The 144,179-nt window shown below is 37.1% G+C and overlaps 2 protein-coding genes and 1 long non-coding RNA gene across 4 annotated transcripts; 2 read left to right on the forward strand and 1 right to left on the reverse strand.

Moving 5' to 3' along the window:
• Nucleotides 1–5,864: 5,864 nt before the first annotated feature.
• SIX6 (SIX homeobox 6) lies at nt 5,865–9,086 on the reverse strand. The gene is made up of 2 exons (XM_017671061.3): nt 8,515–9,086; nt 5,865–7,447 (listed from the first exon to the last, which is right to left on the reverse strand). The coding sequence occupies exons 1-2, from the start codon at nt 9,084–9,086 to the stop codon at nt 7,279–7,281; spliced, it is 741 nt and encodes a 246-aa protein (XP_017526550.2). The 3' UTR covers nt 5,865–7,278.
• Nucleotides 7,410–13,440, forward strand: LOC118972260 (uncharacterized). The gene is made up of 3 exons (XR_005061115.2): nt 7,410–7,480; nt 8,255–8,479; nt 12,497–13,440. It is a non-coding gene; the product is annotated as an uncharacterized lncRNA (long non-coding RNA).
• A 25,658-nt stretch (nt 13,441–39,098) lies between these two features.
• C8H14orf39 (chromosome 8 C14orf39 homolog) lies at nt 39,099–109,147 on the forward strand. 2 transcript variants are annotated; one of them, XM_073212255.1, is made up of 18 exons: nt 39,099–39,258; nt 40,030–40,086; nt 40,182–40,238; nt 43,168–43,294; nt 47,011–47,100; nt 56,464–56,651; nt 56,740–56,782; nt 58,481–58,601; nt 59,596–59,687; nt 61,070–61,200; nt 61,897–61,973; nt 79,362–79,447; nt 79,539–79,597; nt 82,339–82,397; nt 97,382–97,557; nt 99,221–99,359; nt 100,545–100,602; nt 108,151–109,147. In XM_073212255.1, exons 2-18 carry the CDS (start codon nt 40,038–40,040, stop codon nt 108,348–108,350), a joined length of 1,752 nt encoding a protein of 583 aa, XP_073068356.1. In that variant the 5' UTR covers nt 39,099–39,258; nt 40,030–40,037; the 3' UTR covers nt 108,351–109,147. The 2 variants fall into 2 exon arrangements, with proteins under 2 accessions (XP_073068356.1, XP_073068357.1); XM_073212256.1 differs by having other exon boundaries at nt 58,493–58,601.
• The last annotated feature ends 35,032 nt before the right edge of the window (nt 109,148–144,179 follow it).

Raw genomic sequence — 144,179 nt, forward strand, 5'->3', positions numbered from 1 at the left:
GAGGGATTTGAGAACTTTCTGATTATTTCCTCACCAAATGGACTTTATTAATAGTTATCAAGAGCCACACAAATGTACGTGGGATCACTGCTTCTTCCTCAAAGAAACAGACCTTGCATTTCCCCCAAGAGGTTATACGATCTTTTCAGTGATAATACTTTACACTGGGGTTATCCTGACTTGCAGGATGGCCAGGATCCCTTTGGAGAGCTTCACATAGATGACAAGTAGTCCCAGGGGAAGTTAAAAGCCTAGGAAAGAATGATGGTATGGTAGCCCATCCATTATCACTGCTGGAAAACGAACATGCTGGCTCCTCCCTGCTAGGGGCGGTGAACCAGTGCTACTGCTGATACTAAGGACCGCATTTAGCATTTAATTCAATAATATTCCATGAAACTAATATAACATTTTGTTTAAACTATTTTTCAATAAAAAGTTCAACAGTATTTCAAACATGTATGACATCTATGAAAAAACTATTTTAAAGGGGAGTTATACAGCTTATTTATTTGCCCTAGGATTTACCTAGAAAAAATGGGAATAGGGGAAGTTCCATTCACTGAAAACCTCTTATGTGTGAGAGTCCGTGCTGGATGCTTTATATACAATATCGTAGACATAATATCACTGGATATAATCAACCCCTTTTTGTAGAAGTAAAAACCAATGTTCAAAGAGTTGAGTGACTTGTCCAAATTCACAGTGATTAGGTATTTTAAGCAAGGTTTGTTTGATCTCACCTTCTCAGGTACCAGTCCATTGCTACACGATGCTTACAGTATAATTTCCCTGTTCCCATTTGCCTGCTTTAAATTGATAAGTCCAGCCCATACAGTCACAGTTGCCTGCCAAAATAATTCTGCAGATAAAATGTCTAGTATATACATACAGGTCTTTTGTTGAAACGCATATTTATCATGAATTTGTGGAAAGCCAGGAGCATATCCAGGTAACAAAATATGCTTTAGATGTGCTTAATCTAAATGAACAAATCTTTAATAGGAACTTAAAATACCTGAAAATGCTTGAATTGCTTAATAATCGAGTTTACCACCACCCAGACTATTCATGTATCAAGTTAATATGCACCATCTGAATTTAGATATTTGATTTCATACTAGAAAATTCAAGACTAATCTATTCAGCTAGAAAAACAAATAGTAAATCAACATTCTCAGGTTGCAGATTGACAAGACTAAAATGACTTTCCAAGAGGCAGCTTTATATACATATTTTATCAGAATTCAAAATTACAGTTCACTTGCTTCTGCCCATTAAATTTAAAAACTGAGATGAGTTTGGTAGCCAGCCACAAAAGCCAGGACTTTTCTGATTTAAGATTTTAATGAAACTCTTTTTATCCCCCTGGGTTAGCTTAAGCATGGGGTGAGATGCCAATCCACTGTTTTAAAATTGGACACTTTATCTGAATTTGTGTTTTTTTTGTGTTTATTTTTAAATTTTTAGGTAAAAAATAAAGTGGGGAGGGAGGAAGAGAGAGAGAAGGGAAAGGGTTACCTTGTAAGGGGAAACCGCCATCATTCTATAACAGACAATAAGTTAGGAATTATATTTTATACAGTTCAGAGAGTATAATAGCTAAAATTTTCAAAATTAAGATGATGACTCTTACCTTCCTGTTTGGGAAAATGTTTGTGTGAGAAGATGATTTTCACTTCATAAACCCAAAGCCACTGGATTCTGAAAAACAATATGCCTAGAGGGAAAATCATCCCAGAGAAACTGAAAAATTGGTAAGCTCCTAAACTAAGCTAGGAGGATTTCAGTGAACTTTGGGTTCAGCTTTTCTTAGTCATCTTTGCTGCTCAAATGAGCTCAGAGCTGGCAGTGCTCTTCAACAAATTCGAAACAGACATGTTAATTCATTCAATTTTAAAACATTGAGAACCTACTATTTAGGCTAGGCGCTGGGGATATAGGTAAGATTCCCTGCCCTTAAGGAGCTTACACTCCAGCTTGTCTATGCCTCGAATGTTAAGAACAAATAAATGCACAAATGTATACAAACTTGAAAGAACAAATAAATGCACAGATGTATACAAACTTTAAAGCCCACGTTTAGATAAAGTACTGTGGAGCATTAGAAAGAAAGTGGAAATGTCTCTGTGGGGAACCCACTACATCAAGATAGACTTTCGAGCTAGGGTAGCCTTGATGGATGGACAGGTCAGCAGTTGAGGTAGGGGGCGGCGCTCTGGGCAGAGGAAGCGACAGCGCAGGCGGACTGCGAGGACAGACGCACAGAGGCGCGAAACTGCTCCGGGATCGCCCTCACACCCCTTGGTCTCCAGACGAGGAGGCTCAAAGGGGAAGAAAGCCAGTTCTTCTAAAGGAGTTCGGGAATATAAATCTTAGCAAATAGAACTGTACGAAAGGATCTAGCCCGAGGATATTTGTAATAGCTGAGGCCGGAGCCGCCAAGGTTCCGAAAGAAGGCGGCTCCAGTGTCGGCGGAGTTCTGCCAGTTTACTATGTGGTCACAGACATCTGGTCCTCAGGGCACCCTGCTCCCGGTCCCCGTCCGTACGGCTGATCCCTCCGATCTTCCAGGCACGCAAAATCCTCTGGAGGCTTCAGGGCCTGCAAATCCCGTTCCCTGAGTCTGGAGCCTCCTTGCTCTGGGGTCCAAGCTCGCATAACTCGCGCGGCCCCGCTGAGCTTGTGGGGACAACTGCGTTCTCCCGCCCGACCCCCCCCCCCCCCCGGCTGCTTCCGCGACCCTCTGGCCCAAGCCGGACTCGCGCGGCCCGCCGGGCGCAGCCTCCTCACGCGGAGGCCCGGCGCGCGCGGCAGCTCCTCGCGCAGGCCCAGACCCGGCCCGCCGCTCCTCTCGCTCGAGGCTCACCAGCCGCCGCCGCGCCGCCAGAAGCTCGAGGGTGAGCGAGCGCCTCACTTGCTGCCAGAGCGCGCATGTGTGTTTATCCCCTCACCTTGTTTTTTTAAAAATTTAATTTATCCCCCTGGTTTTGCAAGGTATCTCTTCTTGAGCTATTTGAGTCAAACAGTCTAACAATAGGACTGGCTCGAGGTCTACGCGTCTGAGAGGTCCCAGGGCGCTGGACGGAAAAGGTGGGTGTGTGGGGTTGTCCCTTCAGAGTCGCGATCCAGACTCTGGTGGCAGGAACTACTTCCCGGGGGCTGTGGGCCCACTATGGGCTTCTCTTGGGGAACACAGTTCGCCCGACCTCCTGGCTCAAGGCCGCCTGCCCTAGGGGACCCACGCGCCTGCCTCCTACCGCCATCTCCCGGCAGGCCTCCAGGGGGCCTCCCCGCCTTGGCCTTCGTGTCGGTCGCTCCGGGCCCGGGAGGTGGGGGCGACCGCACGGTGGAGGGACGCGCCTCGGGGCCCGGGCCAGTGAGCGGACAATGACCCCTTCTCCCCTTGCCGCCGCCGCCTCCCCGACACCGGCCCCCTTGCAGCCCCCAGGCAAACCTATTAGCCATTCAGGCCGACAAAACCCCGCGGCCCCGCGCATTGTCCCGCCGAGCGCTCGGCCACCGTCATTAGCCCTGATTACGCTGAGCCGCCTGACAGCCCTGCGGGCCGCTCGGCAGACCCCCCATTCACCGCCACCCCCCGGCCCCGCCTCACAAAAGGAGCGGAAATCGTCCGCGCTGCCGCGTCCAGGATGAATAGAGCGAAAAGCTGCTTCTCCTCTCCTCCCGCCCCATTCACGTTCTCTTTTGGATACAGTATTTTTTTCCTTTTTGTTAAAATTAGGGAGAAAGAACGAGGTCAAGGAAGATTTTGCTTGAGCTCCTTGCCTGTCAAATATTTGTTTAATGTAAACAAAGAGCAAGTCCTCCCCCACCCGGAGCCTCTCCTCCCCTCCCTCCCAGATTTTCATAAACAAACTAGGGATGGGAAAAGCGGCGGCGGCTGCAGGGAGGTGGAAGAAGCGGGGGCGGGCTGGGGGCGCGAGCGCGGCGGGTGGAAGCAGAGTGGATCATTAAAGTAGAGAGGAGAGGAACTTAAGCATTTGGGACGTAGGAGCAGCCATCGCACTTTTGCTGGAACTAGCGGGTGGTTGAAATATTTATAACCTGGAAAGTAGTCTGAGCTAGGGCTGGGGTTTAATCCTCACCTTGGTCAGGTCCATTGAAATTTAAAAACGCAGCCCCTTTCCACTCAACTGGGGTAACTACTTTGTGGGACATTGTTACAGGGAAAAAAATTACAGAAAAGAAAGGAAACCCATCGTATGGAGATACCTTAAAATTCAGAAACCGTCAACATTGCTGCTACCTGGAATTTTTTTTTTAAAAACTCTGGACCGGGATAAAAATGATACGGAAAAATATATTAAAAAGAAAACGAAAACGTTTACAATATCTGTTTCTGAGTATATTTGGACCAATTAAAATAAATCTCAGCGTGACGGTTTGGACCAATTTCCAACACGTGATCTTCAAACAATTGATTATTCACAAAAGCAGGTGCCACCAGGTTTCAGATAAAAATTGTAAAAAATCTTTTAAATAATCTCATCCCTCAAGATTCTGTTTTGTTAATGTAATCCTTAGGCAACAAGTTACTTTAAGCAAATTAGATGTACTTTAAAGGAAAGTGTATGCTCAAGGCTTTCACCAAAATAGGAAGAAAAATCTTCCATAAGCGATGGGTTTTCTTTCTTTCTTTTTTTCTTGCTAAGCAATTGACAATTATTTAAACATTATTCCTAAAGAGAAAGTTAGGTTTTAGCAGTGTTAACCTTTTTTTCTTGAGAATGCTGAATGGACATTTCCTTCTGCTTTTAGGCATCATTTGAACTGATGTGGGAGTGGGATTTTTAGAATCTCAAATTCCTTTACATTATCCCACAAATTAGTCCTTAATCTTCCCTCTTTGATTTGGAAGCATCAGCTTAAGATAAATTTGCCAACTGTCCTCACCAAATGCTGGTTCTGGACAGCTTCGAGTTAGGATGTAGAGCTGGGAACAAGACAGGAAATCTGTTGATTTTTCATTGAAGTACAGAGCTCCTTGGCACATACAGGACTAAAGCCAGTCAAGGGAGGCACCTAGAGTGCAAAATTCTTGGAAGTCCTCACTCTCCACTCTCCGAGCCTTGCACTCGCTACACTTGCTTGATTTTAAGGGTGAACAGCTCCTTAAATTTTGGACTCTTAAATAAGTGCCTTCCTTACTTCATCAGAATTCTGACCCTACTTCTTGCTATTCTAGGAACCACCCACCAGGGCCTCTGAGAAAGAAAATAGCCCTGAGGGAACTCTACCATCCTAGTGTTTCAGGACCCACAGAAGGGCATTTGCTTGCTTTCCAGAAGAACAGCTTGATTACAAATCAAGCCCCCACTCCTTCCATCTAGAGGTCTTTTGCAAGAGAGTTTTTTGATTGTCAACAGTTCTCTGGATAAGGGCTGCTGTACACAATGACAACCATTTATAAAGCCCAAATAAGACCAAATCCGTTTAAGGGATTTGGAAATAAAAATCAACTTAATTCATCTCCAGGGCTTTCCCCATAGATCTTGCCATTTGACTGATCTTTGTCTTCCATGACTTATTTTTGTTTGGTTTGTACATTAGCACTTCTGCCCAAATAAGTTAGCAGGCTTCGGAACCAAAGAGTATTTCCTAAGGACAGAAAGGCAATCTGAAAGGAGTCAGTCCAGTGTGCTGTGGGAGCTCAGGGGGTGGGAGGGGGGTGGGGGGTGGAATTTCAGCTCCAATGATTTAAAAATCAATGTCAAATTTTATAATATGCAATTCATTTCACTCGGAAAAAAGCTCAGAGACACTCTGGGTAGCATTTAGTTTTTTTTTAGTGCAAGGACAGTAAGTGTTTTTGTTTATTTTGTGTGTGTGTGTGTGTGTGTGTGTGTGTGTGTGTGTGTGTGTGTGTAGGAGGACACTTTGGGAGGCAGTTAAATCCTAGGAATATTTGATATTTTAAATTGAAGCCATTACACGACAATGAGGCTTTGGAAAGCTTGTTTTATGTTTAATAGAAATCAGATCTTTAAAATGCCAGTTATTTCTCTGCAGCCTTCTACTTCATCCCAATATATGACATAATTTTATCCTGTCCCCCAATCTCAGCATGCCTTTTGCAGAAAAGTAATCTATTTGATTAAAACCCATGTCTGCAGCAAGAAGATACTAGTCTAGTTATTAACAACCTCTCCTATCTTCTTTTGTCTTATTTTAATATGAGTTCAATCCTAAATGCATTATATATTCACTCTAACATGATCATGGGTGCCCACTGCTTTTGTATGGGAGGAGGCCTAGAAGGAGGTAGAAAGCCTTTCTAACTTCAGAGCCTGGGTCAGAATAGTCCTGCATTTTTATGGAATAGGACTCACAATTGAGTCCAGAGTTGGCTTCCCAAAATTGTTTCTAAAAGTCATTAATTTTTCATACGAGTGTCAGACAACTCATAGTTACCTGTTTTGGGGATTGGGGAGTTGCCTTAAAGGGATGCTCATGTTGCCTATTTCTAGGTTTAAATATATCATACACACATGTATGTACATACATGCATACACACACATACAATTTGAGGAGATGGTGGTTATGTACCCACCGTGAACTATTTAAAAAATACACCAGGAGACATAAGAGAAGGCTCTTAGATGTCGAGAAGACTCTCCTGAGATCCTTTGCACAAAAGCCCTTTCCTGTCTGGTGAAGAGAATACTTATTTTTAGTAGTCATAGAGCAACTTCCTTAATTAAGAAAGGTTGCTCATCAGGATTTTATTGTTTGGCCTCTTCACATAGAACCCACTGGCCCTACCTTGTGCCTTTAGAAACAGCAAGTTCCCAAGATACAGAGAAACCCATCACAGCAGTCACTTAAATAAGTAAATAAACAGCATATATATATGTTTTGTTTTTTAAAAAACTTTAAAGTAAAAGTTATGCATATATAACATTGTCCTTTTGACTTGAAATACCCACGGGACATTCAGGGCAGGCGCTCAGCGTACAGTTCAGGTTCCGGAGGCATCTTTGCAGCAAAATCCTTGGGAAAAAGCAAAGCGAGAATGTGCCTCTGGATTGGTCCTCACCGCAGGCTTCTAGGGTAGCGGTCGGAGGGCGCCAGTGGAGCGGGCCAGCTGCGGGGCGTGCACAGCAGCCCGAGGTTCACTGGCCCCAGGTCCCTGGCCACCACGCTTCGCAAGCTTTGGGTTTGCTTGGTCTCTCATTCTCTCACCTTCTTTCATTTTTTTCGTTTTTTTTTTTTTTTAACACCGGATTCTGTTTCTGAGCGTGCTGGATGGGCAGCTCAGATGTCGCACTCGCTGTCGCTGGACGTGATGGAAATGGCCGAAGTGGCTGCCTTGCTGGATAAGCTGGCGGCTGGGCTAGCGGCTGCACCCAGCATCTCAGGCGTGCCCTCTTCCTCGGCCCTTAGCGCCTGCCCGGAGCCTTGTGACAGGACCTGCTGCTGGAGTCTATGGGAAAGAATGAGGCACAAGTCACAGCGAGTAACATAGCCTCCCGTCGCCCCTCACCCCTTTAACTCAGCGGTCAGCCCGTTCTCCCTCACACCCGGGCAGTTAAAGTGGGTAAGATGAGGCTACAGGCTGGGCGGAGTACGCGGCCTCTTTGCCGCAGCGCCCTGCAGTTGCCCCATCCTTCCGAGTCCTTGGCTCCCCATCTTCCCAGTCTGAGAGAGGATGCTAGCTCTCAGGGTCATTCCCAGTTTGGCCAGTTTGGCCACCTTTGGGAGATTTACAACATTGTCAGGATCAACGAAGTGTCAGGATAAATGAGGACAGATCAGGCCCCGGGAATGGGGACTCCCTTCCTGGGGTGCACGCCTGGGTCGGTGCCCCAGAGGCTGGGTCTGCCCAAAGCTAAAGGCAGAAAGGGCTGCCTGAGAGTTGCACGGAGCATTTGGACCTGGGGGAAGAGTTTGGGTTCTTGGTTAAAATGTTTGGCTAATTGAGATCCACACAATCGGGATGAAATCCCTAAGCCGAGATCAGTTTGCTGTTTTGAGACGGCTGCCCATGCTGGGAAGAAAACTCTACTTCCCAGTTCTTAGAAAACTTTTCAAGGCAGTAGAGGATTCATCTATGCCTTAAAATAACAACACTAAACTACCACATTGCTAATACCACATTGCCAGGTTTCACTTACCAACAGGAATCTGGGCCCAGGCTGACAAGAATTAACTTTGAGCCTTAGGGTCCTTGATTGTTTCTGGGATTTAAATTTTTATTTCTTACCCCCTGCACCCTCCCACCCCAATGCAGCCTTGGTTTGGTGATTGGAACTAGGTGCTGGAGCAACCCAGGCATCCAGAACCGGGAGAAAGTGGGGAACCAAGACTCCGGAAGGAACTCCCACCCATCCGCCCAGGATACCAGAACTCGGCGGGCTGATAACCGAAGACAGAGTGCTCTCCCAACTCCTGCGGAATCCAAGTCGCCAGGCCCTTGGGTAAGGGTGCCCGGGGTGCTGCCGCCCACCTCCTCCCGGTGAGTGCAAGGCGCAGAGGCCTCTAGGTACCCACCTGTTCTTGGCTGCAGCCGCTCGGTCCCTTTGTCGGCGGTTTTTGAACCAGTTGCCCACCTGCGTAGGGGTCAGTCCGGTTGCCTGGGCGAGCTCACGCTTTTTGCTGGGGTTGGGGTATGGGTCCTGCAGGTACCATTCTCGTAGCAGGTGCCGCGTGCGCTCCTTAAAGCAGTGTGTCTTCTGTTCGCCGTCCCAAATGGTGCGCGGCAGCGGGAACTTCTTCCTTACGCGGTACTTGTCCACGGGCCCCAGGGGCCGTCCACGTAGCTTCTCAGCTTCCTGATAATGCGCCTCGAGCCACAGCGCCTGCAGCTTGGCGTGCGACTCCTTGGTAAATTTGTGGTTTTCCAGGATATGGTAGAGCTCGCGGTAGTTGCCACCGTGAAAGGCCACGATGGCTCTCGCACGCAGCACCGATTCATTCTTATTAAGGGCCTCGCAGGCCGCAGGGGCCACGGGCAGCGACCAGAGGAAGCGACCCAAGCGCTCCACGTCGCCGCTTTCCTCCAGAGTCTCGCATACTCCGGCCACTTGCTGGGCACTGAAATTCAAGATGGGCAGCTGGAACATCGAGGCAGGACGGGCGGTAGCGGGGGCGCTGAGCCACGGCGGAATGTGCAGCAGATGCCCGCGGGTCGGCCGGGTGCGCCAGGCTCTTTAGTGAGACGGCACGGGGCAGCCGGGACTCACAGCCAGGCTGCAGCGGCGGCGCTACTGCTGAGAGAGAGCGAGCGGAAAGATTGGAGGAGGTGCCGGCTCCGCCGCTCGGTTCGGCTCGGCTCGGCTCGGCTGGGCTCCGCTGGGTTAGGGCAGGTAGGCCGGCAAGAGGGCGCCGCTACTGGGGTGGGCGGATTGGCAGTGCGGGCGCCATGGAGACCCCCTGTCAGTCACTGGTCGGCTCTGCCAATCAAGACTGCGACCAGCGTGCCCTGGCCATTTCAGCACCTCCCCGCTCTCGACAGCGCCGGGCGTTCACCCGTGGACTTCTCCTCGGTGTTTTGCAGAACTATGAGGAGAAGGAAACGACGTGCAAGTGGCTGGGAGAAAAAGGCGAGAATGGCAGTGTTTCAACATCCCCACCTTCCACTTCAGCCATGTTGCTACCGCCTCCCACTCCCCAAAAGAGGCAGTAATGCTACAGGAATCCCACTTAGGAGCAATGCACTGTCTGGGTCAAGAAAGCTCCAGAGGACAATGAGGACTGGACCAAATAGAAATTCTCTTCGAATTCGCCAGGTTTAATTGTAACGAAACAAAACCATGTGGGGAGTGCACGAATGGGAAGGGAGTGGAAGTGGATCACCTCATTTCTTCCCAGCACCCATCCCTGCCTGCGTTTCCCCATTACCAGCTGCCAAAACAGCCAAACGGGAAGCGAATCTGAAGCAGAAGGAATGGGACCGGTGATCTGTAAAGAGGTCAGTTTGGACTCTATCCCCACCACCTTCAAAAGCCTCCTGAAATTATTTTAATTATGAGCTAGAACACGCACAACTGATAACACAGGTGCTGACCACAAAGTCAAACATTCACAAGAAAAGGGGCCTAGCAGCCCAAGAAAGTTTAGACTTTGCAGCAGCCCCCCCACCCCAGTTTAATGGGCTTGAACAAATGCAAAGCATAACCACATCTAAAATGAGAAGTCATTGGTAGGTAAGGACAGAAACTTAAAAGCTTATTTCAAAGATCTTTTTAAAATTATCGATTTGTTTTTCTTGCAGGCTAATTCTGTCCTACCCTGTGGTAGAACATTTAACTCGAGCTGGGGATAGAAACTCTAACCTTGGCCTTTTAGCCCAAGTAAAAAAGAGAAGGGGAGGTATCAGAGCAATGGGGGCAGAGGCACAGAAAAGGCTGCCTGGTGGCTGAGCACTGACCCCTCCTGCAGAGAGGAAGGGCCTTCTTAGCAGATCGGCTTTGGGGCCTGCAGATTGAATTAGCAACTTTTATTGATTCCCAATTGACTTCCACATCAAACTGTTTTCTGAGGCCTCTGGTCAAAGAAACCAGGATCTCACCTGGGCCTTGATAGGGGATTGTTTAGTTAGAAGAAAATAATTGGGAGAGGAGTTCAGCACAAATGTCTGGTGAATCATCTTTGGAGGTCCATCACCAGAAAGAAATTAGATACTAATATTCACTGTGGAACTGAACTGGGCCAGGCCGTCTTTTCTTCAGTATCAAGTACAATTTGTATGTGGCTTGTACAGCTCTGGTAAATCAGAAGACAGATAGATAGCACAGATGGTTGGAGGTGTCAGGTCAGATCATGCTATGCCTGAGTGCAGAGCAAAGCTTGTTCTGACGGAAAACCCTGATATTATTTTCACAGATCTTCACAGTTCACTCGAAAAAATAGCAGAGGGGAAGAAAAAAGCCCTGTAACCATTTACATCATTTCTGTGAGATAGCCAGCCGCCTCAACAAAGAGGCCTTCTTTTTTAAGAGCTAATTTTCTTGAAATGCGACAGGGCAGGGGCAACATAGAGAGGGTGATAAGGATAATCAAAGCACAAGCTTGGAGCATCTTCCAAATCCTCCGGAAAGACAACTTTTACTGAGAAACGTCCCACACAAGGGCCCAAAACATGCTGTGTGGAAAACCTGGCCAGTGGTGGAGGCTGGGCAGGGGTGAAACAGGACCTCAATCCTGGCACCTCTGGCAGGGGAAAGAAACCATTCCTTGCTCCAGCCTGCAGAGGTCTCTTCATATTCCTGTCAGGATGTCTCTCCTGAGCATAATCGCGTCACGCTCGCTCACAGTAGAAGCTTCAGGTCTGCGAGACCTTTCAGCCCACGAGCCCAGAGAGGCCCCAAGCCGCTAGGGGTGATGGGGAAGTTGTGGGTGCCCCAGGGACCGCACCTCCCCACACCCTTTGCTTAACAGTTTGAAAGCTGCGGATTTGGGGGAAATTGGCTTCTTGCTCCTTAGTCTTTGAGAGCAAACTGTGTTAATTTTCCGAATCTAGATGTCTTATCTAGGTACCAGGAAAAGGGAATATTTATCCCATTTCTTGGACAATAGTTCTGCAAATATTAGAGAGGGAATTGAGGCTTTTGCGTGTTTGGAGCTCTTGGAGACTGGGACCGAAAGCCTAGGTTGGCCGCGGTGCAGCCGCGGGAAAAAGGTGCTGACTGCAGGCAGCTGTCAGCTCCGCAGCATGCGGTGTGTGGGCGCCAGGCGGACGGGGTCTTCAGTTAGGAGATCCTATCTTCGCCATTGCAGGGAACTTGGTTTAACTTTATTAACTTAAAGGATGTAAACTGCCCCGGGGCACCTTGAGATCACTATTCGTTCATCAGCTTTACTTGAGGAAGGGACAAAAGGAAGACATGTGTGATCCCCCCAATCCCTGGAAATGAGAGAAGCTCTGCCGGGTTCCTTAGAAATAACGCCACTGTGGAGAAGGTGTGACCTCACCCCCACCCCACTCTTAAAGCGTAGTTCTCCCGCGTTTGCTAGATGAAAGCTAGACCTCCGGGTTGGCTTACCTTGATTTTACAGAAGGTTACATTTTTTCCAGTTTTGAGACTGCGCCAATCCTCCAGGCAACCCCTACGTGCCACCCCTGACTTCATTTTTCTTTTGCGCTTGACCAGGAAACCCAGAAAGCGCAGCGTCAGCCCTTGGCCTCAGGCCTATTTGGGCAACTTTGCAACTTTGTTTGCAATTTTTTGTTCCTGGTTTGCAGCTAGTAGTAGATTTGGGAGGCCTTGCGCAAATACTCAGTTCTAGCTGGGAATTCATAGACTTCTATTTTGCTTTCTGCAGAATCAGAGTTTTACTTTATGGGGAAAAATATGAAGGAAAACACGGAGAAGACAATGTCCCTGGGCAGATTCTGTGTTAACTGTTCAGTGAGGCAGCAGCTGGGCAAAGTGAGCTGTGAGGTTCATACCAGAAATCAGAGTTCAGTCTGGGACTTCTTGCACATATGGGTTTCAACCCTCCTTTTGACCCTTTTGATTTTCCTTTCTAGAGGGACATGTGGAGCCTTGAGTACACCCTGCTGAACAAGTTAGAAGACAATACATCCTTACCTCTAGGTTCCAGTCTCTTGTTTTGTCTTGTCTTTCACTTTTCCTAAGTAAATGCCTGTAAAATAAGTGATATGTCTGTTTTTTTTCCTACACAATTTCACAAAATCAGAGCTTTTAAGAATGTAGTAATTGAATACATCTGAATTCGTTGATAAAGACATTTGTACTGTATTTGATAGTCACGGACTGCAACACAATAAGCTCCCAGCCTTTTGTGTATGACCATTTTGACTTTGAGAGGAAAGATCTTGGTTTCCCTTTCCTGGGCCTCAAAGCTGTGTGTTACCAGTAGGTGAGAAAAATGTTAAAAAAAAAATTGGAAAAATTTAAAAGGCATTTTACAGTCTTTGAAATTACAGTAAAAATTTTTACACCCAATTTTTTTTCATGAATTTAGTATTCTGGTTTTCAGATGATACCATATACACATAGATATATTTGTTTCTATTGGTGGTCCAAATCTTCAATTATGGAATCAATTCAGTATACTAGTTTTAAAGTATTAACTATCTCAATAAGCTCCCAAGGTAGATTGCTCTATTTCATGCATTCCTCCCCTGATAGGATGCACCATAACAAAGAACAGAGATGCCTCTTTATTGTGTGTTTCTTAGAACAAAGATAATTTGAGAAATGTTTTGTAGATTTTCTGGCACTGTAAAATGAACTGACAAAAAAGTGTTACAATTAAAGTATTCATCTAATTTTAAGAGATTAGCAATTTTTTGTTATTTGCAAAATTATTCACTAGATATTTTTTAAATGATGCAAAATTGCTTATGTTATTAAGTGGAGGAAATTTTTATTAGCTTAAACATGGGAAAATGTACCATTTGAAAGTAATGATTAATTAGCAGTAATGTTTTTTTAAATGTTAGGCTGACTATGCAACTCTGTTTTGACTTCTAGTTTGCTGTTGCTCTTAGGCATTTAGAAGAGAATTTGTATTTAAGCCAGAGTATATTACATGTTTTACTCATTTAAATTATGATCTTAAATTCACGTTTCTCTCTTTTTTTCTGCTTCTGTGGGGTAAGCATAAGTCTGGACAGGGCTAACTACACCACAACATAGCTTGCCTAGAGCTATGTATCAATGGGCTCTTGTGTGAAGGATTAATTATTAAAAATAAAGCCAGTGTGTCACTTATAAACACTTTATTATCAATAATGAAACAATAGTTGAATGACTAAAAGAATGATTAATTCATACTGGAACTTAATTTTTTTCTATCAGCAAATTATTTTTGACTATTTTCAAATCCAAGATCAAAGTATCTTTCTAAAATACACATATAAATCTTAAAATTCAATGACATGAAAGAGTGTAAATTTATTTATGTCCTCTGGGATGAGCCAAAGGTTCACATTAAATTGTACATATGTCCTATATATGTATAAACTACATGTATTGTACGTATAGTAAATAATAATTCCCTTCTAATTACTATAAAATCAAATAGAGGCATGAACCTCTAATAAGATACCTTAAATTCTCTGACTTGATCTAGTGGGTGGCAGAAAATATTTTAAAAATATTGTGTTATAAAAAATGCATTTACTTGGAATCTTACCCTTCAAAGCAGCAAATCTCAACAAAGGACAAATTTTTATTCCCCCTTCCAGCAGACATTTGGCAATGTCTGAAGTCGTTTTTAGTTGTCACAATTGACATCTGTTGGGTGGAGACCAGAGATGCTGCTAAACATTTTACAATGAACAGGGCAACCCTATCACAACACAATGTCACTAGCACCACTTCTAGGAAACCATGTTTCAAAGGATGTCAAAATAATCAACAAAGCATAGACATGCAAAACCTGCTAAAATGCTGTTTATTCTGGAGCTAAGGCACTTTGAAAGGAATCGGTGCTCTTTTAATTTCACTTAGGTCTAAGCCATACCAAAAAAATATGTTCCTAAGGACCTACTGTAATTTTGTTTTTTCTTAAAATTTACTGTAATGATACTTAGAGTGACTGAATACATACACATTTAGAAATATTTCTGGGAAAAGTGGAGTTTTAATTGTATCATGTTAAAATCTATGTTCTCTGAGCAATTGGTGGGACAGACAGCAATGGTTGGAAGTTATCGCTCTGTCACTCACCACTTAAAAATGAAAAAAAAACATGAACAAGGAAGTTAAATCATATTACACAACTAGTTAGTGTCAGAGATAACCTTAAAGCCAGAATCAAACCTCTATCCATTATATATATATATATATATACCTTGCTTTCCCTACCCAAAGAAGGTGGTATAATTTCAGTTGAGTTTGAGGGCAGAGGATCTGAATCACACCTGAATATTTATTGGTAGCTCCATGTGTAAGGTCCTATGCCTTTTCCTGCTGCTGTGACTTTTAAGAGTTTGGTGCAGTCTAGTTCATGGATCTCAAAGAGATTTAAACTATTCTGGGTCTTGTCAAGTGGTGTACCCTTGCAAGGCCTAAAAAGTCCTTGAATCTCAAATGTGACACTGGGTCTTCCAATTATCTTCTTTGGAAAGTGGGATTGTTGAGTCTGGGTATATTGAAGACTTTCCTTTGAGTCATCACATTGTATACTAGGAGGAAAATGGAACTGAATCAAGCCTTTTGGGGAGGAGAGATTTGACTTGAGGTGCTGTAAGACTTGGTTTAAGTAAAAAAAAAAAATCTCTGAACTCTTTTGTCAGGTCTTTCAAAAGAATAACAGTGATGCTCACTAGCATTTCTATAATTAACAAGCTGTCAACATTTCTATTATGACCACAGAAATCTATTACAGATCACAGAATTGTGATAAATGTTTCTTTAGGTCTGAAATGTTAGCCTTCATCTTCTTTTCAGCCTAAGGGCAATTTTTGAAACCAATTTTGTTTCAATCATTTTGGATCAGTTGTTTGGTTGTTTTGGAAGTGCAGATGCTCTAGGCCCACCTATTGAAATAAAGATTTTTAAATGGAAACACAGAGAGGAGTCTGCTTAAGCCCCAGTGGGGACCAGCTGCAAAGCTCTGGCAGGGAATTATATAGGCAGACAGTGGGAGTAGATTTAGAAAAAATTAGGGGACTGGGAAATGTGTGCATATTTCCTTTAACAGATTTTTTTCCTCAGGTCCTTCAAACTATGGAATTTTAATCCTCTATTTTTTCTGTTTTGTATTTTGTCTGTTATTACTTTCTCTTATTATTACTAGTTTTGGTGAAATTAATGTAGGGGGATTTGTTATTACAGCTATTAAAATTTGGGGCTGACCTGAATTTAAAAAATTTTAGCGTTTAATTTTTACCCTTCATTTAGTTAAATTTTCTTTCTACCCCTCTCATCTCCTTTCTGCTTGACTACCTTTTATCTTTATGAGTCCTTTTCATGGTCTCTGAGAGGTCATATTTCCCAATGATTGTAGTTCCCTATATTGTAATAAATTGTATTTATTTTCTTTCCTTTCTTTTCTCTTTTCTCTGACTCCCATGACTCCTTACTCTGCTTCCCATTCTCCACTGCCAAGTATCTCCTGACTAAACTCTTCACTAAGCCTTATTAAAATTGTGACGTAGACAAAGTGCTCATTCCTGAAAGTATAGGTGGGGGATGGGAGTGGTTCTTAGAGAAAAGGGGCATAGATGACCATAATGATGTTTCAGGACAGTGATGCTTCTGCAGCTAGACATTGTGGAAGCAGGTAAAATAGCAGAAACAGCAAGGACTCAAGATAATTTATTTATAAATTTTTTTATTGAAGTGTAGTTGATATACAATATTAAATTGCTTTCAATTATACAACATAGTGATTCAACAGTTATATACATTATTAAATGCTCACCCCAACTAGTATAGTTAGATAATTAAAGTCATTGCACTAATGACATCATTTTAGGACCCCGTTTGCTTATCAGATAAATAGTATAATACTCATTACGTAGAGTAGTTATAGGGAATAAATATGATTATGTGAATGACCATTCCTTGCACAGTGCCTGGCTCATAGACTTAAACCAAGAGAAGTTTATTCTCTCACAGTTCTGGAGGCCAAGAGAATCAAGGTGCAGTGTTCCTCCAGAGGCTCTAGGGAGGAATCAGTTTGTTGTTTCTTGTCTTTTTCTGGTGGGTGTCTGCATTTCTCAGTTGTGGCTGCATCTCTGTCTCTGTCTTCTATCGTTTTTTTCTTCTCTTCTCTCTTACTTTTACTCTTGCTGTGAAAACTCCCTCTGTTTATATTTTATTAATGCATGTGTTGCATTTAAGGCCTGTCATATAATCCAGGATAAGCTCCTCCTCTCAAGATCTTTAAGCATATCTTTTACCATGTAAAGTGATGTTCATAGATTCTAGGGATTAGGAGGTGAATATATCCTTGGGGGCTTATTTTTCAGTCTACCACATCCACTTACATGACAAATGTATTAGTTTCAAATGTTTCTTGGAAATAAATAGAATAGAACATTTTAGGCGGTCAATCCACAAGTAAGAGAATAATCCTTCTGGCTTTGTTTTGATAAATTATAGATTTTTCACAACAATATTGTTCAGACTCAAGATTGGTTTTATACCAAGCCAAAGAAAATTTCTTCATTTTCATATTGTTTATTTTAAAGTGTCCTTTAGGACCTTAACTGAACAACTAAAGTAGTAGATTTATCTCATGAGATAAAATGAAAAAGAAGATTCTATCCTTCTTTCCATGTGTTTATCCTAGTATAGAGTTGAAGCATATTATGGCATACTGAAGTACAATTCACAGATATAAGAAGAAAATTGCAATTTTATATGTATCTTTGTTTATTTTAGTGTGCTGAAATAATAATTTGGAAGATCTGCGATATTTTATAGTCTACCAATGATTATCTTTCCTTTCCCTGCTCTCTTGTTACATATGACTCTACTGTTATTTATAAGTAAGACAATATTTCCCCCATCAAAATGCACTGTTTTCCATCTATGACACTACTTTCCCTATTCTTTTTTCATCCAAATAGGGCCATATTTTAAAAGTATTTTCACTTTCCCACTTTCCTCCTCCTCTGTTACCCCAGTCCCAAAGTTTTCTGAAATTGTACAATACTTAGAGTTTTCCTTATAGTGTATCCCTTCTGTTTTAAGAATACTTATTTAACATTACGTCACATAGCTCTAGATAGTCTTTCCTCTCCATTCTTCCCTCTGCTTTGGTTCATTTATTGATGTTTGGATTCTTTTTTCATGTAGTTTCCTCATCTGGAATGCTAGTATTTTTTTCTTCCTATAGAAAATGGCTTTTTTGGTTTTCTCCTGAGAGCAATACATACTCACTGCAATAAATATCCATGTTCTAAGGTTATATGGAGTCAAAACTGAAAGTTTTTTGTAATGCCTTTATTTCAAAGATAATCACTATTAGTGCTAGGTACATGTCCTTACAGACTTTTTCTATACACACAGGTACATACATGGTTTTTTTTTCTTTTGACAGAAATGCCATCATATTATCTACAGTGTTTTATAAACTTCTTTTTCATGATAACATTTTGTGAACAGTTTTCCTGATAGTACATGTTACCACTGTGAATGCTTGCATTGCATTCCCTGGCATACATTCTATAATTTACTTAACCAGTCCCTATTGGTGTTTAAATTGATTCCAGTTTTCACCATTATAAACAATGAAACAATGATCATCTTTATGCATTGTCCAGTTTTTTTTTGAAATTTATTTTTTTATTTTTATGTGTTTTTTGTTATCATTAATCTACAATTACATGAAGAACATTATGTTTACTAGGCTCTCCCCTACCCCAAGTCCTCCCACAAACCCCATTACAGTCACTGTCCATCAGCATAGTAAGATGTTGTAGAATCACTACTTGTCTTCTCTGTGTTGCAAAGCCCTCCCCTTTCACCCACCCCCCACATTATACATGCTAATCATAATACCCCCTTTTTTCTTCCCTACCCTTATCCCTCCCTACCCTTCGATTCTCCCCAGTCTCTTTCCCTTTGGTAACTGTTAGTTCATTCTTGGGTTCTGTGATTCTGCTGCTGTTTTGTTCATTCAGCTTTTCCTTTGTTCTTATACTCCACAGATGAGTGAAATCATTTGGTATTTGTCTTTCTCCACTTGGCTTATTTCACTGAGCATAATACCCTCTAGCTCCATTCATGTTGTTGCAAAGAGTAGGATTTGTTTTCTTCTTATGCCTGAATAATATTCCATTGTGTGTATGTACCACATCTTCTTTATCCATTCATCTACTGATGGACACTTAGGTTGCTTCCATTTCTTGGCTATTGTAAATAGTGCTGCGATAAACATAGGGGTGCATCTGTCTTTTTCAAACTGGAGTGCTGCATCCTTAGGGTAATTCCTAGAAGTGGAATTCCTGGGTCAAATGGTTAAGTCTATTTTGAGCATTTTGAGGAACCTCCATATTGCTTTCCACAATGGTTGAACTAATTTACATTACCACCAGCAGTGCAGGAGGGTTCCCCTTTCTCTACAACCTCGCCAACATTTGTTGTTGTTTGTCTTTTGGATGGTAGCCATCCTTACTGGTGTGAGGTGATATCTCATTGTGGTTTTAATTTGCATTTCTCTGATAACTAGTGATGTGGAGCATTTTTTCATGTGTCTGTTGGCCATCTGAATTTCTTCTTTGGAGAACTGTCTGTTCAGCTCCTCTGCCCAGTTTTTAATTGGATTATTTGCTTTTTGTTTGTTGAGTTGCATGAGCTCTTTATATGTTTTGGATGTCAAGCCTTTATCAGATCTGTCATTTATGAATATATTCTCCCATACTGTAGGGTACTTTTTGTTCTATTGATGGTGTCCTTTGCTGTACAGAAGCTTTTCAGCTTGATATAGTCCCACTTGTTCATTTTTGCTTTTGTTTTCCTTGCCCATGGAGATATATTCATGAAGAAGTCACTCATGTTTATGTCCAAGAGATTTTTGCCTATGTTTTTTTCTAAGAGTTTCATGGTTTCATGACTTACATTCAGGTCTTTGATCCATTTTGAATTTACTTTTGTGTATGGGGTTAGACAGTGATCCAGTTTCATTCTCTTACATGTAGCTGTCCAGTTTTGCCAACACCATCTGTTGAAGAGCCTGTCATTTCCCCATTGTATGTCCATGGCTCCTTTATGGAATATTAATTGACCATATATGTTTGGGTTAATGTCTGGAGTCTCTAATCTGTTCCACTAGTCTGTGGTTCTGTTCTTGTTCCAGTACCAAATTGTCTTGATTACTGTGGCTTTGTAGTAGAGCTTGAAGTTGGGGAGTGAGATACCCACCACTTTATTCTTCTTTCTCAGGATTGCTTTGGCTATTCGGGGTCTTTGGTGTTTCCATATGAATTTTTGAACTATTTGTTCCAGTTTGTTGAAGAATGTTGTTGGTAATTTGATAGGGATTGCATCAAATCTGTGTATTGCTTTGGGCAGGATGGCCATTTTGACGATATTAATTCTTCCTAGCCATGAGCATGGGATGAGTTTCCATTTGTTAGTGTCCTCTTTAATTTCTCTTAAGAGTGTCTTATAGTTTTCAGGGTATAGGTCTTTCACTTCTTTGGTTAGGTTTATTCCTCGGTATTTTATTCTTGTTGATGCAATTGTGAATGAAATTGTTTTCCTGATTTCTCTTTCTATTGGCTCATTGTTAGTATATAGGAAAGCCACAGATTTCTGTGTGTTAATTTTGTATCCTGCAACTTTGCTGTATTTCGATATCAGTTCTAGTAGTTTTGGAGTGGAGTCTTTAGGGTTTTTTATGTACAATATCATGTCATCTGCAAATAGTGACAGTTTGACTTCTTCTTTACCAATCTGGATTCCTTGTATTTCTTTGTTTGGTCCAATTGCCATGGCTAGGACCTCCAGTACTATGTTAAATAACAGTGGGGAGAGTGGGCATCCCTTTCTTGTTCCTGATCTCAGAGGAAAAGCTTTCAGCTTCTTGCTGTTCAGTATGATGTTGGCTGTGGGTTTATCGTATATGGCCTTTATTATGTTGAGGTACTTGCCCTCTATACCCATTTTGTTGAGAGTTTTTATCATGAATGGATGTTGAATTCTGTCAAATGCTTTTTCAGCATCTATGGAGATGATCATGTGGTTTTTGTCTTTCTTTTTGTTTATGTGGTGGATGATGTTGATGGATTTTCGAATGTTGTACCATCCTTGCATCCCTGGGATGAATCCCACTTGGTCATGGTGTATGATCCTTTTAATATATTTTCTAATTCTGTTTGCTAATATTTTATTGAGTATTTTTGCATCTACATTCATCAGGGATATTGGTCTGTAATTTTCCTTTTTGGTGGGGTTTTTGCCTGGTTTTGGTATTAGGGTGATGTTGGCTTCATAGAATGAGTTTGGGAGTATTCCCTCCTCTTCTATTTCTTGGAAAACTTTAAGGAGAATGGGTATTATATCTTCTCTGTATGTCTGATAAAATTCCGAGGTAAATCCATCTGGCCCGGGTGTTTTTTCCTTGGGTGGTTTTTTGATTACCGCTTCCATTTCTTTGCTGGTAATTGGTTTGTTTAGATTTTGTGTTTTTCCTTGGTCAGTTTTGGAAGGTTGTATTTTTCTAGGAAGTGGTGCATTTCTTCTAGGTTTTCCAGCTTCTTAGCATATAGGTTTTCATAGTAGTCTCTAATAATTCTTTGTATTTCTGTTGGGTCTGTCGTGATGTTTCCTTTCTCATTTCTGATTCTGTTGATGGATTCTCTTTTTCTCTTAATAAGTCTGTCTAGGGGTTTATCTATTTTGTTTATTTTCTCAAAGAACCAGCTCTTGGTTTCACTGATTTTTTCTATTGTTTTATACTTCTCAGTTTTATTTATTTTTTCTCTGATCTTTATTATGTCACTCCTTCTGCGGACTTTGGGCCTCATTTCTTCTTCTTTTTCCAGTTTTAATAATTGTGAGTTTAGACTATTCATTTGGGATCATTCCTCCTTCTTTAAATAGGCCTGGATTGCTGTATACTTTCCTCTTAGAACTGCCTTTACTGCGTGCCACAGAAGTTGGGGCTTTGTGTTGTTGTTGTCATTTGTCTCCTTATATTGCTTGATCTCTGTTTTAATTTGGTCACTGATCGATTGATTATTTAGGAGCATGTTGTTAAGCCTCCATGTGTTTGTGAGCCTTTTTGTTTTCTTTGTACAATTTATTTCTAGTTTTATACCTTTGTGATTTGAGAAGTTAGTTGGCAGAATTTCAATCTTTTTGAATTTACTGAGGCTCTTTTTGTGGCCTAGTATGTGGTCTATCTGGAAAATGTTCCATGTGCGCTTGAGAAGAATGTGCATCCTGCTGCTTTTAGGTGTAGAGTTCTGTAGATGTCTGTTAGGCCCATCTGTTCTAGTGTATTGTCCAGTGCCTCTGTGTCCTTATTTTCTGTCTGGTGCATATGTTCTTTGGAGTGAGTGGTGTGTTGAAGTCTCCTAGAATGAATGCACTGTGTTCTATTTCCTCCTTTAATTCTGTTAGTATTTGTTTCACATATGTCAGTGCTCCTGTATTGGGTGCATATATATTTATAATGGTTATATCCTCTTTTTGGACTGCTCCCTTTATCTTATGTAATGTTCTTCCTTTTTTTTGAGAGGGCATCTCTCGTACTTATTGATCAAATGGTTGTTAACAACAATAAAATTCTGTACAGGGGACTCAATGGACAATCATTAATCAACCCCAAGCCTAACTCTCAACAGTCTCCAATCTTCTGAAGCATAACAAACAAGTACTTTATGTAATGTTCTTCTTTATCTCTTGTGACTTTCTTTGTTTTAAAGTCTATTTTGTCTGATACAAATACTGCAACACCTACTTTTTTCTCCCTATTGTTTGCATGAAATGTCTTTTTCCATCCCTTCACTTTTAGTGTGTGTATGTCTTTGGGTTTAAGGTGAGTCTCTTGTAAGCAGCATATAAATGGGTCTTGCTTTTTTATCCTTTCTATTACTCTGTGTCTTTTGATTGGTGCATTCATTCCATTTACATTTAGGGTGATTATCAAAAGATATGTACTTATTGCCATTGCAGGCTTTGGATTCGTGGTTACCAAAGGTTCAAGGGTATCTTCTTTACTATCTAAGCATCTAACTTAACTCTCTTATTAAGCTATTATAAACACAGTGTGATGATTCTTTATTTCTCTCCCTTCTTATTCTTCCTCCTCCATTATTTATATGTTAGGTTTTTTATTCTGTACTCTTTGTGTTTCCTTTGACTGCTTTTGTGTATAGTTGGTTTAATTTTTTGCCTCTAGTTAGTGTTTGGTTGGTCTGCTTTCTTTGCTGTGATTTTATTTTCTCTGGTGACATCTGTTTAGCCTTCGGTGTGCTTCCATCTAGAGCATTCCCTTTAATATATCCTGTAGATGTGGTTTGTGGGAGGCAAATTCCCTCACCTTTTGCTATCTGGGAGTTGTTTAATCCCTCCTTCATATTTAAATGATAAATTTGCTGGATACAGTATTCTTGGTTCAAGGCCCTTCTGTTTCATTGCATTAAATATATCATGCCATTCTCTTCTGGCCTGTAGGGTTTCTGTTGAGAAGTATGATGATAGCCTGATGGGCTTTCCTTTTTAAGTGATCTTTTTTCTCTCTTCGACTGCCTTTATTACTCTGTCTTTGTCTTTGATCTTTGCCATTTTTATTGTTTTATGTCTTGGTGTTGTCCTCCTTGGGTCCCTTGTGTTGGGAGATCTGTGGGCTTCCATGGTCTGAGAGACTATTTCCTTCCCCAGATTGGGTAAGCTTTCACCAGTTATTTCTTCAAAGACACTTTCTATCCCTTTTTCTCTCCCTTCTTCTTCTGGTATATATATATATAATGCGAATATTGTTCCATTTGGATTGGTCACACAGTTCTCTTAATATTCTTTCATTCCTGGAGAGCCTTTTATCTCTCTGTGCCTCAGCTTCTCTGTATTCCTGTTCTCTGATTTCTATTCCATTAACAGTCCCTTGTACCTCATCCAGTCAGCTCTTAAGTCCTTCCAGAAATTGTTTGATTTCTGTAATCTCCCTCTGAACTTCATCCCTTAGCTCTTGTATATTTCTCTGCATGTCCACCAGCATGGTTATGACCTTTATTTTGAATCCTTTTTCAGAAAGATTGGTTATATCTATCTCCCAAGGCCCTCTCTCTGGGGTTCTCTGAGTGATTCTTGAGTGGAACAGATTCTTCTGCCTTTTCATGGTGATAGAGGTGGTCGTAGGCAGGTGGCACATGTGTCAGCTGGGAGAACAGAGTCCCTTCCTGCTTGCTGGTCACCTTGCCCTTCTCCACTGCCTGTGTCAGTTTCACGTACACAGGGAGCATTCTCTGGGATAATCTCCTGAGCTGCCATGCACCAGGCTACCCTCGGGATAGCCCAGAGTCCTGCAGGGAGTAGCAGACATATAGGGTGTAATTTGCTGTGAGAACGGAGCCCCTTTGTGCCTTGCCCAGGCATCCTCTGTCTGTGCCGGGCAGCTACGCACTGGTAGCAGCCTCTGGGTCTGTCGCTGTTAGGTGCACACTTGGAGGAGACTCTGGGTCTTTTATTTGGGTGGGGGCTGTTCTCCGGCTGCTCTGCTACTGTAGCAGGTCAGCTGGTTTGCTTGCTGTGCCGACCGAGGGTATGAATGGCAGGCTGCTTATGGCTGTGAGGGGCTTTGGGGCTGGGTTACCCACTAGGGGGTTGGGGCACCTGAAGTTCCTTAGGATTCCCAGTCTGCTGGGCTGAGTGTGCCAGGATGATTCTGTCCAGCTGTTAAGCAAGCCCCTGTCCCTTTAAGACTTTCAAAAAGCACCCACTTTTCTTTTGTCCCAGGGAGCCAGCTGTGGGGACCCACTTGCGGTGTTCCCCTCAGATTTTACTTTTCCATTTCCCTAATATCCAGTACACCATGCAATGTGTGTCTGTGCTCTCAGTGCAGATTACTAGGGCTGGTTATTTAGCAGCCCTGTGCTTCCAGTCCCTCCCCACTCTGATTCTTTTCCTCCTGCCAGTGAGCTGGGGTTGGGGGAGTGCTCGGGTCTCTCCAGGTCATGACTTTGTATCTTATCCTTTTCGTGCTGAGTTCTTGAAGATGTAGATGTAGCCTGGCTGTTGTACTGTATCTTCTGGTCTTTTAGGAGTGGTTTTATTTGTTCTATTTTCAATAATATATATGGTTTTGGGAGGAGATTTCCATCACCCTACTCACACTGCCATCTTGAGCCTTCTCCGACACCATAGCTTTAATTCCAAAACTTTAGCCATGAATCAGGTACCATGAAACTCACTAGTTTATAAAACAGTAAAATCCAAATGTGTCTCTGGCTGGTGGAACAAGTCAAGTTTACCACTCACATGGCTAAAACTTTTTACTAATATTTATGGAGAAGACTTTTAATATTTTTATTAGTGCTTTACCAGTAACTTATGGGAGCCATGGGCAAAGGAGCTTCTATAGTAGCCTGTATTTTTTTAAAAACCCTCTTGACTCCTTTTTTCTTTTGGTCTCAGGCAATCATGGGAAATGTTTTAAATTATCTCCTGGTATGTTTACATTTCAGACATGATAAATTTACAGCTTCAAGGGACAGAGTCAGAATGCAAGTTTTCTCCTTGGAATTTTGGTGTATATTTCTTTATTATTAAAAATCGATCATAATTACTATTTAAAGTTTCCTTTGTATTTAGGGGTCAGACAGCATGGGGCACTCTGTTCTTATTGTCAATCACCACAATTTTCTCCCCTTTACTGGCCTCACTTTCCCAGGAATTCTACCTCTTAGTGTCCTACTCAGACTTTGTCACAAGCACTTGAACCTTAATCTGCAACAGCATGTGTTCTCCTAGCTTTGCAAAGTGGCATGCTAAGGTCTCCAAACTATTATTCTGCTCTTCTACTTTGTCTGCTAGACCAGAGCTAGTAGAGTAGTAGAAAACTGCATGTTGTTCTCTTAACTTCAGCTCATCTTCCAACTTTCTAAACTGAGCTTCAGCCTCTAGTTGGGCATTGGTGGCCAGCTGAACTGCCCACAGTAGAGGCCAGTTCACTGCAGCAACCATTTGTTTCCCTTCTTTGCTGCAGTGTACTATACAAAGTTTCTCAAACAAAATACATTAAAACAGCTGGTGTTTAGGGGGCATCCCTGTACTCATGCAGTGGGTCCACAAGCATCTGACATACAGGCCACCCCTCCGCACACAGAGATTGATGACTAACTTGGGATTTCCCTTAGGATGCCTCTTTCCTGAGGCCCATCTTTGGTTTCCTGGCTAATTCACCAATTCACCAATTGTTGGTTTACAAACTGGCACCCACACCTGGAGGGCAAGAAGAGACCAACAAAAGAAGCAGACCATTTCAGATTGGTGGTGGTAGATTTAATAAACAAGGGAAATTGGGAGGTTTGTCTTGAGAAGGTACAAGATACATAGATCTCTCACTTACACACCCGCTTATCAAACCATAAAAGCTTATATAGAGGGCTTAACTCAGTTTAGCTATATATACTATTCAGATGGTCTTAATAACACCTTATTGTCTCAGGGCTATGTTCTTTAAAACAGATCCCACTCTAGAAATGGTAGGCAGAGCTTATATTCCAAGGACAGGGAGCCAGTGAGGAGCCTGCAGTTGCCTGAGTCTGGCTTTTGAGTCAGCTGGTGGTCATATCCTCTCAAAGAATTCCTCTAAACAATTGCATTATATAAATAGATTAATCTCAGGTAAATTATATCTTTACAATGTTGAATGTTCCCATTCATAGAAAGGCTCTCATTTATTCAAATGTTATTTTATGTCCTTCACTAAAATTTTAGTTTCCTTATACAGGAAAGGCAGACACGAGAACTGAAAAAGCATCATGGGATTATTATTATAAAGGTCTTAAGTCCTATATAACTGTATATCTTTTGGTGATATCATCATATTACATCATGATACAACAATTAACATTTACTATTGTATAAAGGAATGAGGTAGTTATTCCACTGAGTTCCCCTGAGTTGGTAGCTGTAGATGATTGGAAGGGGAAGTGGGGTAGAAAATGAGGTTAGAGCTTGAAGAATGGCCTAGAACAGGGACATGATAATTGGCTTCTCCTATCTCTTCTTACTTCTTTGAATACAACCAGACTGATGCCTAAGAAGTAGTCTAATGTAGTCGAATAGTTAGCCTGGGAAACTATAGGTCTGTCAAAGTGGAGTGGTTGCTTATTCTGGGTTTAGAAATTATGCTAGTGCATCTAAAATTAGCAAGGAGCCTGAGCGAATTAATGATATGGTGAAGAAGAGCGATTCTTTTGTATATAGGGGGAAAAGATTCAATTAGAAACTAGGGAAAATAAAATCTGTACAAAAAATCATGGATCAAATATGAAACAAACTAAAACATGACATGTTGTAATCAATTGATGGAGACTGAACAAAGAAAATTTAATTGATTCTGATACTTGGAAATTTGATGAAAGTAAATTTTCAAATAGCATGTGTATTGACACAAAATTTCATCATGTCTATTTTTCTTCATTAAAAGGATGCTATAAGTGCAGGCAATATAATACCAATTTAGACTATCTTGAACATAAAAGGACTCTATTGACTTATAGAACTGAAAGTCCAGGGGTAACTGACTCTTCTGTATCTTGCTTCTGCTTTTTATCTATGTTGCCTTCATTTTAAGGCAGGTTTTTCCACATGGTGAGAAAGATAGTAATCAACTGCTCCAGCCCTACAATGTTTCTGGAGTTCACAAGCTCAGAGAGACATTTTTCTTCTATCATTCTATGCATACTGCTTAAGGAGAGCCTGGCCCCAGAAACAGAGTGCTGTGATTGGTCAGGCCATTTCTGGCCTGGTCACAAGTCCATTCCTGAGATCAGAGCCCTGTGGGAGCTGGACAGGTAGTGCTGTTGGTCTGTTAAGAAAGAGGAATTCTGTTGTCTGAGAAGGAACTCTTGAATGTCCTGACCCTTTAATTCTCTACAATTGAACTAATCTTTCTTGCAAGCTTCTACCTTGTTGGATACTAGGAGTAGTGGGGTGTTCAGGTATCTTTACTTCTAAAAGATATCTTAGTTATTACCAGTTTAAAAGTTTCTTTTAGATAACTTAGTCTTTTTAAGATAAATACTAAATCTTTTAGATTTCCTCTGCTTTCTGAAATGGCCTTTTTATAAAGGGGAATGAGACAAATGTAACTTTATGGTGGGGTAGACAGGACTTTGAGTACATTTGGCATTCCTTGGATCCTTTCTCTTCTCTTGTGGAATGGATGGTTTGATACTGTGGATTAGCCCTGTGTATGGCCTTCTGGAGTGTTGTGTAGGCACTCAAAATTGCTAGAATCTGGGCTTCTGAACTTCCACCTTCAGGACTGAAACACCATACACTTTCTCCTCTGCACATACTTCTATACAATCTCCTCACTAAAATCTTATCACTGGAATCATCTGGGGTGATTTTGTTTCCTGCTGGGACTCTGACTGATACAAAGTTGCTGACTGACTTTGAACTAAAGATCACTGAGGTCACTGATTTAATCTCCCCAACAATCATCCCAGTCACATAGGCATATCTCTGTTAAAATATTCACAACTGTCAATATCTGTACCCACTGAAAAAGTTGTGAGGTTTTTGACCGCAAGGGCTTTCCTCATCTTTATAATGCCAATATTTAGCATACTGTGTAATTAAATACTATATACAGTGCCACAGACTTCAGAGAAAAGAGGTATCTGTAACAGTCAGGCTAGGCTTTCTGGGGAAGTTTAGGCTTGAACTCTGAAGAATGCATAGACTTTGATTGAGTTAAGAAGAAGAAACTTTCTAGTTGGGAGGAACATTGAACACAAAACTATAGGGAATTAACTTAGTGTCTTCATGCTTCAGTGAGGGAACTGGCCTACTTAAAATAGAGAGATTTTGTTGGGGAAAAAAAGTTGGAGGTCTTAATATAGTGCAGAGGTATTCCAATATAAAGGAGAGGAAAATAAAATCATTAATTTCTTTTGAATTAGATGAGTATCATAATGGGTTAGATGTAGGGAAATTCAAATTGTTATAGGCAAGAATAGGAAGAATATAGGATAGATTAAAGGGGAAGTCTGTTAACAGTTATCCAGATGTGAAATGGTGTAACCATTTTTTGAGCACTTCTCATTTATTCATCTATTCATTAAAGTATATGTTGACTTTTTGTTGTGTGTCAGGCACTGTGTTAGTGTTGGGGATGCAACAGTGAGCAAAAAAGGAATAAAATTAAAGAATCATGTGATATAAAGGATAGAATTAAAATCTAACTTAGTAGAATTTTAGAAGTAAGTACTTATTTGAGGGAAATAGGCTTGCAACAAAAACAAAATCAAAGGTACATGAATGTAAAACAATGGATGGGTAGATAACTGACAAATGATGTGTACAAGATCTAAGAATAAGAAAGGCTATTTTTTTATATTTGCCTAATACAATTTAAACACACTTAGAAAGAAACCTAGGGAGACAGAAAAAAATGGCAGAGTAGTAAGGCAAGGTGGAAATCACCTCCCATAAGCACACCAAGGAAGCAACTAGAGAAAATTAAGCCAAACCTGAAAATGACCTAAAGACTGCAGAGCAGACCACCTATATCTGGGAAAGAAGAGAAGACCACATGGAAAAGGGTAGAGTGGCAGAGTTACAAGCAAGTGGGACCCAAGCTATTCCCCCATCCCAGCCCACAGAGGGGAGGAAGAGGAACAGAGGAGGTAGGGGATAGGTGCCCAGAAACTCTGCACACCTAGCCCTGGAGATCTGCTCTGGGAGCACAACTACATTGTTTTGGGTACTGGTGACTAGCGGGGCTGGATACCAGGGACATTGGAACACTATGGGGGGCTGAGAATCCAGCTACTTGTGGAGGACAGGCATGCCCCATAAGTCCCACTGAGACCCAAAGCAGAGGCAGCAGTTTGAAAGACTTGCCAGCAGTGGGTGAGTTGCCAAAGAGGTGAGGGTTGGATAGAGCTCTCTCTGGAGGAGAAAGTGTGAGTGGACATACCTCTCCAGCCCTCCCTTGGCCCAACTGGGCACTCTCAGGATCCCAAGATGTTCCATCCCCCTTACCGTGGCTCAGCCTCAAGGTGCTTCCCTGTGCACCCCAGCATGACAGCCCACTTGGCCCAGCAGTGTCAAACTTTGCTGTTGGGAAAATAGAGGGAGGCTCTCCCAGCTTTCTTGGCCCTGTCTCAGCTAAACTGGGGAGGTGCCTTTAGAAGCCAGCTCCAAGAGCTCCTTCCTCCCTGTGAGAGGCCAATCCCAATTCTGGCACCTTGTCACCAACAGGGGATGCCTTCATGACTTGTTGCTACACTGCACCCTGCCACAATGCAACTAGCTATGCCCACCTTGACCTAGAGCCCTGCAATTGCCCCAACCTTGCTGTGGGGCATTCCTGCCATCACTGGAGGGCAGGCAGAGGATGGTACTGCACACAACAATCCCAACAGAGGCCACTGCTATAATCACAAAGGGCCTGCTGAGAGACTGCCAGCCCCAGCAGACTGACACCTGCCAGCAGACAGAAGGCAGCCCTGCTCAGTGCCCACCAAAGCAACTGGGGCTCCATGAAAGGAGAATCAGGCACTAGACAGTAAAGAATCTTGAGCTTCTGGGCAGCACAGGATGCCTTCTTTATAAAGATATTACTTTCTAGACCAAGAAACATAGCAGATTCATCTAATACAAAGGAAGAAAAGCAGAAACCCTGACAAAATGAAGAGTCAGAGGAATTTGTTCCAAACAAAACTATAGGATAAAACACCAAAAAGAGTGCTAAATGAAACAGAGGTTACCAATCTTCTTGATAAAGATTTCAAAATAAAAGTTATAAATTTGGTCATGGATATTCAGAAAAGTTTTGAAGATCTCAGGGAGGACTTCAACAAAGAGGTACAAGAGCTGAAAGAGAGCCACTCAGAGCTGAAGAATACAGTAACTGAAATGAAATATATAATGGAGGGAATGAATAATAGATTGCTGCAAGTAGAGGAGACAATCAATGAGATGAAATTAGAGAACAGGAATATAACGAAGCTGAGGAACAGAGAGAAATGAAAAAATTATAAGAGAGCTATGTGACCAGTCCAAACAACAGTCACATAATAGGGGTACCGGAAAAGAAGAGAGAGAGAAAGGGATAGAAAGTCTCTTTGAGGAAATAATTGTTTAAAACTTCCCCAATCTAGGGAAGGAAATAGACACTTAGTTTGCAGAAGTACAGAAAGCCCCTAACAAAAGGAACCCCACTAAGACAACACCAAGATATTAATAATTAAAATGACAAAGATTAAGGATAAAGAGAGAGTATTGAAAGCAACCAGAGAGAGAAAAAAAGATTACTTATAAGGAAAACCTCATCAGGCTATCAGCAGACATCTCAGCAGAAACTTTACAGACCAGAAGGGAAGGGCATGAAATATTTAATGCACTGAAACAGAAGGACATTCAACCAAGAATCCTCTACCCAGCAAGATTATCATTTAAATTTGAAGCAGGGATTAAACAATTTCCAAATAAACAAAAGTTGAAGAAATTCACCACAGCTAAGCCAGCTTTTCAGGATACGTTTAAGGGACTGCTGCAGATGGAACCATTCATAAGGCTAAATGGTTTTCACCAATGAAAATAAAACCACAGTAAAGGTAGTAGACCAATTACTTACTAAGCAACTATAAAATTAAAATAAGAGTGGTAAAACAAACTATACACAAAATCAAGGGATACACAAAATGTACAAATTATGACATCTATGACATAAAGTGTGGAGGAGGAAAAAGAAAAAAAGTGGTTTTAGATGTGTTTGATATAGAGCTATCATCAACTTAATGTAGACTGTTATATAGTCAGGAAGCTATCTTTGAAATTTATGATAACCACAAACCTGAAGCCTATAATAGATACACAAAAAATTTAAAAAGAGGGATTTAATCACAGCACTTAAGAAAACCATCAAATAACAAGAGAACAGCATAATAGAGGAAGAAAGCAACAGAGAGGAGCTATAGAAACAACCAGAAAACAATTACTAAAGTAGCAGTAAGTACATACCTACCAATAATTACCTTAAATTTAAATGGACTGAATGCACCAATTGAAAGACACAGAGTGACAGAATGGATAAAGATCAAGACCCATTTAAATGTTGCCTCCAATAGACTCATTTCAAACCCAAAGACATACACAGACTAAAAGTGAAGGGATTGAAAAAAGGTATTTCATGTAAATAATAGGGAGAAAAAAAGCAGGAGTAGCAGTACTTATGTCAGAAAATAGATTTCAAAACAAAGTAATAAGAGATAAAGAAGGACATGACATTACATAATGATAAAGGGATCTAACAAGAGGATATAACCATTATAAATATCTATGCATCCAACATAGGAACACCTAAATATGTAAAACGAATACTAACAGAATTAAGGGGGGGAAGTAGACTGCAACACCTTCAATTTAGAAGACTTAACACATCACTCATATCAATAGACAGATCAACCAGGCAGAAAATAAGTAAGGAAACAGAGGCACTGAACAATACATTAGAAGAGATGGACTTAACAGATATCTACATAACACTCCACCCAAAAGCAACAGGATACACATTTTTCTCAAGTGTGCATGAATGTTCTCTAGAATAGGTCACATACTATGCCACAAAAAGAACCTCAATAAATTTAAAAATATTGAAATTGTACCAAGCAGTTTCTCAGACCACAATGATATGAAACTAGAAATAAATTACACAAGGAAAACAAAAAAGCACACGAACACGTGGAGGCTAAACAACATACCTCTAAATAATCAATGGATTAATGACCAAATTAAAGCAAAAATCAAGCAATACATGGAGACAAGTGAAAACAAAAATTCAACAGACTAAAATTTGTGGGATGCCACAAAAGTTGTTCTAAGAGGGAAGTACATAGAAATACAGGCCTACATAAGGAAACAAGAACAATCACAAACAGTCTAAATTCACAATGTATTCTCAATACATGCTGAAAAAACATTTGACAAAAGTCCACATCCATTCATGATAAAAACTCAACAAAATGGGTATAGAGGGTACATACCTAGACATAATAAAGGCTGTATACAACAAACCTACAGCTAACACCATACTGTATGGCAAAAAATCGAAAAGAATAAGACAACAACGTCCATTCTCACTACTTTATTCAACATAGTACTGGAGGGCCTACCCTTAGCAGTCAGGCAACACAGCGAGATAAAAGGAATCCATATTGATAGGGAAGAAGTTAAACTGTCACTATTTGCAGATGACATGATATTACACATAGAAAACCCTAAAGACTCCACCAAAAAACTATGAGAACTAATAACTGAATTCAGCAAAGTTGCAGGATACAAAATTAATACACAAAAATCTGTTGCATTTCTATATACTAACAATGAACTAGCAGAAAGAGAAATCAGGAAAACAACTCCATTTACAATGGCTTTAAAAAGAAGAAAATTCCTAGGAATAAACCTAACCAAGGAGGTAAAAGAGCTATACCCTGAAAACTACAAGGCACTCATGAGAGAAATTAAAGAAGACACCAGTAAGTGGAAATATATCCCTTGTTCATGGATAGAAAGAATTAATATAGTCAAAATGGCCATACTGCCTAAAGCAATCTACAGATTCAATGCAATCCCTATTAAAATACCAAAGCAATCCTGAGAAGGAAGAATAAAGCTATGGGGATTATGCTTCCTGACTTCAAGCTCTGCTACAAAGCCACAGTAGCCAAGACAATTTGGTACTGGCACAAGAACAGACCCAAAGATCAATGGGACAGAAAAGAGAGCTCAGATTTAAACCCACATATATATGGTCAATTAATATATGATACAATGGGGAAAAGACAGCCCCTTCAACAACTGTTGTTGGGAAAAGTAGACAGCTACATGCAAGAGAATGAAACTCGACTACTGTCTAACTCCATATACAAAAGTAAACTCAAAATGGATCAAAGATCTGAATGTAAAAGATATGATAGCATTAAACTCTTAGAAGAACGCATAGACAAAAATGTGCAGTTTTTTCTGGATACATCTCCTCAGACAAGTGAAACAAAATACAAAATGAGAAAGTGATGGTACATCTAGCTAAAAAGCTTCTGTACAGCAAAGGACACCATCAGCAGAACAAAAAAGCAACCTACAGTATAGAATTATATACTGGTAAATGATTTTTCCAATAAGGGGTTAACATCCAAAATATATAAAGAACTCATACAACTCAACACCAAAAATCAAAGAAACCAGTTAAAAAATGTGCAGAGGACCTGAACATACATTTCTTCAAAGAAGACATGCAGATGGCCAACAGACACATGAAAAGATGTTCCACATTGCTATTCATCAAGGAAATGCAAATCAAAACCATAATGAGATATCACCTCATACCAGTTAGAATGTCCACTATGCAAAAGACAAGAAATAACAAGTGTTGGTGCGGATGTGGAGAAATGGGAACCCTCCTACATTGATGGTGGAATTTAAATAGCTACAACAGCTGTGGAAAGCAGTATAGTGCTCAAAAAACACTAATTCCACTTCTAGGAATTTACTGGAGAAAACAAAATTCCTGATTTGTGAAGATACATGCACCCCTATGTTCATGGCTGCATTATTTACAATAGCCAAGATATGGAAGTAACCAAAATGTCCATACATAGATGAATGGTAAAGAAAATATGGTACATATACATAATGGAATATTATTCAGCCATAATAAAATAAATCCTGCTATTTGCAACAACATGGATGGGTCTAGAGGGTATTATGTTCAGTGCAATAAACCAGGTGGAGAAAGACAAATACCATATGTTTTCACTTATTTGTGGAATATAAAAACAAAGCAAAACAGAAGGAACAAAACAGCAGTAGACATAGACACTGAGAAGTGACTTGCATTTACTATGGAGGAGAGGTTGGAGTGCTTAAGTGGGGAGGGCCAGGGGGATAAAGGGGCACAAAAATTCTCTATCATAATATAAGTTGTTCACAGGGATAGTGGTACAGCATGGAGAATATAGTCAATGATTATGTAACATCTTTCTACGTTGATAGATAGTAACTGCACTAGAAGGGTGAGGATTTAATAATATGGGTAACTTTTGAGCCGCTTGCTCTGTTGTATATTTGAAACCAATACATAATTGTATATCAATGATACTTCAATAAGAAAGAAAGAGAGAGAGAGAGAGAGAAACCCACTAGCTTTAGGACTACTGTCAAGAAAGGACAGCAGAATTGCCAAAAAAACTACCTATATATTTTACTGACTTGTTAATTCAAGGAGGTGATGAAGGTATTATACTAATTTGACCAGGAAAGTTCGTAGCACTAATCCCAACACAGGATCAAATGAGGACACAGAAAAGAGGTTTGTGTTTTAATATTGAAATGTATATTTAATCATGCATATTTGAGAATTGTGGCATTCTTTAAGCTTTTTTTTCCCACTGACCATTCAATAAATCTGTTAGCAGACTCATATTGTTTTACTTCTTCTATTACTGTTTTCCCTATAAGGACTGTTCTTAGAATGAAGTGGCATTTATTACCTTGGAATTGGTTGTCAATTGGATTGTATTATGACAAACTACTGCTGTAAACCTATTCATTGTGACTGCCAAAGTGTTTGTGTATGTTGGGGGGAGGGGAGGACAGAGGGCCTATTCTCATGAAGCCTACAGTATAGTGGATGAGATAGATATTTATATAATAATTACACACGTTATATAGAATTTCAGCCATATTATAGGCTATGAAAGATAAGTACATGAATTTCCAGAGTTTGTAATGGACATTGTTGAGTCTGTGATACTTGAGATTTGAAGAATTATTAGGAAGTTATTAAATGAAGGATAGAGCATACAGGCTGAGGAGCCAGCAGGTACAGGGTCCCTGTAGTGGAAAGGAGCATGTTAAGAATTGAAAGAAGGTCTGTAAGGCTGGGCTGCAGGGAGGAAGACAATTGGTATAATAGGAAGAAGCAGAGATAGATAGGGACAGAACCATAAAGGGCCTTGTAAGCCATATAAGAATTTTGTTTTTTATTCTTAAAACAACGTAAGTGGTTTAAATGTGTGTGGGTGTGGGTGTGAGAGAGAGAAAGAAATTTGCATTTATGAATCATTCTGTGGAAGGATGGATGGAGAGTGGACAAGAGGATCAGAATAAATATGCAGCAAAACTAGTTTAGAAGCTATCACAATAATCCAGGTGAGAAAATAATGGTAATTTGGATTTAGACGGTGGCAGTGGAGATGGAGAGAAATGGATGGATTTGAAAGATATTTAAGAGATAAAACTGGTAGGACTTGTGATGAATTAGATATGGGGGATGATACAAAAGGAAGATTGTCAAGGATGATGCTTAGGTTTCTGTTAAGTACAAATGGATACTGCTCCTATTCACAAGAAGAGAGATAAAAGGCCTAACATTAATGGGGGAAAAAACATGAGTTGTGTTTTGGCTTATTATATAGAAAATTAGATATTTGGGTCTGGAACTCAGGGCAGGTATCAAGGAAAGTGCTATTATTTTTGACTTCTCAACATTTAAATCCACCTATGTTTGGAGAATTTCTTACCTAAGTAGTCTGAGAGGAAGAAGAGATGGAACATGTTGCGTAGGCTTCTCCAATCAAATGTACCTATCCCAAATTTTGATTTGGGAATAAGTGATACAAAGAAGTGCGTCCTAGGAAGAATCCCCTCCAGCAGTGGTGGCAGCTGGAATAAGATCAACTTTGTAGGGCGGTTGTGGTCGTAGTGGTAACAGAAGTATCTTGTGCTAGTGGTAGTGCTGTGAGCTGCAGCTTTAGTGCTTGGTTGTGTTGTCTTCACCAGCAGTTCTATGGTTTGAGTTTGGGCATGTCTCCTTGCTATATTGCCTCTGAGACTAGCTATTCTGGGGATTTTATGATAGGCAGTACCCTTTTAACAAATTTTGTTTTTTGCTTAAATCAGCCACTATCAACTTCTGTTGTTTGCCACTAAGGACTTGGATTGACCTTAGCGGTCTGGGTTAGAGATGCACATTTTTAAGTCTTCTGTATCATGGTTGTATTGGAAACTGTGGACAGGGATGAGATTATTTAAAGATGGAGTGCAGAATGAGAAAAGGCCTAGGACTGAGCATAAGGAATTTATAATATTTAATGACTGAGTAGAAGTAGATGAGTCTGAAATAAGACATAGGTAAATTATCAAGGATAGGAGAAAAATCTGATAAATACTGTCTCTTAAAAGCCAAGGTGTTGGCATTACTGATTTTCACTTTTCATTTGAGGAAACTGAAGCTTAGGTTAGAAACTTGCCCAAAATTTTGACTTAACAAATGACAGAACTAGAAGTTGAATCCATATCTGTCTTAACTACAAAGACTGTTTTATAGAGTTTATTGGATGAATACAAGGGATGTATTAAAAGAAAGAAATCAATAAGACTTTGTGACATTATTTATAAGAGATAAAAGGGGTAATGAATCACGTAAGATACCAACTTCTCATGTATTGATTTTTGGGAGAATTTCTATGCCACTGAGGTATGTAGAGCGAATTCAGAGTGACTTTGAATTTAGATCAGATTGAACCCAGCTTGATAGAAAACCATGTAAATATAAATACTTGGATGACTCTTAGATAATAGAATAGGAGTGGAACTATAGATTTGGGAAGTTATAAGCACAGAAGTGATAGCTAAAGTCATCATGGTTTAATCTTAAAAAAATGTATAAAAAATGATAGAGTTAAAGAAAAAGCTTTGATAAGAGTTCATAGTTGAATAATGATGTAAGAAGGAAGAAGTAGAAGCCAAAATCAGAGGGGTGGTAGAAGAGTGGAAGAAGTAGAAGAGAGTAGTTTCTTGGAAGTTAGAGTTGTACAGAATTTCAATTGAACCAAATATGGAGGAGGGGAGAAAAAAAGAAGGAGTAATAAGACTTAGAAAGACCATTAGAATAAAAACATTTATTGATTATTTGAGAAAGCAGTTAAATGTGATGGGGATAGCATTTGAGTTGAAAAAGTCAATGGGGAAAGAGTTGGAAGGAATTGTAGGTAAGAGACATGCTTTCTGTTGGATAAGTTTAGCAATAAAAATCTGCATAAGAATGGACAGCAGATTTATACAAAGAATTTCTTCAGATTCTGATTTGCATGCATATGGCAAGAGGAGAAACTGCTAATAATAGGCAGTGAGAGATTTATATAGGGGTACTTTCCTAGAAAATGATTTGTCAGGGTAAATGTTTACCTGAGTCAATGCTCTATAATTTTTCAAATAGAGCACTATATTTCATTGTGGGATTTAGGAGAGAATAAGTTTATCATTTAAAACTCTCCAGTGGATGGAACATCTTCATCTTTATTGCTTTTCCAGAATGGGTTTTTGGAACGGGATAGGTGGTAGTGGTGGTGGTGGTAGAACTTAGCCATATTTTGTGAGAGTAATTCACAGCTATGCATGTGAATTTAAATGCAAATAAATTGATTTTCAGGTCTCAGGTGGTGTTTCTAGGTTTCCACAATTTTTCATAAAATCTACTGTTAGGTGGAAGGGGATTAACTCTTTTGACCTATCAAATTCTCCTGACAGTCATAGCAATATTGTGCCAGGAAGATAAATAACTGCAGCCTTCATATTCATTCTCTCATGTCTTCCTAAGAAAATGTGGTTAATAAAGGACAATTATTCTTATACTATCCGTAACTAGAAGAATAAAGCCATTTTTCTAATGTCACCAAACTTACATTAGCTTTGATGGCTTGCTACCGTTAATATTAATTAGCAACATTACTTCACATAATAAAATTGGATGTGCATATAAAATCTGAGGTACTTAAAAACTTCTGATCATTTCTTTTTCATTTTAATAATTTGAAACAACTTAGATTGTGGTGAATTGAGGCAATTATTCAGATCACCTAGTGTTAAAAACATTTTCACCAGAAATATACCAATAATTAAGACAATTTGGGGGCTAATTTATTTAAATTATTTTTCTCCACTCTCTTTTCATTTAGGATAGGCAGACCAAAAGTCTTAAGAGCATAAATTATCTAATGACAGCATTCTGGACAGAAAATGTGCATTTTGTTTGAAACTAAACAAGGGAGTCACTCTCAAAATGTTTGTTGAATGAAAATGTATTTGAATTCTTATGCTTGCTTGAGAAGAAGTGTTGAAAAATGCTGAATGCAAAATTGAATTCTGATGATTGATAACAGTATTTTTTTGTTTGTTTTTTACTGTCATGTTAAAGTTAATATTCTATTGCTGTTTCCTAAAACATTTTTTAAACTGTTATGTTACAGGGGAAATGAATAGTCTAAAAAAACACTTGTCTTCAATGCAACGGGAGAACCCCTGACAGACTGACTCCCTGCTGGTCCTTTCAGTGCTTCTCTCTTGACCCCAGCGCCTCCTCTGGGTTCTAAGGCGCTCGTCCACGCTTCGCCCTGGGGAAGGGGCGGTTCCCGCAGTGCTGGTCTCGCGTGGAGTCCGTCATTCTAAGCGCGAACTGCCGCGCGCGCCGCGGACTTCGCGGGCCCGGACCGGGCGAAGCGGGTCTCCGGGCTGTCAGTGTCGGGATCTGTCGTTGCGTCCCCAGCGCTTGGGACCCTAAGTGGAGTCTGGGACCCGGGAAGGAAGGGGTGGACGTTTGGGTGCCAGAGGGTCTGTTAAGGTGGGTGGGAAAGAGAGCTGTGTGTGGCGACTGCAGGGCAAGCGGCTCTGAGGGGGCGGCGGGCCTGTCCCCACAGTGCGACCGGAGGCTTCCAGGCGCTTGACGTTCCCCTCGGCACAGCACCCGGAGCTGTGGGGGCCGCCGCTCGGCTGGAGTGCTGAGGGTGGTCCGGTGAGGGGAAGCTTGCGTCTGTGAGAGGGTTAGTAGGCGCGCGAACTTACCCCCTTTAAACGCGCGGCCAGAATAGCACCTGGAGCGCGCAGGTATGCGAACCCTGCCTCAGGCGTATTTTGTAATGTGACTAGGCTGTTCTGTGAAAAACACTTTTTGGATTCTTGGTGGTAAATTCACAAATGTAAAATTGCACTGTTCCTGTAGGTTTTACCTCGCTGTTCGTGAAGCTGTTAGGAATCTTGCTGCTAGTAATAGTACACACGCAGAGAAAGGACATCTTCAGAGGTCTTATTTTAAAGGGCATATCATTTTGAGAAATCTGGGTATCAGTGGAGTCCAGAATATTCAATGATTTACTGAAGTATCACTTATAAACAATTAAGAAGGCTTCCCCCAGCAGTTTCAGTCATGCAACGACATTCAACAAGTATTTACTAAGTGCCCATCAGGGCTATGCCCAATTGTGAGTCTCTCTCTCCTCACCAGTTTTTGCTCCACCCATATTTTTCTGTACTAATGTTGCAGAATATATGCTGTTTCATCTATGACTTCAGAAAATCTTTATGAATGTTTTCTGCTGTGTTTGTTTTAACATAGTATCCAGGATGAATGACAGCCTGTTTGTCAGTTTGGACAGACTTTTGCTAGAATTTGGTAGGTATGAAATGAAAATAAACTTTCAAATACCTAGCTATTTGTATTATCATTTGACATTTTAACAATGAAGTCACAAAAAACATTTATTTTAGTTTTCCAGTATGAGCAAGATGTAAGTACTAAAGAAGATATGATTCAACGAATTAACAGTAAGTAATAAGTAGTTTTACTTGATAAATATATTTTAGTTTTTAAATTTTTTAATGGCATGTGAAATAATATGCAGTTGCCTCATTTAGGGTTTAGTTGGCAGTACTATCTGGTGACAAATAATGAGCTATTTATCCTAACTACAGTTTTTCAGTAATAAATTTCTCTATTTAGCATTTAATTATTTTGTTGAAGAATTTTGCTTTAAGCAGAAACGAACCCTTAAGTGTAGTTGAAAAAATATGTTATTTTTCTCAAGTAGCAGGTAATTTCAAACATCTGAGTAATATTTTAAAATCTTAGAAAACACCAAAGGTCAGAGGCTTTGATTGACAGATGCCACGTTTTCAGGAATAATAATCCTGAAAAATACTATTATGAGTGAAGTAGCAATGTAAATTACAAAAATATAGTATTTTTAGATCCTACACAAAAAGTATCAGAAGAGAATAGAACCATTAATTTATTAATAGTTCTGAAAAGGTAGAATGTGGTTGTCTTTTCTGTAACAAAAAAAATACAGAACATTAAGAATTAATTTTACTCTTTGTAAGAAATTGCATTTTATTTTTATCTTGTATTTATTCACTAGTAAAGAAATAAGTGAGTTGGAAGTGCATTTAATAATTGACATGGAATTGAATAGAAATTTCACATTTGTTAAAAACTTTTTTTATTTAAAAGAACGCATGTTAAAGATTTTAAGTCATTCAGTGAGGGAATCAGTCAGATAGTTCTGCTAGTTCAAGAAAAGTACAGTTTGTCTGAGAAAAAGAATTACAAATAGAAGCAAACCATATTTTTCCACAAGGAAAGGAGGAAAACAGTCAAGCCTCTATCAGACCAGAAAGAAATTGCATGTCTGTCAATTACCTGCAATGTATGCAGTTGTAAAGTAATTCCCATTGAATCATTTCAAATAAGCTGATTCAAAACAGATTTTTCTCTACAGACAACGGTCTTGGGAACATGGGTGGGATTATGGAATTTTCTTTAGTTTACTTAATGTAATTTTTTAAAACAAAGATATCCCACCCAAATTTTTAAAGAGACCATTGCAAATCACCTTTAAATATTAACATTCCCTGAAATGTTTAATAGGTGATTTGGTTTGCTGGCACATTTTAGAAACAAATGGTTAAAGTGAGGCATACCTGGCTCCTGATTCTCCTGAACTTTATGAAACACCATAATTGATCTGCATATAGTAAAAACCCAATGGTATCTCAAGTTAGTAGTCTTCCTCTTCCCATTGATTATTCAATCCTTCTCTTTCTCAAACCTGGGCATAGAAACTATCTGTACTTTATAAGTCAATAAATTCCAGAAACCTAGGTGATTACAGAGGTAGCAAGCTTCAGGGATAAAATTCCACTGACCCTCTTTTCCCATGGAGTTGGAAGCTCAAAGGCCAGAGTTATTGCTGCTGGACAGGACTGGGCCTGGCTGGGGCTGAGGGCAAAGTAGCAGCTGCTGCTTGGGCACCTGCTTCTAGGCTGCCTACTGCTCCTCCTTTCTACAGTCCACTGCTCTGTCACCCAGATGCTGTAGAGCTGCACTAGCCAGGATACCATATATGGCCATTTAAATTAAATTTAAAAATCCAGGTCCCAGTTGCAAGAGCCACATTTCAAGTTCTCAATAGCCACATATGGTGACAGGACCAGACAGCACAGATATCAACAATTTCCATCATCACAGAGAATTGTTGCACAGCATTGCTATAGATGACTACTCCTTCCCTTCACCTCCCATTTCTCTGCCATCTCTTTTTCTGCTTACCAAACGTGATGCAAGTAAATCAAATGCCACCTCTGACAAAGACTCTCTTTTTAAAAATATTTATTTATTTATTTATTTTATTAAGGTCTAATTGATATACACTCTTATAAAGGTTTCACATGAAAATCATTGTGGTTACTACAGTCACCCCTATTATCAAGTCCCCCCAACACCTCATTGCAGTCACTGTCCATCAGTGTAGTAAGATACCACAGAGTCACTACTTGTTTTCTCTGTGCTATACTGCCTTCCCTGTGACCCCCCCCACACCAAGTGTGCCAGTCATAATGCCCTTCAATCCTCTTCTCCCTCCCTCCCCATCCACCCTTACCCACCTTTCCCCTTTGGTAACCGCTAGTCCCTTCTTGGAAACACTCTTTTTGACCAAACTTTCGTTTTGCTCCTCTGAGGAGCCTCCTCTCTTTCTCACCTAGGCCTTGAGCTTCCATGTCTGTCCCTGCCGAATCTACTTTTAGCAAAAATCCCAAATCAGTTCAGAGAGAAACCCCCACCCTTGATACCTGCTTAATCCCAAATCTGCTTCCAGGAACAATCCTATTAAGTCAGTTTAGCAAGAACTCCCCCTACCCTTGGTATCACCTCTTAGTAATTTCCCATCCATTGACCTCTTCCTTCTACTTGATGGCTGTAAATCCCCACTTGTCCTTGTATTTGATGTTGAATACAATCTCTCCCTGCTATTGTAATGTTCCTGTTGCAATAGTCCTGGATAAAGTCCTTCTTACCATTTTAACAAGCTTCAGAATAAGCTTCTTTAAAAATAAAACTCTTTATGTTAGTGTCACATATGAGTACGAGTAAATGTTTACATGAACTCATAGAATCATAAGATGCCATTAATCTTAGATTTCACTTAATCTAGCCCTCTTACATTAAGGAAGAGGCACAAGGGACATTTATTTATTTTCAGCCCCAAACACAAGTCCTTAGCTTTAGCATCTAGAAGCAACTCTGGCTCTGGTTCTGTGCTTTTTAATATAGGGCCCTTCCCAACTCAAATGTCACTTCCTCTTCATCCTCTGGCTCTCCTCCTTTTAGTTAAGTGGCCATACACCTTTCTGATGTATTTCTTTATTTTGAATTTATGATTTCTACCTTAATAAAATCAATATTTCTTCTTTCCAGAATGCTTTGAAGATATTAAAGAAAATAAAGCAACTATTTGTAAGATACAGGAAAGTATAAATGCAACAGATGAGGAAATTGGCCATTACTATAAACATAGTAAGGTGATCAAAGACAACTGTAGTAAGTGAGTATGTGAAAGAAATGAACTTTCAGTAATTGTCACTAGATTCTTTAACTCAGTCTTCTCAGTTTATAGTTGAAGACACTTTTACTTTAAAGTAGTATTTTATATTGGCAAAATGATGAATCAAGTCTTAAATTGTCCTGTTACATAGATGTATAAAAAGGGGTCTCAGAGGGTTCAAAAGAAAAATAGAAGTAAATGTGATAAAATCTCTCTAATTCAGATACAATTAGCCTAAATATAGAATTCTGAATAATTTAGGCTCAGTATATAAAATTTCTATTATAAAAATAAATTTGAAATAATTTGTCTTTAAATTTTCAAGATCTTGTTTTTAACTAGGGGAATCTAGCCTAAAATTAGTAGCTTTTTCAAAATAAAAGTATTCAGTATGTTAAGAATTCTTTCAACATGGCTTCAGGTTCTGGATTCTAGTAGTTAAATCTATTATAAGACATAAACATTTGAAACAAAGACTTGTTTGTGAAACTCAATTGTATATTAGAAATACTTAGAAAAATAAAATGTATTAGTTTTCTGTATTTAATTTTATGTGGACCATTGTCTTTGTATTAAATACTGTACATTAGAATCATATTTAATTTAAAATATTTTGTTATTCAAACTTCTAATAAGCCCTTTTGGCTTTTCCATCATAATTTTTTTATACTGGTTTTAAACTTTTATAAAAGTAACAAATATTTAGTATAAAAGTTTAAAAATTACTCAAATATATGGAGTAAACAGTTTTTCCCTGCCTGCAGTCCCCACCCCTACCCTGTCTTTTTCCTTATAGGTAACCAATCTTAACAGTTGTGAGTATTCTTTCAGACCTTTTCCAATAAATATTCAACATCATTATTGCATATACTTACATGCACATCTATCTATACATCTGTCTTTCCTTTTTACAAAAATGCGATCATACCATACTTACTCTTCAACTTGTTTTTGAATTCTACTAATGTGTAACGTAAGTGGAAATATATATGTAATGATTGTATATAGATGTCATTCTTTTTTAAAACAGTCCATAGTATTTTATAGTATTGATGTATCTTAAGTTATTTAACCATTCTACTGTTAATAGACATTTATGTTGTTTCCAGTTTTTCCCTATTAAAAGCAACATGTACAGGTACCCTTCCACATGTATAGACCTATTGCTATAGAATGAACTCATAGAAGTGAAGTTGGTTAATCAAAGAGTATGCACATTTAAACATTGGATAGATAATACCAAATTGCTCTCCAGAGAGATTTTTACTAATTTATACTCTTAACAATGGATGAGAGTTTCTGTTTCCTTACAACCTTGCTAACACTGGAATTATCAATATTCAAGTTTTTGAGCAATCTAATCAACAAAAACTATATGCTGTTAAACTTTTATTTTGACTTAGGTTTTGGTGTAGTAGATATTTTCCTTAACTAGCTGCAATGGGTGCTAGAGAAGTACTGATAGTTTCCCCTCAGGACCTGTTGTATGCAAGATGCACTGTATTTAATGTTTGCTGAGTTCTGAAGACCGTAGGATATATTGATTTTAATACTATGAATGCCTCGAGTTCATGATTGCAGTATGTTGGTTAAGAGATTTAAATGTGAAATATGAATTCATGAAAGTACTAGAAGAAATGTATAGTTGACTATATTATCTTTGAGAGAAGGACTTTTTAAGTGCCAAAGGTAGAAATCACAACTGAAACAATGGATAAATACAGATACATAAAATTAAAAAGAAGAAAACCCCAAAATATTATAAAAGGCAAAAAAGATAAGGTAGGAAAAATATCAAATACGGGGTAATTAAAAAAATATAATGTACTTGTGGAAATTAATAAGAAAAAGAAAAGGCCTCATTAGAAAACATGGACAAAGAAGGTAAAAAGGTAAATACTAAAATGAAAAAATGCATGTCTAATGCTCAATCTTACTGTTAGTCAAAGACATCTAAATTAAAGCAATAATAAAATATTAATTTTTTGCCTTTAAGTTTTACAGAAATTTAAAGAAAGATTATATCCAGTGTTGTTCAGGGGGTAAGAAAATCAGCTCTCTCATATACTATAGGAATATACACTGGCATAAACCTTTTGGATGACATGTTAGTATACTTTAAAAAGCTTTAAAAATAAGCATGACTTTTGATTAAACAGTACTATTTGTGAGAATTTTTCATTAAGAAATAATTAGGCATTCTCTGAAAGATATACAACAAGGTGTTTATTTCAACTTTTTTTTTATGATAGGAAAACACTGGAAGCAATTCTACTGTTCAGCGTTAGGTGGTTGGTTAAATGAATTTTGGCATATTCACATAAGTGAAGAGTAGGCAGTTAATAAAATTATAAGTGTATATTTATTGACATGGCAAGATGGTACCAGTATATTACAAATTGAACAAAGCAATAAAACTTTTGTAGTATGAAAATTTAGTAATTATACATTTATATATGATAGAAAAAGTCTACAAATATGTACATCAAAATGCTTTGAGTGTCTTTTCAGAGAACATGGATTTCTTATGTAATTTTGTTAAATACTCAGAATATGTATATACATATAACTTTATAAATTACATTTTGGGGAATATTTTCTAAGGAAATTAGAAATTCAGACAAATATTTAAGTACAAATTCTGTTTACAATAGAGAAATGTAGATTAAGCACAAATGGCCAATAATATGGGCATGGCTAAATAAATTATGGAATATGATGTACATATTACAACCTTTACAATATAATTCTTAGTGACAAGGAAAATGTGTAGAATTTAGAAGCAAGTGATATAGGAAGATATGTTGTTAATATGTCAGTATGATCTCAAAGATGTTAAAATATTTACTTGTAGTAAAATCTGGGAACAATTTATTAAAACAATAATAGTAGTTATTATTCAATGTTGAGAATATGGGTGATAGTTATTGTCTTAAATATACTTTTCTGTGCTCCCTGAGTGGGCATGTGTACTTTTTGAATCTGAAAAAATAAAAAAGATTAGAAAAAAGAGTTAGAAGAAATATTTCAACAGTACTAAGAATGAAAGCTGCCTTGGTGTATGCTAATTTTAGATTTTTCATACTGGCATATCTATTTTTATATTTTATTTTTTACTACTTTCCCCCCCAGCTTTATTGAGATTTTATTACTGATGTAATGAAACAAAAACTGTATAAGGTGAATACTTGTTTTAGTCTTACTGTCTGATTTTTAAATAAATTTTGGTCTAGTTTCCTTCTTTTTAGTTCAGGAGGGTATAACAATCTGACTTTCTAAGTTTCAAAGGAGAAAAAAGCTTTCTTGGTCCTTATTCTAGCTCTTTGTATGCTTACTCCAAAAACTGTTTCTTATCCAAGATCTTAGAAATATGATGAAAAAGAAAGCTTGATGTTGGAGTGTTGCAGAGTATATTATAGAAATGCCATAGCCACACACAATCCAGCTATGTCACATTTATTCTTTTCTTAGTCATGGATCCAAAACAGGTTTTATGAAAAAATTAATGGATATTAATATCTGAGCATATGTATGATTGCATGAATGGTGCTAGTTGGGGGTGATGGGAGGTGGGAATATTTTTCTTGATGTAAGCTTATTTTATCCAGGAAAGGAAAGATCCCTGTATCTTTAAATGGTTACATTCATTTATATTATCTCTTAAAAAATTTGTTTACCATTCTAGGATGCTAGTTACAATATTTTTTTCTCCATAGCTGGAAGCCAACATGTGATGTTTTCCATAAACATGAAGACTATATGCAGGACCAATTTACTGTTTACCAAGAAGCTATTGAAAAAGACAAGTATAGTGCATATGTTAATTTAAGCTATCATTTCTATAAATTAGTATTAATAGGATATGCTTTGTAAAATGTTAATTGGAAATGTAGAAATTTTGCTGAGGGAGTTTTTTTTTTTAAGTAAATCCAGTGTTTCTGACTCTTTGGGTGCCATTGGAGGCTTACGTATTTCTTATAAAGCTCTATCAAACTCTGTGTATATTTAGGTATGGCCTTAAATAGAAACAATGTATCAGTAGCAATTATTATAGGAGAGTGCTCCAATTAATGGTTTTTATGACTAAGTTGTTATAGACAAACATCTGGAGAAATAGCTTTAGAATTAGCTTATGAAAAATTTGGAGTATTGGCTTTTGAAAGGTATTTTAAATCAAACTTGTGTTTTTCAGATTGCTAATTTAGTGAGGTGTTATATTCTAATGAAGAAATACCAATTATTTATGTGTGTTTATTTTATGTGTAAAATCACATGGTCTTGGGAACTAAATGTAATTAGTTAACATAATTAAAAAAAGAGAAGGACTTTGAACACATACCATTATAATTTCACTTAATGTAAGAAATTGAAATGTTTTTTAAAAGTTGAACCAAAGCAGTATCTATTTTTTTATACAAACACTTTTTATTGGAGAGAATTTTAAAAAGCAAGAGTAGACAGAATAATGAACTCCCGTGTGACTGTTACCCAGTCTGTGATTCTGCCCCTTCCACCCCCTCCATCCACTTTGTCCCTTTGCCTGTACAGCATTTGAGGTGTAGCAATGTCTATTTTTATATTTTAGTTTTTACTGCTTTCACCCCCAGCTTTATTGAGATATGCTTGACATATAACATTGTTTAAGTTTGAGGTATGATTTTATATATGTATATATTATGAAATGATTACCACAATAAGGTCAAGTAACACATCTTTCACATCAGATAATTTTTTAACTTTTTTTTGGTAGCAAGAACATTTAAGATTTATTCTCTTAGTAACTTTCAAGTATATAGTGCAGTATTGTTATATTCACCATGCTGCATAATAGATACCCAGAGCTTATTCCCATATAACTGGAAGTTTATACCCTTTGATCAACATCTCCCCATTTCCTCCACCTCTCAGCCTCTGGCAGCCACCATTCTACTCTGTTTCTATGAGCTCAGCTTTTTCAGATTTTACAAATCAGTAAGATCAAACAGTATTTGTCTTTCTCAGACTTATTCACTTAGCATAATACTCTGAAGGTCTATCCAAGTTGTCATGAGTGGCAGGATTTCCTTCCGTTTTGTGACTGAATGATATTTCATTGTATATTTACACACCACATTTTCTTTATCCGTTCACATGTTGATAGACACTGAAGTTGTTTCCAAGTTGTTTTCATGTTTTAGCTATTGTGAATATGCTTCAGTGAACATGGTAGTGCAGATATTTCTTTGAGAATAGCAATTTCATTTCCTTCCAATATATACTCAAAAGTGGGATTGCTAGATCATGTATGGTCATTCAATTTCTAATTTTTAATTATTTAAAAATATATAACTGTATTATTTTCCATACTGGCTGAACCAATTTACAATCCCATCACCAGTAACCAAAGGATGCCTTTTCTCTACATCCTTGACAACACTTTCATACCTTTGATAACAATCATTCTAACAGGTATGAGGTGATACCTCATTGTGGTTTTGATTTTCATTTCCCTGATGATTAGTGATGTTGAACATCTTTCCACAGACCTTTTGGCCATTTATATGTCTTTTTTGGAAAACTGTCTATTCAGGTCTCTGCCCATTTTTAACTCAGGTTTTTAGTCTTTTAGCTTGAGTTGTATGAGTTCCTTATATATTTTGGTATTAACTCCTTATTGTATATATGTTTGGCAAATATTTTCTCCCATTCCACAGGTTGCCTCTCTGCTTTGTTGATGGTTTCCTTTGCCCTGAAGAAGCTTTCTTAGTTCAGTGAAGTCCCGTTATTTATATTTGCTTTTTTGCTTGTGCTTTTGGTATCATATCCAATATATTGTTGCCAAGATCAATACCAAGGAGATTTTCCCCTCTGTTTTCTTCTAGGATTTTTATGGTTTTAGGTCTTCTATTTAAGTCTTTATTCTGTTTCAAGTTAATTTTTGTGAGTGGTGTAAGATAGGGGTCCAGTTTCATTCTTTTGCATGTGGATATCCAGTTTTGCCAGCAACATTTATTGAAGAGACTATTCTTTCCCCATTAAATATTATTGGCTTCTTTTCCAAATATTAATTGACTGTATATATATATATATATATATATATATATGTTTATTTCTGGACTCTTGATTCTATTCCATTGGTTTATATTTGTACTTTTATGCCAGTCTGTTCGGTTACCACGTTTTTGTAGCATGGTTTGAAATTAGGAAGTGTAATGCTTCCAGCCTTATTCTTCTTTCTCAGGATTTTTTGGCTGTTTGTGGTCTTTTGTGGTTCCATATAAATTTTATAATTAATTTTTCTATTTCTGTGAAAAATTCCATTGGAATTTTGATGGGGATTGCACTGAACCTATAGATGGCTTTAGGCAGTATGGATATTATAACAATATTAATTCTTTTGATCCATGAGCATCGACTATCTTTCCATTTATTGTATCTTCATTTCTTTTCATTGATAGCTTATAGTTTTCAGTGGACAGATCCTTCACCTCCTTGGTTTAATTCATTCCTAAATATTTTATTGTTTCCGATGCTCTTACAAATGGGATACTTTTATTTCTTTTTCAGATACTTTATTGTTACTATATATGAATGCAACTGATTTTTATACATTGATTTTGTATCCTGAAAATTTACTGAATTTGTTGATTATTTCTAACTTTTTTTGGTGGAGTTTTAGCATTTTCTATGCATAAGATTATGTCATTTGCAAACAGAGACCATTTTACTTCCTCCTTTCCTATTCAGATGCTTTTTATTTCTTTTTCTTGTCCAATTAACCTAGCTAATATTTCCAGTACTGTGTTGAGTAGAACTGGTGAGAATTGTACTCTTATCTTGTTCCTGCTTTTAGAGGAAAAGTTTTTAGCTTTTCACCACTGAGTAAGATGTCAGTCATGGTCTTTTCAAATATGGCCTTTATTATGTTGAGGTATGTTACTTCTATATCCAATTTGTTTAGAGTTTTTATCATGGGAGGGTATTGAATTTTGCCAAATGAGAGAGGATCATATGATTTTTATCCTTCTATTAATGTGTATCATTGTTTATTGATTTGTGTATGTTGAACCATCTTTGCATCCCAAGTATGAATCTCACTTGGTCATGGTATATGATCCTTTTAATGTGCTGTTGAGCTCAGTTTGCAGGATTTTGTTGAGAATTTTTACATCTATATTCATTCATTAGGGATATTGGCCTGTAGTTTTCTTTTCCTGTACTGTTCTTATCTGGCCTTAGTGTCATGGTAATGATGGGCTTATAAAATGAGTTGGATTATGTTCCCTCCTATTCAGATTTTTGGAAGAGTTTGAAAAAGATTGGTTTTAATTCTCTTTAGATGTGTGCTATAATTCATCATTGAAACCATCCGGTCCTGGAATTAATCTTTGTTGTGAGGTTTTTGATTACTGCTTCAATCTCCTTGCTAGTAATTGATCTGTTCAGATTTTCTATTTCTTCATGTTTCTGTCTTGGTAGGTTATATTTTTCTAGAACTTTATCCATTTCTTATAATCTAAGGTCCCATAATTGTTCATAGTAGCCTCTGATCATCCTTTGTATTTCTGTGGTGTCTGTTTTTCTTTCATTTATTATTTTGTTTGAGTCCTCTCTCTTTTGCTTGGTTAGTCTCGCTGAAGGTTTGCAAATTTTGTTTATCTTATCAAAAAACCAACTCTTTGTTTATTAATTTTTTTCTATTGCCTTTCTTTTCTTATTTCATTCATTACTGCTGTGATCTTTGTTTTTACTCCTTTTTGCTAACTTTGGGCTTAATTGTTATTTTTCTAATTCCTTGTGGTATAAAGTTAGGTTGTTAATTTGAGACCTTTTTTTTGTTGTATCCCATAAGTTTTGGTATATTATGTTTTCATTTTCATTTGTCTCAAGATACTTTTTGATTCTTTTTATTTCTTCTTTGATCCAGTGTTGTTCAGGAGTGTGTTAATTTCTGTGTATTTGTGAATTTTTCCATTTTTCTCCTGCTATTGATTTCTAGCTTTTTATCATTGTGGCCAGAAAGATACTTGATGTAATTTCAGTCTTCTTAAATTTGTTAAGCTTGCTTTGTGCTCAACATATGATCTATCCCAGAGAATATTCTGTGTGAGTGTGAAGAATGTATATTCTGGTGTTGTTTGATGGAATGTTCTGTATATGTCTGTTAGGTTCATTTATTCTATAGTGTTATTCAGGTCTGCTGTTTCCTTATTAATTTCTATCTGGATGATTTTTCCAATGTTGAAAGTGAGGTATTAAAGTCCTCTATCATTATTGTATTGCTATGTTTCTTCCTTCAGTTCTGTTAATATTTGCTTTAAATATAAACGTGCTCCAGTGTTCAGAGCATACATATTTACAATTGCTATATCCAATTGATGAACTGATCTCTTTATCATTACATAGTGGCTTTTTTTCTACATTGTGACTGATTTTGACTTGAAGTCTGTTTTATCTCATGTAAGTAAAACCACTTCTGCTCTCTTTTGGTTACCATTTGCATGGAATATCTTTTCCTTCACTTTCAGCCTATGCATGTCCTTAAAGTGAGCTTCTTATAGGCAGCATATTATTGGTCTTGTTTTTTAAATCCATTCAGACACTCTGTGTCTTTTGGATTTAGTCTATGTATGTTTATAGTAATTATTGATAGGTAAGGACTTACTATTGCCATTTTTGTTCATTGTTTTCTGAGTTTTTTCTTAGTTCCTTTGTTCCTCTCTTGCTCTCTTCCTTTGTGATTTATTTTTTTAATTGGTATGCTGTAATTCCTTTCTCTTTATCTTAGATGTATCTAGTCTAGGTTTTTTCTTTGTGTTACCATGAGGCTTACATAAAATATCTTAAAGATATTACACTATTTTAAGCTGATAATTTACCTTCTCTTGCATAGAAACACTCCACATTAAAAAAAATAAAGTATCATTGATATACTGTCTTATATTTGTTTCAAACATACAACACAGTGGTTCAACAATTACCCATATTATTAAATCCTTACCCTCACCAGTACAGTTACTTCCTGTCAACATAGGAAGATGTAGATTTCATAACTAAGAAAGTAACAAGAGACAAAGAAGGAACTACATAATGATAAAGGGGTCAGTGCAACAAGAGGATATAACCATTATAAATATCTATGCACCCAATATAGGAGCACCTAAATATGTGAAACAAATACTAACAGAATTAAAGGGGGAAATTGAATGCAATGCATTCATTTTAGGAGACTTCAACATAGGAAGATGTTACAGAATCATTGTATCTCCATGCTATGCTACTATCCCTGTGACCAACTTATATTATGATTGAGAATTTTTGTGCCCCTTTATCCCCCTCACCACTCAAAACTCCCTCCCCCATTAAAAACTATACAGTTTTTCTTTTCCCCACATTTTATGCTATTGATATCATATATTACATCTTTTTATATTATGCATCTGTTAACAAATTACTGTAGCTATAGTTAATTTTTAATATTTAGCTTTTGTACTACAGATAAATGATGTACACACCATCATTACAGTATTACAGTATTCTGAATTTGTATGTTCACCTGTACCATTGAATTTTATGTTTTCATGTTGTTAGTGCCTTTTCATTTCAGCTTGAAGAACTGCCTTTAATATTTATTGTATGGCAGGTCTAGTGGTAATGAACTACCTTAGCTTTTGTCTGGGAATGTCCTTATCTCTCCTTCATTTCTGAAGGATAGTTTAACTGGGCATAGTATTCTTGGTTGGCAGTTTTTTTTCTTTTAGCAGTTTGAATATATGATCCCATTCTGTCCTGTCCTGACAGAGAAATCTGCAGATAACATTATGGAGGCTCCCATGTTGTAATGACTCATTTTTCTCTTGATGCTTTCAAAATTCACTCCTCATGTTTTAACATTTTGATTATAATGTATCTTGGAGTAATTTTCTTTGGGTTGATCTTCCTTGAAGTCCTTTGAGCTTCCTGTACCTAATGTACATCTCATTCCCAAGATTTGGGAAGTTTTCAGCTATTACTTTTTAAAATAATCTTTCTGTCTCTTTCTTTTCTTTCTTCCTTCTGGAACTCCCATGATGTGAACATTTGTTCAGTGTTCCATAATTCATGTAGGCTTTCTTCACTCCTTTTCATTCTTCTTTTCTTTTTGTTCCTCTAACTGGCTAATTTTAAATAAACTGTCTTCAAGTTTGCTAATTTTATTTATTGCATGATTAATTCTGTTGTTGTATTCTTCAGCTCTGGGATTTCTGTTTGTTTATATGATTTCTATTTCTTCATTAAACTTCTCATTTTCTTCATGCAATATTCTTGATTTCATTAGTTTCTATGTTCTCTTTTAAATTTATTGAATTTCTTAAAGATGATTTATTTTGAATTCTTTGTAAGGAAAATTGAAGATCTTCATTTCTTTGGGGTCAGTAATGAGGCTTTATTACTTTCCTTTAGTGGTCATATTTGCCTGATTCTTCATGATCTCTGTAGTCTTGCATTGATGTCTGTGCACTTAAATGAACAAACCTCTTCCAGTCTTTACAGATTGGTTTTGGAAGGTAAAACCTACTTTTGATTTCCTGGGCTGATATGATTATCTCTAGAAGTGTAGTCATGCTTGGTTGGAGCTAGTTTTGAGGCCGTCACTGAGTCTACAGTGGGATCCGTGGTTGACGTGCTTATTACCAGAGGCTCAGGTAGGTATGGATCCTGTCTGCTCCCCATGAGACTGCCTCTAGTACACTGTTGAGTCAGATAGTTCTGGGACAGAGGTCTGCTTCAGGTTCCACAGTTGGGTCCTCAGTCTGCAGGCCATTACCAAATGTGTGACAAATGTGATAGGTCTCTGGGAGGGATCCTTCCTAGTCACTGAATGGATTATGGGTGGTCAGGACTGGCCCTCGGTTGTGGCTGGGAGGGGCTGAAAATGAGTCTCAGGGATGTTTCAGATTCCATAGCCACGATTGAGGTCTGTAGTCCTGGCTTTGGAGGCACAGACAGGTATGTCTCCCACCAGGTCCCTTGATGGACTGGACTGCCTCCTGATGGCAGCTTAAGGGGCTCAATCTAAGTATAAGGCCCTTTCAAGATCTCCAGGGAGTACTTATAGGAGTATCTCTTTTTGAGATCCTGGACCAGCTGGTCTGCTGGCAACCTTTGCCTATAAGGGGCCTACAGCCAGATATAGGGTTCTTAGGGGATCTGCAGATGGAAGTGTCTTCCACTTTGACCCTGAACCCTCAGTACTGCTGGCAAACTATGGCTTTGAGGGAGCTGGAACCAATTATAGGGACTTTAGGAATCTTCAAGGGGTACAGACAGGAGTATCTTCTCATGGGTCCCTGTGTCAGCAGGACTCTTTAGTGTCTGTGGCTTGGATGGGCTAGAGCTCAGTTATTGGGCCCTTTAAGAATCGACAGTGTACCTGAGTTTGGCAGGCTTACCTCCAAGAACTCCTTCAATTTAACTGTGAAGGGCTGGAGCTGGTTCATAGGCCATTTCAGGGTCCACAGCTGGGAAAAGGGTCTGTGTACCTATTACCTGACCCATGGGTGGGCTTGACTCCTCCCACCATACAGGTGCTGCTGACAGATCCAAAACCAAATAAGGCTGTAGTTGAATTCTGAGGGGTATAGAGCTGTTTACAAGTCTGTAGTCAGGACCACAGTCAGTGAATTAGCTACCAGTATATGAGAACCTCCTTCTCAAAATGGCTCTCCTCAGTCTTGGACTGTACCAGGGTTTCATTGTCTCCTATCTAGATCTCAAAGTTCCCACAAAAGTAGTTTTGTCCATGGATGGATGCTACATTATTATTGTTGAGGGGTTTATATGTGAAAGGGATATTTTATTGTGCCATCTTGCTGACATTACGTCTATTATGTTTTAATTAAAAATACACACACAAAATCTAGAATACAATACCCTTTATGTTCAAAGATGGGTTTAGGAGAAGGGAGAGGCCAAAGATAGAGATTTGGACTTCATTTGCATTTGAAATTGTGCAAATAGATGACATTGCCCAGGCAAATATATACAGCAAAAGGGACAGAAAGCTAGAGTAAACAATCATCCAAGGAATAGGCAGAGGTGGGATTAGTGAAGGAGATTGTTACTTTGTCATTTATAGAACCTGCTTATCCAAAAGGATTTGAGATTATTTCTATAATACCATAGTGTTAAAAGAAAACTATATAAAACTCAAGGCTAAAGAGAAGTAAAGATAGTACAAGAAGATGAAGCCTTTGATTAGGACTGTGGGCTATACAGTCTCTGTTGTAACTACTCAACTCTGTTGTGGTGCCAGACCAACTTTAGACAAAATATAAATGAATGATTATGTTCCAATAAAACTTTATTTATGGATATTACAGTTTGAATTTCATATAACCTTATTGTGTTATAAAATATTTTTCTTTTGATTTTTTTTCAATCATTGAAAAATGTAAAACCATCCTTAGCTCCTGGGCTGTACAAAAACAAGTGGCAGGTTAGAGTTCCTCACATAGGTTATAGTAACTGACCCCTATTGTACATCAAGCAAAGGTTAAATGAAAAGGAAGAGTTAGTATCCTTTTGCAAGAATTACCCATTCTACCCAAGGCTTGTGCCTAAATAGATGACCACCAATCTCTACTTGAGTTGGACTGGAGGGATTCCTCTAACCAGTACTAAAATTTTCTTCATAAAATAGTTGCAGAATATACAAGTATGATTGTAAACCCAGAGTTCTAACACACAGAAAGGACTTCATATGATAAGTTTAGCTTAGAAAGTTGAAGGAGATTTGAAAAGCATTCTTATGGAGGTAGCTAAATTGGGGAGAGTAGAGACTCAGAACTCAGTGAGAATAGCCATTTAAGAAGTGATCAAAAGAACGAGGTTCTTCAGTGTCAAGATGAGAACTAAAATGAGCACTGAGTTGGACAAATGAGATCATTGGTGACCTGGCAAAGGTAGGAGTGGAGGTTAAATTGAAGAAAATTAAGGAGTGAATAACTCATGTAGTGTTGAAAAAGGGTAAAGAATTGAAAAGTGTGATGGAATTAAGGAAGGTTTGAAGGGCTGGCAGTATTGAGGGAAACAGGGATTAGATATTTGACTTGCTTTTTCTGCTTAATTTATTAGACTTTATTGTGATATTTAAAAAGATTTTAGATATATTCTTGTTATATTGATGTCATTTCTCTTAATTTTAACAGAAAAATGTACCATGGTTATGTATGTCAGTATAAAGATGTTCTTAAGCAATACCAACTAAAATTCTCAGAAACACCCCTTTCACATGAATATTATGAGAAGAAAAGAGAACATGAAGAAATTCAAAACAGAGTGTTGGCATGTACTGAACAACTAAAAACAAATGAAACTATTTTTATGGAATTTCTAGGTATTAACATTTTTGTTATAGTTTTAATAGTATTTTTATAATAAAATGAATGTAATAAATTAGTCTAAAATATGACTTTGTTTTTCAGTACCTGCTCCTTTCCCATCACTTACTAAATGGACATTGCATATGTATCCACAAAAGTATTTCTAATTAGAATTTTTATTACTTAAGTATTGTTTCTGTATTATAATTGTTATTGTGTTTCCTTGGTGAGAATCTCTTGGATTTGTTTTTTGTTTAATTCAAAAATTTTAGAGGTTACTTTAAAGGTTCTCTAAAAGTGTTTTTCTTATATTGTATGTGATCAGAAGCAAGCAATTTTAAAGAGAATAAAGTGGTACATGTATCTGGCTTTAAGTGACATGTCTTAGTAACAAAACCAATGAAAAAGTGACCTTGCTCTGTCTTACCAAAGAAAGTATTCCAATTAAATCAGTTCATTATTACTTGTTAGGATGGAAGGTGGTAAGGAGATGAATCACAACAATTCATTCATCTATAGAAATGCAATGGGTACTTGCCTTGTGCTAGGCAATACTCAAGAAGATACAGAGCATTCTTGCAAGGAGCTCACAGTTTAGTAGAAGAGGCAGATGGGTAAACAGTTCTAATACAGTGACACTGTATTAGATGCTTGAATAACTCTTATTTGTTTAAATCTTGTCTGTTTGTCGAGATATGCTCTTCCCTGATGAGGAACTTGGAACTTTAATCCTCTTCCAACCTCCACAATCCTGCTTATGCTTTCCTAAGACATTAAAAGTCTACTGTTTGTACTAGTCTTCTTTATCCTGCATTTTTCCTTGCTTCATTCTGCTCCATCCTAAATCATCCTTTTAACTCCTTTGCTGCTTGCTCACTCCATGTTTGGGTTTTAGCTTATTCTGTTTTTAGTTGTTCATTTGCTGCCCATCTGGGTTTTAACTTCACAATGGGAAGGGGCAGAGGTTGGTAGATGCAGAAGGTATACTAGGGCTTTAGGGAGTTGGATGTAGGATGGGATGAGATGGGAGATTGCATGACAAGTAAGAGGTGATGGAGGTAAGGAGAATTGAATATTAGGATTTAAATGTCTGTATCTAAAAATTTAAATTGATACTTTTGGTAACAACATAGCATTATAAATTATGTTCACCTGAAATTTCATGTTTAGCATATAAATCATATAGTTTAAGAAAACATTTTCTCTGGTATTCTTGTTCACTACCACTGTTATGTTCATTTTGAAATTCTTCTAAATGGATTGTGGAGTGGTTTAGAAAAGTATAGTAGCTAATAATCGTGCAGGATGTCTGTTAACAGCTGAGGAATTCTCTACTTGAAATTGGGTATAAATCCAGCTCACGCAGAAAGTCTAGATGGAAAGTAAGCTCTCTTTTGAGTTCTGCAGGATGCACTGATTAGTCTTAGAGAATAAGAAAAGGGAAATTGGGTGGAATCTTATTTAGTGTTGACTTTGGAATAAATAAATAATGGAAATACAGTAAGCTAAATTTGGACCTGGATTGGTTATGTGTGATTAGTTATGCCAAACAACATGATGAACTTAGGTAAAAACCAAAAGCGAAAAGCTACCCTGATTTAACTGAAAGAAAAATCCTAACAAATATTTTGAATGAAATGTTATTTTTAAGCTCAATATAAACAACAAATGTTTGTCAGTTTGCCAAATGTTTATATTAATCTTACCTCTTATTTCAGGTACTGTTATTAATACTGTTTATTGCGTATATGAAACATTTTTGCTTGTATTAATCATTTCTGTTATAGTACATATATTATAAATGTAAAATATACTTTCATAATATAGTTCCTTAACATAAAAGGGTTAATTTGAGATGTAAAACACAAGATATTCTTAAACATGCCAACAATTTTTCCAAAAGTTCATCTGAATTGAAGAAAGAAGTAGATGAAGTCGAAATAGAAATTAATTATTTAAACCAGGTATATATTTTATTATATGCTTCAAATATATGTATTGACATGTAAGTGTAATGATATGTTAGTTGACAGTCTTAGAAGAGCTATTTCTAAAGAACCAAATGTAGAGAAAGGCTCGTGATAATTTATTTGCTTCAGATTACCTTTGGAGCCAAATGTATTTTATGTATTGAGTATATTCAACTTTGAGTTTTGAGGAATACTTTAATTTTCTTTGGGGGCTGAGGAATGAAGATGAGGAAAGAACAACATATAGTTTAATAATAGGAACTGAAAGACATTAAAAGAGCTAAATAGTGTCAAAAAAGAGAACAAGACATTGTAACTCCACTGTTTATACTGTCTTCTTTACACCTGCAAAATTAAACAAAATTAAAGAATTTAATTTCGAAAATTTATGACTATAATACTTACAGAGGTAGGCTAGAACTCATTTAGCCCTTAAGATTGATGGTACATGGTATTTTCTTGAACACATTTTTAGTGTCATCTATTGAAATGTGGCTTTCATTGACAAGAATGAGAATCGATCAAAGTCACTACCAAATTTTGAGAAAAAATTGAATAGTGAATTTTCTATATTTTTTTAAAAAATACATTTAAGATGGTATATTTATCATTCATTGGTATGAGGTTCCAAATAATGGTATAATTTTAGTAATGAGAAGAAAGGGGATGCCACTTCCTTTAAAATATATGGTTACTATGTCTCTGTATAGGGAATCAATGTCTCCTTTTGACTGTCCTTTTTAAAAAAGTAATGGAATTTCATTGAAATCCAGCTTTGCTAATGGAGTTGTAAGGGAGAGTTAAAGTAATATTATTTGTCATTGATTTTTACTATTGTTTATCAACTTTCACTAAAACACAACTAATACTACTAAAAATCTTGTAATTACATAGAAAAATTTATTATTATTAGTTAAGATAAAGCATATATTCCTTAATGCCTTGCAGGTAATTATTTTGTTTTGCTTTGTCATTTATTTCTTTTTAGCGTATTACAAGACTTTATGAAACTAAGAATTTTTCAGAAACTTTGGAAGAAAAAAATAAAACCATAGAAAAGAGAAAGGAATTGAAAGAAAGGTATAGGTTAACTCTAAAATGGGATTTTATGTGAACAGATATCCTGCAACTAAAAATTTTATTTACATTTCATTCTAAGCCACTAATGTTTACACAGTATCTATTACTTATTATTATTACTTATTACTTATTGTTATTTATACTTTTAAGTATTCTGGACTAATACATAGGCTTCTTATTTCAGAAGGCCAAGGATACTGTGATGAGGGAAATAGGGCAGCAGTAGCACACTTGCTGTTCTCTAACTTGTCAGGTTTACATTTCATCCAGTTTCCCATGATGTGTCACCAGTAAGAGTAAAATAAGAGGAGCAGTGGTGGGATCAGCAGTGTGTTTACCTTTTTATCCTTCTTGACCAGCTCTTCCTTGGCCACAGAGAGTGAAGATGAGCCAAAATGTTACTGAATCTGTGGCATTATGTTTCCTTGTCTTTCCTCTTAATGGTGATAAAATATATATCAGTGGTGAAAGTGTTTTAAAAAAAAATATTATTGCCTGTTATTGTATGATAGAAAAATAGATGTATTACTGTTGCTGTTTTTGATAAACTTTCTACTTTTTCTCCTGCCTATACCCTTTTTCATTCTTAAATTCCTCTCCTCAAGCTCCACAGCTCTTATCCTGATTTTTCAGCACAGTCCTCTCCCAATTTCCCTGATCCCACTTCCTTGGATCTGTTATTTTCTTGATCCCCTGACTCCCACATCTCACAGACATGGTAATGGTAATGTGTCTTTAATTCTGTAATGAAATTGATCAGAAAAATAGGTAGGTGTACAGAATTTCACTTCATTGACAACTTTTTAATATTGTAAAAATTCTCTATATTGAGAGGAACTAAAATAATATTTGTTATTTAATTACCTATTAAATATTTACCAATTATTAAAATTATTTCAATTTAGGAAAAATTCAGTGAAATTATTCTTACAGAAAAACTGATAAAAGCCCATTTATGTTTGAATTATTGCTTTAATGATTCCATATTCATGCTTATGATTTGTTTATGAATAAATCTTTTTAAAGTTTGAAGTACTTCAAAATCTAAAGCATGCTATTTGTGGATGAAGTTTTGGTTTAAAATGTTTTTGACATGTTTAGAAAGTCTTTTAAAAATTATCTTTTAAAATTATTATATTTTAAAAATGAAAGTGTGGTATACTCAGAAAAGCAATGGACTTAATCAAGAAATGTGTTTTAACTGTGACACTAGGTAGTGTTTTAATAATATTGGGAAAAATCTGTTAAATTATCTGGAATTCATTTCTACTCCCTGAAAAATGAGAAGTTTGAGCTAAACAGTATCTAAATATCTCTTCTAGCTTTAAGATAGGTTAATCTTTACTGAGCTAATATTTAATGTAATTATCTCTTCTCTCTAGAATTTTTGAAAAAGATGAACATTTACTTATATTGAATAAAACCCCTCAAAACAGTCAATTATTTCTTCCATATGAATCTCAAAAATTAGTCAGACCAATAAAGATGCATTCTTCAGAACCAAGAGTTACAGGTACAGTATTTATTAATTATTCAAAAGCTTAGTTTTCTTTGCAAAGAAGAAGAAATACAAGCAAGTTTACTTATCATTGGGTGTAAGTGAAAACAATTCTGAAGACCTATAGACTCAGGAAAGTACTACTTTGATTCATTCTAAGAGCAAACAAGATATGCTTTCTACACCTAACTTTTTATCTTTGATTGAGAAATCACATGATATTAAAAAAATGTTATGGTCTGGTTGCACAACTGTCAGAGGATGAACAATTATATATATATGGGAAGTTGTATTATCATTACATGTTATCAAAGTGGATAGCAGACTTGAATTAATGATATTTGTGGCTTAGAAACTGAGATTTGAATCATGTTTCATTCAGTGATCTGCAGATTAGACTAACTACATTGTATTAGATTAACTACACATTGGCTGTTTTTTCCTCTCCCATTTGTTAGTATTACCACTCTGTCCTCTTTCGTTTCCCATTATAAAGTTATGTTTTGTTAGCTGGTTTTCATTTTATATTCATAGTTATCATAATAACTATTATATAGTGAGGAATTAAGAGTTATATAATAATTTCATAATTATTTTAATTTAAATATTCATGAACTTGATTTTTTACGAAGGTAGATTAAGTAAATGTTGGACATGATACTTGATTCTCTCTCTGGAATTGATTTGAAGTTGTATGATTTCATAACCTAGATAAAGAAAAAGAAAGTTCTGTGAAGCCATCAAAGCTTGCCAATATTGACTTGAGACAAAAAGAAAATGATACACAAGTATGTATTTCTTCTTTAATAGTATAAATTAAATGCTTGCTTTCATTAAATGAGATAGTGAATGTGCTGCATTTAGGGTGTGTGTGTGTGTGTGTGTGTGTGTGTGTTAAATCAATCCTTAGTATAACCCCAGGGTTGAAAAATCTTAAAAGAGTTTCAATATGGCAGCCTCTCACTACTAAAAATAATTGAAAAGACATTTAAAACTTGCAAGCCCTGTACCTAGTACACCAAAAACTCTTCAGACATTTCTGAGGAAGGAAAACAGGATTGTTGAAGAGGAAAATTGTGACCCAGGACTTCCATAGGAGAATAATCTTGCAGAAAGTAAAGGTCTGGGGACAATGAATGAAGTAATTGGTTACTTCAGAGGAGGTTAATTCAGTTAATACCTGTTACAACTCATATCCACTTTGCCTGTGGCAGCCAGGCATCAGCAATCGGATGACTGTCTCCAGGTGGAAGCAGTGAATATAGTAGGTTGCGTTAGAGAGAGAGGTGGTACTCTGGGTGGTTATTGGTGCTAATGAAAAAGCAAGGAGCTTATCACCCAGAAAGCTACCTTCTGGTGTGGTGTTTCTCTGTTTTCCCCCGTTCTTCCTGAAAATAGTCCAGCGGGAAATTTTCAATGGACAATTACTTTTATTAATCCATAATTCAAAGAAACAGATGTAGGGGTAGTAGTGACCAGAGTAATTAGTGAAACTTATTAATTTGAAACATGTATTAATTAACAGAAATCTTAAAATCTGGTACTGAAATTCCAGATGATATCAATATGGGGAGAAAAATGAAGTAAACAAAAGTTTACTAAAAAAATTTACTCAAGTTATTTTTTTTTGGGGGGATGGAGGTATGGAGACTATATGAATACTGACTAATTCTATGTATTGTTGGAAAAATATAAATTCATGCATGCATGTTAAACATTTAAGAGTAACCAACAGAAGAGAAGTGGAATGTGTAAGTTTTAAAACGGTAGAAGAAAAAAAATGAAAAAAAGAAAACTTAATCAGTCCAACTGTCTTGCCAGTGGGTTTCAGCCCTAGACAAGTTCACTATGGATTCAATGAGGCCAAAAAATGACAGTGGAACGTTCTTGGGGTGAAAAAGGTTTATACCCAACTTTATTTCCACGGCGGCAGGTCAATCACTATAATCCCATCCACTCAGAGCGGGTCTGCATGCAGCAAGCCAGTCTGTGCCTCTGGGCCTCTCTGCCCCTGCAGCTGTCTCAGTCTTTGTACTTAGCGATGCCACCGCTCCAGTCACTGCTCTCCTGCAGCCTTGCAGCCATGCAGCAGCCCAGAACACTGGGTGGAGCTCTGTATTATATAGAGTCAATACAACCTACTGCCCATACGTGTGTACTGAGCAAACAGACCAGGGCCAGGTGAGAATCCTGGCCATGGGAATCTTCACTTTCTCCACACTAACAAAAGGCAGGAATGAGGGCAGTGGAGGGGTGAGGTCCTCAGAGGAATAAACAGCTAGAAAGCATTGTAAACAGAAAACAAATAAGATGCCAGAAATAGTTCTGAACAAATCAGTAATTATAAAAAAGTGACAGAATGCTTCTATGAGATATATACAAAATTATGCTATACACTGCTAAACAGAACAGCTAAAACTACTTGACAAATGAAGGCTGAAAATAAAGGGAGGGAAAATATATATCAGGCTGATACAAACAAAAACAAAGCAGTTGTAACAATGCCATATAAAATAGAATTCAAGGTAAGTTGTTCACAGGGGTAGTAGTACAGCATGGAGAACATAGTCAGTGACTCTGTAACATCTTTCTATGTTGGCAGATAGTAACCACACCAGTGGGGGTGAGGATTTAATAATATGGGTAACTGTTGAACCACTGTGTTGTATACTTGAAATCACGATAGTATATCAATGATACTTCACTAAAAATAAAAATAGAGAGTTTAGGATAAAAAGCATCAATAGGTGTAACTATATGTCCTATTTTTTATTTTATTTTATTTTTATTTTTTTTAATTTTAATTTTTATTTTATTTTTATTTTTTTTTGAGAGGGCATCTCTCATATTTATTGATCAAATGGTTGTTAACAACAATAAAATTCAGTATAGGGGGGTCAACGCTCAATGTACAATCATTAATCCATCTCAAGCCTAATTCTCGTCAGTCTCCAATCTTCTGAAGCATAACAAACAAGTTGTTACATGGTGAACGAATTCTTACATAGTGAATAAATTCTTACATGGTGAACAGTACAAGGGCATTCATCACAGAAACTTTCGGTTTTGATCATGCATTATGACCTATAAACAATCAGGTCAAATATGAATATTCGTTTGATTTTTATACTTGATTTATATGTTGATCCCACATTTCTCCCTTTATTATTATTATTTTTATTTTTAATAAAATGCTGAAGTGGTAGGTAGATGCAAGATAAAGGTAGAAAACATAGTTTAGTGCTGTAAGAGGGCAAATGTAGATGATCAGATGATCAGGTGTGTGCCTATGGACTAAGTATTAATCCAGGCTAGACAAGGGCAGCAAGACATCCACGGATGCAGAAGATTTCTCTCAAAGCAGTGGGGGTGAGGTTCTGAGCCTCACCTCTGTTGATCCCCAAATTCTCACCTGATGGCCCCCCTGCGACTGTGCCTGTCTTAGGTTGTTCCTCCCTTGAGGAATCTTACCCGTCTCTGGCTAACCAGTCATCTTCCGGGGCCATACAGGGAAATGTAAAGTTGGTAAGTGAGAGAGAAGCCATATTGTTTGCAAAGGTTAGCTTTTTACTTCTTTGCAGATTTATGCCCTGTGGCTTCTATGCCCAGCACTTGTCTCGAGGTATCTTTACCACCTGGAGGAATTATGATACTCGGTAAATTCGATATGAGGCACGAATTCTATTTAAGGGTTGTAATTAGGAAGGAAGAAGAAAAGCTATAGATGTAGCATATGAAGGAAACATGGGAGGATTGATTATTTCTTTGACATATCTTCTTGTAGAGTACCTTAAGTATGTATAGGTTTTAAACTACTAACTAATTTGCACACACATATTAACATAATAGGAATACAGTGACATAAACAAAGCAAATCTATAATTACCATCCATCTCCAGTGAAGCCAAGAAAACCATTTAGGCACCCTAGGCATTTGTGAAAATTTATCTATGATATGATGGATATTGTCCAACTGTACTTGAACTACCAGACAAATTAAAGCAGCCCATTGCTGGAATCTGTTCACATCCCATATGTTCTTTTAACCATAGATAGTCTATAGTCATGAGATTTTGGAGTGCTACCACTTGCACCCCTCCCAACTCCTGGTTGAGTTCCAACAGTACAGATCCGGTCAAATTCGTTGTCTCACTGTATGCACATGCCAGCCTAGACATCTCCCTCCTCATTCCTATGGGAAGTCCAGGAGACGGTGGGCTGGATGCAGCCACAACCGCAGCATCGTCCGGATACCTGTGGAGGCTTTTTGATGATCATCCCCTGGCACAAGTCCTCCAGAGAGTGCTGATGCCGGAAGCTCCTCCTCATATCGTATCTTAGTTCATTTTCTGGGTATACAAGCTAGGCCTTGATCTTCTGCATAGAAACAAACAGACCCTTTGCCCACACTTTGACATGCCCTCTATACCACTGTGCAGAACTCATTGGAGGTCAGCACACAGTAACTGCTTTTTTTTTTTTTTTTTTAATTAAGAGAAAGGAATATTATCAGAAAAGAGTACCTCCATAGCTGATCATCTGACACCCTTTAAGTGATCAACATTAAGGATATTTAAAGCATGCATTGATCTTTGATTTACCAATAGTTTTATCCTGTCAAGGAGTAATCCCCCTTTTCTTTCTTTCTTTCTCTTTTTTTTTTTTTTTTAATTTTTAATCTACACTTACATGAAGAATACTATGTTTACTATGCTCTCCCCTATATCAGGTCCCCCCTAACAACCACATTACGGTTACTGTCCATCAGCTTAGCAAAATGTTGTAGAGTCACTACTTGTCCTCTCTGTGTTGTGCAGCCCACCCTCCCCTTTCTCCCTCCCCCCCATGCATGCTAATCTTAATACCCCCCTTCTTCTTCCCCCCCCATCCCTCCCTGCCCACCCATCCTCCCCAGTTCCTTTCCCTTTGGTACCTGTTAGTCCATTTTTGGGTTCTGTGATTCCGCTGCTGTTTTGTTCCTTCAGTTTTTCCTTTGTTCCTATACTCCTCAGATGAGTGAAATCATTTGGTATTTCTCTTTCTCCGCTTGGCTTATTTCACTGAGCATAATACTCTCCAGCTCCATCCATGTTGCTGCAAATGGTTGGATTTTTCCACTTCTTATGGCTGAGTAGTATTCCATTGTGTATATGTACCACATCTTCTTTATCCATTCATCTACCGATGGACATTTAGGTTGCTTCCAATTCTTGGCTATTGTAAATAGTGCTGCGATAAACATAGGGGTGCATCTGTCTTTCTCAAACTTGATTGCTGCGTTCTTAGGGTAAATTCCTAGGAGTGGAATTCCTGGGTCAAATGGTAGGTCTGTTTTGAGCATTTTGATGAACCTCCATACTGCTTTCCACAATGGTTGAACTAATTTACATTCCCACGAGCAGTGTAGGAGGGTTCCCCTTTCTCCACAGCCTCGCCAACATTTGTTGTTGTTTGTCTTTTGGATGGCAGCTATCCTTACTGGTGTGAGGTGATACCTCATTGTAGTTTTAATTTGCATTTCTCTGATAATTAGCAATGTGGAGCATCTTTTCATGTGTCTCTTGGCCACTGTATTTCTTTTTTGGAGAACTGTCTGTTCAGTTCCTCTGCCCATTTTTTAATTGGGTTATTTGTTTTTTGTTTGTTGAGGCATGTGAGCTCTTTATATATTCTGGACGTCAAGCCTTTATCGGATCTGTCATTTTCAAATATATTCTCCCATACTGTAGGGTTCCTTTTTGTTCTATTGATGGTGTCTTTCGCTGTACAGAAGCTTTTCAGCTTAATGTGGTCCCACTTGCTCATTTTTGCTGTTGTTTTCCTTGCCCGGGGAGATATGTTCAAGAAGAGGTCACTCATGTATATGTCCTATTTTTTTTTTTTTTTTTTTTTTTTTTTTTTTTTTTTTGAGAGGGCATCTCTCATATTTATTGATCAAATGGTTGTTAACAACAATAAAATTCAGTATAGGGGGGTCAATGCTCAATGTACAATCATTAATCCATCTCAAGCCTAATTCTCGTCAGTCTCCAATCTTCTGAAGCATAACGAACAAGTTCTTACATGGTGAACGAATTCTTACAGAGTGAATAAATTCTTACATGGTGAACAGTACAAGGGCAGTCATCACAGAAACTTTCGGTTTTGATCATGCAATATGACCTATAAACCATCAGGTCAAATATGAATATTCATTTGATTTTTGTACTTGATTTATATGTTGATCCCACATTTCTCCTATTATTATTATTATTTTTATTTTTAATAAAATGCTGAAGTGGTAGGTAGATGCAAGATAAAGGTAGAAAACATAGTTTAGTGCTGTAAGAAGGCAAATGTAGATGATCAGATGATCAGGTGTGTGCCTATGGACTAAGTATTAATCCAGGCTAGACAAGGGCAGCAAAACATCCACGGATGCAGAAGATTTCTCTCAAAGCAGGGGGGGTGAGGTTCTGAGCCTCACCTCTGTTGATCCCCAAATTCTCACCTGATGGCCCCCCTGCGACTGTGCCTGTCTTAGGTTGTTCCTCCCTTGAGGAATCTTACCCGTCTCTGGCTAACCAGTCATCTTCCGGGGCCATACAGGGAAATGTAAAGTTGGTAAGTGAGAGAGAAGCCATATTGTTTGCAAAGGTTAGCTTTTTACTTCTTTGCAGATTTATGCCCTGTGGCTTCTATGCCCAGCACTTGTCTCGAGGTATCTTTACCACCTGGAGGAATTATGATACTCGGTAAATTCGATATGAGGCACGAATTCTATTTAAAGTTTGTAATTAGGAAGGAAGAAGAAAAGCTATAGATGTAGCATATGAAGGAAACTTGGGAGGATTGATTATTTCTTTGACATATCTTCTTGTATAGTACCTTAAGTATGTATAGGTTTTAAACTACTAACTAATTTGCACACACATATTGACATAATAGGAATATGGTGACATAAACAAAGCAAATCTATAATTACCAACCATCTCCAGTGAAGCCAAGAAAACCATTTAGGCACCCTAGGCATTTGTGAAAATTTATCTATGATATGATGGATATTTTCCAACTGTACTTGAACCATCAGACAAATTAAAGCAGCCCATTTCTGGGATCTGTTCACATCCCATATGTTCTTTTAACCATAGATAGTCTATAGTCATGAGATTTTGGGGTGCTACAACTTGCACCCCTCCCAACTCCTGGTTGAGTTCCAACAGTACAGATCCAGTCAAATTCGTTGTCTCACTGTATGCACATGCCAGCCTAGACATCTCCCTCCTCCTTCTCATGGCAAGTCCAGGAGATGGTGGGCTGGATGCAGCCACAACCGCAGCATCGTCCGGATCCCTGTGGAGGCTTTTTGATGATCATCCCCCGGCACGAGTCCTCCAGAGAGTGCTGATGCCGGAAGCTCCTCCTCATATCGTATCTTAGTTCATTTTCTGGGTATCCAAGCTAGGCCTTGATCTTCTGCGTAGAAACAAACAGACCCTTTGCCCACACTTTGACATGCCCTCTATACCACTGTGCAGAACTCATTGGAGGTCAGCACACAGTAACTGCTTTTTTTTTTTTTTTTTTAATTAAGAGAAAGGAATATTATCAGAAAAGAGTACCTCCATAGCTGATCATCTGACACCCTTTAAGTGATCAACATTAAGGATATTTAAAGCATGCGTTGATCTTTGATTTACCAATAGTTTTATCCTGTTAAGGAGTAATCCCCCTTTTCTTTCTTTCTTTCTTTTTTTTTTTTTTTTTAAATTTTTAATCTACACTTACCTGAAGAATACTATGTTTACTATGCTCTCCCCTATATCAGGTCCCCCCTAACAACCACATTACGGTTACTGTCCATCAGCTTAGCAAAATGTTGTAGAGTCACTACTTGTCCTCTCTGTGTTGTGCAGCCCACCCTCCCCTTTCTCCCTCCCCCCCATGCATGCTAATCTTAATACCCCCCTTCTTCTTCCCCCCCCTTATCCCTCCCTGCCCACCCATCCTCCCCAGTTCCTTTCCCTTTGGTACCTGTTAGTCCATTTTTGGGTTCTGTAATTCTGCTGCTGTTTTGTTCCTTCAGTTTTTCCTTTGTTCCTATACTCCTCAGATGAGTGAAATCATTTGGTATTTCTCTTTCTCCGCTTGGCTTATTTCACTGAGCATAATACTCTCCAGCTCCATCCATGTTGCTGCAAATGGTTGGATTTTTCCACTTCTTATGGCTGAGTAGTATTCCATTGTGTATATGTACCACATCTTCTTTATCCATTCATCTACAGATGGACATTTAGGTTGCTTCCAATTCTTGGCTATTGTAAATAGTGCTGCGATAAACATAGGAGTGCATCTGTCTTTCTCAAACTTGATTGCTGCGTTCTTAGGGTAAATTCCTAGGAGTGGAATTCCTGGGTCAAATGGTAGGTCTGTTTTGAGCATTTTGATGCACCTCCATACTGCTTTCCACAATGGTTGAACTAATTTACATTCCCACCAGCAGTGTAGGAGGGTTCCCCTTTCTCCACAGCCTCGCCAACATTTGTGGTTGTTTGTCTTTTGGATGGCAGCTATCCTTACTGGTGTGAGGTGATACCTCATTGTAGTTTTAATTTGCATTTCTCTGATAATTAGCGATGTGGAGCATCTTTTCATGTGTCTCTTGGCCATCTGTATTTCTTTTTTGGAGAACTGTCTGTTCAGTTCCTCTGCCCATTTTTTAAGTGGGTTATTTGTTTTTTGTTTGTTGAGGCGTGTGAGCTCTTTATATATTCTGGACGTCAAGCCTTTATCAGATCTGTCATTTTCAAATATATTCTCCCATACTGTAGGGTTCCTTTTTGTTCTATTGATGGTGTCTTTCGCTGTACAGAAGCTTTTCAGCTTAATGTAGTCCCACTTGCTCATTTTTGCTGTTGTTTTCCTTGCCCGGGGAGATATGTTCAAGAAGAGATCACTCATGTTTATGTCTAAGAGGTTTTTGCCTATGTTTTTTTCCAAGAGTTTAATGGTTTCGTGACTTACATTCAGGTCTTTGATCCATTTTGAGTTTACCTTTGTATATGGGGTTAGACAATGGTCCAGTTTCATTCTCCTACATGTAGCTGTCCAGTTTTGCCAGCACCATCTGTTGAAGAGACTGTCATTTTGCCATTGTATGTCCATGGCTCCTTTATCAAATATTAATTGACCATATATGTTTGGGTTAATTTCTGGGGTCTCTAATCTGTTCCACTGGTCTGTGGCTCTGTTCTTGTGCCAGTACCAAATTGTCTTGATTACTATGGCTTTGTAGTAGAGCTTGAAGTTGGGGAGTGAGATCCCCCCTACTTTATTCTTCTTTTTCAGGATTGCTTTGGCTATTCGGGGTCTTTGGTGTTTCCATATGAATTTTTGAATTATTTGTTCCAATTCATTGAAGAATGTTGCTGGTAATTTGAGAGGGATTGCATCAAATTTGTATATTGCTTTTGGCAGGATGGCCATTTTGACGATATTAATTCTTCCTAGCCATGAGCATGGGATGAGTTTCCATTTATTAGTGTCCCCTTTAATTTCTCTTAAGAGTGACTTGTAGTTTTCAGAGTATAAGTCTTTCACTTCCTTGGTTAGGTTTATTCCTAGGTATTTTATTCTTTTTGATGCAATGGTGAATGGAATTGTTTTCCTGATTTCTCTTTCTATTGATTCGTTGTTAGTGTATAGGAAAGCTACAGATTTCTGTGTGTTGATTTTGTATCCTGCAACTTTGCTGTATTCCGATATCAGTTCTAGTAGTTTTGGAGTGGAGTCTTTAGGGTTTTTTATGTACAGTATCATATCATCTGCAAATAGTGACAGTTTAACTTCTTCTTTACCAATCTGGATTCCTTGTATTTCTTTGTTTTGTCTGATTGCCGTGGCTAGGACCTCCAGTACTATGTTAAATAACAGTGGGGAGAGTGGGCATCCCTGTCTGGTTCCCGATCTCAGTGGAAATGCTTTCAGCTTCTCGCTGTTCAGTATAATGCTGGCTGTGGGTTTATCATATATGGCCTTTATTATGTTGAGGTACTTGCCCTCTATTCCCATTTTGCTGAGAGTTTTTATCATGAATGGATGTTGAATTTTGTCAAATGCTTTTTCAGCATCTATGGAGATGATCATGTGGTTTTTGTCTTTCTTTTTGTTGATGTGGTGGATGATGTTGATGGATTTTCGAATGTTGTACCATCCTTGCATCCCTGGGATGAACCCCACTTGGTCATGGTGTATGATCCTTTTGATATACTGTTGAATTCTGTTTGCTAATATTTTATTGAGTATTTTTGCATCTACGTTCATCAGGGATATTGGTCTGTAATTTTCTTTTTTGGTGGGGTCTTTGCCTGGTTTTGGTATTAGGGTGATGTTGGCTTCATAGAATGAGTTTGGGAGTATTCCCTCTTCTTCTATTTTGTGGAACACTTTAAGGAGAATGGGTATTATGTCTTCTCTGTGTGTCTGATAAAATTCCGAGGTAAATCCGTCCGGCCCCGGGGTTTTGTTCTTGGGTAGTTTTTTGATTACTGTTTCAATTTCTTTGCTTGTAATTGGTTTGTTTAACTTTTGTGTTTCTTCCTTGGTCAGTCTTGGGAGGTTGTATTTTTCTAGGAAGTTGTCCATTTCTTCTAGGTTTTCCAGCTTGTTGGCATATAGGTTTTCATAGTAGTCTTTAATAATTCTTTGTATTTCTGTGGAGTCTGTCGTGATTTTTCCATTCTCATTTCTGATTATGTTGATTTGTGTTGACTCTCTTTTTCTCTTAATAAGTTGGGCTAGAGGCTTATCTATTTTGTTTATTTTCTCAAAGAACCAGCTCTTGGTTTCGTTGATTTTTGCTATTGTTTTATTCTTCTCAATTTTGTTTATTTCTTCTCTGATCTTTATTATGTCCCTCCTTCTGCTGACTTTAGGCCTCATTTGTTCTTCTTTTTCCAGTTTTAATAATTGTGATGTTAGACTATTCATTTGGGATTGTTCTTCCTTCTTCAAGTGTGCCTGGATTGCTATATACTTTCCTCTTAAGACTGCTTTCGCTGCATCCCACAGAAGTTGGGGCTTAGTGTTGTTGTTGTCATTTGTTTCTATATATTCCTTGATCTCTATTTTGATTTGTTCATTGATCCATTGATTATTTAGTAGCATGTTGTTAAGCCTCCATGTGTTTGTGAGCCTTTTTGTTTTCTTTGTAGAATTTATTTCTACTTTCATACCTTTGTGGTCTGAAAAATTGGTTGGTAGAATTTCAATATTGTGGAATTTACTGAGGCTCTTTTTGTGAGCTAGTATGTGGTCTATTCTAGAGAATGTTCCATGTGCACTTGAGAAGAATGTATATCCTGTTGCTTTTGGATGTAAAGTTCTATAGATGTCTATTAGGTCCATCTGTTCTAGTGTGTTGTTCAGTGCCTGTGTGTCTTTACTTATTTTCTGCCCGGTGGATCTATCCTTTGGGGTGAGTGGTGTGTTGAAGTCTCCTACAATGAATGCATTGCAGTCTATTTCCCTCTTTAGTTCTGTTAGTATTTGCTTCACATATGCTGGTGCTCCTGTATTGGGTGCATATATATTTAGAATGGTTATATCCTCTTGTTGGACTAAGCCCTTTATCATTATGTAGTGGCCTTCTTTATCTCTTGTTACTTTCTTTGTTTTGAAGTCTATTTTGTCTGATATTAGTACTGCAACCCCTGCTTTCTTCTCACTGTTGTTTGCCTGAAATATGTTTTTCCATCCCTTGACTTTTAGTCTATGCTTATCTTTGGGTTTAAGGTGAGTTTCTTGTAAGCAGCATATAGATGGGTCTTGCTTTTTTATCCATTCTATTACTCTATGTCTTTTGATTGGTGCATTAAGTCCATTTACATTTAGGGTGACTATTGAAAGATATGTACTTATTGCCATTGCAGGCTTTAGATTCATGGTTACCAAAGGTTCAAGGTTAGCTTCTTTAGTATCTTACTGCCTAACTTAGCTCGCTTATTGAGCTGTTATATACACTGTCTGGAGAGTCTTTTCTTCTCTCCCTTCTTATTCCTCCTCCTCCCTTCTTCATATGTTGTGTGTTTTGTTCTGTGCTCTTTTTAGGGGTGCTCCCATCTAGAGCAGTCCCTGTAGGATGCCCTGTAGAGGTGGTTTGTGGGAAGCAAATTCTCTCAGCTTTTGCTTGTCTGGGAATTGTTTGATCCCACCATCATATTTAAATGATAGTCGTGCTGGATACAGTATCCTTGGTTCAAGGCCCTTCTGTTTCATTGCATTAAGTATATCATGCCATTCTCTTCTGGCCTGTAGGGTTTCTGTTGAGAAGTCTGATGTTAGCCTGATTGGTTTTCCTTTATAGGTGACCTTTTTCTCTCTAGCTGCCTTTAAAACTCTTTCCTTGTCCTTGATCCTTGCCATTTTAATTATTATGTGTCTTGGTGTTGTCCTCCTTGGATCCTTTCTGTTGGGGGTTCTGTATAATTCCATGGTCTGTTCGATTATTTCCTCCCCCAGTTTGGGGAAGTTTTCAGCAATTATTTCTTCAAAGACCCTTTCTATCCCTTTTCCTCTTTCTTCCTCTTCTGGTATCCCTATAATACGAATGTTTTTCCTTTTGTATTGGTCACATATTTCTCTTAGTGTTGTTTCATTCCTGGAGATCCTTTTATCTCTCTCTATGTCAGCTTCTATACGTTCCTGTTCTCTGGCTTCTATTCCTTCAATGGCCTCTTGCATCTTATCCATTCTGCTTATAAATCCTTCCAGGGATTGTTTCACTTCTGTGATCTCTTTCCTGACATCTGTGATCTCCTTCCGGACTTCATCCCACTGCTCTTGCATTTTTCTCTGCATCTCATCCCACTGCTCTTGCATTTTTCTCTGCATCTCATCCCATTGCTCTTGCATTTTTTTCTGCATCTCTGTCAGCATGTTCATGATTTTTATTTTGAATTCTTTTTCAGGAGGACTAGTTAGGTCTGTCTCCTTCTCAGGTGTTGTCTCTGTGATCTTTGTCTGCCTGTAGTTTTGCCTTTTCATGGTGATAGAGATAGTCTGCAGAGCTGGTACAAGTGACCGCTGGAAGAGCTTCCCTTCTTGTTGGTTTGTAGCCTTTTCCTGGGAGAATAGCGACCTCTAGTGGCTTGTGCTGGGCAGCTGTGCGCAGACAGGGCTTCTGCTTCCTGCCCAGTTGCTTTGGGGTTTATCTCCACTGTTGCTGTGGGCTTGGCCTGGCTGGGGCTGTTCCTCCAAAATGGTGGAGCCCCGTTAGAGGGGGAGCAGCCAGGAGACTATTTATCTCCGTAAGGGGCCTCTGTGCTCCCTGCTGCCCAGGGGGTTAGAGTGCCCAGAGATCCCCAGATTCCCTGCTTCTGGTCTAAGTGACCTGTCCTGCCCCTTTAAGATTTCCAAAAAGCACTCTCCAAACCAAAACAACAACAGCAACAATGAGAGAGGGAACAGAAAGGAAAAAAAAAAGAAAAAACACGCGATTTTTTTTTTTTTTTTCCTCAGGTGCCGGTCCCAGGCACCCGCGCACTGGTCCTGCTGCCCTGTCTCCCTAGCACCAGGGTCCCTGTCCTTTCAAGGCTTCCAAAAAGCACCCACCCACCGGTCCCGCAGGGAAGGAACGCTCAATATTCTTTGTCCTCAGGCACTGGTCCCACGCACCCGCTCACCAGTCCTGCCGCCCTGCCTCCCTAGCACCGGGGTCCCTGTCCCTTCAAGGCTTCCAAAAAGCACTTGGCAAAAAGAGAGAAAAAAAAGGGGAAAAACGCGCGATTTCTTCCGTCCTCAGGTGCTGGTCTCAGGCACCCACCCACCGGTCCCACAGGGAAAAATGCGGGATATTCTTTGTCCTCAGGTGCCGGTCCCAGGCACCCGCTCACCAGTCCCGCCGCCCTGCCTCCCTAGCACCGGGGTCCCTGTCCCTTTTAGGCTTCCAAAAAGCACTCGCAGAAAAGAGAAAAATAAAAGGGGAAAAACGCGCGATTTCCTCTGTCCTCAAGTGCCGGTCTCAGGCACCCGCCCACCGGTCCCGCAGGGAAAAACGGGGGATATTCTTTGCCCTCAGGCGCCGGTCCCAGCCACCCGCTCACCAGTCCCGCCACCGTGCCTCCCTAGCACTGGGGTCCCCGTCCCTTCAAGGCTTCCAAAAAGCGCTTGCCATAAAGAGAAAAAAAAAAAAGGGGAAAAACGCGCGACCTCCTCCGTCCTCAGGCACCGGTCTCAGGCACCCGCCCCCAGGTCTCGCAGGGAGAAACGCGGGATATTCTTTGTCCTCCGGCGCCGTTCCCAGGCACCTCCTCACCGGTCCCGCCACCCTGCCTCCCCAGCAACGGGGGCCCGTCCCTCTAAGGCTTCCAAAAAGCGCTCGCCAAAAAAAAAAAAAACTGCTCCGGTTTCTCTCCACCCGCCGGGAGCCGGGGGGAGGGGCGCTCGGGTCCCGCCGGGCTGGGGCTTGTATCTTACCCCCTTCACAAGGCGCTGGGTTCTTGCAGGTGTGGATGTGGTCTGGATGTTGTCCTGTGTCCTGTGGTCTCTATTTTAGGAAGATTTTTCTTTGTTATATTTTCATAGCTCTATGTGTTTTTGGGAGGAGATTTCCACTGCTCTACTCACGCCGCCATCTTGGCTCCCGCCTCTGAGTTGCATAATCTGTATATGTCCTATTTTTAAAAAGAATAAATTCACCAAGTTGTAAACCATGATGCACCAAATTATAGTTTCAAAATATGTAAAGCAAAAATTGATAGAATTCCAAAGAAACAATTAAAACAGAATAGCTCTCTCAAAAAAAAGTGCTGACTCTGAGTTTAGGGGTTGAATTTGGGTACATGTGAAGCAATATACAACAAAATCAATGAAATTATAGCATCTTAGACAACATAAACATTCATTTTACTCTTATCTGCCATGAAATTCTAATGTGACTGAGGTTCACTTATCAGGGCTAATAGCACCATTTCACACTGCGGTTATTTCTCAGGCTCCATCTATGTTTTCTTTTCCTGCTATCCTTAATGCTAAGCTTTCACCTCAAGGTCACCTTATGGTCACAACCATTGCAACTTTGCAGGAAAGAAAAAGGGGAGAAAGGCTAGCTGAGTCAGTCCCATTTTTAAGGATCTTTCCTGGAAGCTCCTTAAACAATCCATGATAGTATTTCACTGGCCAGAAGTTGGTCACATGGCTACCAGTTTCTGTGGAGACATTGAGAAATATAGGTGTGGTTTTGTTTGTTTTTTAAATCAGAGCACAGAGGGAAAGTAGATTTTTTGATAGGATAAAAACTGGCAGTTTCTATCACAGGAACACATTAAGTAGATGAAAAGTACATAAGGATGTAGAGGATCTGAGTAACACAATTAGCAAACTTTATGTGCAACACAGAATTCAGTTTAATTTTTATTTTCAGTATTTGCCAAAATTGATCATTTAGCTAGGGAAAAAAGGATATCTCAACCAATTCTAAAAAGTTGCCATATAGAATATGCCATAATATAAAAAAAAAAAGGCGAGCTCTCTCAAAAAACTTTGGCTGAGGAAACAAAATATTCAAATACTTTCAAATTACTTTGAGGTTATAGAAGAAATCAAAATTAAGTTTAAAAACTATTTAAAGGAATAAAACCAAAATCTGTGGAATGTAGTCAAATTGGTCCTCAGAAATTTAATTAGAAAATTAGAAAGATTTAAATTAGCTGAACTTTTCTGAAAAGTTCAACTTAAAATATTAAAAGAGCAAAATGATAAATGCAAATAAGTAGGAATTGATAAAGAGAGAAGCAGAAATTAATGAAATTTAGAAGTTGGGTAAATGTTAAAAGCTAGTAACTTTTAAATATTAATAAAATAAAACTTAAATATAAAGAAAAAAGAAGCCCCCCAAGAAAAGAATAAAAAAGGAGAAAAGCATGTATCATTAACACACACACATTGAAGAAATCTTTTGAACGTTCTAAGAGAATACTATGTAAGACTTCACACCAGTACATTTGAAAATTTAGGTGAGATGGGCAATCTTCTAGGACAATATAAATTGCTAAATAGACTAAAAAAGGAAAATATGAATGGATCAATAACATGAAAGAAATGGAAATGTGGACAAACATCTAATTCCCTCTTTCCTCCCTTAACTTCCCTTCCTTCTCCCACTGCCACACATACATCCCCTTCAGAACACACTAGACTTAGTTTCTCAGGTGAATTCTACCAAACCGTAAGGATTAGATTAAAGTTTCTTACTTGTGACACTACTGACATTTTGAGCCGGAAATTCTTTGTTATGGGGTCATCTTGTGACTCACTAGATGTCAATAGAACCTCACCCTCAAGTTATGACAATCAAAAATATATCCAGACATTGTCAAGTGTTCCCTGAGAGGCAGAATTGCCAGTTAAGGGCAATCTTTTTATACAAATAATTCCAGAATATATAGAAAAAATTGGAAATTATTGAACAAATTATACATGGCCAATCTATTAGATAGCAAGGACAAAGGTAAAAGAAAAATTATGCATTAGTTTCAAGAATGAACATAGATACAAAAATCCTAAATAAGTCACTAGCAAACCAAATTTGGAACTGTAACATTAAAAGAATAATAAATATATTATGAGAAACCTTGGTTTTTCCAAGAAATTCAGTGATGGTTTAGCATTAGGAAAATCTAGCAATATGAATCACTACATTAACGGATTAATAAATAATTTTAAACATTTAAAGAAAATATTTTCTAAAAAAATATTAGGGAGACTCATACTACCAATTTATAAATTATTTTTGTTTTTGAGATATAATTCGCATATCATAAAATTCACCATTTTAAAGTGTACAATTCACTATTTTTTTATATATTCTAAATACTAAATTAATGTATTTAGTATATATGGTATAACTACTACCTAACTGCAGAACATTTTCATCATCCCAAAACATTTTTAAACATTACCAAAATGCAGTAATGGTAACTGGTGCAAAAAAAATTCATTAGTAGACTACATAAAAATAATAAACTTCTTTAGGACAAAAGAACACTAACAAAGTAAAAAAACGACAGAATCATCAGCAGATTAGTATTCAGAATGTAGACAATAAAAGAAATACATAATAATTCTTACAAATTAATAAAAACAATAAAAATGGGCAAAAGATAAGGCAGTTTACAGAGAAGGAAAGACAAAGCATCACATAAAATGACCTCAGAAGTACAAAGAAATGCAAATTAAACCAGTAAGATAATCTGATTTTGCCTATCAGATGTGCAGACATTAAAACATTTGATAACTTCTAGTGAGGTCAGTGATAGTGGGAGTGAAATTTGGTAAAACTAGTTTGGAGGACTGGTTCACAATAGTTATTAAAAATAAAAATTAATGTAGCAATTCCATTTCTTGGCATCTACACTAAACAAACACTTGATATACTTGTACAAATACTTGTACCAGGAGGTATAATACAAATGTATATTATTTAAAACATGACACTTGTTCTTTGAGGGACAAGGTCTTTTTCTTATGATCTGAAAACACAATAAGGTGATAGAATTGAGACCAATGGCTGTTTTAACAAAAATGGGATAAACCTTGCTATTAACAATATTTTCATTTTGGGTCAAACAAAAACTAGGAATTCTTCAAAATGAGTGACTTGGAGGATGAAAGACTTGAAACAGATAATACAAAATTAGTAAAGCAGTGATTTAGATATTATTATTAAACAAAATTTAAAGTTAAAAATGAAATATAAGCTTTTTCTTACATATATAAGAAAATTTCAGGCTTTGATCTTTCAACCTGCTGTTTTGCTTTCCTATGTTCCATTTGAGAGGTTATAGAGAATAGAGAGACATAGAAATCAGGTAAAGAGTTGAGAAAATGGTAAGATTCACCTGATTAGTCATGAATATGGGATAAAAATTTAAAGGTTTACCTTAAATGTAGAATACAAGCATAATTATTTTACTTGTCAAAAACATCAAATTTCTTGAGACTCTCAAAGTTTGTTTCCTAGTGTGTGTAAGATTTGTTTTGTATATAGTGGTTTTAGTTAATGTTTGTAATTGTTGATATTGATAATAATGGTGATGATAAGATGGCAATACTCTTGGAGAGCCCTGAGTAGCTTTGGTATGCAGAACATTTTTATTGTTTTGTGTAGCCAGTTCTAATGCTTAATTTCTTTTGTTCAGGTATTTAATGACTCTGCTGTGAATAACAATTCAAAATGTTCACATATTACAGCTATTAAAAGTTCACAAAATTTTATGCAATTCAGGTAACTTTTAAACATAAGAAAATGTTTCAATTTCTGAAATAATGTATTAACTCAGAAAATAATACTAAATTTTTATTTATTTCATTTTTAGATTGTTGACCCCTCAGAAACAATCAAATTGCAATCAGTGGTTTGAAAAAGGAGATACAGGTATTCGCTGTTTATACTTTTCCTAAGTAGTGGAAACAACAAGTTATATCAGGTTTTTATGCTATTAAGATAAATTGGATTGTTTGCATCTGTGATAACTGACCACATATGCTTATTTTTTAAAATATTTTTCCCTAAATAAATAGCAAATACATTTCATTGTTGAAAATTTAGAAAACAGAAAAATATAAAAGAAACAATATTACCAGCACCCGGACATAACAAACACTATACATACTGGTGTATATTCTTGTCTTTTTTTCTATGCACATGTATGTTTCGTTTTTATTCCCCCCCCAAATGTGAAGCATGCTATGTATATCATTTTGTATCCTTTTCTTCCCACTTGACATATAGTTGAGCATAGTTTTCCATGTCATCAGATTTTTAATGACCGTATAATACACCATTGTATAAATATGCTATAACTTGACAGTTTTCTCCCAGTGAATACTTTGTTTCCAATCATTTTGTTATTATAGATAATGCTACTGTACTCTTACATAAATCCTTTTTATGTTGAATTATTTTATTCAACTAAAATCCATAGAAAGGTCACAGAATATATACCGATGAATTTTTATTCTAAGAAGCAACTAGCTATTGGAACTTTTCAAAGCTGTTATGTTCTTGAAAATACTAATTCATTCTGTCTGTCTTTCTGTGTATATATATATACACACATACATATATACATATGTGTACATGTATATGGTGTATATGCAGGATACATATCATATATCTGTGTATATGATATGTACATATGTTGGTAGTCCAGTACTGAATAACAGTTATTCCACCCATTAGGCTATATAAAAGTGTTCATATCTTCTGGTCTGTAGCATGCTGGGTTACTGACTTTTATTTAAAGTTAAAAAATGGCTCATTCTGGCAGTATAAAAATTTGTAAATATTTACATGCATATTCACAGTGGTCATATAACATACTATGAGTCTATTTCTACCAATTTCAATATAGGATTCAGCCAACACAATATGCTTATTCCATGCAGATGGATATTCTTCCTGCCTTTTTTGGAAGAAAGAATTCTATCTTATCTACACAAGTGATCTTTTCCACCTGTTTATAATCCTTTATCTATGCCAAGCTGACAAAGTGTTAAGGCAAAGGAGGAATGGCTAATCTCGAGGAATAATATAATCCTAATAGAGATATGTGGCAAAATGCATGTGTCTGCATGTGTAGTTCTAGCTGCCAGTCCTAGCTGAGCATACATGGTGATGCTTCATACCAAAGGAGACATATAATTATCTTAGAAGAAAAAAGACTCTTTCAACAATGTCCAAGCCTATCTTTTGAAGAAGTTAGTATGTGGTGAAAATAATAGTTGTGATTTAAATACAAGAGGCGAAACTATAAAGCTTTCTGATGATTAAATAGAAAAACATCTATTCAAGGTAGGATTTCTTAAATTAAGAATGTAAAAGCCTAATCATAAAAGAAAGATTAATAAACTGATTCTATTAAAATTAAGAACTTCTATTTATAAAAAGATAATATAAAAAGAATGGAAGGTAAGTCACCAAGTCATCAAAAGACAATGAATGGAAGGCAAGAGGATATATTTTCAACAATAAAACTGTCAAAGTACTAGTTTCCAAAAATGTATAAAGAACTCCTGCAAACCAAGAGGTATAAAAGACAGACAACCCAGTTAGGAACATGTGCAGAATACCCAAATAGGCACTTCGAATAGAGAAACTTTCACAACAGATGAACATAAGATGCTCAGCAAATCAGGAAGATGAAAAATAAAACCAAAGTAAGGTATCATTACACATTCACCAGATTAGCAAAATTCAGAAATTGTGACAATACTTAATGTTGATGAGAATGTAGTACAATAGGAATTCTCATAACTACTGAAAGGAACTGTCACTTATAAATGAATTTTATATCGAGACCATACCTAAATTATAATTATAGCTAATGATTGTGTGTGGTGAAAACTAGTGACTTCCTAGGGAAGCTCATATACCACATCAAAAATTGGTAAATAGTTTGGAAACTAAACTTTGGGAAATAGTTAACATCTGGTAAAATGGAAGATACAGATGCCCTTTATCTCTCCTACATACGTGCCTAGAGAAATACAGGCATGTATGTAGAAGTACATATATAAAACAATGTTCATGACATCATTGTTTGTAATAGCCTCAAAACAGAAACACTGCAGATGCCCATGTGCAGTAGAATGGAAAGATACATTGTGTAGTGTTTGTACAATGGAATACTTTACATCAGTAAAAGTAAGAAACTATGTCTCTATGCAATAATACAGATGAATCTCACAAGCATATGCTAAACAAAAAAGATATATTTCATCAGTAACATTTTTAAACAGGAAATATAAACTATATTGCTTAGCTGATTATGAAAAGCAAATCAAGGAAATGATTATCAGAGAAGTCAGGTTAGTCGTTACCTCTGAGGAGGAGGATATGGGGAATATGGGCCCTTTTGGAGTACTCATAATGTTCGTTTTTCTTTTCCTGGGGTGGTGGTTACATGGGTATTCTCTTTATAATTTTGTTTATTAAACTGTTCATACAAGTTTTATTCTCTTACCTTTATGTATTGGGTTAAGCTCTCTGTCTATGAAACTGCCATATTTGCAGGTCAAATAGTTAAATATTGACAGTTTCATATGGTTTGACTAATATGTTTTATTTGCAATTAAATTACAAAAAAAAATAGTTTGTTCTCATATAACAAACAGATGCTGAGTGTGGAGATAAAGGGACAAGACAATTGACAGAATCAAGCTGTCCTTCACAAGTAAGTCAATTCTAATTTCTAAGCAAAAGATTCCAATTTAAATATTGTTTCCATCTTAATTTCAGATTTAGTATAATGAAGATTATTTATGTGAGGTCTAGGTGTTATTAGCTTGGTAGTCAAGATGCTATGGTGTTACAGCTTCTATCCCTTGGAGAAGTTTTAGATTAAAATATGAAGCCACAAAAGAAAAAGAATCATTATTAATAAAATTGACAACATGTATTGACACTGCAACTAAATAATGAAGAAAACAATTTTTTTGGTAAGATTTAATGGTTTTCCAAGGCAATTCAAGATCAGTGGTTGCCACAAAAATATCTTCAAATTACTTTCTAAGAGTGGAAAGCTTAATGATGACAGATGTAGACAATGTATTTTGACTTAACCATAGCTGCTAAGATTTAAAACAAGAGAAACAATACAGTAGTATTCTGCTGTAAAGAAATGTAGGTAAAAAGCACGTTTTAATTTTTGGGTGATGGAACCCAAATTATTCTGTAATGGGATTTGCTATAACAAACGTATTTGAGAAATCACATTCCTAATCCTACAAGATGATATAAGGGAAAATTAGTATTCAAGTCCTCAGTCTGCAGAGAAAGTAACATAGTGAATTTATAAGGGAAAAAAAGTACAAAGAATATAACCAAATAGAGCCAGATTGCTTAGAAATAAATTACTTTTTCCTTTCAAAGAGGTATGATACACAATTCTTGACCCAGAATGTGATGTGGAAATTTTAAATGAAAAATAATTCCTAAACAGTTTTCTTCATCAATTTGAGTATGTTCTTGTTATCATTTACTTTTTCAGGTAGGGGTAGGGGAAGCAGAGATGAGAAAAAAAGAAAAATTAAAAAACTTAAAATATTTATTTTTCCTTTATTTGGACAGATATATTTTGGTATTTTCACCAGTTACTTTTTTTTAAATTGAAGCATCAGTGATATACAATCTTATGATGGTTTCAAATACACAACACGGTGGTTCAACTTTTCACCCATATTGTCAAGACCTCACCCCTTCCATTGCAGTCACTGTCTATCAAGGTAGTAAGATGTTGTAGAGTCATTAATTGTATTCTCTGTGCTGTACTACAGTCCCAGTGACCTACCTATACTGTGATTGTTAATTATAGTTCCACTTAATCCCATTCTTCCTTCCCACCCACCCTCCCCAAACCCTCTCCTTTGGTAACTACTAGTCCCTTCTCAGTACCTAAGAGTCCACTGCTATTCTCAACCTTCTGGTTTGCTTTGTTTTTATACACCACAAATGAGTGAAATCATTTGTTATTTCTCCATCTCCCTTATTTCATTGAGAATAATACCCTCTAGATCCATCCATGTTGTTGCAAACGGGAGGATTTCTTTTCTTTTTGTGGCTGAATAATATTCCACTGTGTATATGTACCACATCTTCTTCATCCATGCATATATTGATGGACATTTAGGTTGCTTCCATATCTTGGCTATTGTAAATAGTGGACTGATAAACATAGGGGTGCATATGTCATTTTGAATCAGGAATCTTGATTTTTTTAGGTAAATTCCTAAAAGTGGAATTCCTGGGTCAAATGGCATTTCTATTTTTAGTTTTTTGAGGGACTACCATATTTGAACTTTTCAAAATGGTTGAACCAATTTACATTTCCACCAACAGTGTAGGAGGGTTCCCCTTTCTCAGTATCCTCACCAGCTTTGTTGTTTCTTGTCTTGGATAGTGGCCATCCTAAATAGTGTGAGGTGATATCTCCATGTGGGTTTGATTTGCATTTCCTTGATGATTAATGATATGGAGCATCCTTTCATGTGCCTGTTTGCCACCTTTATTTTTTCTTTGGAGAAGTGTCTGTTCAGGCCATCCACTCATTTTTTAATTGGATTGTTTGTTTTTTGGGTGTTGAAGCATATGAGTTGTTTATATATTTTGGATGTTAACCCTTTATCAGGTAAATCATTTATGAATATATTCTCCCATACTGTAGGATACCTTTTTGTTCTGTTGATGGTGTTCTTTGCTGTACAGAACCTTTTTAGTTTGATGTAATCCCATTTGTTCATTTTTGCTTTTATTTCTATTCAAGAGGGTTTTGCCTATGTTTTATTCTAAGAGTTTTATGCTTTCATGACTTTGATCCATTTTGAGTTTACTTTTGTGTATGGAGTTAGACAATAATCCAGTTTCATTCTTTTACATGTAGCTGTCCAGTTTTGCCAACACCAGTTGTTGAAGAGGCTGTCGTTTCCTCATTGTATATCCATGGCTTCTTTATTGTGTATTAATTCACTATATATGCTTGCATTGATATCTGGGCTCTCTGTTCTTTTCCATTGATCTGTAGATCTGTTCTTGTGCCAGTACCAAATTGTCTTGATTAATGTGGCTTTGTAGTAGGGCTTGAAGTCAGGGAGCATAATCCCCCCAGCTTTATTCTTCCTTCTCAGGATTGTTTTGGATATTCAGGGTCTTTGTGGTTCCATATGAATTCTAGAACTATTTGTTCTAGTTCATTGGAGAATGCTGTCAGTATTTTGCTAGGGATTGCATTGAATCTGTAGATTGCTTTAGGCAGGATGGCCATTTTGACAATACTAATTCTTCCTATTCATGAGCATGGGATGTATTTCCATTTATTGGTATCCTCTTTAATTTCTCTCATGAGTGTCTTGTAGTTTTCAGAGTATAGGTCTCACTTCCTTGGTTAGGTTTATTTCTAGGTATTTTATTCTTTTTGATGCCCTGTGAATGGAATTGTTTTCCTGATTTCTCTTTCTGCTAGTTCATTGTTACTGTATAGGAATGCAACAGGGTTCTGTGTATTAATTTTGAATCCTGCAACTTTGCTGAATTCAGTTACTCTAGAGTTTTTGAGTGGATTCTTTAGGATTTTCATGTACGATATGATGTCATCTGCAAACAAAGACAGTTTAACATCTTCCTTACCAATCTGGATGCCTTTTATTTCTTTGTGTTGTCTGATTGCACATGGTAGGACTTCCAGAACTATGTTGAATAAAAGTTGAAAGAGTGGGCATTCTTGTCTTGTTCCCGATCTTAAAGGAAAACCTTCAGCTTTTTGCTATTAAGTATGATGTTGGCTGTGGGTTTGTCATATATGGCCTTTATTATATTGAGGTACTTGCCCTTTATACTCATTTTGTTGAGAGTTTTTATCATGAATGGATGTTGAATTTTGTCAAATGCTTTTTCGGCATTTATGGAGACGATCTTGTGATTTTTGTCCTTTTTGTTGATGTGGTGGATGATGTTGATGGATTTTCAAATATTGTACTATCCTTGCATCCCTGGAATAAATCTTGATCATGATGAATTATCTTTTTGATGTATTTTTTAATCAGTTTGCTAATATTTTGTTGAGTATTTTTGCATCTATGTTCATCAGGGATATTCGTCTGTAATTTTCTTTTTTTGTACTGTCATTGCTCTTTCCCTGGTTTTGGTATTAGAGTGATGGTCGCCTAATAAAATGAGTTTGTAAGTATCCTCTTCTCTTCTACTTTTTTTTCTTTTTATTTTGTTATCATTAATCTACAATTATATGAAGAACATTATGTTTACTAGGCTCTCCCCTACCCCAAGTCCCCCCCCTAAATCCCATTACAGTCACTGTCCATCAGCATAGTAAGATGTTGTAGAATCACTACGTGTCTTCTCTGCATTGCAGAGCCCTCCCCTTTCCCCCACCCCCACATTATACATGTTAATCATAATACCCCCTTTCTTCTTCCCTGCCCTTATCCCTCCCTACCCTCCCATTCTCCCCAGTCTCTTTTCCTTTGGTAACTGTTAGTCCATTCTTGGGTTCTGTGATTCTACTGCTGTTTTGTTCCTTCAGCTTTTCCTTTGTTCTTATACTCCACAGATGAGTGAAATCATTTGGTATTTGTCTTTCTCTACTTGGCTTAATTCACTGAGCATAATATCCTCTAGCTCCATCCATATTGTTGCAAATTGTAGGATTTGTTTTCTTCTTATGCCTGAATAATATTCCATTGTGTATATGTACCACATCTTCTTTATCCATTCATCTCTTGATGGACACTTAGGTTGCTTCCATTTCTTGGCTATTGTAAATAGTGCTATAATAAACATAGGGGTGCATCTGTCTTTTTCAAACTGGAGTGCTGCATTCTTAGGGCAAATCCTAGAAGTGGCATTCCTGGGTCAAATGGTAAGTCTATTTTGAGCATTTTGAGGAACCTCCATACTGCTTTCCACAATGGTTGTACTAATTTACACTCCCACCAGCAGTGTAGGAGGGTTCCCCTTTCTCCATAACCTCGCCAACATTTGTTGTTGTTTGTCTTTGGGATGGTAGCCATCCTTACTGGTGTGAGGTGATATCTCATTGTGGTTTTAATTTGCATTTCTCTGATAACTAGCGATGTGGAGCATTTTTTCATGTGTCTGTTGGCCATCTGAATTTCTTCTTTGGAGAACTGTCTGTTCAGCTCCTCTGCCCATTTTTTAATTGGATTATTTGCTTTTTGTTTGTTGAGGTGCATGAGCTCTTTATATATTTTGGATGTCAAGCCTTTATCGGATCTGTTATTTTTGAATATATTCTCCCATACTGTAGGGTACTTTTGTTCTATTGATGGTGTCCTTTGCTGTACAGAAGCTTTTCAGCTTGATATAGTCCCACTTGTTCATTTTTGCTCTTGTTTTCCTTGCCCGTGGAGATCTTTTCATGAAGAAGTCACTCATGTTTATGTCCAAGAGATTTTTGCCTATGTTTTTTTCTAAGAGTTTCATGGTTTCATGACTTACATTCAGGTCTTTGATCCATTTTGAATTTACTTTTGTGTATGGGGTTAGACAGTGATCCAGTTTCATTCTCTTACATGTAGCTGTCAAGTTTTGCCAGCACCATCTGTTGAAGAGACTGTCATTTCCCCATTGTATGTCCATGGCTCCTTTATTGAATATTAATTGACCATATATGTTTGGGTTAATGTCTGGAGTCTCTAATCTGTTCCACTAGTCTGTGGATCTGTTCTTGTGCCAGTACCAAATTGTCTTGATTACTATGGCTTTGTAGTAGAGCTTGAAGTTGGGGAGTGAGATACCCGCCACTTTATTCTTCTTTCTCAGGATTGCTTTGGCTATTCGGGGTCTTTAGTGTTTCCATATGAATTTCTGAACTATTTGTTCCAGTTCGTTGAAGAATGTTGTTGGTAATTTGATAGAGATTGCATCAAATCTGTATATTGCTTTGGGCAGGATGGCCATTTTGACGATATTAATTCTTCCTAGCCAAGAGCATGGGATGAGTTTCCATTTGTTAGTGTCCTCTTTAATTTCGCTTAAGAGTGTCTTATAGTTTTCAGGGTATAGGTCTTTCACTTCTTTGGTTAGGTTTATTCCGAGGTATTTTATTATTTTTGATTCAATTGTGAATGGAATTGTTTTCCTGATTTGTCTTTCTATTGGTTCATTGTTAGTGTATAGGAAAGCCACAGATTTCTGTGTGTAAATTTTGTATCCTGCAACTTTGCTGTATTCCAATATCAGTTCTAGTAGTTTTGGAGTTGAGTCTTTCGGGTTTTTTATGTACAGTATCATGTCATCTGCAAATAGTGACAGTTTAACTTCTTTACCAATCTTCTTCTTTACCAATCTGGATTCATTGTATTTCTTTGTTTAGTCTAATTTCTGTGGCTAGGACCTCCAGTAGTATGTTAAATAACATTGGGGAGAGTGGGCATCCCTGTATTGTTCCCAATCTCGGAGGAAAAGCTTTCAGCTTCTCGCTGTTCAGTGTGATGTTGGCTGTGGGTTTATTGTATATGGCCTTTATTATGCTGAGGTACTTGCCCTCTATACCCATTTTGCTGAGAGTTTTTATCATGAATGGATGTTGAATTTTGTCGAATGCTTTTTCAGCATCTATGGAGACGATCATTTGGTTTTTGTCTTTCTTTTTGTTTATGTGGTGGATGATTTTCAAATGTCGTACCATCCTTGCATCCCTGAGATGAATTCCACTTGGTCCGGTGTATGATCCTCTTGATATATTTTTGAATTCGGTTTGGTAATATTTTATTGAGTATTTTTGCATCTACGTTCATCAGGGATATTGGTCTGTAATTTTCTTTTTTGGTGGGGTCTTTGCCTGGTTTTGGTATTAGGGTGATGTTGGCTTCATAGAATGAGTTTGGGAGTATTCCCTCTTCTATTTTTTGGAGAACTGTAAGGAGAATGGGTATTATATCTTTTCTGTATGTCTGATAAAATTCTGAGGTAAATCCATCTGGCCCAGGGTTTTTTTTCTTGTGTAGTGTTTTGATTACCGCTTCAATTTCTTTGCTTGTAATTGGTTTGTTTAGATTTTGTGTTTCTTCCTTGGTCAATCTTGGAAGGTTGTATTTTTCTAGGAAGTTGTCCATTTCTTCTAGGTTTTCCAGCTTCTTAGCATATAGGTTTTCATAGTAGTCTCTAATAATTCTTTGTATTTCTGTTGGGTCCGTCGTGATGTTTCCTTTCTCATTTCTGATTCTGTTGATGTGTGTTGCTTCTCTTTTTCTCTTAATAAGTCTGGCTAGAGGCTTATCTATTTTGTTTATTTTCTCAAAGAACCAGCTCTTTTTCATTGATTTTTTTCTATTGTTTTATTCTTCTCAATTTTGTTTATTTCTTCTCTGATCTTTATTATGTCCCTCCTTCTGCTGACTTTAGGCCTCATTTGTTCTTCTTTTTCCAGTTTTGATAATTGTGATGTTAGACTGTTCATTTGGGTTTGTTCTTCTTTAAATATGCCTGGATTGCTATATACTTTCCTCTTAAGATATCGCACAGAAGTTGGGGCTTTGTGTTGCTGTCATTTACTTCCATATATTGCTGGATCTCCATTTTCATTTGGTTATTGATCCATTGTCTATTAGAAGCGTGTTGTTAAGCCTCCATATGTCTGTGAGCCTTTTTGCTTTCTTTGTACAATTTATTTCCAGTTTTATACCTTTGTGGTCTGAAAAGTTGGTTGGTAGGATTTCAATGTTTTTGAATTTACTGAGGCTCTTTTTGTGGCCTAGTATGTGGTCTATTCTGGAGAATGTTTCATGTGCACTTGAGAAGAATGTGTATCCTGTTGCTTTTGGGTGTAGAATTCTATAGCTGTCTATTAGGTCCATGTGTTCTAGTATGTGGTTCAGTGCCTCTGTGTCCTTACTTATTTTCTGTCTGGCGGATCTGTCCTTTGGAGTGAATGGTGTGTTGAAGTCTCCCAAAATGAATGCATTGCATTCTATTTCCTCCTTTAGTTCTGTTAGTATTTGTTTCACATATGCTGGTGCTCCTGTGTTGGGTTCATATATATTTATAATGGTTATATCCTCTTGTTGGACTGAGCCCTTTATCATTATGTAATGTCCTTCTTTATCTCTTGTTACTTTCTTTGTTTTGAAGTCTATTTTGTCTGATACTAGTACTGCAACACCTGCTTTTTTCTCCCTATTGTTTGCATGAGAAACCTTTTTCCATCCCTTAACTTTTAGTCTGTGCATGTCTTTGGATTTGAGGTGAGTCTCTTGTAAGCAGCATATAGATGGGTCTTGTTTTTTTTAATTCATTCAGTGACTCTATGTCTTTTGATTGCTGCATTCAGGCCATTTGCAATTAGGGTGATTGTCGATAGGTATGTACTTATTGCCATTTCAGGCTTTAGATTCATGGTTACCAAAGGTTCCAGGTTACTTTTTTTACCATCTAAGAGTCTATCTTAACTCATTTAGTATGCTGTTCCAAACATAATCTTAAGGTTCTTTTCTATTTTTCCTCCTTTTTCTTCCTCTTTCATTCTTTATGTATTAGGTATCAAATTCTGTACTTTTTGTCTATCTCTTGATTGACATTGGGGATAGTCTATTTAATTTTGCATTTGCCTCACAATCAGTTTCTCCACCCTCCCTACTGTGGATTTACTCCCTCTGGTGACAGCTATCCAACCCTAGGAACACTTCCATCTATAGCAGTCCCTCCAAAATAGACTGCAGAGATGGTTTGTGGGAGGGAAACTCTCTCAGTTTTTGCTTATCTGGAAATTGTTTAATCCCTCCTTCAAATTTAAATGATAATCTTGCCGGATAAAGTAATCTTGGTTCCAGGCCCTTCTGCTTCATGGCATTCAATACACCATACCACTCCCTTCTGGCCTGTAAAGTTTCTGCTGAGAAGTCTGATGTTAGCCTGATGGGCTTTCCTTTGTATGTGATCTGATTTCTGCCTCTGGCTGCTTTTAACAGTCTGTCCTTATCCTTTACCTTTGCCATTTTAATTACTATGTGTCTTGCTGTTGTCTTCCTTGGGTCTTCCTTGTTTATATCTGGGCTCACTAGTCTGCTCCATGGTCTATTGTTCTGTTCTTGTGCCAGTACCAAATTGTCTTGATTACTGTGGCTTTGTAGTCGTGCTTGAAGTTGGGGAGCATAATCCCCAGCTTTATTCTTCCTTCTCAGGATTTCTTTGTATATTTGGGGTCTTTTGTGGTTACATATGAATTTTAGAACTATTTGTTCCAGTTCATTGAAGAATGCTGTTTATATTTTGATAGGGATTGCATTGAATCTGTAGATTGCTTTAGGCAGGATGGCTCTTTTGGCAATATTAATTCTTCCTATTCATGAGCATGGTATGTGTTTCCATTTATTGGTATCTTCTTCAATTTCTCTCATGAGTGTCTTGCAGTTTTCAGAGCATAGGTCTTTCACTTCCTTGGTTAGGTTTATTCCTAGGTATTTTATTCTTTTTGATCCAATTGTGAATGGAATTGTCTCCTGATTTCTCTTTCTGCTAGTTCATCGTTAGTGTATAGGAATGCCACAGATTTCTGTGTATTAATTTTGTATCCTGCAACCTTTGCTGAATTCAGATTTTAGATCTAATAATTTTTGAGTGGATTCTTTAGTGGTTTATTTACAATATCTTGTCATCTGCAAACACAGACAGTTTAACTTCTTGTTTACCAATCTTGTTTACCAATCTTGTTGTTACCAATCTTGTTTACCAAGCCTTTTATTTCTTTGTTTTCTCTGCTTGCTGTGGCTAGGACCTCCAGAACTATGTTGAATAAAAGTGGAGAGAGTAGGCATCCTTGTCTTGTTCCTGATCTTAAAGGAAAGGCTTTCAGCTTCTCCCGGTTAAGTATGATGTTGACTGTGGGTTTGTTATATATGGCCTTTATTATGTTGAGGTACTTGCTCTCTATACCCATTTTGTTGAGAGTTTTTATCATGAATGGATGTTGAATTTTGTTGAATGTTTTTTCAGCATCTGTGGAGATGATTATGTGGTTTTTGTCCTTGTTTTTGTTAATGCGGTTGATGATGTTGATAGATGTTTGAATATTTTACCATCCTTGCATCCCTGAAGTAAATCCTACTTGACCATGATGAATGATGTTTTGATGTATTTTTGAATTTGGTTTGTTAATATTTTGTTGAGTATTTTTGCATCTATGTTCATCCAGGATATTGGTCTATAATTTTCTTTTTTGTGGTGCCTTTGTTTGGTTTTGGTATTAGAGTGATGCAGCCTCATAGAATGAGTTTAGAAGTATTCCCTCTTCTAGATTTTGAAAAACTCTAAGGAGGGTGGGTATTAGGTCTTCACTAATTGTTTGATAAAATTCAGTGATGAAACCATCTACTTCAGGCATTTCATTCTTAGGTAGTTCTTTGATTACCAATTCAATTTTGTTGCTGGTAGTTGGTCTGTTCAGATTTTCTATTTCTTCCTTGGTCAGCCTTGGAAGGTTGTATTTTTCTAGAAAGTTGTCCATTTCTTCTAGGTTATCCAGTTTGTTAGCATATAATTTTTCATAGTATTCTCTAATAATTCTCTGTATTTCTGTCATATCTGTAATGATTTTTCCTTTATCATTTCTGATTCTGTTTATGAAGACTCTCTTTTTTTCTTGGTAAGTCTGACTAAGGGTTTATCTATTTTGTTTATTTTCTCAAAGAACCAGCTCCTGCTTTCATTGATTCTTTGTATGGTTTTATTCTTCTCAATTTTATTTATTTCTGCTCTAATCTTTATTCTGTCCCTCTTTCTACTGACTTTGAGCCTCATTTGTTCTTCTTTTTCTAGTTTTGTTAATTCTGACTTTAGACTGTTCATATGGGATTGTTCTTTTTTCCTGAGGTAGGCCTATATTGCAATATACATCCCTCTCAGCACGGTCTTCACTTCATCCCAGAGATTTTGTGGTGTTGAATTACTGTTGTCATTTGTCTCCATATATTGCTTGATCTCTGTTTTTATTTGGTCATTGATCCATTTGTTATTTTGGAGCATACTGTTAAGCCTCCATGTGTTTGTAGGATTTTTCTTTTTCTTTGCATAATTTATTTCTAGTTTCATACCTTTGTGGTCTGAGAAACTGGTTGGTACAATTTTGATCTTTTTGAATTCCCTGAGGCTCTTTTTGTGGCCTAGGATATGATCTATTGTTGAAAATGTTTCATGTGTGCTTGAGAAGAATGTGTATTCTGCTGCTTTTGGGTGTAGCTTTCTGTAGATGTCTGTTAGGTCCATTGGTTCTAATATGTTTTTGAGTGCCTCTGTCTCCTTACTTATTTTCTGTCTGGTTGATCTGTCCTTTGGAGTTAGTGGAGTGTTGAAGTCTCCTAGAATGAATGCATTGCATGCTTTTTCCCCTTTTAATTCTGTTAGTATTTGTTTCACATATGTAGAATCTGCCATGTTGGGTGCATAAATATTTATAATGGTTATATTGTCTTGTTGGACTCACCCCTTTATCATTATGTAATGTCCTTCTTTGTCTCTTGTGACTTTCTTTGTTTTGAAGTCTTTTTTTGTCCAATACTAGCATTGCAACCCCTGCTTTTTTTCTTCCTTTTATTTTCATGAAATATCTGTTTTTATCCCTTCACTTTTAGAGTGTGTATGTCTTTGGGTTTGAAGTGAATCTCTTGCAGGCAGCATATAGATGGGTCCTGTTTTTTTATCCATTCGGTAACTCTGTGTCTTGATTGGTGCATTCAATCCATTTACATTTAGGGTGATTATTGATAAATGTGTACTTATTGCCATTGGCTTTAGATTTGTGGCTACCAAAGGTTAAAGGGTGGCTTCTTTATTATCTGACAGTCTGACAACTCACTTAGTACATTGTATCAAACACAATCTAAAGGTTTTCTTTTTTCTACCTTTTTCTTTCTCCTCCATTCTTTGTATATTTGGTATAATATTCTGTACCCTTTGTGTATCTCTTGACTGACTTTGTGAGTAACTGATTTAATTTTGCATTTGCTTAGTAATTAATTGGTCTACTTCCTTTACTGTGGTTTTAGTTTATCTGGTGACAGCTATTTAGCTTTAGGAACACTTCCATCTATAGCAGTCCTTGTAAAATACATTGTAGAGATGGTTTGTGGGAGAGTAAAATCCTCTCAACTGTTGCTTATCTGGAAATTGTTTAATCCCCCCTTCAAATTTAAATGTTAATCTTGTTGGGTAGAGTATTCTTGGTTAGAGGTCCTTCTGTTTAATTATGTTAAATATATCAAGCCACTCCCTTCTGGCCTGTATGGTTTCTGATGAGAAGTCTGATGATAGTTTGATGGGCTTTCCTTTGTATGTGATCTTTTCTCTATCACTCTGGCTGCTTTTAATAGTCTGCCCTTATCCTAGATCTTTACCATTTTAATTATTATATGACTTGGTGTTGTCCTCCTTGGGTCCCTTGTGTTTGGAGATCTGTGCACTTTCATGGCTTGAGAGACTGTTTTCTTTACCAGATTGGGGAAGTTTTCAGCAATTATTTCCTCAAAGACATTTTCAGTTCCTTTTTTTCTCTTCTTCTTCCGGTAACCCCTATTATGGGAATATTGTTCTGTTTTGATTGGGCACACAATTCTCTCCATATTATTTCATTTGTAGAGACCCTTTTTTTTTTTCTGTGCCTCAGCTTCTTCATATTCCTGTTTTCTAATTTCTGTTTCATTTACTTTCTCCTCTACTTCTTCTAATCTGCTTTTAAATTCCTCCATTGTATGTTTCATTTTGGACACTGTATTTTTCAAAATTTCTGTCTATTTCTTGAAGTCCTCCCTGAGGTCTTGAATATTTTTCTATAGCTCCATGAGTATGTTTATGATTTTTATTTTGAAATCTTTATCGGGAAGAATGGTGATTTCAGTTTCACTTGGCCCTCTTTCTGGTATTTGGGATTTTGGTGTATATGAGGTTCTTTTGATGTTTCATATTTGTAATGAATCATATGGAATTATAACTTTGTGTAGGCATCACTGTCTAGTGCCCAGAAGCTCTACTTTCTGGAGCTGCTTAGCACCTGCATCAATGTTGGAGGTCACTGGTGAGCGGCGCTGGTGCCTGCCAGTAGGAAAGAGCTGTTTCCTGCCTGCCAGTAGGAAAGAGCTGTTTCCTGCTTCCCAGCTGCAGTGCCTGCCTCCACTGCTGGGCCAGTGGGCTGAGCATGCAGGCAGGAGCCTCTGTGCTATGCCCCTGTAGCTGCTATAGGTGGGGCCGCCCTCTGGCTGGCCTGGCACAATGGCGGGGGCAGCAGGTTTGCAAGCCAGTGCCAGCTGGGTGTTAGGAGTGGCAGGCTGCATATTGCACTGGGGGGGCCTCAGGGCTGCATTGCCAAACAGGGGGAAGGAGCACCTGATGCTACTGAAAGTTCCCAATCTGCTGGGCTGATTGTGCCCAGATGATTTTGTCCATCTGTCCTTTCTCCTGAGCAGCAAGCTCTGTGCTATCCTTGCCCCTTTAGCATCCCTCTCAGTGTTGGAAGTCTCTCAGAGTGCCCACCTTCCTTTTGTCCCAGAGCAGCTGGTTGTGGGTATCTGTTCTTCATAAGCAGCTGGAATCTCAGTTTCTCCAAGTGTTATGCCTCTCTTTGCTTTCCAACCCCACTGATTTCCAGAGCACCACATAATGTAGGTTTATTTTCCCAGAACACATCTCCAGGGCTGGGTGTTCAGCAGTCCTAGGCCTCCACCACCTCCCCATTCCATTTCTTTTCCTCCCACTGGTGAGCTGGGCTTGGGGGAGGGCCTAGGTTCCACCAGATCATGGCTTTGCTACTTTACCCTTTTCCATGAGGTCTTCTCTTTTCCCCAGATGTAGGCAGTCTGTTGCAGCCTTCTTTCCTGTTGTTCTTTCAGGATTAGTCGTATTTGTTATATTTTCATATTATATGTGGTTTGGGGAGGAGGTTTCTGTCTCACTGCTCACACTGTTACCTTTAAGCCTCTGCTCTCCTAGGGTTAGGAGCTCTCTGCACTTCCATGACCTGAGTGTGTATTTCCTTCCCTGGTTTGGGAAAGTTTTCAACAATTATTTCCTCAAAGAGACTTTATATCTCTTTGTCTATATCTTCTTCTTCTGGTACCCCATTATGTGAATATTGTTCTGTTTGGATTGGTCATGCAGCTCTCTTACTATTCTTTCATTTCTAGAGATCCTTTTCTCTTTGTTTTTTGGCTTGATTATTTTCTTGCTCCCTAAGTTCTTCAACCTGTGAAAGTCTAAATTCCTCCATTGTTTTTTTCATTTCAGATACTGTATTCTTTAGCTCTGAGTGACTCTTTGGTGGTCATCTACTTTTTGTTGAGTTCCTCCCTGAGATCTTGAATATTTTTCTTTAGATCCATAAAGCAGGTTTATAACTTTTACTTTGAAGTATTTATCTGAAAATTTGGTGATTTCAGTTTTACTCAGCCCTCTTTCTGGTGTTTTGTCTTGTAGTTTTGTTTGGACCAAATTCCTCTACCTCTTCATTTATTTTTTTGTTTGTTTAGTGTTTCCTATGGAATAACAGCTTTATGTAGGAGGCACCCTCTAGTGCCCAGAAGCTTAATTTCCTGTGTGGGAGCCCCTGTTGTTGGCTTGCAGTGAGCAGGGCACCTTTCTGTCTGGCTTGTAGTGATCTGATTTCAGGTGATCTTGGTGGGCTGTGTGCACTGTCAGCTGATTGCATGAGCAGGAAAAATACTTGGGGCTGCACTGCTGAAGTTGCTGTGCACAGAGTTGCCCTCTGCCAAGCCTTCAGCAATGATGGGAGCTCCCACAGTACTTCCCCAGCTGGGCCAAAACAAGGCCAAGAAAGCTGGAATGGTCTCCCTCTGCCTTCCTAGCTGCAATGCCTGCTCCCACTGCCGGGTCAAGTGAGCCACACACGCAGGGAGGAGCCTTCCTCTGCCCAGCCTGCAGCAATGGTAGAGGTTGCAGGCAAGCGGAACCTGTGCTTGCCAGGAGGAAGATGCTCCTGGGGCTGGCTCCCATAGGCAGCTCCCTAGCTGCTCCTGTGTAGAGCACATTGTGTAACCCTTGCCCATCTGGCACCCCTCTTGCTGCTGGAAGTGTTTCAAACTTGTTTTACATTTGTTCCAGGGGTCTGGTAGATAATTCCTGCTCTCCACAAGCAGTTGGAATTTCCACCTCTCTGAGTGCTCTACCTCTCTTTATCCAGCCCCACTAATCACCAGAGCACCATGTAATGTGGGTTCATGTTCCCAGAGCAGATCTCCAGGGCCAGGTGTCCAGAAGTACTGGGCTCCTACTCCCTCCCCACTCTGTTCCTCTTCCTTCCACCTGTGGCTGGGCTGTGGGGAGGGCTTGGGTCCCACCAGATTGTGGCTTTGACACTTTACCCTTTTCTGTGAGGTCTTCTCTACTTCCCCAGTTGTAGGTAGTCAGCTCTATAGTCTTCAGGTCATTGTCATTTTTAGTTGTATTTGCTGTATTTTTGTATTCAATGTGATTTTGGGAGGACGCTTAAGCCTTGCCTTCTTAAACTGCCATATTTTTCCCAGAATCTGGAAGTCCAATTATTCTTATTCTACTTATTTTGTCTATATAATGATAACATCATAGATTGATATGGTTTTTTCCACCTCAAACATTTTTACATATGTGAGTTTATTAATGCAATAACATTCATTTCTATAATTTTCTGTTACTTTGAATTTGCAGGTTGTATATGCAGAACAATTGGGGAAGCCAATAGATAATAATAAGGAAGTAGAAGAGCGAGCTGAGAATTTTCCACAAACTCCTGAAGTTCCTTTATTTTTAAGAACTCCTGAAGCTGTGAAAACACCTGAATCTTTGGAGAAATTAGTGTTCCCTAAAACTCCCTCATTTGAAATGTAAGATTTTAATTAATAATTATAAATAATCTATATATTGAGTTATCTAAATAATTGATAAGAAAAGGAAAATGCATAGTACCTGTAACTTTAAAAAGCTTTTATTATAGAATATTTCAAATATACAAAGGAGAGAGTACAATAAACCTCTATGTACCTATCATGCCTTTGAACAATTATTAACATTTTGCCATTCTGGTTTCATAGATCTTCTTCCCCATTTTTCCTGCAACATTTAGCTGAAGATGGCATAGATCTTGAATAATTATCCAATGCTATAGTATACAGAATTTATGATTTTCCAAAAGATAAAAAATATGTGGAAAATTTTTAAATGTCAAGCCAAAAAGCTATCATGTGTGGTATTGGACATCATTGAACAATGTCCCAGCATTCATTTTTCCTTATGCTATAGTGTCTAAAGCAAGAATTGGTCATTCTGTTAAGTACCCTTGGTAGGCACAAATAGCTCTAACATGATTACGTAGCTTCGGAAACCACAGGTTTGTACTTTGCAGCTAATAAAATTGTGCTGCATTTAACCTTTTTGCTTAGTTCAATCTCTTCCTTAACACTGAACCCTGAGATCCCTGTAAAACATAATTTAAAACACATTTCACTTCATAGGGAATCTTTCACCTGTGCTCTACTTCTGTATTTTAAATTGCTAGTAAGAGTATTACATACAAATGTCATGGTGTTGACTCAAACACAGCATGTTAAAATGGAACTCATCATCAAATCTGAGAACTGTAAAAGGATAAGGTGATCATACGCTAAAACCTCTACAGATGAGAATACTGATCTGTAAAGTTAAGTGACTCATTAATAGTCATGAAGATAGATATGGAAGTATCTTCATATTTCTATTATGTTTAACAAACATTTAATAGCATGAACGATGACTAAGCATTTTATAAACATCGCTTATTTAGTATTTACAACAACTTAATGAGATCCAAGTACATTATCCTTATTTTATAGATGTGGAAGCAGAATCACAGGTAATACAACTCATCAGTGATAGAGTTGAGTTTCAAACAAGTAGTTCTGCCTTCAGAATCCATACTTTTAAGCACTGTTATGTACTGTTTCTAATTGTTTTTCTCACATCATTTATAGTTTAACTATCTTATGCCACAATCTGTAGTGGCTGGCTTCTCATTAATCACATTCTTATGCTTGGCTTTCAAGATATTTGAGACAGTATAACACCAGGGTTAAGAACTTAGACTTTGAGTTGATTACATTCAAATCCTAACTCTGACACATTTTTTTTTTAGCAAATCATTTAACCTCTCTGCTTTAAAATCCTCTTCTGTAAAGTGGTAGTGATAATAATAGTACCTATTTCATAGGGTTATTTGAGGAATAAGTAAATTAGTAATGATGGGAATACCTAGAATGGAGCCTGATAGAATATTCTCAGTAGTAATTCATTATTATTATTCCATAATTGATTATTTTACTTTATTTAACATTATTCTCCAACCAAAGCCATCTTTTTCTCTATATATTTGTAGGTTTGTCACTTCAATAATAGTTTCTCCCTTTCCTTACTCTGCTTTTACCTTTATGCCATTGCTTATGGTGCTTACCAGTCTGCAAAATAAACTAATATATTTTTTATGTTTTTTTATGATTTCTTATTTCTCTGTAACAGAAATAGAAATATAATGCCTGAAGGCCAAACACAAAAGGAATCCCCTGCGTTGTCTTTTGTCATGAGTTATGCTTCTAGATCACCTGGATTGAATTTATTTGATTCTTCTGTATTTGATACAGAAACCTCATCAGATCAGGTAATATAAGAGACCCAAGCTTTATTTCTAAAAATTTGTAGACTGGAACCTCAAATAATTAAAAATTTTTGGTACCAAACTGCCTTGGGCAGAGTGCAAAGCAGAGGCAATTTTTTAAAAAGATTCTGAGTATTGATAGTTTAGCAATGCTTCCCCATTATCTTTCTGTTTTCAACCTCAGGAACCCCTAACTGACATCTATTTATAAAAAAAGAATCTCAAGAATGGATGAAATAAATTATAGTTATAAGCAGTTTAAAAATAAATTCAGCTTTTTAGTTCATGTGTCTAATAATATATCATGAAAACTCTAAGCATAGGGTCACAGTGGCTAAACTAACATCATTTTGAATAGTCTTTAAGACAAAGATTATTGCTAGGAATAAAATTATTGCTAGATATAAAATTTTACAAAGTCCAGTTAGTAAATAGATAATTCACTAAAAAAGAAATTCAATCAACTTATAAAACCTCTGGGAAAAACAACTTTCCTTATTAATTGTCAAATAAATGTGAATTTGTGCATAACAGTATTTATCCGAGTGAGATTTATATTAGAAAAAGAGATAGAAACAACCTAATGTCCAGAATATGATTGAAACTGTATATGTCCATATGGAAGAATACTAAAATATCATAAATAGAATCAGGCTTTGGAAAAATAGTGACATGAAGAAATACTCATAATGCAATATTAAGAGAAAAAAGAGGACAGAAAATTATGTCATAATTCCATTTTTTAAGTCTGTCTTACAGAGAAAGTAAACTCTTGTGGCAGCAAAACTGATCTGAACTGACATGAAACTGTCATACTCTCTGCTTCTTTTATAGATAGGAAAACAATACCAAGACCTGATTTGTACAAAGTCTTCAGAATAAAGCAAAAGTTAATTAGAATTATAGGGTACATTAATATTCCAAAGTAGAAACTATCCTTAGTACAATACATGTTGGTTATTAATATTTTATCTATTTCCAAAATCAAATCAATAAGCCTTATTTTAATATAAATAAATGGTAGGTTTTAAAGATAGATTTCCTTTTAAGTACAATAGTGTACTATATAGAATGTTGTCATTTTATCTAATTATGCTTATTAGAACTAGGTTTTATATTCAACTATAAATGCTATATAAATTGTTCTACTAATTTCATAAGTAATATTTAGTGGAAATTATTTTTCAGTTTAATGAACATTATTCTGCAAGAAATTTAAATCCTGTGTCCTCACAACAGGAAATTGGTAAGTGATTTGAAGTTTGCTGCATATAAAAATACATATTAACTTTCCCCATTTGTATTTAGTTTAACTGATTTTCTTAGGCACTCAATTTATTCTTTAAAAATCACTGTTACCTCTGCATCACTCACTAATTATTATTAATTTTTAGTATTTCAGCTTCTCTCACTACTCTACCACAACTTGCCTTCTCCAATATTACTAATGACTTAACCAATTATCAAACATTATGGGTATTTTGTATTTGTTGTCATATTCAGTCTCTTTGATATAGTTGACTCTTCCCATTTTCTTTCTGGAGTTTTTGGATTTCCTCCTATCTCTCTGGTGCTTACTTTTTATTGGATCCTTTTTCTTCTTTTATCCCTCGAATTATTCATTCATTCAACATAGTATGTATGTGTGTACATTATTATATTTTATATCAGGTACCACTTTGGCTCTGGTGATACAATAGTGGACAAAAATGCAGAGTTCTCATAGGCTTTATGTTCTAGTGAGACAAAAAAGACAAATGGTTGTATGTCAGATAGTGCATAACAGCAGTTGATATGGGTTTGAACTGGCATTCAGACTCAAAGGTTACAATTTTTAATCTAATATTAGATTCACTTAGCTTTATAGAAAGACACAGGAAAGGATATAACAGCATGTATAGTATTATTAACTCATTGAGAGGCCCACCAGCTACTCAAAAAATAAGCTTTTTTAGCCACCTCATCCACATGGGACATCTAAGGCTGCTATGTACAAAAGGCATGGTGTGTGTAGGTCACTTTGACACACAAAAGCTGCAGCCTTAGTTTCCCGTGTCTGTTAATACTATTATAATCATGAGGCCCAAGGGCTATATACCAACTCACAGCTCATCTAAGTCCATTGCAGCCCCATAAAATAAGCTAGGCAGATGCAACATTCTACATTTGTCTTAATTCTGTATTTTCTAAGAAAACAATGCTGTAAGAAGTCAGACTCCAAAGTCATCCTTGGAGGTGTGTTAATTCTTTATTCACTGGAAGTGATAAGTATGAAGAAAGGTAAGGCAGAGTAAGGGGAATTGGGAGAACTTGGACTGGGAAGGTGTTGCTGTGTTGCTAGGGAAGGCATCACTAAAAGGTAGCAGTTGAGCAGAGACCTGAAGGAGGTATGTGTATGAGCTACTGGGCTGATTGGTCTAGGCAGAGGGTACAAAGGCCTTGAAATGGGAGCATGCTCAGCATGTTCTTGAACAGCAGGTAAATTGGTATGATTGAAATCATATAAGGAAGGTGAAGCTGGTAGAAAATTAAATCAGAGAGGTTGGAAGGAGAGCAAACCATATGGGGCCCTTAGATCATAAATGATCTTGGGGTTTTTTTTGTTGTTGTTGTTGTTTTGGTTTTCTTCTGAGATGGGAAGCTATTGAAGAGTTTTGAGCAAAGGAATGAAGTAATATGACAGATTTTAAAAGAATTACATGGCTGCTATATTCCAGCAGTCTGTATGGAAACAAGGGTGAGATCAGAGAGATTGATTAGGAAGCTATTAAAATAACACAGGTAAGGACGATGGCAAGAATGGTGGCAGTGGTAAGAAGAGGTCAGATTTTGGTCATTAAGTTTTCTGAAGGTAGGGTTGTAAGGATTTGCTTATGGACTAGAGTTGAAGAGAAAGAGAAAGAAATAAGGATGTCAAGATTTTGACATGACTGACTGAATGTAAGAATGGAATTGCCATTTATTGATAGGAGCTGCTGGAAGTGTTATTGAAAAGCCTCTAATAGATATCTAAGTGAAAGTAAAGTAGGAAATTGTATATATGAATTTGGAATTCGGTGGAATAGAGACATATATATAAGAATTGTCATAAATAGTGTTTAATGCCATAGACCAGAATGAAACTACCAATTGTAGACATTCATTAAATGCCTACCGTCTAAAATATTAAATCTATTTACATTCTTTCTTTTGACACTCATTCATTAGACACTCATTCACTTCAGCACTTTCAAATATTATAATATTTTGGTGAAAACAAAATTTGTGTTTTTCCATCCCTGACTTCTTAATTCTAGAACCTTTTTTTTTTTAGTATTTTCCCCATTTTATTTGAGATATTGTTTACATACATCACTGTATAAATTTAAGGTGTACAACATAATGGCTTGACTTCCATATATTGTGAAATAATTACTGCAGTAAGTTTAATTAGAATCCATCTCATTTAGATTCAATAAAAAGGAAAAGCAAAAAAGAAAACATTTTTTCTTTGGATTTACTCTTTTAACAACCTTCCTATATACGATACACAATATTAATTATAGTCATCATGTTATTCATTACATCCCTAGTACTTATTTATCTTCTAACTGGATGTTTATACTGTTTGACTACCTTCCTTCAGTTCCCCTTGCCCCTGGCTCCTGCCCCTGGTAACCACAAATCTGATCTTTTAGATTCCATATATAAGTGAGATGATATAAGTATTTCTCTTTCTCTGACTTACTTTACTTAGCATAATGTCTTCAAGTCCTTCATGTTGTCACAAATGCCGGGATTTCCTTGTTTGTTTATTTTTTCATGACTGAATAATATTCCATTGTATATATACCACAACTTCTTTATTCACCCATCCATTGTTGAACATTTAGGTTGTTTCTATGTCTTGGCTGCTGTAAATAATGCTGCTATGGACATGGTAGTGCAAACACTTTTTTAAGTTAGTGTTTTCATTTCCTTTGGATATATTCTAAGAAGTGTAATCGCCAGATCATATGTAGTTCCATTGTTAATTAATTAATAATTAATACTATTTTTCATAGTGACTGTACCCCTGACAATCCCACTGACAGTGCAGAAAGGTTCCCTTTTCTGCACATCCTCACCTGCATTTGTTATCTCTTGTCTTTTTGATGATGGCCATTCTAACAGGTGTAAAGTGATATCTCACTGTGGTTTTTGCATGTCACTAAGTACTAGTGATGTTGAGCATCTTCATGTAGCTGTTGGTCATATGTATATGTTCTTTGGAAAAGTTTCTATTTGGACTGTTTGTCCCGTTTAAAAATTGGATTATTATTATTATTATTTGCTATAGAGTTGTATGAGTTCTTTGTGTATTTTGAATATCAATCCCTTATCCAACACATGGTTTGCAAATAATTTTTTCCATTCCATAGGTTGTCTTTTCACTTTACTCACTGTTTCTTTTGTTGTATGAAAGCTTTTTAGTTTGATGTAGTTCCATTTGTTTATTTTTTATTTTGCTGGTTGTGCTTTAGTTGTCATATCCAAAAAATGGTTGCCAAGACCCATGTCAAGGAACTTTGTTATTGTGTTTTATTCCAGGAATTTTATGACTTCAGATCTGAAATTTAAGTTTTTAATCCATTTTGAGTTAATTTTTATAAGTTGTGTGAGATACAGGAGCCCAGTTTCATTCTTTTACATGTGAATATCCAATTTTTCCAGCATGATCTATTAAAGAGGCTCTCTTTTCTCCATTGAATATTTTTGGCTCCCTTATCAAATACTGCTTGGCTGTATGCTTGGATTTATTTCTGGGCTCTTGATTCTGTTCTGTTGATCTGTGTGCCTGTTTTTATGCCAATATCATACTGTTTTGGTTACTATAGTTTTATAGTATAGCTTGAAATGAAGTGTGATGCCTTCTACTTTGTTCTTTTTCAGGATTGCTTTGGCTTTTGGGGATTTTTTGTGGTTCCATATAAATTTTAAGAGTGTTTTTTCTACTTCTTAAAAAATGCCATTGGAATCTTGATAGGGATTACATTGAATCTGTAGATGACTTTTGGTAATATTGATATTTTAATACTGTTAATTCTTCCAATCCATGAACCTTTGTGTCTTGATTTCTTCCATCAATGTTTTACAGTTTTCAGAGTAGAGATCTTTTATCTCAGTTAATTTTTTCCTAAGTATTTTATTGTTTTGGGGGTTACTGTAAATAAGATCATTTTTAAAATTTCTTTTTCAAAGGTAATTTGTTGCTAATGTATAGAAATGCTTATTTTTGTGTGTTAATTGTGTATCTTGCAACTTTACTGAATTTGTTGATTAGATTGAACAGTTTTTTGGTGGAGTCTTTAGGATTTTCTATATATTAAATCATGTCCTCTGCAAAAAAATAGTTTTATTTCTTCCTTTCAAATTTTGGTGTCATTTATTTCCCTTTTTTTTGCTCTTACAAGGACTTTCAGTATGGTGTTGAATAGGAGTGGAGAGAGTAGGTACCCTTTCTTGTTTTGATCTTAGAGAAAAAGCTTTCATCCTTTCAACACTGAATATGATGCTAGCTTTGGGCTTGTCATATATTGCCTTTGTTATGTTGAGATATGTTCCTTCTATGCCTAATTTGTTAAGAGTTTTTATCATGAATGGATGTTAAATTTCATTGAATGCTTTTTCTACATCTATTGAGATCATACAATTCCTTTCTTTCATTCTATTAATGTGGTGTATCACATCGATTGGTTTGCATATATTTAACCATCTTTGCATCTCAGCTATAAATCTCACTTGATCATAGTTTGTTAGTGCTTTATTGAGAATTGTTGCAACTATATTTATTAGAGATACTGGTTTGTAGTTTTCTTTTCTTTTCTGGTAGTGTCCTTTTCTGGCTTTGGTATCAAGGGAATGGATAATTGCCTTGTAAAATGAGTTTTGGAGTGTTCTCTTTGGTTATTTGAGCACAGAAATGCAGAAATGGAGGTAAGGATTGGTAGGACTTGCCAAGTGCCTAAGTTGATAAGTAATATAAATGCGAGCCACTAAGAGAAAGGGTGAGTTGTAAACGATTCCAAAGGTTCAAGGTTGATGATCTGGGAATATACCATTAACAAAAAAATTAAAAAGTAAAATAATGTTGATAGGGAGTAAGGAGAATGACTGGCTAAATTGTCAGCTTCTCTCTCTGAGATCTGAAGTCAGGGATGACATTTTATAATACATTATCCACACTTATGATGCCTTATGTGCAACAATTGCTGAATGCACTTTGTTTGACTAGAACTAAATAAATTAAAATTGAAACACCCTTCTCTCCCATGTCCCTATCCAACGTCCTAGCACCAACATACCTTTTAAGCCTTTTCCCTTATAAGAATAATCTGTGCTTTGGCCAGACTGAAGAACTCATTAAATCCCATATATGCCCATAGTCTCATACTCACTTTTTTCTTCCTGAAATCTCAAAGCATTAATTCTTCTATACATGTTTGCTAAAATTCACCAGTGAAGCCATCTGGTAGGACCTTGTTTCTAATTGTCCAATTCATATATCTTAATCTAAGACATCTGTTGCCATTAAAAACTCAGTATGTCCAAATCTAACTTGTTCTCTTTCTGATGGACCTAATGTTATCTCAGTTATTGTAGTTGCCAAGACTCAGAACATCAGTGATAATTTTACTTTCTCTCTGTGCCTGTCAATACATTCAACCAATCATCAACTTTAATCAGTTTTCTCTGAAATGGTTATCTCCTTTTATTTTCTATTTTCATTGACATATTTATATTCAAGCTTTATTACCATTCACTTGGACTATTGCAGTAAACATCATAACTGTTCTTTTCATCCTTCAGCTTGCCTATAGATCACAGCCCAGTTAATCTTTCTTATGCACAATGTTGGCCATCTCACTGCCCTAATAATTAACTTCAGTGCTTCCCATGGAATATCAAATTATGCTCCTGCTTTTCTAATCTAGCACCAACATACATTTTAAGCCATTTCTCTTAAAGAATAATCTATGCTTTGGCCAGACTGAATAACTCATTAAATCCCATATATGTCCATATTCTCTTACTCACTTTTTTCTTTCTGAAATCCTCAACTTCCATCTCTTCCTAACCATCTTTTCAAAACCAGTTTCTCTTCCATAAAACCTATTATTTACCCCTTAAACTTTCCATTCCAAGAAGATCTCTCCCTAGCTTTTCTGAATGTCTTTTTAAAAAACTTTTTTACATTCTGACATTTATCATTCTTTTTGAGTATATATAAAATCTCTACTAATCACAGGTTCTTTAAGGACAGGGACTCTGTTTTATCTCCTTTGAATTCTCCATAGCACCTAGACTACAGCTTTGCACAGTAGTCTATTATTTTGTTTATGGGAGTTTTATGAAGATTTCATATGAACTTTTTTCTGAAATTAAAAAAACATTTATTCAAAGGGAGATTCAAGATTTTAGTTCTTTCTGGATCTATAGCTATATGATAGCTATTTTTCTTTGTTTAAGTCTTATGGATATGTTCTGAAATCAATGGAAAAATAAAATGAGGGAGAGGAAGAACTCAGGTATCTGGTAATCAATCAGTTCATTCATCTGTTCATACATCCACCTACCCACCCAGCCTACAGCTGGTTGGCTTAGGGTAATATTTATTTAGGGTAAAATTACTGAGATATTTTAAAGTATATGAAATTTTAAAGTGGAACAAAGTAAATTGTGTATGTACAAATTGAATTGGCTTTCTATGGAGAAAACATAGTTGCTTTAAAAGATTTATTTCAAGTAAGTCTTTGGATTACTGTACATTTTAAGTTGTTTATTTAAAATTATTGTTAAGATGTTGAAAATATATATTTATATTTATTGTTTTAAATAATATAATGAATGAAAAACAGTATTTTTCTGTAAATGCAGTTCTGGGAGTCATCAACCAAATAATTTTTTATGAAAACGTGATTTCATAAATCCTTTTTAAAACTATAGAAAGAACCCTTTTCAATCTTCTGTCAATTTCCTTGAACAATGCCATGAACAGTATATTGCAGTCCTTAATACATAATAGTAGAGTAAGTTTGACTTAGGCAGTTTCTCTCAGATCCAGCATTTCTTTCTCTATTCCTTTCACTATGATTTTAGGTAAGGCCAAGCTTCGATCATCTCTTTCCTGTTATCCCCACTTCTAGACACTCTTCTGTTTCAGCCTTTGTACACATTCTCTTCAGGGAATATAAAAGACTATATATTCAGGATATATAAATATATAGAACTCTATAAAAGAATATGGAATAGAATATATATATTTAAGTATACATAAAAGAATATAAACCAGTCCATATCCTGTCATATCTCTGCTTGAAAACTTATAGTGGCTTCCTCTTACCTACCAAATAAAGTTCAGATTTTATAGTTGGACATTCAACAACCTTTTCAAGCCCATCTTCTTTAATTCCCTTTTAATAACTGAATTATTTCTCAGTGCTCCTAATAACCTGAATTAATTTCTGTTACCCTTACACTTCCTGTGCATACCTGTTTCTGTGCCGCTGTGTTATGTCCTTTTGAGATGTTTTAACCCTCTTTCTACCTTATATACTAGTTCTTTTTAACTTAGGTTTAAGTTTTGAATCTGTTTAACCTTCCATAATACAAAGAACAATGCTTGTAGGTAAGAGGAATATACAGTTCAGCATCTGCTTAATAGATAAGTGATTCAATGTTACCCTATTTATTCTGTGCAGTGTACTGTAATTTAATAGGTTATGCAAATTATGTAACATGAATAACATGATATTATAATATTTATCTTCCTCAGGAAACTTATTTGGGAAACCAGAAGGAGAAGATGCCTTTACATTTTCTTTTCCATCTGACTCTTCAGCTCATACATTTGAAGCTGGGAAAGATGATTTTAGCTTTCCATTTTCATTTGAACAGGAGCAAAACTCCGCACCTTTTTCTGCAAAAGGTTTTTCATCTTCCTCACGAAATACAACACAATTTACTTTTTTTTGAACTAGTTTCTTGAATTGCTTTACTAGTCTGTAATTATCTAGGGCATAAATTTACATTATTTAAAATAAGAAGACTACTTTCTTTTGTTGATTAAAGCAATAATGGGTTACCATAGTTATATTATTTGATTATATTTGTTTAAATATGGAATGAAATTAAGCCTATGTCATCGAATTTTGTTTTTATTTACATCATTAGCTATCATTTGTCTTGTTTTTGATTTTCCAAGCCAAATTCAGGCAGAACTTTTATTAGTCTTAACAGAATTTGATGCTGTTACCATTAATCTTTATTGTAAATGCTAAGCCTGCTTCTCCCCAGAACTTCATTTAATTCTGGTAGTATTTTAGTTGCTTTGATAAGAATAAGAACTCCTTCAGGCCATCAGACTTTTAGCAATAACTGTAAAGAGTTAGTGCTGAGCTGTACTTGGTAATTTAGCTATAAACAAATTACTGTTTTACTATGATTCCCTGTTGCAGTATAAAGAGTGGTACTCCAATAGTAATCTCAAATAATTTATGTTATTGATAGTAAATAAAATGTTATTTTCTCCTAATACAACAAATAGTAAAATAATAATTTTATTCTAGTACCTTTAATCGAAGGAAATTTTGAAAAGCTAGAGTAAATTTCTGAAAATTGGGTTGTTATATAAGTGATGATACTAATAATATATTTTTTGCTTATAAATATTTTTGAAGAACATTTACAATTTTGTTTTCTGTCTTCAACAAAAATATTTGCCTTTTTTATATGTACTATTTTCTTATCAATTACTAATATAACTTAAACAGAGGTACTTTAAATTTGATGAAATTATATAAACATATTACTCAATGTCTTTGTATTTTGTGCTTTCTTAATTAGTTGTATTGAGTTATCAAGTAATAAAGAGACTGACTCCAAATTTTGCTATGTGACTGCTGACAGATTTTTTAAGCCTCACTCTCTTTTCTTCCCCTCTGCCCCACATCTGGTCAAGCTCATAAGAAAACCGAGGTCTTCCCTCCTTGGATACCAGTGGGAAGTTCAAACCATATACAGGAACTCTTGCCTTGGCCCCACCCATAACCAACATCAAATCTAGTCAGCCTCCTTTCTGGGCTCTCTCAAACTATTTTTTTTGTTTGTTATCATTAATCTACAATTACATGAAGAACATTATATTTACTAGGCTCTCCCCTACCCCAAGTCCCCCCCACAACCCCATTACAGTCACTGTCCATCAGCGTAGTAAGATGTTGTAGAATCACTACTTATCTTCTCTGCGTTGCAAAGCCCTCCCCTTTCCCCCACCCCCCACATTATACATGCTAATCATAATACCCCATTTCTTCTTCCCTGCCCTTATCCCTCCCTACCCTCCCATTCTCCCCAGTCTCTTTCCCTTTGGTAACTGTTAGTCCATTCTTGGGTTCTGTGATTCTACTGCTGTTTTGTTCCTTCAGTTTTTCTTTTGTTCTTATACTCCACAGATGAGTGAAATCATTTGGTATTTCTCTTTCTCCGCTTGCTTTATTTCACTGACCATAATACCCTCTAGCTCCATCCATATTGTTGCAAATTGTAGGATTTGTTTTCTTCTTATGCCTGAATAATATTTCATTGTGTATATGTACCACATCTTCTTTATCCATTCATCTACTGATGGACACTTAGGTTGCTTCCATTTCTTGGCTATTGTAAATAGTGCTGCGATAAACATAGGGGTGCATCTGTCTTTTTCAAACTGGAGTGCTGCATCCTTAGGGTAAATTTCTAGAAGTGGAATTCAAATGGGTCAAATGGTAAGTCTATTTTGAGCATTTTGAGGAACTTCCATATTGCTTTCCACAATGGTTGAACTAATTTACATTCCCACCAGCAGTGTAGGAGGGTTCCCCTTTCTCCACATCCTCGCCAATATTTGTTGTTGTTTGTCTTTTGGATGGTAGCCATCCTTACTGGTGTGAGGTGATATTTCATCATGGTTTTAATTTGCATTTCTCTGATAACTAACGATGTAGAGCATCTTTTCATGTGTCTGTTGGCCATCTGAATTTCTTCTTTGGAGAACTGTCTGTTCAGCTCTGCCCATTTTTTAATTGGATTATTTGCTTTTTGTTGGCTGAGGTACGTCAGCTCTTTATATATTTTGATGTCAAGCCTTTATAGAATCTGTCATTTACGAATATATTCTCACATACTGTAGGGTACTTTTTGTTCTATTGATGGTGTCCTTTGCTGTACAGAAGCTTTTCAGCTTGATATAGTCCCACTTGTTCATTTTTGCTTTTGTTTTCCTTGCCTGGGGAGATATTCATGAAGAAGTCACTCATGTTTATGTCCAAGAGATTTTTGCCTATGTTTTTTTCTGAGAGTATCATGGTTTCATGACTTACATTCAGGTCTTTGATCCATTTTGAATTTACATTTGTATATGGAGTTAGACAGTGATTCAGTTTCATTCCCTTACATGTAGCTGTCAAGTTTTGCCAGCACCATCTGTTGAAGAGACTGTCATTTCCCCATTGTATGTCCATGGCTCCTTTATCGAATATTAGTTGACCATATATGTTTGGGTTAATGTCTGGAGTCTCTAATCTGTTCCACTGGTATGTGGCTCTGTTCTTGTGCCGGTACCAAATTGTCTTGATTACTATGGCTTTGTAGTAGAGCTTGAAGTTGGGGAATGAGATTCCCACCACTTTATTCTTCTTTCTCAAGATTGCTTTGGCTATTCGGGGTCTTTGGTGTTTCCATATGAATTTTTGAACTATTTGTTCTAGTTCATTGAATAATGTTGTTGGTAATTTGATAGGGATTGCATCGAATCTGTATATTGCTTTGGGCAGGATGGCCATTTTGACAATATTAATTCTTCCTAGCCAAGAGCATGGGATGAGTTTCCATTTGTTAGTGTCCTCTTTAATTTCTCTTAAGAGTGTCTTATAGTTTTCAGGGTATAGGTCGTTCACTTCTTTGGTTAGGTTTATTTCTAAGTATTTTATTCTTGTTGATGCAATTGTGAATGGAATTGTTTTCCTGATTTCTCTTTCTATTGGCTCATTGTTAGTATATAGGAAAGCCACAGATTTCTGTGTGTTAATTTTGTATCCTGCAACTTTACTGTATTCCGATATCAGTTCTAGTAGTTTTGGAGTGTAGTCTTTAGGGACTTTTTAGTACAATATTATGTCATCTGCAAATAGTGACTTCATCTTTACCAATCTGGATTCCATGTATTTCTTTGTTTTGTCTGATTGCCGTGGCTAGGACCTCCAGTACTATGTTGAATAACAGTGGGGAGAGTGGACATCCCTGTCTTGCTCCTGATCTCACAGGAAAAGCTTTCAGCTTCTCGCTGTTCAGTATGATGTTGGCTGTGGGTTTATCATATATGGCCTTTATTATGCTGAGGTACTTGCCCTCTATACCCATTTTGCTGAGAGTTTTTATCATGAATGGATGTTGAATTTTGTTGAATGCTTTTTCAGCATCTATGGAGACGATCATGTGGTTTTTGGCTTTCTTTTTTGTTTATGTGGTTGATGATGATGATGGATTTCCGAATGTTGTACCATCCTTGCATCCCTGGGATGAATCCCACTTGGTCATGGTATATGATCCTTTTGATATATTTTTGAATTCAGTTTGCTAATATTTTATTGAGTATTTTTGTATGTACGTTCATCAGGGATATTGGTCTGTAATTTTCTTTTTTGGTGGGGTCTTTGCCTGGTTTTGGTATTAGGGTGATGTTGGCTTCATAGAATGAGTTTGGGAGTATCCCCTCCTCTTCTATTTTTTGGAAAATTTCAAAGAGAATGGGTATTATATCTTTTCTGTATGTCTGATATAATTCTGAGGTAAATCCATCTGGCTCGGGTGTTTTTTTCTTGGGTAGTTTTTTGATTACTGCTTCAGTTGCTTTGCTGGTAATTGGTTTGTTTAGATTTTGTGTTTTTCCTCGGTCAGTCTTGGAAGGTTGTATTTTTCTAGGAAGTTGTCCATTCTAGGTTTTCCAGCTTCTTAGCATATAGGTTTTCATAGTAGTCTCTAATAATTCTTTGTAATTCTGTTGGGTCCGTCGTGATGTTTCCTTTCTCGTTTCTGATTCTGTTGATGTGTGTTGATTCTCTTTTTCTCTTAATAAGTCTGGCTAGAGGCTTATCTATTTTGTTTATTTTCTCAAAGAACCAGCTCTTGGTTTCATTTTTTCTATTGATTTATTCTTCTCAATTTTGTTTATTTCTTCTCTGATCTTTATTATGTCCCTCCTTCTGCTGACTTTAGGCCTCATTTGTTCTTCTTTTTCCTGTTTTGATAATTGTGATGTTAGACTGTTCATTTGGGTTTGTTCTTCCTTCTTTAAATATGCCTGGATTGCTATATACTTTCCTCTTAAGACTGCTTTCACTGCATCCCACAGAAGTTGGGGCTTTGTGTTGTTGTTGTCATTTATTTCCATATATTGCTGGATTTCCATTTTAATTTTGTTGTTGATCCATTGACTATTTAGAAGCATGTTGTGAAGCCTACATGTGTTTGTGAACCTTTTTGCTTTCTTTGTACAATTTATTTCCAGTTTTATACCTTTGTGGTCTGAAAAGTTGGTTGGTAGGATTTCAATGTTTTTGAATTTACTGAGGCTCTTTTTGTGGCCTAGTATGTGGTCTATTCTGGAGAATGTTCCATGTGTACTTGAGAAGAATGTGAATCCTGTTGCTTTTGGTTGTAGAGTCCTATAGATGTCTATTAGGTCCATGTGTTCTAGTGTGTGGTTCAGTGCCTCTGTAACCTTACTTATTTTCTGTCTGGTGCATCTGTTCTTTGGAGTGAATGGTGTGTTGAAGTCTCCTAAAATGAATGCATTTCAGTCTATATCCTCCTTTAGTTCTGTTAGTATTTATTTCACATATGCTGGTGCTCCTGTGTTGGGTGCATGTATATTTATAATGGTTATATCCTCTTGTTGGACTGAGCCCTTTATCATTATGTAATGTCCTTCTTTATCTCTTGTTACTTTCTTTGTTTTGAAGTCTATTTTGTCTGATACTAGTACTGCAACACCTGCTTTTTTCTTCCTATTGTTTGCATGAAATACCTTTTTCCATCCCTTGACTTTTAGTCTGTGCATGTCTTTAGGTTTGAGGTGAGTCTCTTGTAAGCAGCATATAGATGGGTCTTGTTTTTTATCCATTCTGTGACTCTGTGTCTTTTGATTGGTGCATTCAGTCCATTTACATTTCGGGTGATTATCGATAGGTATGTACTTAATGCCATTTCAGGCTTTAGATTCATGGTTACCAAAGGTTCCAGATAACTTTCCTTACTATCTAAGAGTCTAACTTAACTCACTTAGTATGCTGTTACAAACACAATCTAAGGGTTCTTTTCTATTTCTCCTCCTTTTTCTTCCTCCTTCATTCTTTATATATTAGGTATCAAATTCTGTACTTTTTGTCTATCCCTTGATTGACTTTGGGGATAGTCTATTTAATTTTGCATTTGCCTCACAATCAGCTGCTCTACCCTCCCTACTGTGGTTTTACTCCCTCTGGTGACAGCTATCCAACCCTAGGAACACTTCCATCTATAGCAGTCCCTCCAAAATAGACTGCAGAGATGGTTTGTGGGAGGGAAACTCTCTCAGTTTTTGCTTATCTGGAAATTGTTTAATCCCTCCTTCAAATTTAAATGATAATCTTGCCGGATAAAGTAATCTTGGTTCCAGGCCCTTCTGCTTCATGGCATTCAATACACCATACCACTCCCTTCTGGCCTGTAAAGTTTCTGCTGAGAAGTCTGATGTTAGCCTGATGGGCTTTCCTTTGTATGTGATCTTATTTCTGCCTCTGGCTGCTTTTAACAGTCTGTCCTTATCCTTTACCTTTGCCATTTTAATTACTATGTGTCTTGCTGTTGTCTTCCTTGGGTCCCTTGTGTTGGGGGAGCTGTGGATCTCCATGGCCTGACAGACTATGTCCTTCCCACGATTGGGGAAATTTTTAGCAACTACCTCCTCAAAGACACTTTCTATCCCTTTCTCTCTCTCTTCTTCTTCTGGTATCCCTATAATGCGAATATTGTTCCGCCTGGATTGGTCACACAGTTCTCTCAATATTCTTTCACTTTTGGAGATCCTTTTTTCTCTCTGTGCCTCAGCTTCTTTGTATTCCTCTTCTCTAGTTTCTATTTCATTTATTGTCTCCACCATGTCCAACCTGCTTTTAATACCCTCCATCGTGTTCTTTAACGATTGTATCTCTAACCTGAATTCATTCCTGAGTTCTTGGATGTCTTTCTGTACCTCCATTAGGAGGTTGATGATTTTTATTTTGAACTCCCTTTCAAGAAGAGTCATGAGGTCCATATCATTTAAATCTTTCTCAGGAGTTGTATTAACAATTTTACTCTGGAGGTTCCTTTGGCATTTCATGTTTGTATATGGTGCTGTCTTGTGTCTAGAAGCTCTATTCTGGAGCTGCTAAGCCCCTGAAGCAATGTCGGGGGTTGCAGGGGAGCAGTACTGGTGCCTGGGGGGAGGAGAGAGCTGTTCCCCGCCTCCTGGCTGCTGTGCCTGTCTCCACTGCCTGAGCCAGTGGGCGGGTCACACAGGTATAAGTTTTTGTCCCAGTGCAGCCAGATATGGATCCCTGCTTTCCACAAGCAGCCAGAATCTCAGTCTCCCCAGGAACTCTGCCTGTATTAACTTTCCAACCCAGTAGTCATGCGAGTCTCATGAATGCACCATGAAATGTAGGTTTGTGCTCCCAGAGCAGATCTCCAGAGCTAGGTATTCAGCAGTCCCAAGCCTTCCACTCCCTCCCTGCTCTGTTTGTCTTTCTCTCTCCAGTGAGCTGGGGTGGGGGATGGGCTCGGGTCCCGCAGAGCCACAGCTCTGGTACGTTACCCCATTCGCTCTTTTCTCCAAGTGTGTGCAGTCTGATGCCTTCTTCTTTCCTGTTGCTCTCTCAGGATTATTTGCTCCAATTAAATTTTCTAATTGTATCCAGTTTTAGGAGGACGCCTCTGTCTCTCCTCTCATGCCGCGGTCTTTAATCACGACAGATCTCTCAAACTATTTTCAGACCATTTTCAGCTTGGGAAGACTTGCCTGCAAGATAATTATGCAAGTAATAAACCTTTTCAGATCCTATTGGATTGTGTGCGGTTTTATCAGTCTCAATATCTTGCTGCTTTAGGTTGTCCACAGCATACCGCGACTGTATTAATGTGAGCCTTCCCAAAGACTTTTTAGAAGGCAGAGGATGGTATAACTAATGACAGAAAGAATTTAAGGAAACTTTGGACTGTGTTTTAAAAATACAACCTCCAACAACTGGTTGAAAGATGAAATTTCAGTTAAAAATCTGGAGTTTTTCTTTTTATAACAAGTATTTATTTTATTGACCCTATAACTGAGTTAATTGGTAGTTTGTTGTAGTAAAGACATTGACTATACATGAGAAAGGAGGAAAATGTTGTAATTGGCTTATTTGTTACTTACTAAGAGTTTCAAAACTGGTTTTAGTTTTGAGAGACCCAGTGACTCTATGGTTTATTTTTACTTTAGATAGAGAAACGCCAAGCACACCAATATGTTGGATTCGTCATGTATCAATAAAAGAGGCAAAGTAAGTATTTTAAAGTATTTACAATGTACGTGGCATTTTGAGGGCATATAAAAGAGAAAAAGGTCTGATAATCAAGGAACTTACAATTTAGTTGAGACAAAATTTATGAAACAACAAAAACACATTGCAGTAACATAGTTTATAGTCAAATTATAGAGTTTATATGCTAATCACGGGGAGGGCTGTGCAACACAGAGCGGTGAAGTAGTAATTTTACAGCATCTTACTACGCTGATGGACAGTGACTGTGAAGGGGTATGTGGGGGGAACTTGGTGAAGGTGGGAGCCTAGTAAACATAATGTTCTTCATGTAATTGTAGATTAATGATACCAAAATAAAAAAATTATAGAGTTTATAACTTGGTCTCTGGTAGAGAAGAGATTGAGTGCTTTAAGAATTAGAAAAAAGAAAGATCATCATGGACTGGAAAGCCAGGGAATAATTCACTGAAGTAGTAGGCTTTGAAATTGTAAAAAGTAAATTTTTTAGATTATAAAAATTTGAGTGTAAAAGTTTCTGTCTTTTTTTTTAGCTTTGCATTTTTTTATTGCCTAACTCTAGTGGGTAGTGTTCAGTAGCCACATAAAACATTTATTGAATTAATAGAACTGAACTAAATTGGTAGAGGAGGCAGGGAAGGCTTTCTGCATAAGGGGAACAAATATGAGAAAAGAAAAATGCAATAACAAATTTAGTATGTGTGGAAAAAATTCAAGAATAGGCATAATTGGAGTAGAAAGTAACAGCAGGAAATCTATCACAGATGTGATAGAACTGCTTCATAGAGTATCTTCAAGTGTTTTGTTTTGATTTCTGAGGTCAATAAAGAATTTAAATTTTACATGCTGGAGTTGCAAGAGAAAAGGAATGGCTCAGAAAGATTAAACTGATAATATAGATTCGGGAGAAATTAGAGTTAAACCAACTTGGAGGCAATTGCACCTGGGTATGAAATGAAAAGTTCCAGGTGATAACAGATGATGATGTTGTGGTTTGATACAGCTAACATCTAAAATTGGAAAAGTGTACCTTGTGTATAAGAAATACCATCTGGTATATTAAGTGAATACCATCCAGATGTAAGGTCAAAGGAGAAAGGAATTGGAGTTGTTTTGTTGTGTTTAAAGATCATAAGGCTTCCAACTAGTGGAGGTGTATGTAGTGTTTCTAATACAGATCACAAAAATAACTATAATCAAATAGCCTCTAAAGATAATTTTTGAAAGAGCAATATTCCCCTAAAGATACATCAAATTTGCTCTCATCTTCAAAATAGGAATTTGTCTCCACTTCTACTCAATAAGATTTCAGAAATATGGTCCAGTCCCAGAGATCTGTTATATTTAGAACAGAAAGTAACACTTCATATCTAATTAAGAGAAAAGCTGTTTTAACATGATTAGACTACTTCTGCTATGATTAGGAAAGGTATTCTAAATATACAAGAAGAATATTCCAAAATCAGTTAAGACTGATTTATCGTCAGAGGAAGTTGTGTACACAATAGCTATTGAGGTATCACTAATTCTCAGTGGACAGAGCTAGGAAATATATGTACGTATACTAGTCTATCTATATATACATGTGCCTATCTATCTACATACTCAAAACAAAACAAGCTTATACTGATAATCCTAGCAACATAAGAGTCATTCTAGTATTCCTCTTTTGCTTATTTGTAACTTCTTTCCTTGACAATGAGAAAACTGGCTTTAATTACCTATAGTTTCTTTACTTTCTTGTTCAACCCTAAGATACATGTAAAGTAGTTTCAGAATTGTGAACCCAGACCCTATGAGAAACAAATTTATGAATTAGGATATATTAGTTTCCTGTGGCTGCTATAGCAAGTTACTACAAACTTGGTGGGTTGAAACCACAGAAATTTATTCTCTTGCCAGAAGTCCAAAATCAGTTTTACCAGACTGAAATCAAGTTGTTGGCAGGGCCATGGTTTCTCCCAAGGCTCTAGGATAGAATACAAACCCTTGTTTTTTTCAATTTATGGTGGCTGCTGGTATTCCTTGGCTTGTGTCCACATCACTCCAATTTTCAAGGCCGTTATATTAGGAATCAGAGAAAAAAACCAATAGCATCTATCTCTACTATCTATCTATATCTATATAAATTTATTTTAAGAAGTTGGTTTCATGATTTGGAGGTTGCAGTTCTGAAATCTGTATAACAAATTGGCAGGCTGGAAATTCATGTTTGAGTTGATTTTGCAGTCTTTAGTCTGAAATCTGCATAGCAGATGAGGCAGGTTAGAAACTCAGTCAAGGTCTCTATGTTACAGTATTGAGGCCAAATTCCTTCTTTGGGAAAAATCAGCCTTTGCTCTGAAGGCCTTCAACTGACTGGATAAAGCCCACACACATTATGGAAAGTAGTCTGCTTTACTTAAAATCTACTGCTTTTAATGTTAAACACCTCTAAAAAATACCATCACAACATCAAAAATGGTGTTTGCAAACAATGGTATACCATAGCTTAGCCAAGTTGACACATAAAATTAGCTCTCACAGCCCCCATCTTCAAATCTCTCTCTGCTCTGTCTCCAGATGGCCTTCCCTGTGTGTGTGAAATATCCCTCCCTCTTCCTTCTTTTTTCTTTATTTAAAAAAATTTTTATTAAGGTATTATTGATATACACTCTTATGAAGGTTTCACATGAAAAAACAATGTGGTTACTACATTTACCCATATTATCAAATCACCAACCATACCCCAATGCAGTCACTGTCCATCAGTGTAATAAGATGCCACAGATTCACTATGTGCCTTCTCTGTGCTACACTGTTTTCTCCGTGATCCCCCCACACCACGTGTACTAAACATAATACCCCTCAATCCCCTTCTCCCTCCCTCCCCACCCACCCTCCCACACCCCTCCCCTTTGGTAACCACTAGTCCCTTCTTGGAGTCTCTGAGTCTGGTGCTATTTTGTTCCTTCAGTTTTGTTTCTGTGTTATACTCCACAAATGAGTGAAATCATTTGGTATTTGTCTTTCTCCACCTGGCTATTTCACTGAGCATAATATCCTCCAGCGCCATCCATGTTGTTGCATATGGTAGGATTTGTTTCTTTCTTATGGCTGAATAGTACTCTATTGTGAATATGTACCACCTCTTCTTTATCCATTCATCTACTGATGGACACTTAGGTTTGCTTCCATATCTTGGCTATTGTAAATAGTGCTGCGATAAACATAGGGGTGCATATGTCTTTTTGAATCTGAGAAGTATTCTCTGGGTAAATTCCAAGGAGTGGGATTCCTGGGTCAAATGGTATTTATATTTTTAGTTTTTTGAGGAACCTCCATATTGCTTTCCACAATGGTTGAACTAGCTTACATTCCTACCAGCATAGTAGGAGGGTTCCCCTTTCTCCGCATCCTCAACAGCATTTGTTGTTCTTACTCTTTTCGATGCTGGCTGTCCTTACTGGTGTGAGGTGATACCTCATTGTGGTTTTAATTTGCATTTCCCTGATGATTAGTGATGTGGAACATCTTTTCTCTTGTCTGTGGGCCATCTGAATTTCTTTTTTAGAGAACTGTCTCTTCACATCCTCTGCCCATTTGTTGATGGGGTTATTTGCTTTTTGGGTGTTAAGAAGTGTGTGTTCTTTACATATTTTGGATGTTAACCCCTTGTTGGATATGTTATTTACAAATATATTCTCCCATTCTGTCAGATGCCTTCTTGTTCTGCTGATAGTGTTCTTTGCCATACAGAAACTTTTTAGTGTGATGGAGTCCCATGAGTTCATTTTTGCTTTTGTTTCCCTTGCTCAAGTATATGTGTTCAGGAAAAAGTTGCTCATGCTTATATTCAAGAGATTTTTGCCTATGTTGTCTTCTAAGAGTTTTATGGTTTCATGACTTACACTCAGTTGTTTACTTTTGCGTATGGGGTTAAACAATAATCCAGTTTCATTTTCTTGCATGTAGCTGTCCAATTTTCCAACACCACTTGTTGAAAAGGCTGACATTTCCCCATTGTATGTCCATTGGGTCCTTTATCGTATATTAATTGACCATATATGGTTGGGTTTATATCAAGGCTCTCTAGTCTGTTTCATTGGTCTATGGGTCTGTTCTTGTGCCAGTACCAAATTGTCTTGATTACTGTGGCTTTTTAGTAGAGCTTGAAGTCAGGGAGCATAATCCCCCCAGCTTTATTGTTCCTTATCAGGATTGCTTTGGCTATTCAGGTTCTATTGTAGTTCCATATGAATTTTAGAACTATTTTCTCTAGTTCGTTGAAGAATGCTGTAGGTATGCTGATAGGAATTGCATTGAATCTGTAGATTTCTTTAGGCAGGATGGCCATTTTGACAATATTAATTCTTCCTATTCATGAGCACGGGATGTGTTCCCATTTATCAGTATCCTCTTTAATTTCTCTCATGAGTGTCTTGTAGTTTTCAGAGTATAGGTCTTTCACTTCCTTGGTTAGGTTTATTCCTAGGTATTTTTTTTTTTGATGCACTGTGAATGGAATTGTTTTCCTGATTTCTCTTTCTGCTAGTTAATTTTTAGTGGATTGAAGTGCCACAGATTTCTGTGTATTAATTTTGTATCCTGCAACTTTGCTGAATTCAGATACTAGATCTAATAGTTTTTGCGGGAGTCCAGCTCCAGCCTAGGGGTGGGATGCCCGAAGGTGCAGGACGGAGTCGGCGTATGGAGAGACAGGACATGGAGTCAGATGGAGTCTCTTTATAAAGTGCCAATGACAGCTTTATTTATACCATTTTGCACAAGGATATGATTATTTTTTATTATTCTGATGATTAATTAGTATAGGCAGTTGTTAATAAGTATAGGCAAGCTTTTTTTCTTTCTTTTACTTTCTAATCTATTCATGGTTGGTCAAGCATTAGACAGGTGATTGTTTTTCTGTTCTTTGACTGAAACTTTTCTTATAACATGTACGCTATTGTGTTTTACATTTCTATGCAATGCAGTTTCTAAGTAGTGCATGTGACTGTAGGAGCGTGCAGTATGTAGCAGCGACTATGGAGTCTATCAGCTCAGGGTGAAATACAGGTCACTTAGTTCCACAGTTAGCTAGGATTCTTTCCCACAAAAATTTTCTTAGAGGCTTTAATAAATTTATAATCAATCTAAAACCATAAACTCATATCTTCACTTTATACTCCTTTATAGGGCACAGTAGGCAGCAAACTAAATTTCTCCTTCTTACCTACATTTCTCTTTCTTCTGTGTAGATACCAAAATCTCCTTGACATATGCTACACAGGTCTCTATGACTCTACTACTGCAGGGACTAAACAAGTTCTTACATGGTGAACAATGCAAGGGCATTCATATTATAGAAACTGTTTCTGTTTTAACTACAAACCTTAAACTATAAACAATCAAGTCAAATATGATGTATGATTATTCATTTGATTTTTATACTCTATATGTGAATCTAATAAAATGTTAATGTAGTAGGTAAATGCAAGATATAGATAGAAAGCATGATTTAGAACTGTAAGAAGGCAGGTGTAGATGATCATATTTGTGCCTACAGACCAGGTCTTAATCTAAGCTGAACAAGGGCAACAAAACATCTACAGGTATAGAAGATTTCTCTCAAAACTGGGGGGGTGAGGTTCTAAGCCTCACCTCTGTTGGCCCCCTTTTCCTCACCTGATGGCCCCCCTGCGACTGTGCCTGTCTTAGGTTGTTCCTCCCTTGAGGAATCTTACCCGTCTCTGGCTAACCAGCCATCTTATGGGGCCATACAGGGAGATGTAAAGCTGGTAAGTGAGAGAAAAGTAATATTCTTTGAAACGGTTAGTTTTTCACTTCTTTGCAGATTTATGTTCTATGGCTTCTATGCCCAGCACTTGTTTTGAGGTATCTTTACTTCCTGGAAAATTATGGTACTTGGTAATTTCACATATGAGGCACAAATTGTGGCAAAGGGCCGTAATTAGGAAAGAAGAAAAACAAACTATAGAAGTAGTAGAGGGAAGAAAACATGAGATGATTAATTAAGTGTCAACAGGGTTATTCTATTCAATATTTTCTCATGACTCTATTTCTATAAAACTTTCCATCACTAGTTTTACTAGCATTGTAAACAAGGGGGCCATTCTCAGTGGAAATGGGGTGGTCAATGTTTGACTAACAGCAAGTTTCAGTACTTTATGCCAAGATCACCATTTGGCCCCTGCGTGTTCTTTTCTTCAGGAGCACTGTCCTGAAAAGCTTTTGGGAAGTTTATGTTTTCATCTTTTCTACACTGCTCAGCAAAGGTTAGTTAACCCTTGGCAACAATGCAAGCAAAAACAAAGCCAGTAGTATAATGGAAAAATAACAAAATCAAGGTGGGTAATAGAGGGAGCCAGCTGCGAAGGCCCCTGATTTGTGGGGGTCTTCCTCCAGCCTGAGCTTTGCTACACAGCTTGAGTAGCATGGCTCCCAGCATCTCCCCCTTTTTTATTTTTTAAAGCAAGTTTTAAAGTCTTCAGTTTTAAATAGGTTTTTCTTACACTTTTGCTTAGCAATCGGAGGAAGACTGGAAGAAATAAAACAAAAAATGAATTATTAAGGCTATAATTCCTAGATTAATAAAAGATGGAAACTAGGCTTTGGAGGTGGTGTAATGTTGCAGAGTGGCAAGAAAAGATCCTGCTACTTCAGAGGCAGAGGAAGAGGATACGTGAGCAGTACTAATATCACTAATGGTTTGCTGCAACTGGCCCATATTTAGGGATAAATTGGTATCGTCCCATACTCTTAATAAATGATTTTTTAGTTTATCCCAGGAAATTTTTGTATCATTATATAAATGAGGTGTAACACAAATCTATTTATAGCTACTGTGGCATCTGGTGGTTAAACTTTTGCACTTTAAAATTTGGTCTTTAAATTTTGCACTTGGGTCTTCGCATAAAGCAGGGTTTCTTCTAGGGCATTAACTTTAGATTTTAATTTTTGATCAATAATCTCTTAAGTGACTAAAGCTAATGATACATTCTTAGACAACTGATCAATAATCAGCAGTATGGGTCTCTTGTTCTAGGGGCTACAAAACACTTTTTCTGAAATAAGAGAGTGCTGGTATCATGAAAGTTTTGTAGCTCATAATCATTAAACTATGTAAAATTTAAAGTAACAGGAATTATCAAATATGGGAGATGGTACACAATAGAAATAACTTTTGCATTATTTTTTACACAAATACAGGTAGAAAGTACAATTATTACAATTTATAATGAATTTATCTATAGTTTTGCTAATATTCATAGACATATAATTCTAAAATAGCAAAAAGACATATGAAGTTTGCAAACAGGCTTGAAGTTGATAAACAGCTTTTCCTGTGGGTTTATGCAGTGTTACTAGTCCGACAGAAGCTACAACTCGCCATAATTCAGAATGTAGGAAAGATTTTTCATTTAGAGATGTAGTTAATATGGGTGGGACTTAAGCATGGCAATAAACAAAGTTTTACTAGTAATAGGCAAATTCTGAAGGCAATCTACAGCTTTGGCTTCTTCCGTCAACTTCTCTATCTGGTCTCAGGTTGGAGGGTCACTTTCTCGAGTTGATCTTGCTAATCACTGCTGCAAGGGAAGACTTGGTCGTGACTGGCGAGCCTCTCAGGAATCTTGCAGAGCGAGGCTCTGTAAACGCTGTACTAGAAGTTCTTGAAGGTTTTTTCTTGGGCAGGGACTTTCACTTCGTCTCGGGAAGTTGTGTGGGGGAGGAGGTGGTGGTGGAGACTTGTCCGATGAGTCTGTCTGGTACTCACACGAGTGTATCTGAGTCCTGTTTAAAAATACAAGCATATCTTCTCCCACAGGTTATTAAAACATCAGGCTCTTTCTACTGCCCTGTAAGCAAGTGTTTCTATCTTATTAAAGGTTTGGAATTAGTTGAAGACAAAAAGCCACAAAATCATTTTCTTTAGTTTACTTAATCTTATATAACTAATACCTGTTCTGCTGAAATCTAGTTCTTTACTAATTTAAGAGTAATCAGTGACTACAAATGATAACAGGCTTATGAATGACAATGTTTAAAGATATGATGAGAGTTTACTGTAAGATAATTGATATAAGGAAATTTGGATATTTCTGTAACATAAAACATTCAGTAACAAAGTGTAGCATCATCCTCTTTGACAGTGCTTTCTAGGTAAATATATATATTAGGTAAATAAGCCAAATTAGCCAAATGTTTTCTCCAGTGAGGACTAAAAATTCCTCTGACATGTTCCAGGGGCCCTCTGGAAAATATCAGAGTTAACTAGAGGTAAAAGCAACTTTTTAAATTTGATTTTGGGAAGCTGTCAAAAAGTTTTTAAGGCACTTGTCTAAATAGTCTAAATAAAATCATAAATCACTATTAAACAATACTTATTTATTTAACCAAAATGACAATAAAAGATTTTAAAGGCAAATACAAAAGGCTTCATAGTTGTTAACAGAATTTAATTTTTACTCCTTTTAATATAATTTTTTCTAAATACTTTGACAATTCATTGAGACTTTAAGCACGAGAAACTGCATTGATAAAAACAATTAGAAAGCTCTTTGCAATCTTTCAACATTAAGAGCAGACTAACAGTTTAAGAAAACTTTGTCCATTTATCTGAGAACAAAATTCTAATTTGCTGTGTACTTGATATCGAGACTCATTTACTTTAATTTCACATAGCATAATGGTATCAATTCTTCCACAAACTTCCTACAGCTTTCTTTTACATTAGGTGTTCTCGTTGTTTAAATAAATAGCTGTACTTTAAAGGTTACTTTCTTTTACCTTCAACAAAATGAATTTCTATTCTTTATACTTTCTCTTATTCAACACACATCTTCTCTAGCAAGCAGAGATATTATTTTTTTTATTTTAAGTAGTTTTAGTTAGAATTTAAAACTTTTAGGAACTTTAATTTTTAGTGAACACTGAGAAGTGGGCTATTGTAAACTGTTACACTAGCATTCTTAGATTGGCAAATTTATGAACACATTTTATAATTTTTTGAAACTATGTGCTTTATAGCATAGTCTTTAGGCATAAAGTATGTCTGCTTAATTTCACAAAACTTTAAGGTTTTAGGTTACTGTAAAGATTTTCAAGCTGTTTGTAGGTATACACACTGTAACACACTGTAATACATTAACACACTATTATTAAGATGTTTACTTGCTACACTTATTTAGTTTACCCATTCCTAACAACCATGCTCACAAAACTTTTACCAAACAGTAGACAAAGTCAAGCCTCTCTTTAAGCATTTTCTCTTGAAAGATTTAATAGATAATATCAACTTCAATGACTTTAGGTCAACTTAGGGAGCTAATAACCATAAGGACATGTCTGTTTCAGTTTAATTTAAATTAGCATTAATGCTTAATATCTTTTATTAGAATTTTCTAGAATTTTTAGAATGCTCAATTTTTACAAGCACTTGTCTATAAATCAATATTTATTAATACCATCCGGAGGTTAAAAAATATTTTCTATTTACACACTTAGACACACAAACATACAAATTGAGATGCAATGAGTACAGTTAGCAACACTTTTCACAAAAGAACATATACGCAGACAAACTGACACAAAGATTTGAGTTATTAATATTCAATTGCCTTCTTTCTTTTTAGTCTACTTGATTACAGATACTTTAAAATCTGGAGGCTTTTTAACTAGTTGTGCAGCCCCTATTCAAAAAGGATTATATTGGGCTGCAGTTTCTCTAAAATTCTCTTCTTTTTCTGGAGTTAATCTTTCATCATAAGGGGAGGCAGAGGCTAGCATCACTCGAGGTTTTGTTACAGAGAGTAGTGGTGTCATCCATCTATTAGATAAGGCCTCTAACAATGTCAAAGTGTAAGGTGTCAAGGGACTATAGTTTTTGCAGGCAATCTTTAATTATTTTAATAATTTATATGGGATGGGCTCCTATGGTACACTTTTATCATCAAATTCTCCTCCAAAAATAATTGCATAACACATAAATTCTGTGTTTCCTTTTAGTTCTGCTTGCTTTAAGGCAGCCCTTACTCCAGTAGGAGTCTTTTGATCAAATCTGTGCTGTTTAAGTTCTAAAACCTCCTTGATTAAATTCCACAATGCAAAGGCATCTGTAGGGACCTTCTCAGGTCCATGATGATAATAATAGACCAGCATACCTTCGCTTACTTTGTCCCAGATTTCCATATCTACAGATCCATCTTTAGGAAACCATGGGCAACACTCCTGCACAAAATGTAGAAATTTAGTCAGCTGTCCTGACGAGACTTTAATTCCTCTTTTTTCTATCATATGCTTAATGATTTCACTGAAGAGACCTCTTTCTTTGGACTCTCCATGGCTCATCTTCTCAAGTAGTTCTGACTCTCTGCCCTTCTTTACCCTGTCTTCCTTCATAGGGGGGTCTGCAGCACCCTTGAGCAGAGTCCTATCAGTCCTCGATTAGAGGGAAAGGGAAATGGGAGAACTTACCTTCGAGCCCCACGTTGGGTGCCAATTGCGGGAGTCCAGCTCCAGCCTAGGGGTGGGATGCCCGAAGGTGCAGGACGGAGTTTTGGAGTGGATTCTTCAGGGTTTTTTTATGTACAGTGTCATGTCATCTGCAAAAAGGGACAGTTTAAGTTCTTCCTTGCCAATATGGATGCCTTATATTTCTTTGTGTTGTCTGATTGCCATAGCTAGGACCTCCAGTACTATGTTGAATAGAAATGGGGAGAGTGGGCATTCTTGTCTTGTTCTTGATCTTAAAGGAAAAGTTTTCAGTTTCTCACTCTTAAGTATAATGCTGGCTGTGGGTATGTCATATATGGCCTTTATTTATGTTGAGGTACTTGCCCTCTATACCCATTTTGCTGAGAGTTTTTATCATGAATGGATGTTGAGTTTTGTCAAGTGCTTTTTCAGCATCTATGATCATGTGGTTTTTGTTCTTTTTGTTGATGTGGTGGATAATGTTGATGGATTTTTGAATGTTGTACCATCCTTGCATCCCTGGAATAAATCCTACTTGATCATGATGGATGATCTTTTTGATGTATTTTTGAATTCAGTTTGCTAATATTTTGTTGAATATTTTTGCATCTATGTTCATCAGGGATATTGGTATGTAATGTTCTTTTTTTAAATTTTGGTATCATTAATCTACAATTACATGAAGAACATTATGTTTACTAGGCTCCCCCCTTCACCAAGTTCCCCCACATACCCCTTCACAGTCACTGTCCATCAGCGTAGTAAGATGCTGTAAAATCACTACTTGTCCTCTCTGTGTTGCACAGCTCTCCCCATGCCCCCCCCCACACTATACATGCTTATTGTAAAGCCCTCTTTCTTTTTCCCCACCCTTATCCCTCCCTTCCCACCCATCCTCCCCAGTCCCATTCCCTTTGGTAACTATTAGTCAATTCTTGGGTTCTGTGATTCTGCTGCTGTTTTGTTCCTTCAGTATTCCTTTGTTCTTATACTCCACATATGAGTGAAATCATTTGGTACTTGTCTTTCTCAGCCTGGCTTATTTCACTGAGCATAATACCCTCTAGCTCCATCCATGTTGTTGCAAATGGTAGGATCTGCTTTTTTCTTATGGCTAAGTAATATTCCATTGTGTATATGTACCATATCTTCTTTATCCGTTCATCTACTGATGGACATTAAGGTTGCTTCCATATCTTGGCTATTGTAAATAGTGCAGCAATAAACATAGGGGTGCATATGTCTTTTTCAAACTGGAGTGCTGCATTCTTAGGGTAAATTCCTAGAAGTGGAATTCCTGGGTCAAATGGTATTTCTATTTTGAGCATTCTGAGGAACCTCCATACTGCTTTCCACAATGGTTGAACTAATTTACATTCCCACCAGCAGTGTAGGAGGGTTCCCCTTTCTCCACAACCTCGCCAACATTTGTTGTTGTTTGTTTTTCGATGATGGCGATCCTTACTGGTATGAGGTGATATCTCATTGTGGTTTTAATTTGCATTTCTCTGAAGATCAGCGATGTGGAGCATCTTTTCATTAACTGTTGGCCATCTGAATTTCTTCTTTGGAGAACTGTCTGTTCAGCTCCTCTGCCCATTTTTTAATTGGATTATTTGCTTTTTGTTTGTTGAGGCATGTGAGTTCTTTATGTATTTTGGATGTCAATCCTTTATCAGATCTGTCATTTATGAATATGTTCTCCCATACTGTAGGATACCTTTTTGTTCTATTGATGATGTCCTTTGCTGTACAGAAGCTTTTTAGTTTGATATAGTCCCACTTGTTCATTTTTGCCTTTGTTTCCCTTGCCCAGGGAGATATGTTCATGAAGAAGTCACTCATGTTTATGTCCAAGAGATTTTTGCGTATGTTTTTCTCTAAGAGTTTTATGGTTTCATGACTTACATTCAGGTCTTTGTTCCATTTGGAGTTTACTTTTGTGTATGGGGTTAGACAGTGACCCAGTTTCATTCTCTTACATGTAGCTGTCCAGTTTTGCCAGCACCTTCTGTTAAAGAGACTGTCATTTCCCCATTGTATGTCCATGGCTCCTTTATCGTATATTAATTGGCCATATATGTTTGGGTTAATGTCTGGAGTCTCTATTCTGTTCCACTGGTCTGTGGCTCTGTTTTTGTGCCAGTACCAAATTGTCTTGATTACTATGGCTTTGTAGTAGAGCTTGAAGTTGGGGAGCGAGATCCCCACCATTTTTATTCTTACTTTTCAGGATTGCTTTGGCTATTCGGGGTCTTTGACAGTTCCATATGAATTTTTGAATTATTTGTTCCAGTTCATTGAAGAATGCTCTTTTTAATTTAATAGGGATTGCATCGAATCTGTATATTGCTTTGGGCAGGATGGCAATTTTTCCAATATTATTCTTCCTAGCCAGGAGCATGGGATGAGTTTCCATTTGTTAGTGACCTCTTTAATTTCTCTTAAGAGTGTCTTGTAGTTTTTCAGGGTATAAGTCTTTCACTTCTTTGGTTAGGTTTATTCCTCGGTATTTTATTCTTTTTGATGCTAGAGTGAATGGAATCATTTTCCTGATTTCTCTTTCTATTGGTTCATTGTTAGTGTATAGGAAGGCTACAGGTTTCTATGTGTTAATTTTGTATCCTGCAACTTTGCTGAATTCTGATATTAGTTTTAGCAGTTTTGGAGTAGAGTCTTTAGGGTTTTTTATGTACAATATCATGTCATCTGCAAATAGTGACAGTTTAACTTCTTCTTTACCAATCTGGATTCCTTGTATTTCTTTGTTTTGTCTAATTGCCATGGCTAGGACCTCCAGTACTATGTTGAATAACAGTGGGGAGAGTGGGCATCCCTGTCTTGTTCCCGATCTCAGAGGAAAAGCTTTTAGCCTCTCGCTGTTCAATATGATGTTAGCTGTGGGTTTATCATATATGGCCTTTATTATGTTGAGGTACTTGCCCTCTATGCCCATTTTGTTGAGAGTTTTTATCATGAATGGATGTTGATGTAATTTTCTTTTTTTGTGGTGTCTTTGCCTGATTTTGGTATTAGAGTGATGCTGGCCTCATAGAATGAGTTTGGAAGTATTCCCTCTTCTTCTATTCTTTGGAAATCTTAAAGGAGGATTGGTATTATGTCTTCACTAAATGCTTTATAAAATTCAGAGGTGAAGCCAACTCCTCCATGGATTGTTCTTAGGTAATTTTTTTATTACAAGTTCAATTTCATTGCTGGTAATTGGTCTGTTCAGTTTTCTGTTTCTTCCTGGGTCAGCCTTGGAAGGTTGTAATTTTCTAGAAAGTTGTCCATTTCTTCTAGGTTATCCAGTTTGTTAGCATATTTTTCATAGTATTGTCTAATAATTCTTTGTATTTTTGTGGTGTCCGTAGTGATATTCCCTTTCTCATTTCTGATTCTGTTTATGTGTGTAGACTCTCTTTTTTTTTCTTGATAAGTCTGGCTGGTGGTTTATCTATATTGGTTATTTTCTCGAAGAACCAGGTCTTGCTTCCATTGATTCTTTCTATTGTTTTATTCTTTTTGATCTTACTTATTTCTACTCTAATCTTTATTATGTCCCTCCTTCTACTGACTTTGTTCTTCTTTTTCTAGTTTCATTAATTGTGAGTTTAGACTGCTCATACAGGATTGTTCTTCTTTCCTCAGGTGGCCTGTATTGCAATATACTTTCCTCCCTGCATGACATTCGCTGTGTCCCACAGATTTTGCAGTGTTGAATTGTTGTAATTTATTACCATAAATTGCTTGATCTCTGTTTTTATTTGGTCATTGATCCATTGGTTATTTAGGAGCATGTTGTGAAGCCTCCATGTGTTTGTGGGATTTTTCATTTTCTTTGCATAATTTATTTCTACTTTCATACCTTTGTGGTCTGAGAAACTGGTTGGTATAATTTAATATTTTGAATTTACCAAGGCTCTTTTTGTGGCCTAGTATATGATCTATTCTTGAAAATGTTCCATGTGCACTTGAGAAGAATGTGTATTCTGATGCTTTTGGGTGTAGAGTTCTGTAGATATCTGTTAGGTTCATCTGCTCTAATGTATTGTTTAGTGCCTCTGTGTCCTTACTTATTTTCTGTCTGGTTGATCTGTCCTTCAGAGTGAGTGGAGTGTTGAAGTCTCCTAGAATGAATGTATTACATTCTATTTCCCCTTTTAATTCTGTTAGTATTTGTTTCACATACGCAGGTGCTCCTGTGTTGGGCACATAGATATTTATAATGGTTATATCTTCTTGTTGGATTGACCGTTTTATCATTATGTAATGTCCTTCTTTGTCTCTTATGACTTTCTTTGTTTTGAAGTCTATTCTGTCTGATACAAGTACTGCAACTCCTGCTTTTTCCTCCCTATTAGTTGCATGAAATATCTTTTTCCATCCCTTCACTTTTAGTCTGTGTATGTCTTTGGGTTTGAAGTGTGTCTCTTGTAGGCAGCATATAGATGGGTCTTGTTTTTTTTGTCCATTCAGTGACTCTATGATTTTTGATTGGTGCATTCAGACCATTTACATTTAGGGTGATTATCGAAGGTTTGGACTTATTGCCATTGCAGGCTTTAGATTCATGGTTACCAAAGGTTCAAGGTTAACTTCTTTAATATCTAAGAATCTAACTTAACTCACTTAGTATGCTATTACAAACACAATCTAAAGGTTCTTTTTTTTCTCTTCCTTTTTTCTTCCTCCTCCATTCTTTATATATTAGGTATCATTTCCTGTACTCTTTGAGTATCCCTTGATTGACTTTGGGGATAGTTAATCTAATTTTGCATTTGCTTAGTAATTAGCTTTTCTGCCTTCTTTACTATGGTTTTATTACCTCTGGTGACAGCTATTAAACCTTAGGAACACTTCTATCTATAGCAGTCCCCCAAAAATACACTGTAGAGACAGTTTGTGGAAGGTAAATTCTCTCAGCTTTTGCTTATATGGAAATTGTTTAATCCTTCCTTCAAATTTAAATGATAACCTTGCTGCATAAAGTAATCTTGGTTCCAGGCACTTCTGCTTCATTGCATTAAATACATCATTCCACTCCCTTCTGACCTGTAAGCTTTCTGCTGAGAAGTCTGATGATAGCCTGATGGGCTTTCCTTTGTATGTGATCTTATTTCTCTCTCTGGCTGCTTTTAATAGTCTGTCCTTATCCATTTTAATTACTTTTACTTATCCATTTTAATTACAATTAATTACTTTACCTTTGCCATTTTAATTACTATATGTCTTGTATTGTCTTCCTTGGGTCCCTTGTGTTGGGAGATCTGCACCTCTGTGGCCTGAGAATCTATCTCCTTCCCCAGATTGGCAAAGTTTTCAGCAATTACCTCCTCAGAGACACTTTCTATCCCTTTCTCTCTCTCTTCTTCCTGTACCCCTATAATGCAAAGATTATTCCATTTCAATTGGTCATACAGTTCTCTCAATATTCTTTCATTCTTAGAGATATTTTTATCTCTGTATGCCTCAGCTTCTTTGTATTTCTCTTCTCTAGTTTCTATTTCATTTATCATCTCTTCCACCATATCTAATCTACTTTTAATACCCTCCATTTTGCTCTTCAATGATTGGATCTCTGACCAGAATTCATTCCTGAGTTCTTGAATATTTTTCTTTACCTCCATGAGCATGCTAATGATTTTTATTTTGAACTCCCTTTCAGGAAGAGTCATGAGATTGATGTCATTTAAATCTTTCTCAGGAGTTATATACATAATTTATTTTGAACCAGGTTCCTTTGTCATTTCATATTTGTATATTGCACCCTCTAATGCCCAGAATCTCTACTCTTTGGAGCTACTTAGCCTCTGAAGCAATGTACGTGGTCACAGGGGAGTGGTATTGGTGCCTGGGGGGAGGAAAGAGTTGTTTACTGCTTCCTGGATGCTATGCCTGTCTCCACTGCCTGAACCAGTGGGCCGAGCACACAGGTCTAAGCCTCTATGCTTTGTTTTTGTAGTTGCTATAGACAGGTCTTCCCTCTGGCTGGCCTAATGCCAGGGTATGGTTTCCTGGTTTGTGAGCTAGGTGGGGCTGGCTGGAAGAAAGGCACAGTAGGCTGCATATCACGGAGGGGGTCCTTGGAGCTGTGTAGCCATCCAGGGAGCTGGAGCACCTGAAGATCGTGACTCCCAACCTGCTGAGAAGAGTGCACCTGGACAATTTTGTCTACCTGTCCTTTCTCATGAGCAGTAAGCTCTGTGCAATCCTTGCCCCATTAGCAGCTCTCTTGCTGTTAGGAAGTCTGCCCACCTTTCTTTTGTCCCAGAGCAGCCAGATACAGATCCCTGCTTTCCACAAGCAGCTGGAATCTCAGTATCTCCAGGAATTATGACTGTCTTAGCTTTCCAACCCCTTAATCATGAGAGTACCATGCAAACACCATGAAATGTAGGTTTGTGCTCCCAGAGCAGATATCTGGAGTTAGGTATTCAGCAGTTCCAGGCCTCCATTCCCTTCCCACTGTTTTTCTTCCTCCTGCCAGTGACCTGGGGTCAGGGAAGGGCTTGGATCTCACCGGGCCATGGCTTTGGTACATTACCCTGTTCTATGAGGTTTATTCTTTTCTCCAGGTGTATGGAGTTTGGCCCAGTCCTCTTTCCTGTTGCTCTTTCACGATTAGTTATATTAATTATATTTTCGTATTATATGTGGTTTTATGAGGAAACTTCTCTCTCACCTCTCATGCTGCCATCTTTAATCCTCTCTCCCTCTGCCTTCTTTATACATGGTTACATTTAGGATCCCATCTCAATATTCTTAACTTAATCACATCTGCAAAGACACACCCATCTTTTTCCTGCCATATAAAGTAACAGTAGCAGGTTCCATGGAGTAAGATGTAGAAATCTTTTGGGTGGACATTTTCTATCCTGTGACATATAGGGTATAGTGTTTGTGTACTTTCTTTTAGTCTTTAGTATTGGTATCCAGTTAAAATCCTGTTTTCCAAAGTCACTTAGTATAGCTCCTGTCTTAGCTATCAGCTTAATTATGTTTATGTCAGTCATTTACAATACAATTAGATTAATTTGTGGGTATCTGCATTCCATCTTGGGTTTGTCTGAATTCCTAGTTGATTTTTTTGAATTTGTATATAGTAAAGCTCTTTGTGATGTGTAGTTCTCTTGGTTTTGACAAATAGAGTCATGTATCCACCACCACAGTACCATATAGAATAGTTCCATTGCCCGCAGAATTCTCTAGAGTTGACACTTTGCAGTCAACCCCTCCCTCTAATTCCAAAGGCTGGAAGTCATAGATCTATTTTCTGGCCCCTTGTAGTTTTGTTTTTTCCAGGTGTTAAATAAATGGAAACATACTTTATGTAGCCTTTGGGTCCTGGTTTCTTTCATTTAGCAAAATGTATTAAAGTTTTACCTGTGTTGTACATGAATCAATAGTTTGTTCCTGTCTGTTGCCAACTATTCCACTGTATATATGTGGTACAGTTTGTGTATATGTTAACCTGTTGACAAACATCTGGGTGGGTTTTAGTGATTATGAATAAAGTTGCTGTGAGTACTCATGTATAGGGTATTATGCAAACATTAAGATTCATTTCACTAGGTGTGAGAAAATACCTAGGAATCAGATTGTTAGGTTGCACAGTAAGTGTACTTTTTAAAAGAAACTACCAAACTGTTTTCTAAAGTGGTTGTACTATGTTGCAGTGTATGAGGGCTCCAGTTGCTTCACATCTTTGTCAGTACTTAGTATTTATCAGTTTTAAGATTTTAACCATCCAAATAGGTATAAAGTAGTATGTCATTGTAGTTCTAATTTGTATTTGATTTCCCTGATGTCTAGTGATGTTGAACATCTTTTTATATGTTTGTCATCTGAATATCTATGCTCATTAAAAAAATTGGGTTGTTTCTTATTTTCTTACTGTTGAATTATGCAAGTTCTTTATATATTCTAGATACAGGTCCTTTATTAGATATGTGATTTGCAAATATTTTCTCACCATCTATCACTTATCTTTTAACAGTTTCTTTCACAGAGCAAGTTTTAAATTTTATAAAGTCCAATCTATCATCATGCTTTTGGTGTCATATTTAAAAGCTCTTTGCCAAACCAAAGGTCCTAAAATTTTCTCCTATGCATCCTTTTTAAAGTTTTAGAGTTTTGGATTCACATTTAGGTCTGTGATATGTTAATTTAATTTTTGTATGTACTGAGATACTTTTTTTGCACTGTTTGATTCTGATGATTGCTCTGTCTTTTGGGAGTGTATTTTAATTTTTTCTTTTTCATATGCTTGAAAATCTTTTTGCTCAAAACTGGGCATCCTGTGTAAGATTGGAGTGGCTAAGAAAGATTAGTTTTTATGCCACAAAATGGAGCACTTTTCCTTTTGGTACACCTTTAGTGTAGAGTGGCTCTACTTAATCTAATTAGGAGTTTGGTTTGGCTTGAGATTGTTGTTGGTATGGTTACCTTTGGTACACCACAGGCTTCAGATTTCCCTAGTGACACCTTGTGTTTAGGATTTTAGCTTATTTCCTAGAATTTTTTTCCCCACAGTATCTGCTCCATCATCAGCTTTAGGTCTTCCCTTAGTGTGGAGTCTCCAAAAGAGTCTATCTTATTACCCTATACTTATGACTGGTTGTAGGGGTGAAGGAAGGGGAAACATTCTCTATTCTATTCTGATTAAACCTTGTCCTAGGCAGGAACTGTGTCCCTGGGTCTCCACAGGGTGTGGTCTTCTTAGTGTTCCTTTCCTGCCTCTGGCATAGTTCGAGCCCAGAACATATTCCTGCCCCTTCCCTAATTGTAAAAGTATTTTTCTCTTTTCCTTTCCTTCAGCTGCAATGGATTTTTGCCAGTGCTTTATAAGTGATGGTGTTTATTGCCCTTCCACCCACAGTTTAAGATGCAATAGGAGATAGAACACCCTTTTTTTCACTTAACAATCTACATCAAAGATCTTTGAGCTTGCATTTATATGAAAGTTTGTAGATATAAACATTTTTTAGAGCTGTTTTTGAAAATAGGTGTAAAGAGAGTGGAGGAAAAGGAAATATTAGGGACTAACAATCTGCCTGCACTTCTCAATGCTTTTCAGACCCTGTTTCCCAGCCATTTCACATCAACATGCTGCCACCACTACCAGGGTGAGATAAAAGGACACACTTAAAAACTCCAGTGTTAGCTCCTCAAAAATGGTGTTATGTGATGGTTAATTTTACATTTCTGTTTGACCACAGTTTGTACATTATTCTGGGTGTTTCTGGATAATATAAAATATCTGAATCAGACTGAAAAAAGCAGATTGTCCTCTTCAGTGTGAGACTCATAATTTGTCAAACTCCTGAATAGAACAAAAGGGTTGAGTAAGATAATTCACTCTCTGCCTGACTGTCTTTAAGCTGGGACATATGTCTTCTCCTGCCTTTGGATTCAGACTCAGACTGGAAGTTACACCATTGACTCTCCTGGTTCTCAGGCCTTTGAACTGGGACTGGAACTGCCATCATCAGTTTTCCTGCTTCTCAGGTCTTCAGACTTGGACTGGAAGTACATCATTGGCTCTCCTGGGTCTCCAGCTATTTACTTCAGATGTTAGGACTTCTCAGCCTCCATAATCTTGTGAATCAATTCCTTATAATAACTCAATAAATCTCTCTCTCTTTATATATACACACATATATATAATTTCTACATAAATATATGCAATTTCCTATTGGTCCTGTTTCTCTGGAGATCCCTCACTGATGCAGGTATTCCACCCTAATGGTTTATATGTTAGTTTGACAGATAACTCACCCTTTCTCTAGCTTTTGTGATGTTTTTAGATTTAAGTTTTCAGGAGAGAGCCAGTGTATATTGGCCATTTTTGTTTTTTATACTCTTGTTCAGTTTTCTTTGTATTTTTAAGATGGTTTTTAAATATTGGAAAATCAATAAAACCTGGGATAATTACATATATTCCATTTATTATACCTAGTGTTATTTTCTTACAAAGTTAGCAGTCTCAAATTACCCATTTAACAAAATAACTTTTTTTTTAGATTTTAGAGAGTAAAGTGTTTGGGAATTAGGGCATATTTGTCTTCTTTTCAAAAGAAGTAATCCTATAATTTTCAGTATTATTGAATTGGGTTTAACACAAATCACAGCAAAACTTAAAAAAAAATGTGAGAGTGGAATTGAGCAAGAAGATCTACAAAAGAAATATCTTTGTCAGTGAAATTTAGGTGGCATTTTGAGACTATGGAGTAAAAGAAAGTCTCTTTAAATTGAATTGACTTTCTTAACAGTTTTGAACCATATCATCATTATGCAAAAATCATTTAGTTGTTTGTATTTAGTGTTTGATTTAGTATAGGTATTAAGGTAACTCACCATTTAACTGAACTGGCTTTTTTTTTTTTTGGTGTTCTTTTAGGTTTTTAATTGTGTAATTTAGATAATATTTAAGTCTCAGAGGAATGAAATAACTTTCTATTTGTATTTAATAGCATTAATGCACTTAAGCATAGTCAGGAAATAAGATGTAAATACTACCGATTAGAACAGATTGAAATGTGTAGACTTACAGTATAAAAAGCAGAAAAGATAATAAGCTCAAAGAACAATTGAGTAAATGGAGAGAGTGTTCATGTTCATGCGTAGAAAGGCTCAGTATTGTCAAGATGTCAGTTCTTTCTAGCATGATATATATATATATATATATATATATATATATATATATATATATATGATAATCACAGTCAAAATCTCAGCAAATTATTTTGTGGATAATAGTAAATTGATTCTAAAGTTTATATGGAGAGGCAAAAGTCTCAAAATAGCCAATACAATATTGAAAGGGAAGAACAAAGTTGGAGGGCTGAAGCTAGATGACTGCAAGATTTGTTATAAAGTTCCAGTAATTAAGAGAGTGTGGTAATTAAAGGACAAATAGATCAATGGAACAGAATAGAGAGCTCAGAAATGGACCCGTACAAATTTAGTCAACTGATATTTGACAAATGGAGTAGTCTTTTCAAAAGTTGGTGCTGTAACAACTGGACATTCACTTAGAAAACAATAAATCTAGATATAGACCTTCACCTCTTTACAAAAATTTAAATGAATCACATAAATGTAAATGTAAAATGCAACACTGTAAAACTCCTAGAAACAAAAGAAAATCTGGATGACCTTGGGATTCGTGATGACTTTTGAGATACAATACCAAAGCCATTAACTGTGGCAACTAGCTAGTAATATATGTAATTATTGAATCACCATATTGTACATCTGAAACCATTATAGTATTGCACATCAACTTTATTCCAATTAAAAAGAATATGCTAAAAACAAAACTAAAATACAAAGGCATGATCCATGACAGAAAATTGAATAGCTGTACCTCATTAAAACTTCTTGCATTGCAAAAGATACTATTGAGAGAGCAAAAAGAGACAGCACATGGGGAGAAAATATTTACAGAAGACACATCTGATAAAGGATTATTCTCTAAAATGTGCAATGAACTCTTAAAACTCAACAGTGAGAAAGTAAACCGCCTAATTTTAAAATGGGCCATACGTCTGAGCAGACACCTCACCAAACAAGATACACAGATGGCAAATAAGCATATGAAAGGATACTTCACAACACATGCCATCAGAGAAATGCAAGTTAAAACAATGAGATACCACTACACACCTGTCAGAATGGCCAAAATCCAGAACATTGACAACACCAAATGCTGGCTAGGATATGAAACAAACAGAAACTCTCATTCATTGCTGGTGGGGATGCAAAATGATAGAGCCATTTTGGAAGAGAGTTTGGCAGTTTCTTATGAAACTAAACATACTCTTTCCATATGACCCAGCAATTGTGTTTCTTGGTATTTACCCAAAGGGGGCAAAAACATGTCCACACAAAAACCTGCACAGTGATATTTATAGCAGCTTTATTCATAATTGCCAAAACCTGGAAGCAATCAAGATGTCCTTCAGTAGGTGAATGGATAAGTAAACTGTGGTATATCCAATGAAATGTTCAGTATTGACAGAAATAAGTTATCAAGCTATGAAGACATGGAGGAAATGTAAATACATATTACTAAATTTAAAAAGCCAGTGTGAAAACACAACATTGTATATGACTCTGGCTATATAATATTCTGAAAAAGGCAAAACTGTAGAGACAGTAAAAAGATCAGCGATTGTGAAAGATGAGGAGAAAGACAGGGATGAATAGGCAGAGCACAGAGGACTTTTAGGGCACTGAAAATGTTCTGTATGATACTATATATATGAATATATGTCAGTATAAATTTGTCCAAACCAATAGAATATACAACACAAAGACTGAACCCTAATGTAGGTATGGACTTCAGGTGAATAATGATGTGACATTGTAGGTTTACTGATTCTTACACATGTACCACTCTAGTGCTAAATGTTGATATAATTGGGGAGACTGTATATGTAGGAGTTGGATGTATATGGGAAATCCTTGTACCTTCTGCTCTATTTTGCTGTGAACTTAAAACTGCTCTAAGAAATAAGGTCTATTTATAAAAATCAATACATGGAAAATTTAACACCCCTACCTACTGCAAACACATACACAGCTTTAAACTTTCTATTGCTACTTTTCTGAGTAGCAGGGTTGCAAACCCTTATTGAATAATGGAAAATACAAATATTTATTTGTTCATTGTGACTAAAAATGTATTAGAATTTCAGGGGCCTAAACAGGTGACTGACTGTGAGTAAAATTGCAATATTTCCAGAATCTCCCACCTGGCCTTGTGCATTTCCATATCAATAGGTGTTTCCAAGGGTGGAGTGATGTAGTTCATTTCCATTTCAAAAGGTGATTACAAGGTGGGGGGAGCTAGGGTATAACTGGATCAGAGAAGTTTGGTGAGGCGCCTTTTTTGTAGCTGGGTGGTGAAACACACAGGCAAGTAAAAGTGGACAACTGCTTGTAAGCAATAAACAAGTTTCTCCCACTTAATTTCTCCCTGTGACCAATTTAGGTTTCAAAGGTAATTTGCTCTGGGCTGGGAGAAAGATTTTCCCATAATACTTGCCAACTGACCAAAGAGTATTAGTAATTTTGAAGCGCTAACATTATAATTTTGAAACTAAAGTTTTTCCTATCTTTTACAGGAATTAATGAACAATCAATGTATAAACTTGGCAACATGTTGCTATTTTCCCTTTGAATTTCAATTGTTGTCATATAACTTGCCTTAGAGGCTGAATGGCTCATTTAGAAGCATTCCCATTGCCTTGCTTTTATATTTTGCTCTTGATTTCAACAAAGTTGACACAAGTCATATGCAATCAAACTTATATCCCTGGTGGATAGGCCTATCCTAATATTCTCTGACTCTTACCCAGGTTGTTTGCAGCTCAGCAGTTCTTCTTCTAAATACACCACTTTTTGTTCTGATGTTGACATCTTGCTGAGAACTTGTCCCTTAAAATATTACTTCTTTAAAAGTCTACTTAGAATTTTTTCCTATGTGATTTTTTTAGAATTTAAACTACCCATATTTTTTAGAAGGTAGTTTTTCCGAAGTGTGTTTACTTTCTTCTTTGTGGAAGTGTTAAAGTTTTAGGAAGTGTCTTTTTTTCCCATAAGTATTTGTAACTCCAGATTGATGAATCACAAGAGCATACAGCAGAGGGATGATGGATGCAGTACTGAATAGTGGTTCTGTCCAATAGTGGTTCACAGAGAGTGTGGGCTCTGGAGTTAGTGTCTGGCTTTAAACACTGAAAGATTCATGCTGAAGTGTGGCTCTGAGCCAATTATTTATCCTCTCTACTCAGTTTCCTTATTTTTAAAATGAAAATTAATTAAAGTCTTTGATTTGGTGCCTAGCTTATAGTTAAGTGCTTGATGATGGTGGTCTAATTTGTTTTAGAGATAAATGATACTATGGCCCAGATGGGTCTGAAAATTAACTAGTTGCAAATGTAATGCATGTTTTTCCTAGCCAAGGTAGAAATAAATTTGTCTTCCAACACATTGTGAAAAAGTAACATTATTTACTCCATAATCTCACTTTAATTCTTTTGTGCTTCATAATTACTTGATGTCTTCTAGTAATATAAAAATATTTGAATTGTGCATTAAAAAAATAACTAATAATATACTACATCTACTGAACTAGCTTCTTATTCTCTGTACTTGATGGGTAGAAATACTGTCTCAAAAGTAAAAATGTAATTAACCCAATAATAATTAATTCAAGAAACAATTGTTAAAATCTACTAAATGGAAATGATAGGCAGTAACATACTTAAAATAAATACTAGAGACAAAGGGAGAAAAAGATGGTGGGGTAGAAAAGCAAGGCAGAAAATTCCTCCCAAATGCACACAGAAGAAGAAAATACAGCAAATACAGCCAAGCCTGAAAATAATCTGAAGACTGCAGAACAGACCACCTACACCTGGGGAAGAAGAGAAGACCACACAGAAAAGGGTAAAGTGACAGAGCCTTGATCGAGTGGGACCCTAGCTCTCCCCCAAACCCAGGCCATAGGTGGGAGAAAGAGGAACAGAGCAGGAAGGGGATATGTACCCAGGAATGCTGCACACCTGGCCCTGGAGATCTGCGTTAGGAATGCAAGTCCACATTGCACTGGGTCCTGGTGATTAGCAGGGCTGGATACCAGAGACACATGGAACACTCTGGGTGGCTGACACTCCAGCCATTGTGGAGGACAGGCATGCTCCACCAGACCTGAGACCCAAAGCAGAGATAGCAGTTTAAAAGACTTGCCAGTGGGAGGGGTACCAGAGGGGCCAGGGTTGGATGGAGCTCTCTCCTCATGAGAAAGGGCAGGTTGATGATACCTCTCAGCTCTCCCTAGGCCCAATTGGTCAGGAACTCTTAGGAGCCCCAGACACTCCATCCCCTTCACTGGCAATGCAGTCCCAAGGCTCCCCCCTGCATGCAATGCTGGGGAGTCAACCCACTTGGCCAAGCAGCATCAGACTTTGCTGCCTGGCAGGCACAGAGAGACTCTCCCAGCTTTCTCACCCTGTTTCAGCCCAACTAGAGAGGTGCCTGCAGGAGTCTAAGCCCAGAGCTGCACATACCACCCTGAAAAGAGCTACACATTGGCCGGCCCACCCCATTAATCCTGAAGTCCCACCATTTCTTCAGGGCAGGTTGAGGGCATCCCAGCCTACAGAAATCCAAGCAGAGATTTCTGCTCAGATCACAGAGGCAGCTGAGGCAAACCACTGGCACTACAAGCAGACAGAAGAGTGATCCCACTCACTACACACTAACAACAGCTGGGGCTCCCACAAAGTAGAACCGCACACTGAAGAGTAGAGAACCTTGAGCTTCTAGGCACCATAGGACATCTCTTTCATAAAGCTATTACTCTACAGTCCAAGAAGCATGGAAGAACAATCTAATACAAAGGAAGAAACTGAGAAACACTAACAAAATAAGGAGACAGAAGAATGTATACCAAACAAACTACAGAACAAGACACCAGAAAGAGGGCTTAATGAAATGGAGATATGAATCTGCTTGATAAAGATTTGAAAGTAAAAGTCATAAATGTGCTCATTGATTTACAGAAAAAATTCAAGATCTGAGGGAGAACTTCAACAAAAAGAAGGGCTGAAAAGCACTCAGAACTGAAAAATAAAGTAACTGATATGAAACATAAAATGGAGGGATTAAAGAGTAAACTACTGCAAGTAGAAGAGAAAGTGAATGAGATGGAAATTAGAAAACAGGAACACAATGATGCTGAGGAACAGAGAGAGAAAAGGATCTGTACAAATGAAAGAATGATAAGAGAGCTGTGTGACCACTCCTTATGAAACAATATTTACATAATAGGTGTACCAGAAGGAGAAGAGAGACAAAGGGATAGAAAGTCTCTTTGGGGAAGTATTTGTTGAAAACTTCCCCAATCTGGGGAAGGAAACAGACACTCAGGTCATGGAAGCACAGAGAGCCTTTAACAAAAGGAACCCCAGGAAGACAACACCAAGACATATAATAATTAAAATGGCAAAGTTCAAAGATGAAGGCATATTGAAAGCAGCCAGAGAGAGAAAAAAGATGACATATAAGGGAAACCTCATTAAGCTATTAGCAGACTTCTCAGCAGAAACATTACAGGCTAGAAAGGAGTGGCATGAAATATGTAGTGTACTTAAACAGAAGGATCTTCCACCAAGAATCCTCTACCTGGAAAGATTATCACTGAAATTTAAAGCAGAGATTAAACAATTTCCAGATACATGAAAGTTAAAAGAATTCACCACCACTAAGCCAGCTTTTCAGGACATGTTAAAGGGACTGCTGCAGATGGAACTGTTACTAAGACAATAGTTTTAACCAATGAAAATAAGCCCACAGTAAAGGTAGTAGACCAATTAATTACCAAGCAAGTAAAAACTTAAAACCACCAAAGCAAAATCAACTGTATACAAAGTCAGTCAAGGGACACATAAAAAGTGAAGATTATGAAATATGGAAGAGGAAAAAGAAAAATGCAGTGGTTTTAGATTGTGTTTGAAATAGAGCAATCATAAACTTTACACAGACTGTTATATAGTCAGGAAGCTATCCATGAACCTTTGGTAACCACAGAACAAAATCCTGCAATAGATACACACACACAAAAAATTTTTTTAAGAGGGGTCTAATCACAACACTAAAGAAAAGTCATCAAATAACAAGAGAAGAGTATAAGAGAGAAAGAAAGCACAGAAAAGACCTATAAAAACAACCAAAAAACAATAAAATGGCAGTAAGTATATATCTATTAATAATAACCTTAAGTGTAAAATGACTGAATGCACCAATCAAAAGACATAGAGTGCCAGAATGCATAAGGAAACAAGACCCATTTGTATGCTGTCCACAAGAGACTCATTTCAGAACCAAAAACATACACAGACTAAAAGTGAAGTGATGGAAAAAGATATTCCATGCAAATAATAGGGAGAAAGAAAGCAGAATTAGCAGTACTTATATCAGACAAAATTATTTCAAAACAAAGAAAGTGACAAGACAAAGAAGGACATTACATAATCATAAAGGAATCAGTAGAACAAGAGGATATAACCACTATAAATAGCTATGCACCCAATATAGGAATACCTAAATATGTAAAACAAATACTAACAGAATTAAAGGGGGAAGTATATTGCAGCACCTTCATTTTAGGAGACTTTAGCATACCACTCACATCAATAGATCAACCAGACAGAAAAATAAGGAAACAGAGGCACTGAACAATGCATTAGATCAAATGGGCTTAGCAGATATCTACATAACACTCCACCCAAAAGCAGCAGGATACACATTTTTCTCAAGTGCATATGGAACATTTTCCAGAATAGATCACATACTAGGTCACAAGAAGAGCCTCAATAAATTCAAAAAGATTGAAATTGTATCAAGCAACTTCTCAGCCACAATGGTAGTCTCAAACAAAAATAGAAATGAATTACACAAGGAAAACAAAAAAGGCACAGAGACTAACCAAAATTCTTCTAAATAATGGATCAATTAACAAATTAAAACAGTAACCAAGAAATCCATGAGACAAATGAAAACAAAAATTCAACAGCCCAAAATCTGTGGGACACATTGAGGGTAGTTCTAAGAGGGAAGCACATAGCAATACAGGCCTATGTCAAGAAACAAGAACAATCCCAAATAAACAGTCTAAACTTACAATTAAAGAAACTAGAAAAAGAAGAATAAATAATTC

Source organism: Manis javanica, chromosome 8 (assembly GCF_040802235.1).
Source record: "Manis javanica isolate MJ-LG chromosome 8, MJ_LKY, whole genome shotgun sequence".
In the NCBI taxonomy this organism is placed as follows: domain Eukaryota; kingdom Metazoa; phylum Chordata; class Mammalia; order Pholidota; family Manidae; genus Manis; species Manis javanica.

Bases quoted from the DNA above. Each gene is read 5' to 3' on its own strand.
- SIX6 (XM_017671061.3), bottom strand. From the start codon at position 9,086: ATGTTCCAGCTGCCCATCTTGAATTTCAGTGCCCAGCAAGTGGCCGGA. The intron at 7,448-8,514 runs GTGGGTACCTAG...TCTTTCCCATAG, and splicing joins GCGGCTGCAGCCAAGAACAG to ACTCCAGCAGCAGGTCCTGT.
- C8H14orf39 (XM_073212255.1), top strand. From the start codon at position 40,038: ATGAATGACAGCCTGTTTGTCAGTTTGGACAGACTTTTGCTAGAATTT. The intron at 47,101-56,463 runs GTATAGTGCATA...TAATTTTAACAG, and splicing joins GAAGCTATTGAAAAAGACAA to AAAAATGTACCATGGTTATG. The intron at 99,360-100,544 runs GTAATATAAGAG...ATTATTTTTCAG, and splicing joins CAGAAACCTCATCAGATCAG to TTTAATGAACATTATTCTGC.